The sequence below is a fragment of the Onychostruthus taczanowskii genome, unplaced genomic scaffold, assembly GCF_017590055.1.
Source record: "Onychostruthus taczanowskii isolate IOZ18803 unplaced genomic scaffold, ASM1759005v1 scaffold2, whole genome shotgun sequence".
Taxonomy (NCBI): domain Eukaryota; kingdom Metazoa; phylum Chordata; class Aves; order Passeriformes; family Passeridae; genus Onychostruthus; species Onychostruthus taczanowskii.
Window position 1 is genome coordinate 25,845,884 of NW_024499239.1, and position 144,179 is coordinate 25,990,062.

Below are 144,179 nucleotides of genomic sequence, written 5' to 3' on the forward strand. Positions count from 1 at the left end.
ATTGTTCCCAGAAATACAAACAAATGTTTAAATGGTAAGTGGAGATACTAAAGCTGTGATTCCACAGTGACATTCCTGTATTTTCTTTGTCTAAGTACCAGAAGGCGTTGAAGAGATAATGACCCTCCTCTACTTTTCCGATATTCCTATATTCCTATATTCCTATATTCTTATATTCCTATATTCCTATATTCCACTTCACCCTATTCTTATGCCAGTAGGAAAAACTTTACAGCTCAAGTAAAAGCTGGAGGTCCTGAAAATTGGCATGTCAAGCATGGGGTTAGTTTTCAACAGATCAGTTCTTTATTTGACCAAGAAATAATTTGTCCGGTCAAGGATGTTTTACAGATTTAATAAAGAGCATACCTTGCCTAAATCTAGGTGGTTTTCCAGTTCTTTCTGTGGAACAGCACTGGTTATATCCCAGTCATTTGCTGGGACTACATAAATAGGTGGTCCTGTATACACATGAATATTTATCTTCCCATGTTGAGGCCCACAGCTAATGCTGAGGCTCTTTGACAACATCCCATTTCCTTGTATCAACACTATTTTCAGTCTCCTGCCTGACTCTACTTTCATAAGTTTATTGCAATGTCAGTCAAATAACAGAAATGCAGAAAACAGTGTTTGAACTGTCTTCATGTATTCAGATCTGCAAACTTAGTTTTGAAACCCATCCCAGAGTGCAATTTGGTCCTTCTTTCAAGAGCTCCCAAAGACATCAAAAGACTGAAAGACCTTTACATCTTTTGCTGCATGGCTTTAATTTTTGACAGATCTAATAAGAACAGTTTCCCCTAAACTTTTGAGCAATTCTTCCACTTGGTGCTTGGCAGGTTTTCTTTTTCCTTGATTAGCAAGTATTTGTCCTTCAAAAACAACCTAGAAAACAATGTGTCAAATATAAATGAGGAGTCATAAATCTGACCAGAAAAGCCAGAGACTCAAATCAAGTAGTGAGTTTTCATTAATGAGATACCACCACCTAATTGCAGACAATATTTTGGGGAGGTTTGCACAGGCAGTGGGCATCTTCAGGCATTGAAAGACCAGAAAAGCTTCAAGAGGACCAAGTTACAATTGTGTAATTGATGGATAGAGCTAAGCCAGCTTCTTCACAAATGTCTCTTCACACTAATTTATTGAGGGTTTTTTTCTCCCATTAGGTCTTGGTATTTCTCTTTTTGCAGAGAGTGAAATCATTAGCATTAATTGGTAAATTAACATGAGTTCTTCATTGTCACTTTTGTGTTGTGTGCAGCCTCTCTTGAATGCAGAAAACACTTTATTTTACTCTGTTAAATTACTGATTTGTGCCTCGAGTGCTTCCTTTGTAATTCGAATTGAATGCTGGAAAGAATTTGCTGAAGCAGTAGGGTTGAAAATGAGGATTAGGGATTTCAGACTCTCTATCTTTGCTTTGACACTGACTCACCAGGAGGCATTTCCCCTCTCAGCCATTTACACCTCTAGAGATCATGAGCACAATTTTGCTATTTCATGTGGGCATTTTTAAAAGTATAAACCAATATAAACAGCATTTTGAAGACCAAAAGAACTGACTGCTTTTACTATATAGATAGCAGGGTTTGGTTTGGTCTTAATTTGTTCCCTACTTTTATTTTGCATATATGAACTGATTTGTTAAACTGTCATAAATAGTTTACATCTATTTATCCTGATGGTTTTGGAAATCATTGCATGGATGTGAGCTGTGATCTAAAGCTAATTGAGATCTGTAGAGAAATTCTTGCTGACAAAAAAGCAGTGAGATAGATCAGGCTCTCATGGAGTCAACATAACTCTTTTTTTGAAATATTTATTGTAAAATAATGTTATCCACCCATTCTTTCACAAGCCTTCCTGGCCACAGCATGGGGAATCTGTAGACAACTGAGATAAGAGCAGGCATCGACCAGTGTGAAATTTTAATAGTGAAAATCAAAAAAATGAAAACAGAGCTAGCAAAGAAACCAAATCAAATGGGATGGGAAATGACAGAAAGAAGTTCACCAGCTGGAATAATAAAAAATACAAGTACAATTAGGTGTAAAATACAAAGTTTTAGTCTATAGTAATCTGACCTTTCAAATTTCAAGGCAAAGTTGGAAAATAAATTTAACACTGGACAGAGAAGAAATAAAAATATATGAAAGCAAGAATTTAAAAAATTAATTTTTTTTTTCCTAGTTGATATTTACTTGTATAAGTCTCCTCACTGCTCTTTTATATTCATTGTCTTCTATATATTTCTAGTTAGGGCAAATTATTTGGCAAGAAAAAAATTATTAGTATGAATTCCCATTAGTTGTTTCTTCTTTTAATAAAAAAAAAAAAGGAACAAAGACGATATTTAAAATTCTTTTGAATGTTCTAGTTATTTAAATGCTTGTTTCTGTATTGAGAAAGACTGATTGCTTTCCACTACATTATGTGTATATACTATATACTACATTATATGTGTATATATATATATATATATATATGTACACACACACATATATAGCTAAGAGCTTTCATATTCCCCAGCTTCACTGAATTTTGAACCTTTTAACTTTGTTTTGCCAGGGCAATTTCTGTGCAGTGGGTCTGTTTTAATCAGACCAGGCATTTTGCCATTCACCATTCACACACATTTGTCTATTACTTTGTACATCTCCAAAGACAAAAATAAGCTCTTCAAAAATGCAGTAAACTGGCTCTCCAGATGTGACAGATCCAATTCAGATTAGGCAAAACCACAAAGTTTATTTATTGTTACATGCTCTACAGAGGGAGAGATTTAGATAATGGAATAGATGATATCTGTTGATATGGAAAATAAATGTTATATAAGAGTTACAGAAAACACAAATATGCAATAAGCAGATAAAACCCAGCCTTTTTTCTGACATCACTGTTCTGTGGGGAGAGGAGGAAAGCAAATCCACCCCTGATATTACCTTTGATCCTCAGTGGTGAGCTGAAGAAGTAATTTCCAAAAGCCTTGTGAATGCAGGAGCCCTGGTACAGCCCCACTGATGCTAAAAGTCATCCGTGCAGATGGAGATGGTACAAAACTCTGTGCAAGGCCAAAGCCAGGTTTAAATCTGGACAAGGCAGGTGCAGCTCCCATGGAAGGTGTTAAGCCAAATGCAGTGGCGCTGTGAGCAGGGAGGAAATCACTCCTGCAGTTATTTTGCTGTGGAATTTAGCCCAGAAGTTAATGGGGAAGCAGCACCTGCCCAAATCTGCTCTGAAAACTCCACAAGATGCACACAGAAAAACAACCTTACTTGATACAGGAATTTATTTCTGCTGCTCCTGTTTCACTGGCCACCTTCCAGAGCAGGGCTTTGCCCAGGCAAGAGGAGTTAGGACAGTGACAGCAGATTTGGGTCCTACTAAATTCTATTTCATGCTAATATTTCATATAAGCTTGTGAAACCTTTGGGTTTTTGGCCTTGAAATGTCTGTCATGCTGAATACAGAGCCTGAAAGGAGGGGAGAAAGCAACAAAAACCATCCCACCATCTGTTAGTACAAATCATTTTCCCAGCAAAGTGTTGGTTTGGTATGTTCTCTAAATAAAATCTACTTCTAAGCAATCTCAAATGTTGTGAACAGACAAGCTTATTAGCACTTGTCATATTTGATATAGAAAATACTGGAATTAATTTCCTCATCTACACTGATAAAGCACTTGCACAGAAATCTGGAAATACAGCAGAAATTTGTGTCTTACAGAGGGAAGTTGTACTTTGTTTTAGAAAGTCAGAAATTAGGAATATGGTTTTAATATTTTATAAAGCATTATATAATATAAAATAGTTTAAATAGCCTGATCTAGTAAAGGACACTGTATAAATGGGATTAAACACCTCAGTATATTAGATAAACGGCCATGACCAGGAATAAGAAAGTACAGGATGAATTCTCTGTCTGAAAGTTCAGAAGTCAAGTTAGACCAGGTCTATCCTAACTGATTTTAGCTTCCATTCCCTTCTTTGATGGAAGTCACAACCAGAGTTTTTCATTCTACCTTTTACTGAATTTCATCAAGACTAAGACTATTCCATCACCTATAAGTTTTATATGTTTAGCTGCAGAATTGTGGAGGAGTTTTACTTCAGTTTTTTGTTTCTTTGGGGTTTTTTGGGGGGATTTTGGGAGTTTTTTTAAGGCATTTGTCTCTGACAGCAGCACCATTGCCTGTGAAGTTCTAACATTTTGTTCTGGATATTTCCTTTACTGGCAAAAGCAAAGAACAGCTACACCATAATGAACTTCACATTTTACAGCACGAGAGACTGCCCTGCAATAAAATTCCATGGAGTATAAGCCATCCTCCTTTTTCCAGACATCTTTGATCCTCCAAAATTTCCAGGTTGCCAAATATAATTATGGCCCTGCAGTTGTTCACTTTGAACATCACACAATAAACCATGGCAATTTCCCCTTGTCTGTCTAGAGAAGCACTGTGTCAGTATTTTGCAGTATAATTGCTTCATGGAACAATAGCATATTCAGCCTTTATCTACTCTACAAACTCTTTAGAAGTGCTCACTGTACTCTGCTTTTCAGTATCTGCCAGATCTCCAATTGCCACATTTATATTCAAAATTCTGCTAGCAAAGCTTTGCCACCTCAGAGCCTGACAAAGTCACACCAGCAGCTGACTGTTGGGCCAGGAAAGCCTCTTTTAGACAGAATTGTGCTTTCAGAAAAGTTCTGTAAAGTAACCTTGGGCTATTGAAACAGGCAGTGCAACAATTTGGCTGAAAACGCAAAAAGAAACAAGAGCAAGCAAATCAACAAAAATTCCAGAACTGTCTGCAACTGTGGTACAAGTAAGACCAATCAGGACTTGGTTTTTAAACCCAGGAGCCAAAAAACTTGAAAAAAATCACATCCACATGCTTCAATCTGCCCTCCTCCCTCCCAAAATTGGATGACCATATCCAAATTGCCTGTTATGACCAGTTTTTAGTATTTGCTGCCACTCACACCCTTTGCAATTGTTGTCTGCTAGTTGCTACTGGCCATAAATAGGATATAAACTGAGAACTGAACAGTCTGGACAGTTATCTGTCATTCCTTGAGCCAAGCTTTATTTACCAGTATAGGTACATTTAGTGGCTATATCTGTAGCAGATGTATTTGAAAATAGCTTCACCAAATCATCTGTGGGAATTAGGAATCTCTTCTGGACATAAAACTTGAGGATAGTTATCTTATTGTCCTTATATGTGTCAGTAAACACCCAGATTCCTGCTCTCATTTTTATATCAGAGAATTTGTGGTACAAAAAAGCAAATAGCACCACTGATGCGTTTTGGCCCCAGGGAAGGAGGTTTATGTCTAACTTTGATGAGAAAATTAAAAAAAAAAAAAAGGGGGGGGGGGGGAACAAAATGAAAAAAAAATGAACAAGCTGATTAATTATTTTTAATTGAACTAATTTGTATGGAATTGTGCTTGTGGTAGTTCAGAAAACAGTCACCTCTGATTAATAGATATGGCAAAATTAGAAGCACTAACAAGCTTTTTTGGTATAGCCCATTAATCTAAATAGTTTCTTCTAAGTCAAGCCTATTTTACACAGACATTTTAATTTACAGACCTACTTGGACCACTGTTTACATATAGCAAAATTTAGCTACAAAATTTAGCTAACTGATATTCCCAGAAGATTTGAACAGCTTTTCATCCTCTACACAGGTGATTAGCTTTGGTCAGCTGCTACACACCCACACAGCGTCACCCTCCTTCTTTAGACATTGTTATATAGGAAAATAGTTCCTCAATTTCATGACCTTTATTTGATAATTTATAATATATGTCTGTTACAGATATCTAAGAGATTTTCAAACTTTTTCTTTTTCCCAGGTGCCATGAACTACATATTCTGCCATGAACTACAATCTATTTTGTATGAACAAATCATCTAGCATTAGTTTCTCATCAGGTGTTGTTTTGAGGAGGAAAAGTTCCTGCTGTTCCTTTGCAAGGGCTCAGGAGAGGAAAATGTGGGACCAACCTGAGAAGAACTGAAGCAGAAAGAAAGGAATAGGTATATCAAGAATACATAAAATACATTAAAAATTCTTTCTTAGGTTTAAAGTTAGTCTGCAGGTATATAGAGGGTGTTTTTTGCCTCATATTTTATGCTGGTTGCTAAAGATATATGTGGTTTAGGGCTTTGAAGACTTCATACTTATCTCCTGCACTTTGAAAGGAAATTATGAGAAATAAGTGAGCAGTGAGTGGAAGATGTGCAATAGAAAGATGACAGAAAGCCTGAGATGTGCATTGTCAAACAAATGTCATTGTATTGTCAAGAATATGCAAAACATTGGCTGAGAGCAGCTAATTTGAGTGACACAATCACTGTTCTATTTTTCCCACCTGGACAAGAAACTTCTCTTGGCTGCTCTGTCACTATTGATACCTGATTTTAATAAGCATTAAAATTCATGCCAACACCTTGAAATAATGACAAATGTAACCAAAATACCTTCAGGCTCTGCATTAGACAAGTTAACATAAATATTGGTGGATAGTTCTTGAGCCAGAGTGGATCAATGTGCCTCACTTGGAGTCAACACTATTATGTGTAATTACACAACCTCAGCTCTTAATTCTCTCTTTTCCCCTTGAGGGATGGATTTTTTCCAAACATCTAAAAATGGATGGGAACATCTTGTCTCACTATAAATATTCAAGGAAAGCCAGGTACCTGATACACACAGATGTCATTGCTAGTAGGTTCTTTGATGGTACAAGCTAGGGAGATCTGTTTGAATTTCTGTATTTTCTGGGAAGCAATGGGATTCTCTCACTTCTTGTCTTACTCACACAAACCAAACCTCGTTGCAAATAACTTTTGGGGGCTAAGCTGAACGTATGTGCAGAAAAAAAATCTCTGAAACCTTGAAATTTCTTCAGCTGCCAGAAAAACACAGGGCTTTTGTTTTGTCTCCAAACGTAAATGCACAGTTTCCATTGATGTTCTTTGCAGTGGATACACATATATTGAGGTAAGAAACTGATGGATTTCAGTCAAACTAATTACACAGAGTGTTGTTTACACAGTGATGTATTTCCCCAGCAACAGTATTCCCCAATATTTCCCCAGTACTCAGAGTGAAAACCAAAATGCTGCACACTTATGGGCCAGCTATGCTGACTCCAAAAATAAATAATTGTGCAGCCAAATTGCTTGGACATTCTGTATATACTATACTGAACATCTTTGCAAGTATAATTAATAAATAATGAGATTTTTAGCTGTGGATTATCTTCCTTGTATTTCCATGTCATTCTAAAAAGAAAATAAGGCAAATAAAAAACAACAGCAGCAACAAATGCTAGCTAGTTTTAAATTTAAACTGCTTTTATTTTTCTTTGGAAATAAGAATCTGAGTCGCACTGTAGTTTAAGAAGGAAGTAAAATTGTTTGGTTTGTAAGTTTTGTTTATTTTTATCATAGCATATTGGATCTCTTGCTCTAATACTGTGGACACAGAATGCTGAATAGATGTCTTGAAGATTAAATGGCATCTGGAATAATTCCAGGACATCTGTTACATAATTTAGGTATGCTAATTCTTAGGAGTTACAGTGTAAAGTTTTTAATCACTTTGAAAATGTGACTGTCCTTGACTTCTTACACATAAAGAAATAAAAGTAAGTTATACAGCAGTGAGAGTAATGGTCTCTCCACAGCAAATGAGGTTATACCTTTAATTCCTTCATCAGCCTCAGGTATTTCAGAGACTGAGATCCTACCAATAGTTCTTTATTTCCCATCCTAAAATGTGACAAAACTTGTCCTGGAGACTGGTACCTTCAAGAAGCTCCAGAAGACAGAGAGCACCAGCTGTTATGTCAGTCCATGCAAATAGGATTGTGTTATGAAATTATGATTAATTAAACTAGGAAAAATCAATGAGGTGCATTTTTATCATCATCTGCAGTTCAGAGTTCTTACTGACTAACATGAGTGAGTTTACTCCTGGTGAGTCTGATTTGTGTTGTGCTTATTAAAATTATCTCTGAAAAGCTTTGTTTGTCAGGGTTTTGTGGGGTTTTTTTGGGTTTTTTTTTTGTTTGGTTTTTTTTTTTTCCATCTGAATAGGGTGCACAAATGGCATTTGCCTCTTTTAAAATGTATTTACAATTTATAAGAATTCAAAACTTTAATTGCACAGCAATCCAGTCTAATTGGTTGGTAGTTAGGGCTTTTCATCACCTGAATTTTCACTTGCTTGTTTATCTTGTACAATGATTTATTAGACATCTTAGCATAACAGAAATCTTGAAATTTCTCAAGTGTTTATAAACAATTGCTGTTTTTTTGTGATTGTGCTTGTTGTAACAGAAACTGGTAGTGTGGAATATACATAATTTTCTTTGTTTCATTTTTGTAATAGGTACAGGGCTTATTCTAATTAAAAATATACCTCTCTTTTCAATGTAGCTTTGCCCACCTCTCCAAGTAGCTACATGATCTAGGCTGTGTTTCTGACATTATTTATCAAGTAATTTAAAAAGACAATATTTCTAGAAGGTAAATATTTTTCTTAAAGTTGAGATGGAGATGTAGACAAGAAAGAACTGAAGTTACCAACATTTAAAAAAGGATAAATGATACAGGTAAATTATTTTTTTTTTTTTGTAGTTTGATACTGATCTTGGGCAAAATAATGGAACAGCAGACAAAGGGTTCAATTAATATTAAAGGTAAAGAAAGGTAAAATAGTTAATATCAATCAACATTGAAGAAAAGGTCACCAAGCTAACTTAGTGTCTTGGCTAAAAAGACAAAAAAAATTGGCTTATGAAGGAAATTGTAGTGGTGGAATAGACTGCAATTGAACATTTGACTTTGTTTTTTATATATAAATATATATAAATAAAAAAATCCAGGAAGCTGATTACTCCTCATATTTCATAAGGCAAGTGTGAAAGGGGGTTGATATTTCTCCATAGGGGTTTGATATTCCATTTGTTTACAAATATACCAGTTCTTTTCTGTTTATTGTCTCAACCTTGGATGGGGTTGGTAGCTACTGTTACAAGACAAGTACGTTGGTAAAATTATTTCTAAAATAATTAAGGATCATTTCAAATCACCAGATCAAAATTAACTCCCAGTAATCAAATGGGTTTGGTTTTACAAAGAATTGCCAATTGAGAAGAAAGAGAGACATGACCTCTGCTTCTATTCACAAGAAATTTTCTAGAATTCCGGTTTCCAATTTTCACTCAACGGCTGAAAAAAACCCTGGAAAACTGAGATAACACAGACAATAAATGGAAGGGTTGGAGAACACAGTCAAAAACACAGGTAGTTCCATAAACCTAAATTATGAAAAGAAAGAATAAACAGTTGCATGAAGATGGTCTAAAGAACTGAAGTGGAAATGTGGAACAGGATAATAAAATACTTTTACACTCTGTGTCTACTTGGCAACTGGAAAACCAAATCTGATTCATGCAGTGCTTCCACTTTTGCTCTGGAGAAAGCAAAAGTAGCAATGCCAGCAGTAAATTTAAGCCATAGAACTAAATGAGTTTTCCCGAATCTGCACCAGGCTTGTTTGGGATCTGCTGAGGTACCTGAGTCCCAGAAGAGAGGAAAAAGAGGATGGGGTGGGAGGACAGGACATCTGGAAGTTGTGCAGGCATCACTTTATTGGGATGTATTCTGGCTTTCCAGCCACAGCAAAGTGACAACTTTCACTCAGTAAGTGCCAGATACTGAAGCAAAAGACAAACTGTGTAATTCTCAAGCCAACAGAAGTTTTAACCAAATAAGCCTGTCCTGTGAAGGTCGCGTGGGGAAATGTTCCCCAGGATACCCCATCCATGGAGATCATGGAAATTTTTCTGAAATTAAGCCTCCAGATTGATTCCTTTAAAAGATTGACACTGATTATCTGTGACAGGGATTACATTCCCAGCCAAGGTAATCAACTGCTCACTGCACCGTGGTTGCACATCATTAGCTAACGATGACCACCATTGCTCTCATCTGTCTTGCTCAAACTCTGGAAACAAAAAGCATTTCTCTTGCAGGTTCCAGTTGTCTTTCTTTCATTGCCAAGCTTTTAAGTTACTCTCATGTGTTCAATTAACTTCTCATTTACTTCTCTTTAGCTCCTCTGACACCTTTTTCCAAAAGAGTAACGTGTTTCCTGCTGAGATTACTAATACAACAAATGGACTCCTAATAAAACAGGCTGCCTTTGAATCCACAACACCATTACCCTGAGGTAGTTCAAGAAACTGTGCTTTTATCAGAAAGCCACACTGAAGGCTCCAGGGCCATCATTATCTTTTCAGACCTGAGCAGCAATGTCTGCCTTTATTTCCTTTTCTGGGTGACAGTTCTGAAGGGCTGACATTAATCGCCAACAATCTCATGATGGCATGTAATTGCATATATCAAAAAATATTCATCCTGGGGGCAGCTGCCAGTGCTGGAAAGCTGGATATCAGTCCAATTAAATCCTAGCATGGAGATAATTGTTTGTCACTCACTCCAAGGAAGAGAGTGACATTAATGCTGTGTCCCACAAGTGACCTTTACGTCATCTGGCCTTCATCAACTAATTAAAAGGGTTATGAGCATATCCCACGTCAATCATATTGATTCAATAGACTGAGCTAAGCCCAGAGACTCGAGTGGAAGTAAGAATGAAAACTATTTTTTCCCCAACTTCTCTTTTCTGGACGATACTGCTGACTTTAATAACAAAAGTGCATTATGCTGATTTAATCGCAGCAACATAGAAGGAAGCAGCTGAAAATGGAGACATGGTTAGCTCTCTGAAGAAAAGGGCCTCAAGGAAGAAACATTAAGAAAATATATGAAAAATTTCAAGGTCTATTGTAAGTTCCTGTATCTTTCTCTACATCAATTCAGATACAAATGGGAATTCCACATAGAAGGAGGAAATAAAACCTACAGGCCTGTATCTGTGAGTTGGGCCAGTTGAGTTCTTTCAACTCAAGTGATGTAGTGATCACAAAGAAAAGAAGTGAAAAGATCTGTCCCTGCCTTTCTCTTTATAAAGGCATTTGGTTACCATCTCATATTCTGTTTATTTAATTAGTAAAGGGCGTCCATGACTGGTGCATGTGGAAGTGGAATTCCACCTTTGTGTACACGGGGGAAGTCATTTACATGACATTGTCTTAGTGCTGTAACAAGATAGTTTTCTAAAGCCTTTTGCTATAATTATATTTCCTTTAATTAGCAAAGAATACTGCAATTAGTGTCTTTGCACATTGCAGACATCATTACTGCTATATTACCTATGCACTTCACTTGCTTCAATGGTTTTGAATTAAGTATAGTTCACATTCAAGGTTCCTCTTTTAACATTTTAAATTCTCCATTATCTAGATTAATATTATGACCTAGATGGTATCCTCCTCATTACTCCCTCTAGATCATGTTCTCTAGTCTGCTACTGTAGGTCTTTTTACTTTTTGTTTTGATTAATATATTGTCTTTTTTAGCAGCGAAATTTTAATCTTTTTTTAATCCAAACACATTTATGCCTTATCCCAGCTTAATTTAAATTTACTATTAAATTGCAGTCGTTTATGACTGTTTCTAACTTTGCAATTTAATTTAAACTTTCAATTATTTCTGCTGAACTTCAGGATGATTTTAATTCTTACAAAGTAGTGACAAATCTTTTTTCAGTGCACGTGGTAAAGTCTTAGCTCTAGAAGATATATTTTTTACAATTATTATTACAAAAATCTATTTTTGTCTAAATTTATCCCAGATTTTCTTCATGAATAATTTAAAGTATGAGGTTTATTTTTGGTGTTCTTGTAGCAAAGACTGTGTCTTTATCTTTCAGCAGGTGGTTTATCTGTCCAACGATTCCCTGCCATTTTTCACTGGTTTTACATTTAAAAGCTCTACCATCGTGTCTTAATAATGTAAAGACAAGAGCTGCCTCAAAACAAGCTGAGTCCAAAGAAGACTTGATCCAAATCCATGAAAGGATCCTTGAATTTTTTTCTGTTATCCCAATGACTTGGGAAGGATGGGGATGACCCCAGAATTGAAACACTCTTTGCCTTTGCTGGCACCAGGCCTTGAGTTGTCATTTGGAACAGCACTCACCTGACCAAAAGGTATAAAATACACAGTTTTACATCTGAACTTGTCCCTCAAAGGTTTTCCCTTTGAAAAGAGAGATACAGGCATTTTTGGAGTGCTATTATCAACATCTGGTTTAGGGAAGGAGGATTTGCTCCCTGTTCCCTTAATTTGCTTTAAGTGGAGCATAAGCTATATTAATTTAGATCCCTGTCTAATTTGGGTTTTATTTAATCTAATTTGCATTCTTATTTCAATTTCTCATAACTCTTCTGGCCCAAGCAGCCACCACTGTTAATTTTTTTGTGGGAATTTTCCCCATGAATAATTTGAAGATTCACATACTTTGAAGGTGATTTCCCTATTCAGGGAAGAACACATTGGAAAAATATTCCTGTTACAAAGTCGTTTGTGTGCACATAATTGCACCTATTAATCCTGTTTTCTTAAATATTGAACTTAGTGATAGAAGGTCCTGTTTCAATAAATTTGTAGACCATATGGAGAAGCACTGCAGAAAAAAATATTCCTTTCACAAAACAGGTCAATACAGATAGAGGGGAAATTCCAATACCAGTGTTACACAGAAAGAGTCTGCAAGGGGCACAGTGAGACAGACCTCTTAGGGCTTTTTCCTTTTTCCTGGGCTTTAAGAATTTAGACAAAAATTATATATATATATATATTTTTTTTTTTATTTTGGTTCTCTCTTATATGAAAGAACATCTACTGGAGAGCATTTGTCATTTTAAATCTCTACTTATTTTATGCTAATGGAAGAAGAGACACAGATCACCATTATAAAACAAATCCTTGACAACATCAGCAATATCCATCTTGTTGCTGCAGCATTTTTGAGCACAGCTATTCATTTATTTCCCCTTCATAAAAACATTTTATCATGTTAATTATCATTATGACAATTTTAATATTAGAACTCATTTTACTACCTGCAAAATGAAGTCCTTTAAGGATTGTATTCCTCAGCCATTTCCCTTTCTGAAGTTGGGCAAATACAACTACATTCAGAATAACTTTTAAAAAAAATATTTCTGTTCACTGATACTTAAACTTCAAATTAGTAAATAAATCATAATCTTTCAGTAACTCTGCTGCAATTAACTAATCAGCAGATTCTTTCTCAAGCCCTAAAGTGAGAGAGACTCTGTGCTTTGCATTCAGTGAAATTCACTGCAATAAAACAACATTTTTCTGATAAGAATTTCATTCTTTTTTGCACTGTGTGGTGTAATTCTCTCTGGGTGCACATGAAGGATCAGACAGAGGAAATTTAAATGGAGAGCCTGTACCTGTGGCCTTTAAAAACATGTTGTGCCCATTAATATATAGTGATATTGTTGTTTGGGGGGGGTTTCCCTATGGTGAAAAAAATGCCAAATTTTACAACATAACTTTTGAGTCTCAGTCATGTTTCATGCTTTGAAACTATCCCAGAGTGGCCAGGAGAAATGAGAGAACATTTTTCTTTTGCTTGCCTGGGGGGGGAAAAAAAATCTCCCTAAATAGACAATGCTAAGTTTGTAGCATGCTCAGCATTTCTTTGGAGGAGAAAACAAAGATCTTTAATAATCAGTAGAATCCACTTTCAGGGCATTAAATCCATCACAAAATAATGGCTTTAAGATCAATGCACTTAATGTCTAAGCAAAATAGAAAATAAAAGGAAAGAAAAGAAACAAAATCAGAAGCACAAGGGGAGGGAGGTAAAAGAAATTTGAGAGCAAGTGAGCAGGGGAAGCTGAATTGTATAATTCTGCTGTTGGCTTTGATAACTTTAACTGGGGACAGAGGTCAATGGTTCTCTTCCTCTGCTATGGATTGAAAAAAAATTCAAAATGTAAGGTTCCAGTTTTGAGATCTGTTCCCACAGCAGAATTCTGTGTCTTCAGTAATGAAGTTAGCACAGCTCTCACAGGCAGCATTTCCCAATAATGGGCAATAAAGATTGTCTGCCCCATCCTAACCCAAGAACATGTGCTTCAGTCATTTAAACAAGAGGAATTGTTGATGTTTGATATGTAATGGCTGAAATCCCACTGCATATCCCAGGCATTTAGCAAAATTCAGGAGATAGGAGTTTTGGACACAAATTCTTTGAGACAAAGATTTAAATGCAAAAAAATACTATATATGAGCAGAGGCAGTCCAATCCTACCTCAGGTCACACAATCTAACTTTCAATATTTTTCTCTAAAGTCCTTAAGGTGAGTTACTGAATTTCAGCCTACAAGAACTATTTGTTCCTGCTGAACAAATAACATGTACAGCCACTGAAGCATGAGACAACAAAAGTATTTTCTGAATGAATTTATGAATCAAATATATCTACTTGGAAGCTTTAAGATAAAAGAAATTTGAAACAGAAACATGAATCCCAGGCCTTGGTAATACAGAAAAAAAGAAATTATAGTCCTCTGTGACAGCAGCTGATAACAAAAGACAGATCCACACTCTGCAGTTATTCATTAAAACTCTTCGGTGCTGTGTGTTCCTTTGCTTTCAGACAGAGAAGGGTTTGCTAGGATAAGATGAAAGAGACTTGTAACTCTTCTGTGCAGTGTGCATATTGATTTGGTGTGCTTTGGGTGAGGGAGCCAATTGCAGGACTGGGTTTTGTACTCTGCTTCAGGCCACTTCACTTTTCTGCACCCCATCACCTTCCTGGAGGACAAAGGTTGGTTCAGATGGTTGCCCAAGGAGACCCACAAAGATAACAGGCATGAAAAATTCTGGTGAGACACACAGGCTCTTTATTTTTCAGGTTTTGCTTCACATCTCTGACCTGTGGGTAACTTTACGCTCATAAAATTTGCTGCAATATATTTTGTGTGTTTGTGAATATTACTTACATAGGTCCCCTCCTCACAGAGAATATAAGCATTCCCTCTCATCCCCTTTATGTGTGTTAGTAAGGATAAGAAATTCTGTTAACTGAGTTTCCAGAAGGGTAAATATGTAAGTGATGGATGCAGCTCAACTTCCAGTTTAAGATATTCAAAATTAGGTGTTGAAATGTTTATGATCTCAGTGTCTCAGCTCTCATTCCAGCCCATTTCCATTACTCAGTACAGAAAGTTGTGTCTGTGAAGTGTTCAGATGGTCAGGTGGAATCATCCACATGGCTGAAAATGCTTCCCTAAATCCCACTGCACTGGCTGGGTGTCCTCTCCTGTGCTTGGATGCACAGTTCACACACAGGCACCTACAAGGCAACACCAACGCTAAGAAACTTTCATCTACAGTGGAATCCCACCAGATTAGTACCAAAGGACATGGATACATAACATGGGTCAGAGGTTTGCAGAATTACCAGCATTATTTATCTTAAATACCTCATAGAAATTCCACTATTCAGCCCAGATAACTCATCATGCTAGGTAGACATCTTCAAAGCTGCAGCTGAAAAATATCTGTTTTCAAGGAATATCCCAATAAAAAATTATCCCCTAGCTTTTAATACATGTTAAATATCATTGGCATAAAAAATTGTGAAGTTCATGACTTTTGTTATGCACGTGCCACATCTTGGCTGACTTTTCCCAAGGGTACTTAGACCATGAAGAAGAATGAAAGAGAAAAAAATCATAATACATTATTCAAAGTTAGTTAAAGTACAGACTTGACTTGCTCTGACATTCCAAAATCATTTTATTCCAACCACCCACTAACACATAAAAGACAAGCAAAATTCTCTGTTTGAAATGAAAACATTAAGAAAGTCAAGAAAAAACCTATTTTTTTCAGTAGTCTGCAGAGTTTTTCCTGCATGTCCCAGGCAGATCTCCGTTCATATTATCAAGGTCCTTATATGAAATCTGTGATTTCTGTGAAACTAATTTCATCCACAGTTCCATATCTTCAAAACACTGATCAGATCAAGGGGGTTTTTTTGCACCTATAGAGATAAATTAGCACTTGTTTTGATTAATTAATCTGAACTATTTCCACACCTACCTCAAGACTGTGTTAATTGTGCTCAGAATGCCTCCTCCACAGTATTGCTTGTAAAAGGAGCCTTAGAAGTGAAACTCAGATGTAGATATATATAAAATTAGGATAAATATCTGCTCAGACAAATCTCTGTCCATCAACAGAGCCATAATTCCTCCTCATATTGTGCCCCTACCTGTAGCCAGAAATCTGGATCAGTGTTAGCAAACAAATGAGGGACACTCCTAGGATGCATCCCAGAGATGCCCCAGAGTTTTGTGGGCAGGCTACCTCCAGTCCCCACCTGTATCAGGACCTTCCCTATCCCCAGTTACTCAATTTCTATGGTTCAGTGGCAGCTCTGAGCTCCTCTGGCTTACAGGAACAACAATTACAGGTTGACCTCTTCCATCATTTCCAGTACTCTAATTTATCTCATATATCTTAGACTGAATTTAGAATATCTCAAGTAGAGGTCACAAGGCATCTGATGGAGCCTCAGAATTGTGCATGTGCCCCTCCAGTTGTAGACCAGGTCAGAGCCAGTTCTCTCTTTCTGAATTATTAATTCCTTTAAATAATTAGCAGACATGCCACTCAATTATCCTTGATTTCCACATCCCATTTAAAGGTCACTAGGTTTTAGAGTCATCCTTAATTTGGCATAAAAATTATCTGTCCTTCCCAGATCTGGCTTTACATCCCTGCAATCTGAAAAGCACAAAATTAACTTTGACAGCATTAACTCTTTGGTACAGTGGAGTGTGCATACTTCCTCTGGTTTCACTCATAGCAAAAGACAGTGTTCAATTATTTAAGTTTAAAGAAAATTACATTTCCTCAGCTGTTTTAAATAAACTATGCCTCTTCTTATAGATCATATTTCAATATTTATACTTATTGAATATATTAGGACAAAATTGATGTCAGAAATTGTAATACAGCAAAAAAATCCTATCCTGAATTCTCTCCTCCTTTATCCTTGTGAGCGTTATTAAAAAATAGAAGATAACCTGATTTTATTTTATTTATGATGTCCTTTGGGTCTGGGAGAAATGTGATTTCTCACAGACCAACTGAGTTTTCAATATGCAGAATAAAATGCTGAATATACTTAGCTATGCTCCATGACTGATTGTTGTCCTTTCTTCTTTCCTCTAGGTGATGCCAAATTAAAATTGCCTTCAGTAAAAACATATAAAATATAATTAACCTTAGCAACCCCAGTTATCCTCTGTGTCCCTTTTTCCACCAAGTACAAAGTACAGAGAAACATTTCTTCTTTACAATTACTAAAAATTCTGTGACAAAACACAGAGTTAGCCAAGTGTTGCTGTACCACAGGTGACAATATTGAGATATTCAAATGTGCAGCAGTGCTGTGGGATGAGAAGGTTTTTTGAGTTTGGGTTGTTAGTTCAGTCAATATTTTCAGTAGTTCAGTCAGTATTTCCTTATGAACTGATTTTGTACCCTGAAACAACCTCAACAGTTAGATTGAGTGTAGCCCTGTCCCTGACTGGCTTGGAGATCCTGTGCACATCCCATTCCCTGTGTGTCTGTCACCCTCCCACTCTGTCCTGCTTTACTGGAGGGCAGGGGAGATGAGGCAGTCATTTGATCTATCAATTATTGCATGATTTTATGACATTACATATAATAAATGCAGGTGAGCCCCTGATGTGTGGGAAGAATGACGAGCAGGACTCCATGATATCAGAAGGCTAATTAATGACTTTATTACACTATATTATTCTGTACCATATTACACTGCATCTAAACTGAAACTGAACAAGAACTCAACTGAACAAAATGTCATGAACAAAGTCTCCTGACCGACGGTCAGGACACAGCTCGCAGAGATGGGTCAAGAAAACAAAACACTCACACCAGAATCCAATTACCAAATCCCTTCAGGTAAACAACCTTCCATAATGCATTCCACTAGTGCACAAACACAGGCGCAGCAAATGAGATAAGAATTGTTTTGATCATAATCTTCTCTGCTTCTCTCAGGTTCAGAGAATGTGAATCCCACAATTACAGGTAGGTCCAGACCACAGGACAGCAGCAAGTTTGGCATCTCTAGAAATGGATCCTGGCAGTCCCCAACCCTGCTGCTCGCCAGGAGACAGTGGCTGACTGTCAGAGGAATTAATACCTGGCTGCACTGAGCTGTGTGGTTGGCTGCTCTCTGCTAGAAGGAAAGATGGAGAAACTGATTGGGAAATCCTTGGATTTTGTTTAAAAGCTGAGGTTCCAGTAAGTACCAGATATCCTTCTTCCACTTGGCACTTTAGGTAAAACCTGAGGGAGCCAGTCCTCTACTTTCAGTCTTAGAAACTCATCAGCTTAACACAGATGCTGCCTTAGGGCTAGGCAAAAAAACCTAAAGAACCTTATCTTTTTGGGTTGTTGCTACTATCATGCATTCAACTATCATTATAGAGAAGTGTTTCTCAAAATGCTGAATTTATTTACAGGAGCTGCTGACAGAAGTTGTGAGAATGCACTACAAAATAATGCATTAACTGTGAATTTCCTGTCGACTCAAGTTAATTCAACACCTAAATAACACTAAATGTAGATGGTTGCAAAGAGCCACAGGTGAGTCTCAACATCTCAGGAGATCAAAATCACCTGGGGATCCATTGCACCACTGGATACCACAGAACTCACTGCTCTTACTGCAGCTGAAGCTTAATTGTTATTCTGGTTGAGTTTCATGATCTAGGGCAAAAAACAGCTTTCCCAAGCTCTTCTGATCACCACGTTGTCATGAGCTCATATGAGTTATCTTTGCAGTTCACTTTGAATCTGTAATTAGTAAAATTCATTCATTTGCTTAGCAGTTCTTTCACACCTGATTGTTTCTTCATTTGTCTTTTCTATTGCCATTGAGGAAACAAACAAAGAAAATTACAAGTGATGGACAGCTCGTCACTCAGCTGGGCTGTGGACACCTTCTTTAATGATACCAGGGGTACACAAAAATAATTTTAAAGTTACTGGGAAGGGTGAAGAAAAGAGAAACTAAAGAGAGTGTGACCTATGTTTCCTTCATGAAACTCCATTCCTCCATAAATAACAAGAAATAATTTCCAGCTGGATGTTTCCAAAACTATTTATCTCTTACTCTCTACCTAAAAAGATACACAAGAGATTCAAGCAACTGCTGTGTCCACAATTCTTAGGTAGTTATCATTCAGAAACACAAAGCCCAGAGTACAATTAAACCTTCCCTCTGCCAGGCTCTGTGTAAATCAGCAGATGTAGAAAGCACATCACAGAAAGCACAGATGAAAAACAGATCTCTGTGCCTCCTTTATGGGGATGAGCCAGAAACATCAGCCTTCCCTAAAGCAGCTGCATGTGTCCATGTTTATTCTCCCAGCATACAGAGGGGTCCACACTGTCCTGTCAGGACCCGGAGCTGAGCATCTTTCAGCCCCTATCCAGCCTCCCAACAGGCAGCGTGACAACTTCCTGGAAAAGGGATGGAGGAGATCCACAGGCAAAGAACAAAACACAACAAAACAAGCCCCAAACCACAGAGCACTTTGCTGCTTGGCTGTAAGGCTAGAGTCTGAGTTTCCCAACCTAATGGGGTTGGGAAGTTTGAACTGGAGCCTGAGCTGGTGGCCTTGCTCACATCATTTGCTGTCTCCTGGAGATCAAGTGCAGCAGCAACCTATGTGCCATGCTTGCAAACTCCCTTTCCTTGTTTCATCTGTTGGTAAATGCCCCTTTTCTAATATCCCTATCTGTAAATTTTATATTTCATTACCCAAAGTGAAATCACGGCTGCGACTCAAGGAACAAAAATTTCAGACCTGGGGCTGTATGCACTGCTGATTACTCTTGTTATTTCTGAGCTATAAATGTTACCCAGCAGCTTTAGCCTCATTATGGTGAGCACAACACACACAGGAAGAACAAAGCAACCTTCTGCTCTTTGGGTCACACTTCTTGGAAATACATCTCAGAGCCAAAGACAGCTTTACTGAGACATGGCCACCCTCAGAAAGAGCGAGGCAGTGTCAGTCATTTCTATGAACTGATGGGGGACTAGTTTAGTAAACATTTCTTTTTTCCATCCCTCAAATATTACAACTTTTCCCCTTGGCTTACCTTAAGGAAAACGTGGCATATGCATCAATAAATTGGATCCCAGTCTTCTGAAAATGAGGTCAAAAACATATCCATCACATGCTCTTCTAATTGCTTCTGCCGTTGCAGCAAAGTCTGCAGGACAAGCACAGTCTTTAGAATCCAGCTAAAATTGGATCTACTCATCAGCACTGGGTATATTATTATTATTATGTATTATTAATTATTATTATTACTATTATTTATTGAATTTGCAACAAAGCAAAAAGTGGCATAAATTGAGGATGTGAGAATCCACCAACCATGTAGTAAAAATCTGTAGCATTTCCAGTGGATTTCTGTGCTTTTCAGATCAGGGGGTAAGTCCAGGCCCTAGACTAAGCTTTCAATGACCTCTGACACAGAAGAGATCTGAGGGATTTGATCTTCTGGTGCTGGATATGTATATTCTGTTTTTCCCAGATTAAAGCAGGCTGCCAGTAGGCAATATTTTTTAAATATTCAGAAATTACAGTATTATAGCATCAATTAGGTTGGAAAAGACCTCTGAGACCATTGAGTCCAACTTAGAACCAAACACCTTCATTTCAATTATTGTTGTGCCCAATCTTTTCTTAAACACTTCCAGGGTCAGTGGCTCCACCATCTCCAGATAATTATTTCATATTAGTCTCAATTAAGTCCCATTTTAAAATATTTTTGTTTCTTGAAAAACAGGTTCATTTCAAATTATGAAGAAAACTCAATTTAAAACTTCCTAAATCCCTGGACTTTTGTTCGGTTCAATTCTGTCTTCCAACTACCAGCAATGTGTGATCAGTGGAAATTAGAAGATATTCCAGTAACACAAATAAAAATTGGTAAGTAAAAAAAGTCAGCCTGGTAATTGCCCATGATAGCAAGTCCTTTAACTTTTCTATTTAAGCTTGGAAAAAAAACACACTTTGATCTAATGATTTTTTTCTTACTGATTTTCCTCCTTCCACCTGCTCTAAAATGTAAACAAACCAAAACATGGATGCTCTTTTGGGGTGAGTATTTACTACCACATGAACACTGAGCTTCTGTGTATCACAAGTGTGGCATCATTTATTCAGAAATGCTTTGAAAAATTGCATTCTCCAGATTTTCTGCATAAGCAGGAGGGATCTGAGTGTTTTATAACTGAGCTGAGCCCTGTGAAGCACAAGCCACGCTCCTGAACTATCAATTCAAGGGATTCATTTAGAGCAAAAAAGTTTTAAGGCTGCCTACTTGACAGGAGGCATATTTTATAATCTTTCACTTCTCCCATTGTGTAGGAAGCAATTCTACACTGGTAGTTTAACCTTCATCTACAAAGAACAATTGTTCTCTTCATGAAGTCTGTGCTGTTTTCATATCAGGAACACACTGAAGAAATTATTAATGGCTAAAGTTACAGGAAGAATTGTGTTCTTATAGCAAACGCTGCCAGTTAAATGCAGAGAAATATTGGTTTAAAGGTATATAATTCCAAACGTCTGGGAGAGATTTTTGGTGGTTTTGTTTGGTGGGGATTTTTTTTTTTTTTTGGTTGGTTGGTTTTGTTTGTCCATTTCCTGCTTCTCTTTTCTGACATGAAAGTATCTTAAAAATCTCTTCCATGTAGCTGGCCAGACCTCCATAACAACATTCAATGAAAAAATATGTATCCAACCTGTGTTTGTTGCAGTATTTCTGAAAGAAAATTACTAAAACCCTATTTCATGACCTGCTCATTAGTGGTAGGAGTTGGTAGTAGAAGAAGGATTAAATATAAATTCTACAAGATTCATAAGATCACATGCTAAGAAATTGAAAGACCAATGTAGAAATGGTTTTGGGAAATGTTCCCAATCCCAGGCTTCCTTATTCCAGCAAAATATATTTCTGAAGGAGATTTCAAGTGAAATGATATTTTCTCAGCCTCTGCTGTTTTGAACAGGATGTCTTTCAGGGCTCAGCCAGTTTCTAGGAATTTGACATTATTTTGGCCACTCCTGTTGCTGTGAATCCTTTTTTAACTCAGAGTCTTGCTCCACATAGTCCTAGGCAGGCTCCCCCATGACTGAGTTGCTTTGAAAAGAGTTGACAATATTTTTACTCTATCCTTCTTCAGCCACTTATAGGCAGATTCACTGCCTTACTCCAAAAATAGGATGAATTATGTATTTACTAGATGAGAGCTTAAACTTGTGATTCCCATTTTCACACAAATATCTTACCCCTGGTTTAAGTTAACAAAAGCAGCAGAAATGAAAATTCTCCAAGGGCTGGAGCATCTCTTCTGTGAAGACAAGCTGAGAGTTGTGATTGTTCAGCCTGGAGAGGAGAAAGCTCCAGGGAGACCTTCCAGTGCCTAAAGGGACTCCAGGAGAGCTGGAGATGGACTTGGATAAAAACTTGGAGTGACAGGACAATGGGGAATGGTTTCCCACTTCACATCTGAATGACATTAGTGGAAATCTTTAAGGCAAAATCAGTTTTGTTAAAATTAAAAGCAGTTTAAATCATAGTAATTCATTTCAGTAAACAAAAATAAATAAATAAAATAGAGTCTGGCTTAATTCTGTTACTTTGAGGGCTGTGTGAAAACTAAGAACTGGGAATATAAAAATGTTAAGAGCGTGTACCAGGAATTTACAAATAATAATTATAATAATAATATTAAAGTCTGATTTAAAATATCTGAAAGCTTGAAACTGGACATTATTTATATGAAAATAAGGCAGTGGCTAAACAGAACCAGTAAAAACTTAAGAGGACCACTCTTATACAAATAAACATGAACACAGCCAAAAGAAAATCAGTCTATATATCTATCAAAATATATCTATCAGTCTATATATCTATCAAATAATGGACAGCAAGAACAGATGAGAAATTCTTTTTAGCAGAGGATTTTGCCAATTACAGATCTAACCAGCCACAGCTGAATGACATCCATGCTTGGGTGAAAGATCACTATCGCAAATCAAGCTCTGTAGAGGACACAAATAACTGCTCAATTCATCAGTTATTTTACATGAGCTGAGCTCATCTCTCCATTCTCCTCATAACCCACAGACAAATTCACTGTTTATGGGCCACAGAGGCTGCACTGTAGTTTTCCCATTGGGTCCCACCCTGCTTTTTTTTACCAAACACCCATTAGAGTCCTGTTTCTGTGTTTATTCCCTTCTTGCTCTGTTTATATGTTTCCAAATACAGATTATACATTGCAGGTCAAGACTTCCCATCACATATGTGGGAGTATTTTCTGCTAAACTACTTTACTGCAAAAACAAGGCACTGAAGGCATTTTATTCATAGTGTTGAGTTTTGAGGTGCTTAAAATTATTGGAGTACTCAAAAGTTATGGAGGAAAATGAAGGTTTTCTGAGGAAAATGAAGGTTCTCTGCAGACTCATTATTGGGGATGTGAAGCTGTGGAATTACTACAGAGTTCTCCTGTAGTGCTTTTTAGTTAACACCTCCCTCTCTGAATCTGATGAAAATATGTGAAATACATATTAATTAATTAATCCATTTTTCATGAAAATACCTGACCACCTACATATTTTACAGATAAGGAAGCTGCCGTGATGCAGTCCTTCAGGACATCAATTAATATCTGTGTGAAAACCTTAACTTTCACAGTCTTCAAGAGAGTGGTTTTGGTCCTGTCAATATGAGCCAAAGATTCACCAGTGTCCATTCTGCCCCTGCAGTTTTTTCTACTGGTTTCTCTGATTCAGACGCTGAATAATCCATTTTCCTTTGAGACCACATGCTCTATCCATGCCACAATCAATATCCATAATATTTAGGATAACACTATGCTAAGAAATATTAGATTTTTAGAAAGACATGCCTGGAAGTTGAGGAATGCCAATACAAAAGCATCAGAGGAATTTCCACAACATACTGAACTGAAATATTTGGGCAAGAGTAGGCAGGTATTTAACCCAGGCTGAAGAGCAGTAATACTTGCTAATTAAACCCATTGAGGGCATGAGTGAGCTCAATTCTGATCCAACTAAATCGTCCTGGGAGTATGACTAGCTCTAAAAAAATCTGCTTCTGTGAGCCCAGTCACAATTATTAAATAGGAGCTAATGCTGATGATACAGTTAGTCTGACAGATTGAAACAACTTCAGTTAATTATGATCCTAAAATCCCTAGAGAAGATTTCTAAATGTCTTAATCTATGCTTTCCCAGGGAATCCTGGGATGTATTCCTTCATTAATTTTTTTTTGTACTTGTAAAAGAATTTTTCCCTGCTAGTTCTATTAAATGACCTGTCAGAGGGAGCAATGAGAAGAGTATTTTGTGATTAGTTTGCTCTTTTTGCAGTGTGACCTAAACTGTGGTTTGAGTTTTAACTGCATCATAACACAAAGACTTAAATTATTAGGCACTTAAAAAATTTTTTTTAAAGGGAGAGAAGATAAAAACACATATATGAACTTAAACTAATCTGTGGACATAACCTTTGAAGGGTTTGGTTGAGAGACGTTGCCACACAAACAATAGTTCCAGAAATGTCTCAGCTATTAAAAAAATTAAGTCTATCCTAGACAAAACCAGCATAGGTGATAAAGTACGACCCACAACACTGGGTGCTGTCCTCTGCAGTTCATTCTGGGCATCTGGCATGTGGACCTTTATCTCTCAAATACTTGTTTAGGTTGCATTTCTAAACAATGGAATAAAGAATGGCTTTTAATACTTGCTAAAACGGACAAATAAAGCAGGTTATCAAACCCCCACTGTGTTTTATTCATTGGCTGTGAACAGCAACTTGAGAAGCAGCTGAGATGTCATTCTGGATGTCTGAAACAGAAAGAAGGGTGTCCAGTGAGGAGTTTTTAAATAAGGTTAAAGTCCTACAGAGGAAATATTACCTATTGCCATCCCCTACTTTTGCTTTCTTTGAGGACTTTTAGAACATGAGCAATAGTCTTGACATGTCAGAAAGACAAGAGCTAATATTCCCTGCAAAAAGCAACAACCTCTCCCAGGGTGGCACCACTGAACACGCGGTGAATTCTGCACCACTGAGCTCAGCTCTACTGCTGGCAGCAAAATTTTGGTTGTGTGTCTTGCTCACACCTTAAAGCTGTGCTGCCAGAAAAGCCAGCAAGATTAATTGAGTCACTCAAGTAGAGTGTTATCAATTCTCTTTTTAATTGACTTGGTCCCATTCTCAGCACTGTAAAAATTCAGATATGTGCATTCTATCTATTGCCAGGTATGGCATTTTTTTGTTCAATATATTACCAGTTTCCAGTATTTACCATGGATCTCCCTCTTGTCATTGTGCTGAGAACCAGATCCAGAACAAGTGATGTGTTTATGTCTTGTTGCATATACATGAATATTTTGAATTTACTATGTCAATAGTGATTCATTCTCCTGGAGTCACAAGTGCTCTTAGCAGTGCTCTGTGGAGATTCATCACAATATGTCACACAGTAAGAAAATGCTCATTAAAACAGTGAGAGAAAATACTAATCTTGTGGCAAGATTGGTGGCAAGAATTTTGGAGAGAATATCACTGTTTTGGCCAAAAAACCACATCAGTAGTAGAGGCACAATCTGTTCTCATCCTGCAATCCAGGCACAATGAAACTGCTGAAGAACTTTGTTCTTCAATTTTCAGTGATTTCAGAATGATTTTGACTATATTAATGTTTTCTATATGTTCTATTTCTATCACCTAAATCCCTAAACTTGGAAATTACTTTACCTGTAGCAAACACATGATCTAAGGAATTAATAAACTTTTGATTTTCCAAATATATAAACTAAGAAAAAATTAATTTGTATTTAAATTCAAATTTATCTTGCATTGTAGCAAAAGATTCATTGCAGAACTGATAAAAAGGAAAAATAACAATTTCTGAACTTACTGCTTCACATCATCCCACTGCATTTCTTTTAGTGATGTTCACCTTCTTTCTGCCAGGGTGCCAAAGCACCTCCCACATGGGGAGTTTGTTATGTGGTTTAACATAACAATTGGGGTTTTTCCAGAAAAATTGAGGAATTACAGATATTTGATGATTATCACAACATGGTTTATGTGCATTACACTGATGCCAGCTATCACTAGAATATATGGAGCTCCTACCACTGGGATTTATCTTCCTTCAAGGCACAGAGGAATACAACAGTGTGGCATTTCCCTGCTCCGTATTCCATTGTAAAGGAAATCCTGGCTTCATTTAGGTGCTGTGAGCAAAAGAGATATAAAATAGATGCAATTAAGTAAATAATTACAACAACAGCTTGTAAGGGAATTTCTAGAACATGTACTCCTGGCTGGCTGGCAGAACTATATGGGAAACTGTGCAAAGAATTTTGCCAAAACCTGAGGTACCTCTAGAAGAACAAGGTGCTCTCACAAAGCAAGGTTTGCAGACTTTCAGAGGTATAAAACAGCTTAAAACTGTCCTTCCACAAAAATGAAAATTCTTTAAATTATTATTTTATTTTTGCTTTTTGTCTCATGGAAATGAGAGCAACTCCATTCTAGTAAGATAAGAATGATTAGCCCTTTTATACAATGAAGACAAAATAGATGTATGGAATCATCAATTTGAATTTGGCTTTCTCAATCCATGTCAAACACTGCCTTCAAAATTACCTGTCTTGACTAATTTGGTTTTACCGGAGACTCTGTCAATAAATGTCCACAAGAAAAGATGTTCAAAACCCTAGAAATGAAGTCAAGAAGACCTAGAAAAAAACTTTAGGGGGAAAACAATCAGGTCAGTCTTGACTGTTGATGGATCTCCCTCTTTGTAATTGTTTCTGAGGGTCTTATTCATTAGTCTTCTTTGGGAAAATTAAGGGGGGAAATGGAAGGCACTTCATCACCACAGCCTCCATTCTAGTGCAGATGATCCATTTCATGTGCCATAACAGAGTCCTAAAATGGATTACAGCCTAGGAAAATACAGAAGGAAAGAAGGCTAACCTTCAATTACCATGATTAGACTACAAAAGAAAAATAGATCTAATTTTTTCATGTGCTCGTATTTCATTTTGTGAATATTTACAAAAACCCAAATGAACCAAACAAAAATCCTCCTAACCATAAGTGCCTGAGATATTTCATATTGCTATCTCTCCAGTATCTTGTCCTAAAATCCTACTTGGGTCAGAATCACCTGATCATTGAAACCACTCTTTTGCAAGGAACCAAACATCCAGGAAATGCCAACAGCACATGTTTAGAATAAGAATAATCTGGAAGTCAAATAAGACTAATATGTTCAAAAGCTTTTCCATAACTTAAAACCCCACTGAATTAGGAGCAGAGTTGCCTGCATGTTGGAAGATCAGACTTCAGAGCAGGGTGAAGGACTTTTTTTTCTCTAAATTCAACCATTTCTGATCACTGACCTGTTGTTTCCAGGCTGAGAGCTCCCTGTTCATGGAAACAGTGCCATGCTCTCATGGCCTGTGTCACAGGAGGACACAAGGGACACTTGTCCTGCACCAACTTTCTCATATCTCTCATCCTGAGCAGGTCCAAGTTATCCAATATAAGGACTTTCATTATGACCTAAGCATAGTATTAAATTTTGCATGTTTTCCACAATATCCTTCCCTCACAATTTACCAAAATATCTCTTTGCTGTGAAATTTCATCCCTTGTTAATGGGCTGCAAACATTTCTGAAGCTGAAAACAATATACCCTAATTTTAGTCGAGTTTTGCTTTTGCAGGTAAAATAACTAGATTAGCAACGATCACTTACTCCGTCTTTCATGTCCACTTTGTTTTGTAATTTTTTTTTAGCAGATGATCTCTTTTTTTTTATTGTGAACAATAAAGTTTCCCTTATTTTTCTGCACTCATGTAAAACAAAAATAACACCACTAAAGCCAACACCTGCAAAATGGCAGATGGTAGCAATCAAATGTGAAAAACATCTTTTTGCAGGAACATGGCAGGTACTTCCCAAATAACCAAAAAGGAGAATCTAATTTCCTCATTTTCTGCCCATGGCAGGGTATTTCTACATGTACAAATAGGAGAGGGCTGAGCCCTTGTGCATTTCACAAGCAGAGGTTCAGAAGTATATCAGTAATTCAGTTCATCAGAATTTGTTCATCTATTATGCTTTGGAAGTAACACAGAGATTTCCCCATGGCAGAGGACTTGGAATAAGATGACCTTTAAGGCCCCTTCCAACCCAAAACATTCTGTGATTCTGTGTTAAAATAACACTAAAATAGGCAAAAGCTGGAAAAGGTGATCAAACAGGTAATGCTTGAGTCCATTTTGGGTGAGGTTCATGTAACAAGTCACAGAGATTAATCCTTCTGAGAATTTTAGCACAGATAAAAGGGACAATCCGAACATAGAGAAAGTGTTTGGCAGTGGTGAAAAAGTTAGAAAGACCTTAGAAAGTGAAATTATTGAAAAGCAGAGGGAAACAGCACTGTGTGAAACCTCAGATATAGCTCTTGGAATATAAAATTTCTCCCAGATTTAGCATATGTGTACTCAATTCCAAGACCTCAGAACTTCCTATGTGAAATGGGGTGATTCACGTAATCTATCTGTATCTAGGTTTTGCATCTGTAAAATGAAAAAAAAGGAGGGATGAGAGCCAAAACAATTTAGGTCATATGAAAGCAAAAATTGTATCTTGCAAGAAGTATGTGGTAATCTTAGTAATCCTAATCTACTCAGTGGCTTTGGCTGAAATGCTCTCCTTACTGTTACACAACACACTTTAAAATAGTTGTGAACAGCTGGGAGGAGGCCAGAGAAGAGAAGCAAAAATGATCCTAGAGATCTAAAAAATAGCACTCACAGGATGCTGAAGAAAATGTAGAGCTTGGGAAAAGAGGGAATACAAAACCCAAGAGCAACAAGTTAACTGTAAGAATTTATAAAGGCAACTGAAGGGGAAAAAAAAAAGAATAAGAAATAAAGTGTTCTCCATACAGTAGTGGATAGGGCAAGCAATAATGGTCAAATATCAAAAGAAGGAGGTCTGGAAATTTAGATTAAATTTCTATTGATTTAGTTACTGAAGCACAAAGAAATGTTGTATGAATAAACTGCAAAAATCTGCATTAAAGGAGAGTGTTATCTAACAGTTTGACACATGCTGGCCAGGAATGGTATGTTTGGGACCTGTCAGTGACATTAGTATTACCAAAGTTAAATATTTATATATTAAAAAATAAAGTTGCAGATCATCATCAAGCATTCATGATCCCAGTGTTTCATGCCAACACAGTATCTGCAATATGTCAGGAAATGTCAGTCTACTGAAGTTTCATACACTAAAAGACAAAGGTATCCTTCACTTCATTTCATTTCCTTTTACTTTATCAATGGAAATTAATCTAATTTTGCTACAGAACTACTTCCTTCTTTAATATGCTTTGAATGCATAGCCATTAGTGAAGGAGATGCTTCATTAAAATCTGCCTGATTTGTTTTAGAGTAAGACTCATAAAATTTGCAAGTTTTCATTTAATCAGTTAAGTTGGGAATTAACGTCAGCACTGCTTTCTTCCTCTTGTTATTAAGGGAATTGGACTGTTTGTAATTTCTTTGCTATTTAATCTGGAGACATCTTGAAATAAACCATCAGTACTTTCAATAAAGGAAAGAGCTTTGAATTTCAGAGGTGAATCTTGCAAGCAGTAGGCTATTATTGTCAAGACACTTTTTATTTCCTTTGAGAGATGAGTCTACATGGCACAGGGATTTAAATTATAAATCATGGATTGCACAGTAAGAAAAATAAATTCTGATAAATTGGATTGCTAACATACTTTTGAACCCCTGCTTGTGAAAGGTGTAAGTACTCAGCTATATCCTATTTGTACATGTAGGAATCAGAATATCTATGACAAGAAACACAAAGTCAACAGGACCTTGAGAAAGTCCAGGCAGAATAATCTTTCCGAAATAGCTCCTCTTCACTGAGAGGCAGCTCTGTGCTCAGTCTAGCTCTGACTTTCTTTATTTCAGTGCTAAGAAGTGTTTATTTTTGTGCAATCAGCCACTGGCAGAGAAGGCAGTGGATGCTCCCTGGGCTGAAGGTGATGTGCCAGATGCATTCAAGGAGGCAATCCCTTCTTTCCTGAGGCATCCAGCATTTGCCATTGCCTTAGGTATGACTGATATTGGCAGTCTCCCCTCAGGATCACAGCTGGTTTATTTCTGAAATTATATTAGCAAAAATTGTGTTACCAAAATTTTTCTCTTTCTCTATTTCTTTAATTCCATTTAGTCTGATTTCAGACTGGATATTAGTTCCAATAATCAGGGTAATCAGGGTGTTCAGGTCTAGAAAAAGACCTAGAACAGTTCTTGTTCCATTGTTTTCCTCTCCATGGTTGAAACAGAGGGGGTCTTGTGGGACCTCTTCTTCCAGATCACAGAGTCACAGAATATCCTGAGTTGGAAGTCCAGATCATCCAGTCCAGATCATCCAGTCCAGCTCCTGGCCTTGCACTGCACCATGCCCAGGAGTCACAGCCTGTGCCCCAGAGCATTGTCCAAACACTCCTGGAGCTCTGCCAGGCTGCTGCTGTGAGCACTGCCCTGGGGAGCCTGTTCAGTGCCCAGCCACCCTCTGGGGACAGAACCTTTTCCTGATACACAATGATGAGCACTTGCAAAGAAAAATAATCTCAAAGACTTCAGTACACTGATAAAAGTTGAACCACAGCTTAAGCTGAGACCTTTCAGCGGTCTCAGAATTCTGTGCAGTTTTTCCCAGTCTGTGGGTGTTTCTTTGCTGTTCGGCGAGGAGCTGTCCATGGTGCCTGGCTCTGATGGCAGGAGCAGGAGGCATGGCTGAGCTGATGTCCATCTGGCTAAAACCTCTTTCCCTATCTGAAAACAAGAAAATAAAATCCCTTCAGAGCAGTGTGTTCATGTTGCACACAGGAGTTTTGTTCTATACCAAGCATTTCCAAAAATATGTTTGTTGTCATGGGCCAAAAATCATGTCCCATATCCTACGTGTGGACAAACTCTTATCCAGGCCCCATTTATCTTATTGGTATAATCAAGATTTTCTGTCCTGAGCTGTCTGAATTATTTCTTCCTTGAAACCTGCTTTGATTATTTAGATGATGATCAGTTGTGACAGCATTTTTACACACTGGCACAGTAAATAATAATGATTTGGAATACAACAATCAGTTATACTGCCCATAATTAGCAAATTAAATTCATTCAGATATCTCCATAATGTCCAGCTTGTCACATCAAATGACTTGACATCTGTTAGAAGCCAGGATTTACATACAAAATAACTTCTTGGGACACTTAGAGTAACACTTTGTTCATATGGAAGGTTTCAGTTAAACACCGTGAAAGGAACTGAAGATGTGAATAGGGGTGTCTGCACTGGTCATCAATAAAACATCTTAGAATCTCTCTCAAAAATCTCATTTATTATCCCCAAATATCCATGTTGAAACACATACACACACTGGGCTAGAATAACAAATACAATCTTATGTTTCTTCAGGGTTCCTGCTTGTACTTCCTAAGTACATTTGAATATGAGATTTCTACAAAATGTCTGACTGTCCCAGACCTGGATAAAATACAGAAACGATTGCAATTTCAAAAGCAACTTGTCTGACCACAGAACCTCAGCCATGTCTGCTATCACTGGCCTTCATTTATTGATTTATCTATTTTCTTCAGTGCTTTTAGTGGGATTCATCTATTTTCTTCAGTGCTTTTAATTTTTAACAGATTTTGGACATAAAGAGATCACTCTATTTCTGGCTTGTTTGCACTTTGATTAAGTATTTCAGTTGAGGTCCCTTTGAAAGAGAAAATCCTGTTGTCTGAAATAGCCCTTGGGCTTTTGGAGAAAAACATTGCTATAGACAAACCACAACCAGGATTATTTCATCAGCCAGAGAGGTTTTCCCTCATGCATGTGAGGTGTGACCAAGAGGTTATCTGGGCACTTAGACTTTAATTTACCTATTCATAGACAAACAAGAGAAAACCATTATTTAGCCTTTGAATAACTAAAATAGTTATTTAGTATAGAAATGGCTGCTGTTGCAAAACAGAGATTTAAAATGTAAATTTTACTCAACCTCTCAGCAATATATCATCTGACTGGAGAAAAATGGAGTCCTATGCATTAACTTATATTGAATTGCACAGAAAAGCATGGAATGATTTATTATTTTTCCACCTGTGTTTTTCAGCATTATTTGTTATTCATAGCAATAGAAAGTCATGAAATTAATATACAGATAGACTTATATATTTATTCAATATGATAACATACTGTTCTCATTGCCTGACATAAAATTTCTTCTTCGAGTCCTATGAGTGGCTGCCCATTATTTCTTTAAATCCCATGCTCTTTAAAGTGTGTCTTTACAGTCCCTCAGCTGTCTAGACCAGACTATAACAACAATTAATTACTATTCAATACCCTATCATGCCTCAGCTGAGCCATGACAACCTGCTGTGACAGTGCTCTGGTGTCCTGTAACAGGAAATAATGTATATTATCTCCTATATGTCATGGCCTAAGAATATATGTACACACAATCATTTACCACAGCCCTGCTGATGAATGGAAACTCATTAAATATCTTTAACTTGAGTGGTCCCTCATTAAATAGCTGTAACTCTAAGTCTGTTTTCATTTTTATGTTTGTGAAATAAGCATTTTGTGTCTTGTGATTAAGAGGATGGTAGCTCACCAACATGGGACCTCTCTGGTACGCAATGGGATTTGTGCTACAGGTTCTGAGTTACAAGGATGAACCTTCCCAAAAAAACACTGGGGGACTTCTGCTTCATAAAACTAAAATAAATTGAACTAAATTTCACCACGAATCATTAAGTGGGGACTGTGAGAAGGAACACAGATGGAGGGAGGAGGGAGAGATGAAAACATGACACTTCAAAAAGTTCAGAGTCAATTGGTGATTTATTACATTGTATTCAAAGATAAGAGTATTTGGTGACCTGAAAATAGAGGTAAATATGAAGATTAATAATCCACAATTGCACAAACCAGAAAAAAATTCCTGTAATGTCTCAGTTTTTAACTGTGAATGATACCCAATATCACTAATTTTTTTTACAAGGGCATGAGTCTGCACTGCTATCACTTATTCTCAGCCTCTTCATTTGCTTAGTACAAGGCAATTTGCATTAAGAGACTATTTCTCCCTCTTCTATGTTGTTTGTTTTTCAAATGAATTTATGTTTATGGTGGGAGGCACGAGAAGCCATGGATTTTGCCACAGAGAATAGCAAGCATTCAGCAAATTTACTTTTTGGTCCCCTGCTGATTTGCCAGAAGTAAAAAGATAATTTAGTGCACATTCAGTGCTCTGGGGCCCCAGCGGGGCAGGTCAGTAAAATGTCAGCAGGGCTGTCAGTGCTAAACATGCTGCTGACTTTTTTGGGGGGGTGTTGTGGACCTGTTGTTGTCAGGTTCAATTCTCAAGTCAAAACTCCCACTGCTGCCATGCTCTTAGCAGGCTGTCTCACTGATTTTTCTCTGGCTGACCTGCCGTCTTCTCCTGGCTCTTTGCTGTTCCTGTCTCTTGTGAAACCAGTGATGACTCTAGCTGTATGAATAAAAAGTGCTGAAATTTTGTAGGTTTTTTTTAAACGAAAAAATAAAAAAAACAACCAACCAACCAACCAAAAAAAAAAAAATAAATAAAAAAAAAACCAAAAAAAGCCCAAAAAACCCCAAATCTTCATCACTCATTGTACAAATTGGTTTTACTTAGTAGAATGAACTATAAGAATGAGGCTTAGCTTAACCCCTCTGTTTGTGCTGTCACAAGGCTCTGTTTGTGCTGCTCTCAGTGACAGCAGGTGAGGTTGATTCCCTTCCTTACCTCTACACAGATATGATTTTCTAATCTCTATGGTTTTTTAGCAAGTTTTAGCTTATGCAGGTGAACTGCTATAATGAAATATGCCCCTACAGAGACTGGGACACTTAGTACTCATTTTTTAACACTGGTGTATCCATTGCTTTTGTAGCTTGCTAGCATTCCATGGTGCAGAAGAACACCCAGCTTTCCCTAAGCACACTCCAACAAATAATTAGAATTTCTTGCCAATCAGATGCCAGCTCAGATTGGGCAGACAGGTTATGGGCATGCAGGGATGTTATATGCACCTGCGATTGTTGTCTCACAATAAGGCATGCAAATAAATCCCCTTCCTCCTCCCAAACTGCCAATTTCCACACAAACAGTGGACCAAAACAGCACCAGAGATGAGCAATTAAAGCATATCTACAGTCATGTTCCAGTATCAGGAATATTCCCAAGCATTTCTTAATTCATTTTTATTAGTGTTAATAAAGTCTCTACCAGCCATATGGGATTCCAGAGTTTTGATAATAAAGTGATTTGCATAAAATAATATTTCCAAGTGCTCATGAGTAGATTTGGGTTCTAAGTTTTTTCAGCTTCTGATCAAAGTTCCTGACTACTGAGCTACTCAGCAAATAAAGGCTGTAGTTTTCTTCAAACAGTTGATTTTTCTGAATTAAGGGCTGTGGATTCCAATTAGAGGGCAACAGCTTCTTCCAGTCCAGAAAAAGGCCAGCCTAAGACATCAGCTCTAGCACTGGTCCAGCCACTTGACTGGGGCGTTTTCCTAAAGATTTGGTGCCTGAAGGTTCTTTCCATAACCACGGGGGTCATGCAGCCAAAGCAGGACACAAATCTCCACCCAGAACCAGGAGGAACAATTGCCGACTGGAAGGGAGCCCAAGGTGACCAATTTCCTCTGCTGACACCTCAGTTAAATATTAAAACTTTGGTGCAATGATTCTTTCTTCTATGGATCAGGATCACAGGAAAAAAGCAATGCTTCCATTCCACAAATTCAAACAAGTCAGGATCAAAGTTGTTTATTGATTGCTTAACAGCACATAATTAACGGGAAATAAGTAAATTCTGCATCTCACATAAATATCAGCAATACAGCAGATTAAACACAAACCTAGTCCAGTTCCAACAGAATATTGATGGATCTCTATCAATTTCTAAGAAGTGAGAAAGTCCCCTGGGATCACATCTGTACATTAAACAGAAAAACCAGATCCTGTATGTACAAGATTCTCATTTGGGAACTTGGTCTTATATTGTTTACATGGGCCATGACAGAATGAGAAGAAATTAGTCCTGACTATTTTCAGTGAAAAAAAAGAAATAAGAAAATCAAGGTCTTTGACAGTTTTATTGGTATTTTTACCTGTGTCATAAAGGATTATTTCTTTAGTTCTTTCTGAGTAAAATGTAAAAATTGCTATATAGAGAGATTTCATTTTAGATCCACACTTTATTATTTTTGCAATTTCCAGACAATGCTTGCATGGATAACTAGGTGGTCTTCTTATATTATTTTAAGAAAAGCAATTATTACTTTCAGTTCTTATTTTGGATTAAATGTGGATATGTATGCATGTGACTATACATGAATGTGTGTGTATGTACATAAATAGGAGAATCCCATTCAGAGGATGTGATATTCCTGCTAAAAAACCACAAACAAATTAAAGAAACAAAACCACCAAAAACGCAACATGAAACCCCCACCAAAACAAAAAAAAAGCTATTAAAGAAAAAACACCAAACAAAGTAATAATAAAAAGCCCAAAACCCAACAACAACAAACACCAAAAGCACCCACGCACACAAAAAAAAAGAAGAAAAAAACCCCCAAAACCCCAAGCAACTATGGAGTCTTTCTTCAAATATGTGAACAAGGGTGAATTTGAGGTACAACAGAAAGTAGATGGCTTTGCTGGAGGAAAATAAATAAGTAATAAACAGGTAGAACCAGAATATCAGAAGTGACTGCTAGGCAACAGTGGTGTCTTCTTTCAAGTGCCCAAAGTCCCTGTCAGTTGAAAAGAAAACAAATGAAACAAGTACAAACCCTAAAAGACTTTACCCTGCTCCGGTTCCTCAGGCAAAACCAGAGAAATGTCAGGACCAAAGAAGATGAACCCACACTCATGACCAGGAGGTTTCAAGCCAGAAGGGAGAAAAGGATCCCTTTGTGGTTGGAGAAGCAGAATAAATCTCAGATGCTTCACTCTTGAGAGCTGTGAGTTTGTTATTTCTGTATTAAAATGGCTTTAAACACACAGAAAACCTCAAGCTTTGTTTGTCCTGATTTTATTTGTTTCTGTTTGAAACTGAAGATGAAACCAGTGTCATTAATCTACACAGTCAGGTTTTGCTGTTTTTGTGATTTGTTTACCAGAACCAAGGGTAGTGATACATTGTTTGGGACTAGAATTTATCTCCAAGTCTCCAATAAATAAGATTTTTCTACTTCTTACACACAAAATACTAAAGGGGGGGGGGGGGGGGGTTATTACAATTATTATGCATGCCTCAGATGAGAAACCAGCTAAGTGGGTAGCCTCCAGAGGCAAAAACATGCTGAAATTTGAAATTGAGAGCAATGAAATCTCAGTGATGCTCTGGGCTACAAACTCAGCCCCTTTGCCCTGCAGAGGGCACAGATTCATTGTTTTACATCTTGCAGCACAGAGCAGTCATCACCACTGTGCTCCCCTTTCACCAGTGGATATGACTGGCAATAATTCATCACAAAGCAGGTATAATGTTGAATTTGGAACTAGCATGCAAAAATTTACTGAATTAATTTACTGTATTAATTAGGGTATATTCATGTAGCCACTCATTCCCTCTAAAACCAGTGCCTAGTAAAAAACATCCTTTAAGGAAGACAGCCTGGAGATTCTCAGTTTTGGGCAGATTTTTCCTGTGAAAGTTAAGCAGGAATGATAAGAAACCTCCCATGCTCCCTGCTTTTCTTGTTCATACAAGATGCCTTTGAGAGGCAATGGAAAATTTCATGTCTACCCCATACACTTGAGTGTTAGAGCTTACCTATAGTTTTAAATGTTGTCATTCACTCGTCCTTCATAAATTGTATCCCAAGATACCAAGTGAGTTTATGATTTAGGTGAACATATAGGTGCAGTTCAGGCCACTAAATAGTCATTGGAGAAGGCAGACTGTTACTGTACTTTTTTGTTTTCCAAAATTTACTGGTACAGACAGATTATTTTCCATTTCCAGAAATAGCAACCATTCCCAGAACCAGAACAGGTGGTTCATCAGTGGATCCTGCAGGCAGGGAAGGTTGGCAAATTCTGGACATGCACAGGGACCTTGTGAGGAGGAATCTGCCAGTCCTTCAGTCTTTCCAAATGGAAACCCAACTGGAACAGCAAAAGGAATCGTAGCCAACATTTTCCTACAGAGTGGTGTGTCTTCATTCCTCTGAGTCACAACAAAACTGAATTTTCATGTGGCTAACGCCATTTATTTGCTGGGGATTAAAAGGCTTATCACTACCAGATCATTGAGGCTGCACTCAGGTTTCAAACCGCAGAGGCAGCTTCGATGGGAGCTGGAGAGTGATGATACACATCTAAAAATCTGCTGCTGGAGAATTATAGTTTTAGGCAAGAGATCAGTAAAGGTTTGAGATGGTTTGCCTGGTGGTAGCTGTAATTATTCCCACAGGACTGGAGTGACTCATTCCCATGGCAGCAAGCCAGACCCTCTTAAGGCTGCAGGGAATCTAAAGGTCACCCCAATTTCAATTAATTAGTTTATAGGAGGTGACACTTTTTTGTGGCTTCCCTGAACTGTTAGGAGGGTTTATTTTCCTGGTTTTGCTATATTTTTTTTCATTGTGGGGTTTTGGTTTATTTTTATTTGGTGGCCCGTTGGAACTTTTTTGAGTTTTGTTTGTTAAGGGTTTTTTTAATGCAGATGCACCCTTCCTCTATATTGTACCTGGGTTTTCCCTTTCAATAGGAAGAAAAAGGCTACATTTGAGTGTCCTTATCTATGTACAGATGCACTTTATCTTCCATTCCCAGAAGCCCAACATAGAGGTATAGCTTTAAAAATTTCTTTCTCATACATCTTGATAATAGAGGTACTTGCATATTTCTTGACAAGGTGGTTCCAGGTGTCCCATACATGTGGGGGACATCATTCTGCTCGTTTTCATGGACTTTTTACTCAGAAAAAAAGAAGTAATCGGTGTTTTGCATTTCTTCCAGATGGGAATCTGAAGAAATAAAATGACTATTAAAGGGTGAGGAAGGGAGCAATTCCCATATGAAAATCATTATTTCTGTCTCAATGACACTGCATTGTATGACACCTATCTCTGTCCTCAGTGTAGCAAATAAGTTATGATAAATTGCCTTTAAACACTTAACTTTTGCATTACTGAAGGTGGATGTGAAAACCACGTACAATAAGGCAATTAAGCAAATGGATTTGAATCCTGGCTCCACAGAACCCCAGTAATTTAAAGCAGTGTGGATGTGACACCTGGGGACATGGTTTAGTGATGATCTTTGCAGTGCTGGGGGAATGGTTGGAGCTGGTCACCTTAGAAGGCTTTTACAATCTAAATGTTTCCATAATTTTATGAGAAAACTATAGAAAACATTGCTGAGAGATTATAATCAGGCAATAAGAAACACTGCTGGGCAGCTCTAACTAAAGGCTGCTGGTTACTGCACCTGAAATTTGGAATGAAAATTTCTGCAGAAAGAACTTTCTAAATATTTGTCATTTTTATTTTGTTTGGTTTGATAGGAGTCAGCCCTTAATTGGTTTTCTGAAAAGAAGCGGTGCAAAAAGGCTACTAATTTAATTCCCTTGATCCAAAATCTTTGACATATATGCTTATACTTTAATGAGGTGACTATTCTCCCCCCCAGAAATCACTATGACAATGCCAAAGTTAATGCAACTCCCTTCATTCAAAGCCAGTGTTATTACAGTGTATTCAAAGCCAGTGTTAAAACAGTTCCCTTCATTTCAGAGAGTCAAAAAATGCAACACCCATAAGATTAACATGTCCTTCCCTGCACTTGTCAAAGCATGGAAAAGAGGCCTCTCACCAGGAGGTTTCTCACTGAGGACCCTCCCTCCTGAGAACTCACCTCTTCATCAAACCTCCCTGAGAAAGCCAGCATCCAGTTGAACTAAAATAAAAACTCTTGCTTCTCCCTCACACACTAATCCGTTATGGCACTAAGAGGATTTAAGGAGGTGTGAAGTAAATGGATTTTTATACTCTCACTGGAACAGCTCCAGCTGATTTTCAAATGTAATGTGGTCATTGTTTTTAGTACTTCAGGGAAATGTTAAGAAGGGAGTTCTTCACTAATTTCAATCTAACAATAATAGAAATAATATCCAGGAATCAATATTGTTCTTATTAGATTAACCTTCATTGGCTACTGTTGTACTTCCTGGTATTTTAATGTGCAGATGGTTCCAATCTTTCTGTTTATTTAGGGAGAAGCCTTTGCTTTTCTTCTTTGTACTCATGGCTACTGACCCAGGCCCTGAATAAAATCATTTCACTTCCAGTGTTATGGCACATCAACTAAGAAATGAAAAAAAAGGTGAAAAAATAAATTACAGGGGTTTTTTTGTTCTAAAGCTAAATATTTCATTAATGCTTTCCCCTCTCTGTAGAGGATGTTGCACCATTTAGATCAGTTAAGGGGAGGTTTTGAAGGATATTACCGTTGCAGTTGCCCTCTCAAAATAAAGGCTGATGCCACTGATGTTGTGAGTGTACATTTGTCACTGTGCAGCCACCTGTTAAAATAGCTTTTTTAAGCCTTTTAGACTGCATAAGTGTGTCTAACTATTACTATAAGGAGTTCTGCCTCATCCAGATTAGCTCCAAATAAAAATAATTTAATTTTTCTGCACATCTCTGAGGGCACAGTTAATCTGTTAACCTCCAAACAGCTTTTATCTCGTGTAAGTCCATTTTCTGTTTGCTCTGTGACGAGCACTGAGAACAGCCTGCTTCAGGTATTTTTGGTTTTCACCTCTGCATTGAAAGCAGGAAGTCAAATGCAAGTACCAGTAGTGAGAAAGGCCACTCTCCAGGGGTCACAGTGATAAGGTTTTCCTATAGAGAAAGCAAACAGGTAGATAATTACCTGACTATTCTCAAGTAGCTCAAATGTGTTCTGAACAGGGAAGTATTTCTGCAGGAAGCAACCTCAGCATGGCTTTACTGTTGTAATAAGCAAACTGTACAATGTGCACAGTACAATGAGACAGAAAAACAAAGTGATTGAATACAATCCTTTTAAATTCAAGAGAATAAGATTTGTTTCTGCATGTGGTCCACTTCTAATATCAGCAATTCTGCTTGGCTCTTACAGAGCTTTTTTTCATCAAAATGTCTCAAAGAACATTATAAAAAGGTGTGATATCCCTTTCTGTAAAATTGAAATAAGACTTGTACAAGGGTACTCATCAGTCACTTTGATCAGGCAATAATAAAAACCACCTCTTGAAAATTTTCAGCATTCTTGCCATTTGCCAAAGCTGCTTCTCTCTATTACCTACTCAGAACCCAGCCAGGAGCTACTTCATTGAAATAACTGTAATTACACCTCTGAAACACAGTGTGTGTAGAACTCATGGCTTCCTATCCTTAAAAGCAGAAGCCTTGTGCTATGCACACCCACATGGCCCAAAGAACAAAGGCACTGAGGGCATCCCAACAAGGCTTCCCAGAGTTTCCCTTAAATAATGACTAGTGAGCATAGATTAGGGTCCATACTTGAAAAGCAGAAATTGATTCTACCCTATAAACCAAATATCTCCATTATTTATGTCCTATGCTGTTTAGTTAACTCCCCTTTAAGCAAATTATTTGCTTTATTGTAAGAGAATTTGATTGCTGAAAGACCAAAAAAACACCAAAAATCCAGACTGCATTTTTCTGTGAAGTTAAATATCCACAGTATTGCTTAGCTGGATCACTTCCTTCTTCTTGAAACCAAAACACACATTGAGAGCAAAGCCAATCAGTTAGAGATACCAACCAGAAAACCTTTCTAATCAAAAGTGAAGCCTTGCATTTCTCTCTCAGCATTTAGGAGATTGCTCTGCAACACTCTCACTCAAATTGTATTCATCTCCTCTCGTATCTGATGAGTTTATGTATGCAACAAGGAGGGAACAGATGATGTGGGATGTGCAGGGCTTTCAGAATGAATGGTTCAGAAATTCTGCTGCATGGAAATCAGGTAAAAGCATTTTCTCTAGAGAGGTCAGGAAATCTGCAATATGGGATGAAAGGGGAGGTGGATTTTATTTCATGATACAAATTCATGGCTCTCTTCCTCATCAGATTTCATCATCTTCTTAAAGGAAAAAAAAAAAAACAAAACAGTAGAAGGCAAAGAAAAAGATGGACAGAACTGTGCCATTAAATATATATATATATATATATATATATATAAGTGTTGCATTTGCCTGATGTATAAAATATGAGTTCTTATACCTGACTTCTTATCCCTTGGCTGAAACACACTATCAGTTTCTCCCAGCAGGTACCAGGTCTGTGTGTGTGTTTGCAAGGCTTTTTATTCACTTATGGTGCTCTGGAAATAACAGGCCTTCATGGAAGCACTTCATAGAACAGCAGGATACCCTCAATATATCTTACAGAAATTCCTGCTGGTTTCTGTGTTGTTTCTAGGAAAAGAAACACAAATGATAATGTAAACTCAAAATGGTGCATTTCAGGCTACCTGCAGTGCAAAAATTGTGTTATCTTGGTGGCACTACAGAGAAATGCATTCAGTATTTTTGGGTGAACCCAGATGAAAGAGTTGAACTTTTTTTTTTTTATTCAAAGCTGCTCTGCAGAGAGATGTTAGGCTCAGAAAAGGCAAACCTGTCATGTGCCATGTAAATAGGAGTTTGTGGACTGTCATGATTGCAGGAAGAACTAGAGAGATGCAATCCATGGGAAGTGGGGAGAGTTCCTTGCTCTTGGTAGGAAACCAAACAGCACCTGCTGGAAATGCCTTCAGTGTCAGGGGGAAAGGAGATCTGTGACAACCCCTAGACTTCACTGAAATGTTGAAGTTTAGAAATACTGTTCTGGTCACAGCTCCTCCCTTGCCTGCCATGGGGTAATAAATAATGTCCAGGTTGTTCACAGAATAGTGTGTTTATATGCAAGCAATAAGGACATTCTGCTTGGATGAGAGAATCTTCAGTTTAAGTTTCAGATCTAATGACCAGCTGTGGGCTCTGTAAAAGACATGCTCCTCACAACCTTCAAAAATTACTGTAGTCATAGTGACTGATAAAGAATTTGATTTTTTGGGTTTTAAATGACTTAAGAGATTGGTTCCTTTAGTGACATTTTATACATCGAACCCCAGATAGTAAATTTCAAATGCACCTTTGTACAAGCCAAATATTTTCACCCCTGAAATTGTTGATGTCTACAGATTGTAACACTTTTTCCTTGAACTGTAGCCTGGAAAAAGGTTTCTAAGCTATATTGGCAGAGCGTAAAATGATTTCACCTACTCACTGTGGTGCTGTCCATTACTTCTTCCATGTATAAACCTGACAGCAAGGGAGACACACCTGCATTGTTCTTTATTCTCAATCATCTCCTCTAGAGGCTGGTGACTGGGCCATAATCTTGCTTTCTCCTAATTTCCAGAGCCTATTTACTGATTTGTGGAGATTAAAAAAAAATGAGCAAAACTTTGTTTCTCTGGGGAAAACAATTATAATTTGAGTTACTATCACAAGCTTTATTATCTGACACAAGTCTTAGGATTTCCATCCTTAAAATTCAGCAAAAGAACATAAACTTTCAGATTAATTGGTAAATGCAAAGCATATAGTCCAAGTCAGCATGTAATTTATAGCTTAGATAAAGATCAACAATAAGCCAATTGTATCATCCTATGGAAAACTCTCATGTTTTCCCCAAACAGTTACAAAAACACCAAAGAAAGACAGGAATATTTCAGTCTGTTCCCAATGACTTTCAATAATTTAAATCAAATTATCAATCTATTTGCTAAAATTTCTTATGGCTGGCCAGAGTTATAGTGAGCTATTCATCTCCAAGGAGCTGCAGCTCAGTTTCTGCACGTCTCAGGGTTTCTACCTGGCACTCTGGATTATCCCTCAGGAAACACAAGCACAGCAGTGTGGGAGTTGGAAAAACAAAAAAAAAATTCCACAAAAACTGTTTGATCTGCAGCCTTGGAAGAAGCTTGGATTGCTGTGAAGATACAATACACAGATATTGAGCAGAAAAATTATAAACTTATGTTTCTATAGTTGTAAGTAAGAATGTGCTTTAAGTAAGAAACTGAATTGGGTAAGATGGTGAAGGGTCTATAGTATCATAATGTGATTGTATAGAGCAAGTTAAGAGTTGAAAAATTATAACAGAAGCATGTGTGTGCAAGTGAGACAGAAGCCATTGGATAAAATACCTGCAGTGCAACAGAAGTGAGTAAAGGTGATAGGTTAGAAAAGTAAAATAAACCCTCTGGCAACTGTCTATTACTATAGAAAGTTCTATATTGCCTTGTAATGAAGAAACTTGTGACTACTCTGAGCTATAGCCGACTGCTTGCTCCTCTAAAATCTCACAGCCTCTGAGACTGATGTTTATCTGAGCAATAAATTGTTCTTAGCTTGAAAATTGTCCCATCCCTTCATTTCAGCAGCGACAATGACACAGCAGTTTCCCTGCCCTCTCTCAGTGCATTTCTCCCCCTTGGCTGGCTGCAGTCACAAGTTCAGAGTTCAGTTGCGAGCAACAAGCAAAGAGTGAAATTCTTCCTCTCTGACAGAGAACCTGTGTTTCTGTTGAGTGCCTTGGAAGGTTTTTTGGTTTTTTTTTTTTTTTTGGTCAGGAAATAAACCTGTGCCCAGGTAACAACATAGCCGTGGCTTAACTGTGTTGCTCCAGCTACAGCACATGGTGCAGGCAGATGATGGTGGGAGAGCAGGGTATGAGCCTTCTACACTTCTCTGCCTCCCCTGACTAAATCCAGGTATTTTTAGACCAGTGCCAGGATATTTGCATAAATCTGATAGTGAACAGGAAGACAGCTCTGGCTCCAGAGAGTTGGCAGGCTGCTCTGCCTTTGGCTCAGGCCATTTAGGAGTCAGGCAGCTGAGACACCAGCTGTGTCTTCTCTGCGAACCTTCTGTAGATTCTGCTGGAGTGACTTGGAAAAAGAAAGTCTGAAGATGATAAATAGGGATGATATTGTTGCCAAGAGCTGGTTAAAGGGAGCATCTGTTGTGAGGGATGAAAGTTGTAGAGGAGATAACTTGTACTGATGGTCTTTATCTCAATACCTGGAGACATTAGTGAGCCTAATGCAACTTTTATGAGGGAGGATTGACCCAGAGTCCTTGGGATCATTTTAATTCCCACTTCACAGGGCACTCTAATGCTTACAGCACTTACTGGTGACTGTGGGCAGAAACACACTGAGGTCCCAATCCCTGCTAACAGGAGATGCATTTTACATGAAAACACAACTGGGAACAGTCACGTAAAGAGCCTTTGGAAGTGGAGCTGAAGCCTCCCTGTTCTCCCAGAGGACATCCCCAGCTTTTCTGTTGGAGCTACCATTGTTCTCATGTTCTCTTTCCAGTCAGTGAATTCTGAATTCTTTCTCTGTGCACTGCAAGGTTTTTCATCTGGCACTGCTGAGGCATCCTGCCCTCCATCCAAGCAGCCTTGAATCTGCTGGCTGACCTACTTGCCAAAACCACAAGGAGTGGGAAGTTAAGTCCTGTTAAGCAGAGAGAACTGAGCTCAGATCTTCCAAACTTCTGTTGGCTTCTGATCTGCTGCCACATCCCCACTGTGCCAGTGAGTTTGCCCTGGTAAAGCAGCCACTGCTACGTTTTCTGGGGCACACAAGAATCAATAAACACATTTTTTCCATGCACTTACAAGAGTGGTGACATAGGCGTTCCTTGGGCTACTCAGGAAGTAGAAATCCTCCTTTGGAAACTCTGTGTGGGCTTGGGCAATGCAAAATGTGCTGGAACATAGGCTGAGAAAAACCTATAATGTTCAAGACTGAAAATTTGAAATTATGGGTCAAAGACCAGCCCAAATCTCATTTATTGGGTTGAGGTCTTTTGAGAATTGTGTCAGATGCCATGCTCAGTGTTTCACAGGGAAAAATTAACCTCAAAGCTAACTGAACCAATCCCAGATGCCATCTCTTGTATTTTTTGGGGGTTTTCTCTGCTTCTATTTTGTCTTGGGTTCAACATTATGGAAGACAATTAGCCATTTGTTGAAGGCAATATAGTAGAAGATAGACCATGTTTCTCTTTTTTGTTAGAGAATAAAGAAAAGCCCTGAGAGTTTGGAGTAAAACTCCAAACCCTGTCTAAAATAACCCTACTCTTCTCACTACTCCTCTCCTCTTCAGAAATAACCACTTGTACTAATAGTTTTTTACCCTGAGAGGTAAAATCACTATACATACAGTCTGAAGTGATAAACAGATTTTCTGTTTCCCTCCTCTCTCTGCACTGTTGGATTTCTGCCACGACTTCACTTTTTTTGCCAGATGACACCTGACTTCAACAGTGAGAGGGTGCAGTTGGAAACAAGCACCAGTCATATCAGTGTGTACTACATTAATTTACCTGTGATTAAACCCAAGGCTGAATGGAAAATCATTAAGAAGCACGAGTTCATCATTTTAAGACCTGTGAGAAGGGCACTGCCTAGACATCACTGTAAGAAGCTGGTAGAGGTGTCTGGATAACATCTCAAACAGGTGAGCAGCTCATCTGAGGCAATTAATACAAGAATATAAATATTTGACAGTCGCATGAACATGCTGTCTCTGTAGTCAGACAGCTTTTGAATTCCCTCTGCTTCATTAGCTCAGTTCATTTCAGTATCTCAAGCCACAGCAAAATCTCCAGTTTATGTTTACAGCACAGCAGGACTCTGGATTTGATATCATTGATGAACCACCAGGGAGAAAACCCCATGAAAGGGAAGTACTCCCTCTCTTGTTAAAAGAAAGCAGCAGCAAACACAACAAAACATAAAAACCCACCCCAAGCAACAACAACAACAACAACAACAAAAAAAAAAACCAAAAAAAAACAAGTAAGGAATGGGCCTAAGTCAAATATTGGAATTCAAATTTGGCACTGTAGGTAACAGAAAGACTTACTACAGAATTTCAGACCTCAAAGCACACACAGTAGCTACCATTTGTCATTTTTTGTCATAAATACTTTGTACTCTTGGTAATCTCAGGGAAATTCAGGAACTCACAGCTTCCCTGACCCATGAATACCTGTGGCACAACTTCTCTGCGTTTCTGCAAACCTCTGCTCAGTTTCTGCAGGTGTATTTTTAGGAATATAGGGAAAGGGGAGCTTCTCAAGTTTGAAATGGCAGCACTGGTGTACACAGAATATATCAAATACAGTACTTGTAATCTTGAGCACATGTGAGCTCTTATGGTGACAATAGTTTTTTTAAATTTTGTCTTGGCTTACATGAGGCTGAGAAGTCGAAATCCTGACATTTCACCTGCTCTGGAAATTTGGTTGAGAAGTTTAATTTTGCAGGTTAATAATACCATGTTGAAGTACTCTGAAGGAAACAAATTTGGTAATATTCCTGCTCCAAGGCCATTTTTGTTTGTTTATAATATTCTATTTTTCTGTGAGCCTTTCCATTGCATTTGCATCCAGTTCTTAGAAGCAGCCTCATAATAGCAAATAAAAGAACCAAAATGAAACACCACAAAGCACAGAGAGACATTTACTTACCAAATTCTATGTAGACCAGTGCTGTCATTTAAAAATCTTTGGATGCTACCATTTCCCTAGATTCCTAAAAGTATACCTTCTGAATAAATTGAGCAGAGGTTTGCAGAGTCAAACTGAAAATTTGTACCAGGATTGCTAAAAACCAAGATGGGAAACCACCACACCCAGCCAGGGACCATGGTATAAAAAAAAGATAAAGAATAACCTGTAGTCCTCTCAGGGACTTAAATAGCATCTTCCATTTGTTATTCAAAAGCTGAACCTTCATTAAATTGTCAACAAAGTACTTTTTTTTTTTTTTAATATGACCAGAGAAAAGAGGTGACGACCTCCCGAGGCCCAGCACCCTGAGAAAGTCTAAGGAATAGGTTTAAATCTCTTCAGTGTTTGAGAGAGATTGAAAAATAACATTAGGTGAATTTTCAGAGTGCTGGGACATTCTGTGAGGAAAGTTCCTCCTCCTGAGGCTGTCCCTCTTTGTGAGGCACAATTAAAAATTAATTGAGCTGAAAGGCGAGAAAATTATGATTCTATAGGTAAGAGATCAGGCAACTTGCTGTTTCTGCTCCAGTGAATACTTCACACAAAATTATGTAAATATTCATTAGAATGTCAGGAACTCACATCTCCCCTGCCACATGAATACCCTAATCACTAGGATCACAGAGTCTTTTGCCCAATGAATATTTAGTTGTTCTCTAAAGCCTAGCAGTTTCAGCAGGAGGCTCAAAAGACTCTTTTTTTGAATACCTAAAACAGAGGGGCTGAAATATTGGAAGTTTGAAGTTTAACCCTGACCAGCAAAGGATGGAATTGAAGTCAGACATCCCACAACCATTAATACATTGAATTAAAAGAATGACACAATGCTATTTGTGCCAATCCATTGTGATGTTTTGAGAATCATCTCCTGCATTGTGCAGTCAGGCAGGGAAAATGTTTCTGGACCAGAATATACCATGGGATTTCCAGGCTACATAGAAGTGCTGTGATCACTGCAGCATTAGCTACCTGGCAAAGCAACTGTGAAAGAGATTGTAACACAAATACACATAATGAACACTAACAAATCACCAGGACCAGATGATATTGCCTCCAGAGTTCTACAGGAACACACAGACTAAATAAATAAACTATACATATAGTATAGCATATTTAACCTCTCACTTAAAACCTCATGGTATCTGAAGACAGAAACACAGGGGATGGAATAGCAGTTCTTAGAAAATGTACAGTTATGCTCAGGGACTAACAGTCCTTTAAACCTAAGATCTTCATTGGGAAAATTAATAGTAACACTAAAAAATTATAGAATAGACCCTTGAATATTTTTATTATTTTTTATATGAGAACAGTAGTCATGGCTTCTGTTGATGGTGCTGTTTAAAGAGGTCGAGGGACATAAGGCATAAAGTGGCAGGAGCTATATAGTCTGTTTTAATTTCCTACAAAATTTCACCAAAGGCTTTTGCATAGGCTGCCAGAACACTGAGTATCATGGGATGAGGGGAAGACCCTCACATTAATCTCTGGTGAAAAGTCAGGAATTCAAGGATAACTGCAAAAGGTCATGTCTTGCAGTGCAGGATGGTTATCACAGCAGCTCTGCAGGAGCCTGTTCTGGAACTTGTTCTGTTTATTCTGTCAAGAAATGACCTGCAGAAGAGGGATGATCTGTGTGGTGATAATATGATGTGAATTATGATGATACACCATTATATGAGGCACTTAGGAACAGGACACGCTGTGAAGAATTTGAGGAAGGCTTTAAAGGCCAGAGTAGCTCAGCAATAAAATGTCAAATGAAGTTCAACACAGATAAATATAAAGTGATATAATGGGGACAACCAGTCTTACCTGATACATGCTGTGTTAGCATTGGTTTCCAGCCGGACTCCTCTACCCTTTCCCCTCAGTGGGGCAGGGGGGAAAAACACAATGCAAAACACAATGAGAAATCTTGTGGGCTGAGACAAATATTGGGAAATTGTTTTCCAGTTACTATAGTGGGAAAAAACAGGCTTGAATGGGGGGGGAAAATAACTGAATTTATTGCCAATAAAAATAATTATTTAATTGTGACATTTTAAATTATTAATTAAGGTGGCAAGAAACTAAAATACAAATGTCAAAACAACATTTTTCCTTTCTGCTTTCCCAAGCTCAACTTCCCTTGCTCTCTTGGCTCCTCTCTGGCACTGGACAGCCTCAGGGGGGTGAGGAGAGGAGGTTACAGCTGGTAGTGATGCATCTTAACTCTCACAGTTCTCCTGGGACTCTCCAAGGGCTGCAGTCCTTCACAAAAATCTATTTTAGCACAAGCTCTTCACAGGGCAGTTTCCTTCAGGAATACCTATTGTATTTACAGGGTGCCCTGATGAAGGAAGGAATGATACATTTGACTCCATGTTCTCAGAAGGCTAATTTATTATTTTATGATACTATATTATATTAAAGAATACTATACTATACTAAAGAATACAGAAAGGATATTTAGAGAATGCTAAAAAGATAATAATGAAAACTCGTGACTCTCTCCAGAGTCTGACACAGCCTGGCCCTAATTGGCCAAAGAGTGAAAACAACTCACAGCAGAACCCAGTGAAACAATCACCTGTGGGTAAACAATCTCCAAACACATTCCACATGAGCACAGCACAGGAGAAGCAAATGAGATAAGAATTGTTTTCCTGTTCACTGAGACCTCTCAGTTTCCCAGGAGAAAAATCCTGGGCAAAGGGATTTTTCCAGAGAATGTGAATGCCACAAATACCCATCTGCTCCCTGAAGGGTTCTCCATGGCCTGCTGTGAGTATCTGCTCCACCCTGGGCTCTTCCATGGGCAGATTAACTTGGAAGAAAAATCTGTTAGAAATCTGAATTTTGTTCTTAGAAAGTTTTACTGATATTTAATGCAGAATGGTGGACACATTTATTTGTATTTTAATACAGTACAGAAAACAAATTCATGAGTTCTTGCATATTGCTTTCCTGTGGCAAAGAAGCAGCATTTTGGGAATAAGTACCTACACACCTCTCTTGATCTGAATACTCCTCTACTGAAAAAGAAGAAAAAAAAGCTGAGTGACTACAAATCTATTTTAACACTGAACTTTAAGAGGAAGCCTGAGTGATTTGCATATGTTGTACATCAAGTTTTAGGCACTGGGGCCTTTGATATAAGTGCAAATTAGATTGTCAGGTTTCTTTGCACTAGTTACCTTCTTGTCTTATTCTATTAAATTTTTGGATGATAATTCAGCTTACTTCCTTGCAGAAATTTTGTGGTTTCTCTTGAAATGTGAGAGTTCTTTATTTTGTTTTTTCTCTTTTCTTTATTTGGAATGGTAGTAAATTAAGTTAGAAGATAAGTGAGCATCATATTGTGAAATGAAATTTCATCACTGGGATGGATTTTCAGTGTGTCTTTAAATCACATGATTTTTAAGCCTGTATCAGAGAAGCAGATAGGAAATGATGCAGCTGGAGAATTTGTCCTGGAAGAAATCTCGATGTTGGTTCTGCCTAATCTGGAAAGCATTGTAGAATGTATTTTGGATCAGGTCAGAGATATTCCAGCTCACAGAGTTTAAGTCATAATCTAAAAATGGTGCATAAGTCTTTTCTAACATATGTGGTTTAGATTTTGTAAAAAGAGATAATGAATTCTGAAAAAAAAAGAAAAAAGCCCCAAAATCTAAACTCTGATCCAAACTAGACCAATAAGGTGGACTAACAATGAAGCTTTTATCCTGATTAAGACAATGAACACCTGCAATATAAGGGATGGTTTGTACCCAAACATTTTAGCTATATTAACAATAAAATATGTAAGAGTTAAGTATATCATCAGTATCAAATTTTCATGGTAGACTGCTATAGTTTCAGTCTGAAGAACTTCTAATAAAAAGGAAGTAACAGGAATGGAAAAAAATGAAGAATATTCTCAGAGCAAGGTTCTGTCATACAGATCACCATATAGAAATACCTTTGCAAACCACAATATTTCAGGATGTTTTCTCCTATCAGAGCTTAGAAAATGCTGATGAATTAATTTACAGAAAAGAATTCGAAGTTTATGGTATCGCCTTTGAGACCCTGATAATGCTGCTCTTTAAGTAAATAGACTTATTTCAGAGCATCCAGTGCTCTGATATAGCCTGTGGACTGAAAGGAAAAATGCTACTCAGGTTCAACAGAAAATATATGAAATAAAGATGCCATTCTGATGTATTTTTTCAAGTAAGGAAAATATTTAATCCTCAAATCAGCAGTGGACAAAGGACAGCATGTGACTTACCTCACTACTGGCTAAATAGGTCTTTATCTGGAGACTGCTCATTTAGACATCTAAATTTAAGTTTAGAGTGCAAAGATGAAACACTTCTGATTTACTCTAGGTGGTTGCCAAGGCACAAAGCTATCAAAAAACAAAATTACCAGAGATGACTTGGTCACTAGAAGTTTTGGAGGTGCAAAAATAATCAGGAGGCATATGCAGGGCATGAAGCCAGAGTGTTAAGCCTTAGTGGTTATCATACTGTTGCATAAAAGAAGGCAATATATTCTGTGCAGCTTTGTTCTGCTGTCAAGGAAGTACAGGATGTCAAAGATTATTACAAACTGCATTTTTAACAGGATCTTGACCTATTAAGCTATATTCTTTATATAGTAATTTTATAAATGAATTATACATACATTTTAATGCAGTTCCAGAACTCCTCTGTAGAGTATGAGTTTTTTTTTTTTTTTCTGAGATGGCAGAACACAATGCAAAATGGTTAAAGCATTTTAAAGTGCTGCAGCTTTGACATTTAACTGAGACTTTGACTTGTGCCAATGAATATGCATAAATCATATTGTTGAACAGAAAAATATAGCAACGGGGATTGGAAAGTGAGAAAGATGAGATCAATTTGTTTTGAATTTTTCATGAAAGAGGCTTATATTTAAAGAGTGACTATCAATGCAACTCAAAGAAAAGTTATATATTATAATGGCTGGAAATACTGAGAAAATAATTGGATTTTAAGGAACTAGATAGAGGTGGGTCTCAGACTGGATTACAGGCCAGCATCTGAGCTTCCCTCTAATAAATTCTTCATGCTTCTGTGTTGTAAGGGACTTAAGGGACTCCACTTCTAGAAGGCTTCAAGCCCTGGGGAATTTTTCTTTCCCAGCTCACCAGAGACAAAAAGCAGCAGACTTTCTGCACAAGGAGCACCCTCACATCCCTGCCCAAAAGAGCCAGGTGCAATTCCCTGTCCCTTGTCCAGCCAGAGGGAGGCTGAGCATGTGTTCCCAACAAACCTAAACACACACATAAACTCTACAGCAGCCTTGTCCTCTGCTCACCCTGACCTTTGCTTTTCTCTGCCTTGGCCACCTCCAAAATAATAATAAAAAAAACCCCAAACCCTTATGATGTCAAAATAAGCAAAATTAGTTATGTGATAGTCCTCTTTCATATAAAAGTTTAGGATGAAAAAGCTGACCTTCACTCCTGTATTAGATGATGGTTATTTAATTTTATCTGAGCTTTCCCAATACCTGCTGGAAATACAATCTGGGCAGAACCTGCGTCACAAAAACCACCCCAGCGCTTCATGAATGTGATGTTGAGGCATTCATTTGGATGCATTGTTTTGGAAGCTGGAAGGGGAACAATAGCCCTTTGATGAAAAATTCTAGAGTTTTGGGGGCCGACCCACTCAGCTGTGCTCACATATTCATTGACTTGGAGAATACAGCTTGCCCTTCCAACAGCAATTTTGTACATTGATGATATACCAAGAAGTACACAGATTTCCTGACATGAGTGATTTCTTTGTCTCTTTGTGTAACATACCCAGTTGTCAAGGATATCATGATATTTTTAATGCACCCTACTGCTTTGAAAAGATAAAGTGAAATAAATAAATAAAATATTATGCTTTAAATTTGCTTTTCAAAAGAAAAAGAAGCAGAACACAGTGTCTCAAAGGACTAATCCCAACTGAAAGCTCTTCATGAGGAAAACATAAAATCCTTTAGGTTATTTGCATTCCCTAACTTTTTTTTAAATTGTATTCTTTTATAAATAATTTATAAATAATAATTGAGAGCATTTTGTTGTCTTTAACCATGTTATCCCAAGAGTAATATTGTGAGCTGTACAGATCAAAACGTGATTAAGAACATAAAATAATAACAGGATTGGTCCTACTTTTTCTTTCTCTTCATCAGGGCTAAGAATAGTGGTTATTTATGCTATATTATTATTAAAACACTTATTTTCCTCTTCCATTAGTTATGAGGCAACATGGAGAGCTCACAAGACATAAATGACAGCTAAGCAATAATTCTGAATACACTTTTGGCATTGCCAGCTGTACAGGTAGGTCTGGCCCAGCTGTTGCCCTACCTCAGCTTTTTTGTTTGTTTGCTTTTTTCCTACAGAAACCCTTTTCAAAGGTCACCCTGCCAATAATAAACTCATTGTGAATTTATGTGGGCTGTGGACAGGAGCCAGTCCATCTAATCCTCTTTTTATTCAGGTGTCCTAACACTTAAGCCTCCCATGAGCTCAGGGTCACACTCCTGTGAGTGTCTACAGAATGTACATTACAAAACCTCTTCTGGCATTTCCAGGTCTTCACCCAAAAGTAAGTAATTAATAAATTATAAGCAAAGGACATTCTGGGAAATGAGGTGTTTCCTTGAGTGTTTTCTTGGAGATATTTGATAAAAAGGTTAATACAAATTACAAATACATACACTGACATGGTCAAAACACACACTAATATGCATTATTTGATTTTGTGTCTCAGAACAATGATTTCCATTGGCATTTCATTCCATGCTCCTTTCTCCATGTCCAAAGTTACCTGGATGGTTTTTTGGCATGATGACTGATACTCATCCCATGGCAGCTGTGTGCTCCAGAAAGCAATTGACTCTTTAACTCCTCTTTCTCTTTAATTCCTCTTAAATGACTCCAATGGAAATAAATGCAATAAAGTCCTTACAGCAAATTAGTTTTGTTGCTTTCACCACACATTTGTAAATGATCTAATATCTTTTCAATATCATGGTGACCAGAAATAGAATAATGCCTCATGCCTGCTTCCTTCAGAAAATCATTATTCACTAATAAATATCTCACAATACCTCCAAACCTTAAACTATGTTGTCTTATCTCAGTGGTGCAAACATTTTTCAAGATATGCCTATTGACAGTTTTGTTTCCCTTGAGATATTCTCTCCTCACCAATCTATATTTTCCCATTATTTTAATTCGCTTCAGAAAAGAAACCCGTGGTCAATATTGAAGAACAGCAGGGGGTAAAGTCAACTTTATATGGTATAAACAGAAACTTTCAAGTTGCAGTGACTGTTGGAGCTCCTTTCTTTCTTCCTTGATAAAAGAGACTTGGGAAAGCCACTTGCTCTCTGTGTGTTAATGGCACGGCCCCTGTTCCAAGCTCATCATGGATGCTCACAGGATCCCTCCACTCCTCTGTGGGTTTTCAAGGAACAGATTGGGACTAGAGAAGTTCCTGAGCTCACCACAGCTCAGGAGTTTGCCTTTCTGCCTCCTTTGGAGCCTCCACCAAACGCCTCAGAGTTTGTTCCAGGGGTCGAGCGTGTCCTTCACGTGCCTGGTGCAGGCTCAGAAGTGACAGATACGATTTTGATGCAAAAGTTTTTAATAGAATGCAAGTCAGCTGCAGTAATTACTCCCATGAGATCATGGTATACAGCACTGGCTATTTATTTTGGGAAAGCTGTTTGTCTGTTTTCTCAGGACTGCTGGGTACAGTCTGTTCCTTTTGTTTGCTTTGTCTATCTGCTTTTCCGGGCTGCTATATTCACCTCACTCTCCTCAGTGAACCCCAGTAAATTCTCTACACCAAAATGCAGGCACATTTCTATTTCAATCCCTTTCAGTAAACATGTATGATTTTTATTTCACTTCTGTCTTATTGGTGTGATAAGCTGTGCAGAAGAATATCGTCAACTCTGAGGAGGTAAAATCAGTGTGCACTGTGATATCTTCCAAGTAATGCCATCTTCCAGAAATCAGTTTCCCTTTTAGAAAAGCAATGGCAAAACTGCCTGAACTGATTTCACAATGCTTTTTTTTTTTTTTTTTTTTTTTTTTAATGTAATACCTGATCAGACTTCGAGATTTTAAAATAAGCAGTACAATAATGTCATCTCAAATGGTACATTATCTTGAGCATTTCCTCCTCTGAGAAAACATTTTCCAGCCAAGATTTTTACTCTGTTTCTGTCTGTTTACTCTGTTTTCCACATGTGGGAACAACTTTCCCTAGGGCTACATCTACACCAGCAAATTAAGTGTACCCAGAGATATCTTCAAGCAAGGAGGTCAAGTGGTACAGGACATCTCTTATCTTCCCTACCAACTGTTTCAGACTCTGGAGCAGGGTGTCTGTGTGCAAACTGCCTGCTGGAGTGGCTCTGGGGCTCCAGCTGCCAAACCGTGTCCAGGAATTGTTCAGGGAAAGAGCTTGTTGGAAAATCATGCCAGGAAACATTACTGGAGTAAATGATGGTGCTCCAGTGCCAGGGAATCTTCCCAAGCACACTCCACTTCACTGGGATTGATGCAGACCATGCCATTTCTCCCTGAGAGGGACACTTCTGCTCATCAGCTCTTCCAAAGCAGACCTCATTTGATTTTCATCCTGTAAGTTCTGTTCCTTCAGTGGCCAAGATCATGTCTAAAGGGGTATGAAAGTCACTTATCCCAAGGTGAGTGTCAGGCTGTGTGGGGAGAAGTGGTGCTTCTGGTGCCATCTGGTAATGTTGAAGAGGTAGGAGAGAGGGAGAGCAGCCACCACGCAAACATCTTTGCATAAAAACTTCTCTGGGAGACCTCAAGAATTCCTGAATTCCCAAAACCTTGCCAAAAGAATTGGTCTCTTCTGATAATTTTTAGTCCTTGACCACCATGGGTACAAAAAAAATCCCCCACCCTTCTAAATAAATTCATCCTCTCAAAAAATGCTGCACAGAAAAATATGAAGGTAATAGCAGAGATGTCTGGGTTTTTCCCAGCACTAAGGATCCTTCATGGTGATTTAAGCAGACAGCATTTACCTCAGTTGTTCTTCACCAACCACCTAAGAAAAAAATCCTTTTTTCTGTCCCCATGCTATGTAAGGGACATTAACACTTGCATCTCTGTCCAAGAAGTTAATTTTTCTGTAATTATATTATTTTTATTTCCTTGCCTTAAGTTTTTTCAGACTGGCTTACTCCCTTCACTAGCATTGTCTTCTGCCTTTTCCTTATTATTTTCAGCTCTGTAAAGCCTCTTCTCCTTTTTGCATAGTTTTCTAAGGGTTTACCAGTCTGGTATTTAGTATATTCCCATTATGCAAGGAGGAAAAAGTTATTTTTGCATTTGAACCAGACAGTGATGAAGCTTGTGTTCATTTTCAGTTCCAGTGGGAAATAATATTTTTCTCCTTGTTGGCCCAGTGGGACTTGTCTGTGCTCTGGATATGTTCATTTTCCTCTCTGTGAGCCAGCAAGTACCCACAGCAAAAGTGTGCTCAGAGGAAATTTTCTGCTGTGTTGACTTGGGAGTCTCTGCCATGACAAAGGACACGAATTCCTCCTGGTGCCCAGCAGAGGCTGCATTTTATTGATGGGGGAACTTTGCACGCTTGTACCCCAGACAGCAGCAGGTTTCCTGCTCTTGCTGACATATTCATATTATTCACATTAATCCTAATTGTTCTTCCTCTGCTTTTGTCAGGCCCAAGGGACACACTCTGTCTAGAATTCATCTTCAGAGCTTCTGTTCACTTAATGAAGACAAGTTCCTGCTCAGTAGGCAAAAGGTGCTTTAATTTTGTTCTCTCTTATGTCCTAAATGAAAGAGCTTCAAGTTCTTGCAATTTCACAATTATTTTTAACCTCCTGGATCCCTGAAGGCAACTTCCATCTATTGAAAAAGGAGTAAATAATAACTAAAGACACAGTAGCTCAAATGAGGTGTAGCAGTGAAAACAATTGAGCGTAAGAAAAAAAATTCAGGCAATTTTATAGGTTTTTATCTTTTAAGGTTGGATTAATTTCACTTAGATTTAAATGCATGTGCCATAGAAGGCATGCATGGTTTTCCCATCTCTCTCTCTCCATGGATAATAGAAGAGTAATGGGTGATTAGCATAACTGGCTGCTAAACTTTTAACTTTTAAATTAACAAAATTATATAAATATCAGCTAACTTGTTGGCCCTTTCCAGTCTAAAATATGTGTCTTTGAAGATCAAGTCCTAACTACATAAATGAAGATTTTTTTTTTCCTTTTTCCCAGCCCATTTGTTAACAAAGAAAGCAAATGAGAAAGTGAGGAATCAGAGTGGAACATACATTGGAATGAGTTTACCCAAGACTTTATATTTTCATATATTTTATATATTAAATTATGTATATATAATTTGTAAATTATATATAAATAATTTTCATTATATAAATTTTCATATAATATAAATATCTTTTATATGAAAATATTAAACCCGAGTCTCCTGTTTGCTTATTCAGACTCTTGTTTCTAAAAAGACAAAATTCTAATGGATAAGGATATCACCCAGCCCTAACTTCAGATATTACAGATAATTACCTAGGGGTCATTTTCAGCCAAGGAAAAGGGATCCAGAGACCAATTTATTCCCTCCACTTTAGACAGTGGTCTCAGGACAGGAGTTACCTATGAATGGAGTTACCTATTTCCATTACTGATGCGAGAAGAAACTCAGATAACTGATATCAGCTGGCAGCTCCCTTTTAGATGTGTACAAGTTGTGGTGGCAAAACATGCCCCAAAAAAATCACATTATAAACACCATCCCAAATGACGCCTTCCAACAAGAAGTGAACATTTAGCAGTAAATGAAAATTATTTCTCACAAAACCATTCACATTTCTGTTTGGTTTTGAGGCATTCTCAAGCAAAACACCAAGCATTCCCAATGTTTTCACACACAGGGGACTGTTATTTTCCAGTGGAAAATGCAAGCATTTTTAATTAGGAGGGAATATGTGTGTATGAGGTGGAGAATGATGAGCACTCCATGCAGGAAATTCAGTTTTATGTCTCTGCTCAGCGTGGGTCAGAGTGATATGTTCCACCTCCAATTGCTCTGTATCACAGGAGAAACAGTTCGTCTTCATGGAAATTTTTTTGATTAGTTGAAAACTAGTTCCAGGAAGCTGCCTTTGCAGAAGAGAGGTCAAAGACAGGCATTAAAAAAAGGAGGACCTTTCTCAAATTTGCAAGTAGGATTTAGGAAGCATAACTGTGGCAATGTACTGATTGCAGCATTGCTCCTGAGAGATGCATTCTGTGAAGCAAAACACACCACAAATTGGAGAGTTTTACTGCCAGCCACAAAACTCTTGCTAGAATTAGTTTTCCATTTCAAAAGAAACTCTGAAAAGCCATTTGGAAGAATATCTAACAAATCACTTCCCTTCCCATATGCACTCAATTAAAAAAAAAAAAAAAAAAAAAGTCTTTTTATAATTTTAAATAACATGCATTTCTTTTAACAATACTAATCCAGCAGACTTCACTACAGCACTGGGGTTTTTAGGGGGTGGAAATGCCCGGCACTGCACATCATGATTGCATAAGCACCAATAGACTCCCTCTGTTAAGTGAAATGCTATGAAATTATTCCATTTAATCAAGTTAATCATGGAAGTGGCAAGGGACCAGCCAAAATACATGTCTCTAGTTTTAGGAAGAGTACAAGACTAGAATAGCAAGAAGTCCCTGAATTAAATCACAACTGGCCCCACAATTCCATCATGATTGCACAGAAGGGGAAAAATAAATTGTTCTGTCAGAACCAGCACATGCAATTACTTTATTTGCCCAAGCTAATTGTTGGTAGAAATCAGGCATGCAGCTTATCATCTGTCACTCAAATGTGATCTGCGTGCTTGAAAATATATTCAAGTTGCTATAAAGATGCATTTCTGTCAATTTTACTTATTTTCAATAAACTGTAAGCAAAAGTGATTTTCATACATATATTAAAAAGAGAAGCTGGCAGAGGAGACAGGAAAACTAATGAGTCCTGGACTAGATGCATGGTGGAATATCCTTGAAATTATATTTACAGCAATGCTTTTTTATCAGTTTATTCTGTTTTTCCTGGTTTTCTTCAAATTCTTGATTTAATCCCTCTATTAAGTCACTCTGTTCTTCAACCAAGCCTTCAGCTGCTCTGTCTGGAGTGGACATAATAAACCACATTTATCAGCTGCATTTCCAAAATCTGTATTTTGTTCTAGAAAGTCAAGGCATTCCCCTAATTTCATATTAGGCACTTGGGAGACAGGTTTGTGATGTAATTTTTGGATACATCCTCTAACAACAAAGTAGAAATCCTTTCAATTAGTAGTACTTGTGGAAGTACTGAACTGGTTTTTCACACCATATTGCTCTGTGCAGCCCTGGATTTTTACATTTAAAGAAAAAAAAAGGCCCACAACTCCCATACATTCTTTGAGCTGCCTAGAAATTAGAAATGTGGCATTTCTCACTCTGCAATCCTCCTAGATCTTTAAATACTCATCTTATGTATGTGGGTGTTTATATCTACACGCATGTACACATATCTATATTCACATAAAATATAATGCTACAGGACAAGTTTATCCTTGCATTAATGGCAGTAAAACTCTCTTTAGTGCACTGACACTTAGCTGAAATTATAGACATGAAATATTTTATTTATTCCTCAGTTCTCCCTCCCAAGCCATCTCACTCAGAGATGTCACCATTTTGTTCTTCTGAGATTTGTCTCAGAATCCAAGGCTTTCTGAATGAAATATACATACATAAATAAAACTGTTGTCTCCAAGGAGACTGTGGTTGAAAATTGGGAATCCACACAAGCAATCTCCAGACACTGAAATTGTGGAATTAATACAGTAGATGCTTTGTGAGGGGAAAAAATAAGGAAATAAATAAACCATTTTAGGAACAATGCCCTTGTTTCAAATAAATCTTTAAATATTTTAAAACCTATCTAGTCTTCTAGCAAACTAACTCCCAGTGTTGCACACTTTTTATCAAATGGATCTTTATTGATTGAATAAACTCACTTCATTGCCAGTGGCCTGGTGTCTGCCCCAAGACACTTTGTAGAGAATTTTGGAAACTCCTAAGTTCATTCAGTGCTCTTTATTTTGTCAGAGTGATTTCAGAAGGATTCTGCAGTTCAGTAGGGATTTGTAATGGAAATTCTCGGTACACTCCAGCTTTCATGTGGGGATAATCATGCAAAATTTATGCAAAAAAAATATGCAAAAAAGGCGTAAAACCATGGACCACAGACCATGGGCAACAATGTTTGGTATTTGGGAGAACTGTGTTCAGCACTCCTTATTAAAGCAGGATGCCAGGAAATAAATAGGAATTCTGGACTTTATTGGGAAATCTGTCATTTGCAAGCAGCAAACATTTCTGTTTTCTTTGTTTTCCTTGTCTTCAATATCAGGCATTAACTGAAGGTTGGTTGTGTTTTTGTTGGGGTTCCTTTGAACAGAAAAATGTGATCAAACTTCTAGGTATCCTGTGTTTTAAATCCTACTCTGAAAATCCTTATCTGTCTCAAATGGTGATTTTAAATATAAAATCTAAATGTTCAAAGCCTATTATAAAGCACATTTCTCTTACAGTCTTTTACCTGTGTAGGATACTGATGGTAGGAGTAAACACACAGTTTAAGTTATTTTTTCTTTCCCATGTGTTTTGTGCAAAGCCAGAATAAATGATGTTTATTCAGGGGAAAAAAAAACTTCCAGAAGAAAGACATATAATTTTGAAAATCAAAACAGTAAAAATAGTTACATAAGTCTCACAGAATCACAGAACGTTTGGGATTGAAAGGGACCACTACAAATCATCTGGACTGAATTCTCTGCTGAAGCTGGTTCATCTAGTTCAGCTTGCAAAGGATCATGCCCAGGCAGGTTTTGAATATCTCCTGAGAAGGACACTCCACGTATTTCAGTCAGATCACATTTTCCTTGATTTCCAATCCCGTCTGTCAAATTAAAATAATTTATGAGTGCACAGACTCATTTCTTAGCTGCTTGTATACAAGTACCTTGCTTTTTAAGCTCCTGTGAGGTTGTGATCATGTGGTTATCCAGAGGATGCAGTGAAGTTTTGGATGCCCCATCCCTGGAAGTGTTCAAGGCCAGGCTGGACAGGATCTGGTCTAGAGGGTGGCAACCCTGCCCATGGCAGAAATTTGGAATTAGGTGACCTTTAAGGTCCCTTCCAACCCAAGACTTTCTATGAATCTTTGATCCAAGTAAGGAATTTACTGTCCTTAGCAACCAATCATTTGCTCAGCGCAATGTGTCTCACCTCCCCACATCCCCCACGACCTTCTGTGTCTCTAATTGAGTCCAAACCAATTTTACAGCAGTTTTTCCTGCTCTGGGATGATGTCTTGCATGAACCCAGAGAAACCTGAGATTGGGAGGATGGCTTCAGTGCCACCTGTGCCCCAGAGCTGTGAAATGTCCTGTTTGGAGAGGGCTGCAACCAACACCACACACTGATAGAAGCCCTGAGTTTGCAGAATCAAAGCAGCCAATTCTACCCACTCATCTTGGACAAAAATCTGTTCTCAAGCAGTGCCTTTCACATGCAACTGTCCATTATACACAACTTCAACTTTGTTTGCTCTTTTTCTGGGATTTTGGGTCTTTCCCAAGTTTTATTCATCCTTTTGAAGACGTGCCTGGTGCGATCCAGATATTGACTTCCTTAAGCACAAAGTCACCACTCTAAAAGGAATAGGACATTTTCTCTCTCAAGATTGGAGTTAAAAATATTAACAAACTCTGAGTCAGTGTGATCATTTATGGATGACTTCTGAATACTTAAAAATTAATCTAATTTCTAAAAAAAAAAGAAAAGAAAAACCAACATTTTGAGGAATCAGCTGTCCCCAATCACTGCAATTTACATTATACTATAGAATATTTCATTAGCTAGCCTTATTCACTACTTGATACATTTTCCACTCTCATTGCTACCATAATCAGAAATCTTTCTGTCCCTCTCTACCCTTCTTCTCATACATCTAAGCACATAGGCAGCTTAATACTGATTTTTTATTATTCCCCAGAGCTTTAAAATGATTCTATATATTCCTCAGCAAGGGGAACATGGCAGCTGTTCAAAGCTCAGAGTAACTCCCTGCATGACATTTGAGGGGAGAAGGAGCTATACTTGAAATTAGCCTGTCGATTTGTATTCAGTGGATGAAGCTTTTCCAACTGGAAGCCAGCCAGGACAACAGAGCTAATCATCTCCCTTCTGCAAACCATGCCATGTGTCCTTTGGTAACCATAAGTGATTAGAAATACAATTTTGCCTGTCACGCAGGAGGCATCGCTCGGTACCACCAGGGTCAGCAGTCCTGCCCAGGGTACTCTGCTGAATAATTAACTGAGAGCAGAGTTTGCTCACAGCTTTCCTTCTGTGAAACTGCAAAGCTGCACCAGCCAGGCTTCGGCTTGAGCTCTGATGGACTCATAGCCCCCAAGAAGTACAGCTCTGAGGTGTAAAAATACAGTGAGGTGAGAAAAAAAAGAGAAGGAATACCTGTTAATCTGCTTTTTTTCATGCACTGTTATGTGTTATGAGGCCAAGTAGAAGCTGACAGAGGATTTAGACACTTACAAGCAAGTTAATCTCAAACCTTAAAGTTCAGAAGAATTCATGCATAAGTAATAGGTACCTTTTGATCATGTCTGATGCTTTATAGAAAGGCTTTGATTTTCCTCTGATACAAATAAATTAGCAAATAAAGAAATTTTGACCATGATTTGTTTTCCTTTGTCACTTCACTGTGACAAGTTAAATAACAATTTTATCACAGACCTTACGACATCTGACCTGTTTCCTAAAGCCTCAGATCCTGAGCCTGAGGATGGGAATTTCAACCTTAAGAAGAGGTTTCTCCCCTTCTTGCCCATCTCATTCTTTCAGATCTAATTTTCACAATTTTCTTTTTATAGTATATTTTTTGAGACTATAAACGAAAGTTAAATCTTTCTGCTCTTGTGAGACCCTACCTGGAGTGCTGGGTAAGAGTGAGAAGTAAAAAGCCAGGCTAGTTTGAATCACAAAAGGTGACAGATGAGTAGGTACCACATTCATCTCATCCATATCGTGCCCAATGATAACCAATTCTGACCAAAAAAAAAACCACCTTAATTGTTGTTTGGTACTTTTTAAATCATGATACTAACATAATATCTTCATGTTATTCACAGAGTGCACATGGATTGCAGACTGGGCCCTCCTCAGTTGCTGCACACACACATGCAGTGCTTTTGGTAAATTCAACTCCTGTGATAACTCTGGAAGAAATCTTAGAACATGACGTACTTGTATTTTATATTTTTCCGGTATAAGAGAAAGATTACCAACCATGGGTGTGATCATTTTCTGACTCTTAAATTTGGTATCTATATCAGAGATAATCTTCCAAAAATAGTCGATAGAGGGACATCACACTGAAACAAGACTCCTAAAAGTTGTTCTGTAGCATATAAAATATTTAGAATATGCCTAAAATTTGCATTCTGTCCCCTGAAACTGAACTCAATTGCCCAAATGTTTCCTAACACCTTAAAATCACACTGCACTACAGAGAGATTCCATGCTTTTGCTGTGCATTTCAGTGCAAAATTCTCTATTGATATTAGGAAGAAACTCAAAGGGTAGCCAGGTGAGACTATTTGGGTCTTTGAAATTAATAACGTAAAGCCAATTAAGTGGGTTAGGTTTATGTTTAGTGGTTATAAAGCAGATAATTTAACAGTACTTCATTCTTCTCTGGATAAGCTTCTGCAAACTCCTGCCACAGCAACGGAATTTTTTATTTCACTGGTCTGGGATGGCTGGGATTTACCTTCATTGCTTCACTTTAGAAACACCAGCTTAGATGAGATCCCTGTGTTGTTTCATAATATAGGAAACAGGCTTAGAAACATCAAAATGGTTTCAACTGTTTATTAACTCCTGATTTTAGCAAGTACATAAAGATCTCCTGAGTAGAGATAAACACAAGTTTCAGACTCTCTCTTCAGGTCTAAACATTCAATTAACTGCTTAGTTACTAATCAGTCTATCAGAAACATGGCTTTCACCAGCTGAGCAGTGAGTCTAAACACTGACAGGATCTTAAAAGGTGTTTATCATTTGTGTGGAGTGAAGCAAGAGAAAGAAAAATATAGTTTTACTGTACAAAATAACAGGTTTCTCATGTTCCTGTTAAAAATCACTCTGTGTGATACACCTAGACAAACACAGAGTGTTACAGAACCATGGCCTTGGGCATAATCCCAATGACATTTTTGCTTTTACACTGTGCTTGAAATTCCTGTTCATTCTAATAAAACCAAGCACTCAAAGTGATCACATTTTTCTCCCAGCCACAGAGTCATTGAATCAGAATTGGTTGGGTTGGAAGGGACTTTAAAGATCTTCCAGTTCCAAGCCCTGCCATGGGCAGGGACATCTGCCAGTAGAGCAGGTTTTTCAGAACCCTGTCCAGACTGGCCTTGAACAATTTCAGGGACTTCCATTTTTTTCTGATCATTGTTAAATCAGTTCTGTTGCTCAAACTGGTGACCAAAAATCTCCTCTCACCAGCTGCCATACTGAGTTACTCTCAAATGTTCTTTCCCTCCCAGCAGCACGTAGATCTAAGGCACGTTCTTGACTTTGATTGCTAAAAGTGGTCTCCTCCTCCAATCGATTTCCAAGGGGTTTTTACACTCACATTTGATTTTCACTGACTTACAGGCCACCTTTTCTTCTTTGATCCAAAACTCAACCACTGAAATTCACATTATTGATCGTGTCCATTTTCCTTTCCCTATAATTTTATTTTGCTATGACTTTATAGGTTTTTCTTTCAGTCAACCTTTTCCTCTCCTTTTAAAAAATACATTTGAAGAAGTGAAGGTGGATTTTTTAAAAAATATTTTTTCTTTATAATGGATTTTTGGTATTTAACGAACTTTTGCTTTATGTAATATCTCAGCTACCACTAAACCACTACAAAATAAAACTTAGTTCTTTGCAGAATATCAATCATTTTAAAAGATGATAAAAAAGTGGAAAGAAGTATGTGGAAATTTTTCTGCCTTGTTTTTCCATTTCAAAATTTCTGTTGTATTCTCACTAAAGCTCTAAATTGTCTTATATTTCCAAGAACTCATTATTTACATCCCACTGAAAAAATAAGTACTTCTCTTATTCCACAGGAGAATTTAACAAAATTAATGTGATTAAACTGAATTTGAATAATAAAAAATAAATTCTTAAATGTATGAAAATAAAAAGACAAGTTTGAAAGAAAGAGGTGCTGAACATTTTGGGATTATTTTCTTTAGAGTATCTTCATTTTTACTAACATTTCTGGATTTATTTTGGGAGGAAGACAGTTATTTTTAGGAGGTCAGAAATCTACTTATAATTAATACTGGTAATGCAATGCTTTTAAGCACATAAATAAACCAAATCATGCCTTACCAGACAGATGTATTTAAAACATAGTAGACCAAATGCTTTCTTTTTAATTAAGAGAAAGGGAAAACATGGCATCAGAAAGCTGCATTTTAGTCACTAAATCTGAAACTTCCATGTTTAAAAGCTTTAATTTCTTTTCTGATGCTAAAGAATCACAGAATCATTAATGCTGGAAAAAAACCTCCAAGATCATTGGATCTAAGCATTACCCAGCACTACCAAGCCCACCATTAATTCCTGTCCCCAAGTGCCACATCTTCACTCCACACAATGCCTAAGGAAGGTCTAAGTTCATCCATCCAACTTTACAATGCTCGGTTTTATTAATGTTTTAAAGAGCTCCTTGCTAAGATTTCCAAGGGATTGGCAACCTCTTGGACTGTGGCCTTGCAGTTAAAGTTTAATTGAGTTCCTGAAAACATTGAGTTCCTGAAAGAGTTTGATGCAGGTGCAAAGTCATCATCAACAGTGCCATGCATCAGCCTTTCACTGAATCAAGGGGAAGTTGTGTCTTGGGCCCCAGAGCACTCACCTGGGTTCTCAGAGGCTTTGGGGTGCAACAAAACTGCAGAATAAAAAGGTGGCCTAAATCAGAAAATGAAATGAGTGTTTTCTTCAGCGGTCTTCTTCTTGGCATGGAGCAGGGAGTGGAGAGACTTGAGTATTTCCAAGTTGTCTTTAAGAAATGACCTCTATTTCAACCTTGTTCAGTTTTGGTTCTCTTTGTAATTTGATGGAAATATTTTGTAAATTCTCATCCATCCACACAGATGAGAAAGAAACAAGAGAAAGAGAGGTATTAAAACCTTTTTTCAATGTATTCAAAATAAAATATTCACATTTTGCTGACTGAGAATAATATTTTAGCAATTGCTTTAAACATTTATAAGAAATAAATGCAAAATACATAAGTAGGAGGTTAATATTTCACTTTGGAAAAATGAGCTTTGTTTCTTGATGATAAAAGGAATTTATTTATCTAACAAATGTTTAAACATGTTAATATCTGACATTAATATCTATTTAAACATGTTAATATTCAAGAATTACATGGTTCTCCTTATAATAAGTGGAATAAACTGTGGTTTTTCTCATTTCTTATCATTATTTTTTCCTGACAAATTATTAATTCAGAAAAATACTGTGCATATTGGCCCCATAATTAGAAGGGGAGATTTAATTTGCGACACATGGCAGACAGATGAGTCATGGGTCAAGCACAGATATTTTCAAGAATTTTGAGTGCTGACATTTACATCGCAGACATATCCTGCTGAGGCAGTCACCCTAGGCCAACTATTTAGTTAATTAAGAGAAACAGGTAATTTAGGACATTATGTCGTTTCACCAAAAATTGACTCTGTCTTTCAGATAAAATTAGTGGCACTGCAATAGTATTTGCCAGGGACATTTCATGAAATTAAACCTGTCTTGACCTTCTGTTGAAACCCTTCAGTATTCCACAGGTCAAAGTGCTTTGGGTAGAACAGTTGAGTAAGTCCTATGAAGGGAGAAAACAGTAGAAAACTGCTCCACGAAAATTTGTTTATGGGGAAAAGGGTGATAAGAAAGCCACCAGATGTTTGGGCTCCACATGGATGCATATTTCTAGTTAGAAACCAAGAAAAGCCATATGTTGACAGATAGAAGTCCTTTAATTTTCTTAATATTTTTCTCTCATTACCTTTTCTGTCTCCCTGTTGTACGAGGACCAATTCTTTCCCCTGTAGCCAGTAACAAAATTCTGTCAAGCCCTTCCCCTTTCCTGGCTGTTGCTCTTTTGGTGGGTCTATGAATAATACACAGTCAAATGTGCATAGGACTGTGCTGAGCTCTGCTCCACTTTTCTAACCAGAAAAACTGGCACACATTCTGTTAGATGTAAAATGTAAAAAGAGCACCTGATTCTTAAGGATATGAAATAACTTTTCTTTAGCCTTCAGGATCCCAATTAATTCTTTGTGATATGTATAAAGTTCATACGTGTTCTTGAGGTGATATAAAAAGAGTCTAACTCTGATATTATATGCTGTATAACTCAAGAAACAGAAGGTGACAATATAAAGAATAAAAAGGCTCCTAAAACCATGTAGGAGAGCTGCAATTAAGGATGTGAAAGAAACCAGCATTTCCATTTTCAAACTACTAAAAGCTTTGCTCTATAGCATCTATTATTATGTTTTGCATCATTTTACTGTGGAAATAAAATATATTCCTCCAAATTGTGCAGAACACTGATAAATAATTTTGCAGGATGCTGTGATCCAGATTGTGTGGCTCCTTGCAGGATAAAGTCACTTCTCCTCAAACCTACCCTGCATTGTCAGTGTTTCTGTCCCCTCTACAAAAAGAAGGAGACACTGTGTGCATCCTGTGTTAAAGAGCAGGAGAACCTCACAGGTTTGTGATGTAGCTGATGCTCATAAAAGAAGAAAAGGTTTTTACTTTATCCAACAACTCCAAATCTGACTAATTCTTATTCAGGAGTAGGACCATCCATTGGCATGGTCATGGATGAACTGGAGGTGAGATTACTCAGTGCCACACCTGTGTACCTCAAATACTTCAGACTGCGTTTCCCCCATGTAGTGGGTACAGAATTATGTGTTAGCATCAGAAAATAAACTGTACTCAAGGTAACCATGGTGACACTCACAGATGCACTGTGGATGGTGCATGTTACAACATGGAAATCTAAAAGGTAAATGCTCTGAATTACCTCTTGGCCTGAGGAACTTCAAGCAAGGAGAACGGAACCCTGGGAATCAAACTAGGAGAGATGTCACCTCATCCTCCTGAAGATCACTAGAGCAACAACTCTCATTCCCCCTTCCAGTTTTCCCTGAGGACATGATACAAGCAGCTGTAATCTGACAGTCAATTATCATACATGGGCATCAATACAGTCTTTGCTTAAAGTTCTAAATTTAAGTTTCCCAGTTCACTGAGCCATGTTGTCTGATTCAGAATAGGGCATGGGCAAAATAAAGGCAATATGAATAATCAGGAACTCTGTTGTGGAGAAATCCAGTGGCAAAACACAATATGGCTCAGTAGAAGGAAAAGATCATATGTATAACGGTTACAGTGTGAAAGATGCAAGAAATCAGTGGTATTCCTGCAGTAAATACATAATCTCTTAAAAGAACAGAGAGCGAATTTAAGAACTGGTTCTGGCTGAGCTTATTTTGGTTGACCAGCATTTATGTAGATAATGCCTTGCTAATAGCAAACCTGTCTATCCAACCCCATGTGGGGCTGCCATATGTCCAGAAGATCTGTGCATGCCATGTTTTCTCTCTAGATCTGTAAGTGTTTTGGCTCGTTTTCTGGGATTTCCAGGCATCTGGCAGCTCATATGGGCAAGCAAGCCCAGCTGAGCTGCCGACCTCAGTGGCTCTGAACGTGTATACATCAAACCCAAAGCACATGTCTAGCAAAACCCTGATGGAAATATGACATGTCTAGACTATGTGGATCTCTTATTCTGTGAGCTGTCTCAGTTAAGAAAACAGGTGGTAGCTGAAGAAAAAGTAAAATATGGCCTTCATGAAACACAAGTCAGCGATGTGCTGCGGGTGGGGTTTGCCAAGGTAAGCACTGTGGAGAACAAGGGGAGGTGGAAAGAGTTAATGCACCTGAGCTGTGCAGGGCCCAGGCAGCCCAGGGAGCTGCCACAAGTAGAAGAACCAAAGATGCAGAGTGCATTCAGCCAGAGAAATCAGAGCCTGCTGCTGAGAAGATAACTGCTGTTACACAGCCCTGTGCTCTCAGCGGTGGGATAACACGAGAGAGGAAGGATGGGCAAATGCTGCCTGCGGACCACATGCAGCTTGAGGGCAGTTCAAGTACATCTTCCCTGTTCCAGCTATGAATTGATCTCTGCAGGATGCAACCGGCACAAGGGGAGACACTACCAAATAATGCAGATACCCAGATGAAGCAAAACCACAGGAACCAGTGAGAATCACAGAGCTGAATGACACTTAGACTTCAGAGCATATTCAGGTCACCCTGGTGGGGAAATCTGAAAAGGTTTTCTTGCCTCCCACCTCTGAACTGGTCTGTGTGATGCCCTTCCCTTTACCCCTCCAAGAGGTGTTATGTACCTTGTGTCAGAGATTTTGGGTTGCAGCTGATGGAGCCAGGAATGCTGGACACTGCAATGGCAGAAGACACTCTCTTGCTGAAGTCAAAATCAAATCAAATGCAAAACAAGCAGCAGAGAAGCCCTGCAAGTTGCTCTTAAATGACTTTAAGGCTTAAGGAGTTTAGCAGGAATAACACAACCTCCTTTTGAGGCAGTAATGTGGAATAATAAAAACAGTAGTGCTTAAGGCTGTGTAACAGCCTGTACACAAGAGAATTTCCCAGATAATTCAGAACTGACACTGAGACGTAAGCAGGCTGCAGACCAAAGGCAGAAGACAGGGAAATATTTGCTTACAGCACAACACCATCAGTGACAGCATCAGTAAAGTGAAACTGAGTTATGTGGTTACTGCTTTAGAAAAAAAATAAGGCATTAATCTGCACTCTATAAAGGAAAAACAATAAAGCTGTTAAATGCACTGGTCTGCCAAGAAAATAAGCAGTTGAAAAAAGGAAGGCAAAGAATTTATTATCATAAAAATGCCAAAATAATGAAATTTTTCACACAGTGCTCCATTATAAAAGCGTTTGTCACTCAGTCCATGGCATCCTGAAATTGTAAGTAAAAAGGAGGAATAACACAAGTTTGAGGCAATAAAGGGAGAGAAAAGACAGTGATTTAGGAGAATTGCAGGCAATTGTGGACTGACTCAATAAATTATATCAAATCTGATTATGAAAACACACGCGCTAAAGCCACAGATGAGGCATATTGTAGCTGGGATCCCAGAGGCTTTTCATAGCACCCACTGAGGAGAGAGACAAAAGACAGCTGAATTTGAAAAGGCAGCTGCAATCTCCAGCAGCCAGCATCATCTCACCTGCACCCCAAATGCTTTAAGATGCAAACTCCTGGTGGGACAGCTGTGACGTGTCCTAATGCTTCTACTGAGAGGAGAAGCAATGACATTATGAGATGGTGTGAGGAAATGAAAACAAGCACGAGCAAAGATGGAAAACCATTTCAGCCCCGCTTCTGAGCCTTTCCCTGGAGGTTTGCTGCCTTAGCTGCCCTGAAAAGAGCACACCAGTTTAGGAAGCCACTAAAGCAGTAATAGAAATAATAATAACAGCAGTAACAGCCTGCTTTATGTACTCTCTCTGTGCAGACCTTCACTGCTGACAAACCAAGGCAACACAGGAATGAGATTTTGAAATATGCTGCCAAGGCCACGAAGGAAAAACAAGCTGAAGATACCAACACAGTGAATGCGAAAGGAGTTTTGGGACCTTAGGGGAATCAAAGTAATAGAAAAAAAAAATAATATTACAGGAATTGGTCATTGTTTAGGGGGGGTGAAAGGAAACCAATCATGCAGTGATTTGGGAACACTATTAGAGTGGAGACTACAGGGCAGCTAAGGCTGATAGAGCACTTCACTATGAATCATGATTTTAGCATTAAATATCCCACCTAGCTGTGAGATAGTCATCAACCAAGAGCAGTTTATTGGTAAAAATGAATCAACTCACAGCCATTCTCTTTTGTGAGGAATATGCCAGCTGGAGCTCCAGGAGGTCACCTGGTTGGGCTGTGCATTGCAGCAGTGAGGGCTGGGCTGGGCTGGATCCAGGCTGAGCTGAAGGATGCTGTGGGTCAGAAATACCCACTTAATCACTGTTCTTTAGTGTAACTCACCCTGCATTGCAATTTCCCAGCCTGTGGGCAAAGCAGGGAGCAGACATTCCTCTTTGTGGACTGATTTCACCCCTTCTCTCTCACAGAATCTAAGGACAAGTCTCTTTCTCTTTCCCCCCTTTTTTGTTCCTTTCCTAGCTCATTCCTCTTTTTTAAAGTACCATTTTTAATAATGTTCTTTGGTTAGGAATTTTCTTTTCCACAAAACACTTCAATATTTCAGAGGGGGTTAAAGAATTACAACATCTGTGCAGATCTGGACTTGCAATTGCATGATGCTCCATATTTGGAATTTCATTTACAGATGTCACAGCTTCATTCTATTGCAAGATTTATTATTTATTCCACTGATAATTTTTTCAGAAAAGGGCAGTGAATATCCTTTTAAGTTTTTTGTCACTCAAAAGCAACTTCATGGATTTCCAAGAACTGAGATTAGAGGTACAACTATCAGTGCTGAAAGTACTGATTCCTCACTTATACCAATGAACTTTTTAGCCATAAATATTCTCTCAGTGACCAAGCCATGAGGTAACTGAAGTTAACATTAATGTAAAAGGTCTTATTTACTTAAAAATCAGTCATTATCTGCATTGCTACCAGGAGTCTGCTTAGTCAGGCTCTAAATAGTACAGTATAGGCATAATCTAATGATGGACTCAGTGTTATTGTTAATCAAGTTTGAGTCCTGTCAGGGATTACAGTTTGTAGAAAAGTGGACTGTTAAAATTCCCTGTGGTTAATTGAGATTCTGAGTGGAAGTTTTATATGGAGAACACAGATTGAAGCATGTTAAGAAAATAAGATTGCTACCACTTTTTAATATCAGGGTATTTTAATACTATTTATGAAAAATCTGTTTTACTTGTCTGATCACTTATCTATGACTCCACAACATGAACCTGATTGCATTTCAGATTTTGCTTGTATTATATTTTGAGAATTTTTTTTTTACTTTTCCCTTTAAACATATTTAACCCTAAAGAAGCAAATGGATCCAACTTTCAGTGGGAATTTCAAAAACAAAACTCTTCTTATACAGGACCTGAGAAGAAATCATGGATGAGTTCATTAATAACACTGATCAGTCTGGTGGCACAAACACTCCATAAATCCACGGGCTTTTCTAACAGCTGCAACAAAGTCATCAAAATAGAAGAAATTGATTTAGGAAATTAAGAAATCTGGAGACACTGGTGTGTATTTCCATGTGTGGGTCCTTGCTGTTGTAGGTGTAGACAGATACAGATAAAAGTTTTCCCATGTACTAAAGAGCCAAGTTCCCAGTGTAACCAAACATCCCTGTGGTTGCAAGAACACAGGACTGAGCTATTTTTTTTGGACAGGCAGCACATCCCACTAATGAGCAAACTACATGCTGCTGGGATTCTGTCTCCCTGTGGTTTGTGAACCTTTCAAACATTTCCTCTTTGATTTCTTGTTCCTTTCCAACACCACCTCTGCCATATGTTTTTATTTTCCTTTTTCGCTATGTTTTTCCTTTTTCATTTTCTTTTCTGTTTTCCCCTGTATGTTCTCCAGGTTCTTGTTATCTTTTTTCTTTTCTTTATCTTTTTTCTTTTTTTTTTTTTTTTTAAATACACCATGATCAGTCATTTTGCATGCAGACTCCCCAGAGAAAATGCACTAATTAGGAGTGAAAATATAGCACAAAGAGATTGACAAAAATGGTGATGCATAAATACCTTTTTTGACACACATTCTCAGTTTACTTTCACTGAATCAAAAGTTGGATTCAGACTGTTTCCAAGAAAAGCTTTCCATATCTCTGGGTTTCCTCATGTGGCCTCATCAGGTCACTTTAACAGGACTCTAAAAGTAAAAATAAAGGGAAATCCTTTTGGAATATTTTAACAGATGTACATTGGCTTACTTTCAGGAACACTAATTTGACCTCAGTAAATTCTTGTCAAATTTTCATCCATTTACATCCTTCTGACCAGGACAGAGTTTTCTCGAGTTGGTTCCTAATGAGGCCCATAATTGTGTTCTGTGCCATTTTCCTGGAATCCTAGGCGCTGATAGGGCAGCAGAACTGAAATGGCAAAACAGCTCTGTGGATGAGGGAAGCCTTCCTGCAGAGCTTGCCTGCTCCAAACTTTCCATGTGGCTCATCTCTCCATGAGCAGGTACCCAGTTCTATTTAATTGACTAATTATTTGATATTTATTTTATTTTCTGATGCTCTTTATCTAGTGAAAGAACATAAAGACCAGTGCACAGATGTCAACTCAGTACCTGATTCAACTTCATCAGCGTCACTTGTCTTCTCTGATGAGAGAAGGGTGAAGGAAAAATACTTTTGAGTAAGTTGTAATGAGTCTGGGTCTTGCTGTTCCCATTGTTTGTTTTCCCCACAGAGTTTCCTGATATTCTCTTCAACCTCAGTGTTCAGCTTTTCATGTCTTTCTAGCATTTAAAAAGAAACCCAGAAAACTTGAAGTTGCATTGTGAGTAATCTGATAATTAATGGAAACAGAAAATGTTCAGAACAGAGATTTCATTTAAAACAGCTTCATTTTTCCATAGCATTTTTCAAGAGATACTTTAAATTTAAGGAAATCTGGACTAGAATGGAATAATCAGTAAAATAAAGCTGCTTGAATGATATACAGCACAGCAAATACTTTGGAAGTTTTAGATAAAGGCAGGAGTTTTATGAGTGATTTGCAGAAAATAATTTTATTTTATGAATTTTGGTGTCTTTCCTGTTCTGTGAATATTTTTTCATTATGTGAAATTGTTCATAAATTACTTTAGTGAATAATTATTGGTTTGCAGATGCCTTATATAGCAGATATTTGCCTTTTTTTTTTCTTTTCTCTTTTTTTTTATGATATTTGTAAGCATGGAGCATGGTTTCTGTTACTTAGCAGTTAGGTTTATATAGCAAAGCAACACAGCAGGAATTGCAGATTTCCCATTATGCTGTCTGAAATCCATTTTAGTGAATTCAGTGAATATTGAAGCTTGAATGTTTTGATGAGTAGAATTCTCATCAGTAATAACTGAGCTCATACATCCCTGCAGGAAAAGAAAATATGCAAGAATAACATGCTCTGATAGATTCTGAGTTGGGGACAGGTGGGTGACTCTTGAGTTCCCTCCTAAACGAAATTATTTTATGATTCTGGCAATGAATGCTTTCAAACCCAAATGAGTCCATTTGTATTCCTTATTCTTTCTTACTGAAATGAGAGTTGGGTTCATCTCTGCACCTCCAGACATCAAAGAATTAGGAATTGTGTCTGAACTCAACCTTGATGGTCTCTCTATTAAAACAGAGTTTTTTTTCTTTCACCTGTCTCAGACCTGTTGTGACAGTGTGTAGAATTTACACTTTGGGGGTACTTGCAATATTCCACTGACTGACAAGGGTGCCCTGTGCCTTGCCACCCTCACAGGGAAAAATTCCTTCCTAATATCCAATATAAATTTACCCTATTTCAGTTTAAAGCTGTTGCTGTTATGGCTGCACTTATTCCAGGTCAAACTGGAACAAGAGGAGACATTAGGATAAGGAGGGAGATGTGGAATTAGCTTGCAAAAGCTATTACAAATCTGGCTGGTTTGACAGAAAAGAAATTAAGGAATAAGCAGTACATGCATGGAAAACCGAGATAAAAACAAGGAGTGTGAAAACTGCTTAAGTGAAAGGACAATGTTAAAAGAGGGACAAGTGGGGTTACATGAATGTATAATCCACATATGAATAAGAAAGGATGAGTTTGAAACTAGAAACATTTTGTAATAAGCAGAGAAAGGAATTTGAATTTGGACTTGGAGTAGTAAAAAGCCTGACTAGTTTCATGTAAGGGATTATATCCTTTGATGGTATATCAAACCTTTCAGTCCTGTATTTCCCTCAGCTTTTTGGGGTCTTGGGGCTTTTTTTTTTTTGTTGATGTTGTTGTTGTTGTTGTTGGCTTTGTAGATTTTTTGCCTGCTGGGTTTTTTTTATTTGTTTTGGTTTTTGTTTGTTTGTTTTATTTTAAAGGAAAGACTGAGAGTCAAAAAAGCGAGGTCAGACTTTTCTCTGGAAGTCATGTAGGAATTGAGGACTGCAAACTGAGCAGTAATTATTCACTTATGAAAGTTTGTTCCACTTCAGATTTCTCCTGTTCCTCACCACATTTCATACTCACAAGCTTTTACCAGAACATTTAACCCACGAAACAGCTGCTTAATTGTTAGAGGAAAAAATGCAATCCAGGAACTCTGAAAAACCAGTTTCATGCTCATGACTACTGTGTATGTACAGGACTCACCAGCACCCACAGGAACACCATTTTTCTGTTGCAGGAAAAGAGACATCCTCCTGTCTTAATACTTCCCAGGGTTATTTAAAGTATTCCAGATATCTGAGACCTATTCTGAATAGAAACACATTTCAAATACAACTTTACAGGGACAGATACTTCATGCAGGCAAAACAATTTCCTTGCTTATCCTTCTACTATTCTTCCAACTGTTAACAGTCGCTCATTATGGCTTAATTTAATTTTCTCCAATCAACTGTTGTATATATGTAAAGCCTTATAAAATAAGGGCCTTGCTACCCTTGTAAAATCACAGACAGAAGTACAAGAGGACTCTGGGAGAGTGACTCATCTGGGACACAGAGACCTGAGAGATGTGAGGCACTCTGACTGCTACATGTCCTCATTGTGGCGTGGGGTGGTTTGGTTGGCTTGGGCTTGTTATGCCTTAAAACTGTGTGAACTGATAACTGGCTAACTGCTGCGAAAAGCTGCTCATTATTTTTTCATTATAAATAAGAACAACTAGAGCATAACAAGGAGCTGAAGTTCCCTCAGCTGTTTGTCTCACAGTGCAGGTTTCGCTGGCCTTTCACTCCGCGCGGATGGAGGAAGGAGATTTTCTCCTCCCACCACAGTTATCACTGAGGGAATCAGGATTTCATTTTCTGGGGGTGCAAACCCATCAGGTAATCCAGATTAACATTCTGCTTTTAATTCAGCCACTTTTCTTATTCCCAGGCTCCTGTTCACAGATTCTTATCCAGCATCCTGCTAACACAAGAACAGGATCTCAATCAGATTTCAGTTTTCATTTCTTGGTTTCCTGCCATTTCTGTCTGCTCAGGGTGATCATGCAGGCTAATTTATTCCAACAGCTGATTTTCCAGTAATGTCCCTCCCCACAATTCCCCAGGGAAGAAAACTTAGTGATTATATCCATTCTTCAGACCTGTGCCTGGGAAAGAAAGTCACAGCAATGTGGTTTTAGCAGTCAGGGGACAAGACTCCACACACTGGATTATGTTTCACCAGGATATTATTGATACAGACTAATGGTTCAGCACAGAGAGAATGAGGGTGTGAATTGTGTGTCACAGCCACAGCAGCCTCACAGGTTACTCCTAAGGATATTCCTGAGCCACTTACATGCTTTTCCCTGCTCTGCTTAAACCCTGATCTGGCTGCAAAAGGAAATCCTTTGGGGCATAACAAAAATAAACTGGCAAACGTGGTGATGAAGAACTGAGTGACATGCAGCAAAACACTCCTCCCAGCTTTGCTCTGCTGTCAGAGCAATTTCTCCTGATCTTTCTGTCCATGAGCTTCATTCAAGACTTCCCAGCAGCCATCCAGGCACTTAATGCAGGTCTTCAAGCTGCACTGCACTTGGACACAATGTGTGCTGCTAATAATCTAAAGTGACAAGACAGCAGAAGAGCTTTTGTTTAAAAAAAAAAAAAATGATTAGCTGCATTTAATAAATTGAAAATGAGCCTTTATAAAGGCCTAAGCAATGTCCAAACCTCGTTTACTTTCTGTAGACTCTGAGTGGAAATTTTAATTAGAAATCGGATATGTGATGTGCTGCTCAGGTGATGCAAGGTTTTTTATATTTTATTTATTTATTTATTTTGAAAATTCATCCTCTGGGCAGCTATCAGTTATTAAGTATTTTCAGTGGAGTGATTTTTTTCCTACTCTCTTGTGACATGCAATGGAGTCAATTTTTGACAGTAAATTCAAAATAACTTAGAAACATTCTCTTTGTGTAAATGATGTCACAGTATGTACAATCATGGAACCATGACCAAAGTAAAAAAAAAAAAATATCCTTCTTTTACTTCACCACAGAACAAAAGCCCAGCCATTTCCCCAAAATTCAAGATTTCTCTTGACTTCTTCTATAGTTAATTTAGGCTCTTCAAAGGGGGTGCAGCTCTAGTTCTCCGTGAAGCTGTGCTAAGGCAGAACCTGCAGGGATGAAAAAAAAATTAAGATATTGTGTAAACTTTTCATTGACTGTTTTGTCTTGCCGGTTCTTGTATTCTTTTTTTCTGTCAAGGTCAGGATTGAAAGTGCTCAAGATGATATTTCATGTTCAGACTCAGGTGTTTATTATTTCTTATCTATATCACAGTTCTCACAAGTCATGAGTTCTGCAGTATTTCACTAACAAGCTACAAAATGCCTCCACATCTGTCCCTACAAGGTCTTTTAAGGCTAAACTCTCCAATTAAGTGACACCTGAATTATTTTCACTTTTAACCCAATAACCAATCCCTCTTGGCCCTCAATGCAGATTTTTCTTCCAATTACAAGATACCACCCAAAGTCATGAAGAGGAAGAAGGTGAAGAAGAAGCATCAGCCTCCACCCTAAAAGTGGAGTCCACCCACTCCATCTTGCTTCACATATATTACTGTCACAATAAAATATTTTCTGGAAAAATCCCTTTGCCCAGGATTCTTCTCCTGGGAAGCTGAGAAGCCTCAGAGAAAAAGGAAAACAATTTTATCTCATTTGCTTCTCCTGTGTTGTGCTGCGTAGGAATGTGGTTGGAGATTGTTTATCCAACAGGTGATTGTTTCATTGGATTCTATGAATTGTTTTTGACTTATTGGACAATCAGGGTCAAGTTGTGTTGAGGCTCTGGAAGGAGTCACAAGTTTCATTATTACCTTCTAGCCTTCAGTAAGTATTCTTTTTTGTATTCTTTAGTATTATTTAGTATAGTTTGGAATCCTTTAATATAATATAGTATAACAAAATAATAAATTAGCCTTCTGAGAACATGGAGCCAGATTCATCATTCCTTCCTTTGTCTGGGAACCCCACAAATGCAATATATTACTATATTCTAAAACCTTAAACTCTGAGTTTTCCACCCTGTGATATCACACACTTCTATTCAAACTCCATGCTCATAATCCCAGTACTATCATTCCATTTTGGAAGCCTTCTCCATGGCCCCAAGTCAAATGCAGTGTTATCTTGGGGGTCAGTGCCTGGCAGCACAGAAAGTCTGAAATTTTCAGCATCCTGGGTTCCAAAATTGCCTTATCAAGCTCAAGACCTTGTGGGCAGGAGAAGGGTCAGGCAGCTTCAGTAGTGCTGGAAGCAGGGCTGTGAGAGGGCAAGGAGAGGGCTGCATGGCAGGACTTCTCCAGCTGGACACTTCTGGTTTGGTATAACAATGAGGAGAAATGATTAGAGGCCTCCCTTCTTAGTGTTGGCAAAGATGAGACATGACAATAGAAATATCTGTGGGGCCACGTGCAGCTCAAGATGCAGAACGTCTGTGTTTCTGATTATTTCCTGAGTGTTTTTCTAGCACAAATGGAGGCTCATTTCCCACAGAAGTTCTTCCTTAAAATTCAATGTTAATATTTGAAGATATCAAAAACTTTTTGGATGATCCTTTTCACCCAATCTTAGTTTCCCCTTTCAATGCCTTGGCACTGCTATCTCTATTTCTCTTTGTAGGGAATTTTCACTTTCTTTTTCACAAGCAATCACCTAAAGACCACCAAATTATTTTATTCAGTTGAGCAACATTCCTAATGTGCCCAAGCAGGTCACACCAATATAACTTTGGTACTGATTGGGCAGAATATGCAAAGAAAGTAAATCTTCATTATCAACTCTTTCAAAAGCTTTCTCTCTGAAAGCTGTGACATTTTAATTGGTTCATGTTTAAGTCAAGCAATGAAAATACATATGTCAAAGGAGATGCTGTCCTCATCTCTGAATACACAGGGAATGACGTGAAGAACCCAGTAATTTCATAACCCAATTGCTCCTGCCAATTTAGGATCCTTCCCTGTGTTTCTGATTGGCTGTGTCGACTTTACCTTACAAAAATATCACAGATAAGGTTTTCAGGCAGTGTGGGGGTTTGAATGGGAAAGCTAAAATGAGATTTATAGAGTCTCCTCCACTGAACCACCAGCATGAAAATAAATATTCACTGACTGTTACACAGATTTCTTGAAACAAGAACATTCTGTAATCTCACTATCCATCTTTTCTGCAAAATTATTAAAATATATAGCTACATTTTGCTGCCAGTCAGACCCTGATGCTTTTAGCATGGAAATCCTTTGCTTGATGTACCTAGCAGTGTACAGACTGTTTAATATGTATAGAACTGGTGTGTCCCTTGTTTAACAGGTTTCAATTTACATTTTCATATCAGGAACCAATTTTGTGCCACCATCCTGGACAGGAGGTGGAAAAGTCTGTACTTGAGATTTCTCCTGCTGAGGTGGGAACCATCTCCAAAAACCTGTTTTGGAACCAGGATCACTTGCTTTTTTTCAGGATGGAAGAGTGAAGCAGGAAGGGAAATCCCAGATTATAAACTCCTGCCAAGTTTGGCTAGGGATGGGACTGTGACAGATTCAACCTCTTTCAAGTTTTATACATAACCCTTTGAAATCTCTGTGAGCATAGCTGTAATGTCCATTAAAATGCCAAAAAAAAAACCAAGTAGAAATGGTCAAGTAATCAGTAATGCATATTTAATTAACAAAGAAATTCATTAAATAACAGCTAGTATCTGACTAGAACACTGAATTGGCACCTGTCTGTAAAAACTGCATTTTCCTCTTAGAAATTCTAACAGAACTTTGGATAAATGGTTTCATACTTACCTTCTGTGTCATTTAGTATAAATAAGGACTTTTTTTTTTCTTTTTTTTTTTTTTTTGTTTATGTGAGCTCTTAGCTAATGTATGAACACTGAAAAATAAAAATAATTGAGCTTTTCTTCTCAAGGCCCAGCAATAATGATGAGAGACACCCAAGACTATTTAGGAGTATCCTGCCAGGACAGCACTTATTCAAATAACATTTTAATGCTCTGTTTTTCTCCATTAGATCCTTAGAATGAAAATAAAGCCCCTTTTCCCCCCTTTTTTATTTTTTAATAAAACACACTTTTCTTCCAAGGCAGAGCTATTTATCTCCAAGTAGACAAAAAGCCTGGAACCAGATGAAAAATAGAAACTTTTTCACCAGTTTCCTCTCTGGCTATTCTTTCAGTATTACTTCCTAAGCCTTGGAGGTTACAAGTTCATAATGAAAATGCACAGTGGGTTTCATGCCATATCTGTCTTGCATTGATTTTCTGCCCTTTCCTCCTCAAAATGAGGGAAAAAGCACCAAAAATGAGATTGTCACAGCACCACTGCCTGCACACAATTGGCCATCATCGTGGTTACAGAGACCATTTAAAGAATAAACACCATATTTCAAACAGGCAAGGTATAAAGGGAAATGTAGTTTTAAAATAAATACCAGTATAAGGAGACTAAAAAAATGTTTTAAACCTGTGTTCAGTTCATATCTGCAGATCATAAATAAGAAATATTTGTACTTTTGGAGGTATTTTGGACTGTAGAAAGTGCTGAGTGCTCTAGGAACATGTAGCAAATTGCACAGGACTGTTGAGCCCTCAGCAGTTGTTTTAGGTTTACCAATATTTTATAGGATTTAGGGTGCAGAATTAATATGGAAAAAAATCTTTTCCCACTGTGCTAAAAGGCATATGAATAAACCATTGAGACCATAACAGTAAAAGGCATCTTTTTGTATTTCTATTTTTAAAAAAAAATTAAAATTAAAAAAAAAAATTCATTATTATTATTTGGAATAAATAATGGAAGAAAAGGTTGATATGATTTGACGTCGTCGTGCCACCAGTATTTCTCAGACTTTCAGCAACATCCAAGATAGTATTTCAGTGTTGGATTTTTGACATTTGTGCTTCATTGAAAGCACATCCCTTCCCTTCTGTGAAGAGAATACATTAAACACTGTGCAGAAGTGTGAGATTAGCTATCCCACAACTGAAGAGGTTTCAATTCAAGTGTGTGCTCATATATTCACTGCAGGACTCCAACACTTCCCAAACCTGGCTGACCTTTCTGAGACCTGTTTGGGAATTCACCAGGTAACATTAACCTGGTTTAAGGCAGGATGTCACATGTGAGTGCAAGTAAGAGGTGGGAACAAGATTTAGCCTGGCAGATCATTGCTGTCTAGATTTGCATTAGTTATGTATATTTTCACACACTCTTCTTAAAGTCACAGCTCAGTTCAAACCCTTCTGTGTTACTGTCTCAACCTCATTCAGCAATTTCAATGATTCCTTGCTCCATTTTCACTTATTTGACCATCTTTTTGCCTTTGCCCCTATGTTCAGCTCTCTGTTCAAGATGATTCTGCTCTTGAAGCAAAATGTGCACATGAGTAGTGCCTGCTTTAACATCACATAGCATGGACAGCACTAAGAATGCATTAGTTCTACAGTAAAAAGAAGGAAATTATTCCTGAAATACCTGCAAGGAGCCCAAAACACCTGGGATGAGCCTAAAATACATAAGCATAGCCATGCTGACTTGAGTGGTGCTCTGAATTACAGAAGTATGAATTTTGCTGCAGAAATGTTGCCTACAGGTAAATCTGGCTCATCTATCGGCTTTAAAAAGAAACCAAGCTGTGAAATCTCCTGTTGGGTGTCCCAGCCTCATGAGCCACTCATGAGCTCAAGGCCAACAGAAGTCGATGTGCAGAAGGACAACCATGATACCACCCAGAAGAAAATCAAGAAAAATATGCTGCCTCTCCACGCTGCTAGAAATATATTCCTCTAATCTAAATGAATATGTTTTGCTACAGTTTATACCCATGAAGCATTCATTAAGCAGCAGCCTCTTTTTTAATTAAAAGCTGCTCTCTCCATCATCTCTTCACACTAAAAAAAACATGTTTAGTCCTTTTCTATCAGCTTTTTTTCCCCAGCTCAGATTTTCCACGGATCTCCTACAGACTCTAATTGCTCCTCCTTTCTCCAGGAGTGTTCTGTACAAAGATGAGCTCAGCTAAAACCTTGTGAGTTGCTGCTGAGTAAAAAGGGAAGGTACCTGCAATATCACATCATCATTGCCTTGCTTTCCATTTGTGATCAGCCATAATCCCACTTCAGAAGGATTGCTTTGAAGAATTGACTTTAGAAGAATTGCTGATTGTTCCCTGATTTCTGTCTGTGAAGCTAATTACTCCCACCTGCATGCAGAATATTATATTTGTCCCCATGAAATTAATTGAATTTCATTTTTATCTGTTTGCATCTCTAAGAATTTGAATTCTAAGCCTGTCTTCCAAAATTTATTTCCTGTGTCTGACTCATTAGATTTAACAAAAACACTGACAGAGACTGACCTGAAAGAGATCATTGCAGAACATCCTTCAGTGTCTCTTCCCATCAGTATCTCTACCACAGCTGCAGTTACTTCTTTTTCTTTGTTTGTTTGGTTTTTTTGTTAGTTTTTTTACCTGTTAGTTTTATCTAGACCTTGGTTGCTTATGAGAGTTTCATCTGAGACCACATCAAAAGCATTTCTAAAGCCAAGATTCATGATATGCACTGCTCCTCTCCATCCACAAAGTCTGTTGGCTTGTCACAGAGGTTTAGATTGGTTTGACATGATTTTTTCATGTCAAATCTGTTCTGGCTGCTCCTCATCTTCTACTCATCACTCAGATAATAATCTGTGTTGCCTCAGTACTGATTTTGCCCGTGTCAAAAACACTCTGACTTTTAATACAAAATTTCTCCATTAACAGTTTCCTTCATAACAGGTGAATTAAGGTAAAGTATATGAAAATACTTTATAAATACTTAAAAAACACTACTTAGTGGGATTTTTTAGGAGTTGGGGGGATCTGCTTTTATTCTTTATGTCAATATAATGAGAAGGACATGCTGGGTTTTCTTCTTGCAATATACAAACTAGAATTGAGAGTTAATTGTAAAACCCAACCAGATCTCTCAGAGCTACTTCTTTAATAAAAACACATATATACATTGCTGGAAAGTCTGTGAAACTTTTGCAAAAATATAAAATTCATCATGTTTTCTGAAGGTTTAATTACCCAGGGAAGATATTGGAAACACAAGGTACAAAATTCCTATTTAGGTAGCATAAGGGAAGATTTTCTTGCCAGTTTATTTCAGCCTTGCTGCAGCAGGGTGAGAGGACAGCTCAGTCTCTGCAGGTGGCTCAGACCTTAGTTCCTCTGTCCAGACTGTCCAAAGATGCCAGTCAGCACCAGCTGTACACACATACCTGTCCACGAGGCTGGTGGAGCCCAGCACCATCTGGGATGGGTCACTGGGCACCCATCTGTCCTTAGTGCAGTCACAACAAGTGCTGGACCTCACCCAGCCCCGGGGAGACAAACACTCCTTTTCCTCTAATCAAGCCACCACTGTTTTTCCACCCATGAAAGTATTTTAAAGCAGGTTTTACATCCCCTTTTCACACTGCTGTCAGGAGCTAAAATGTGCGGTGACATTCAGCATCTCTGGAGTCCAGATCTGGCAGGGAGCAGGACAGGGAAAAAAAATACGTCTGGAGTGTGCAGGGTGCAATCAGAGCCCACTGCTGATGTGGCAGGAGAGGTCAGGCTGTGACAGCTCTGCATATGGGTCCTACATCAACCCTACACACTCTCCATTAATGCTTGGAGAATCCTGCTCTAAGAAGTTTAAATCATGGCAATTTATTACCAGAGTGGTGACAGCATTTCTCTGCAGCACCGTGAGGAATCTGTCCTTTGTCACACCGAGGAACACCGACATATTCATTTTCCTTCTTCAGTCTGTGAGCCATCAGGGAAGTTCAAAAGAAGTTTGTGCCTTAGAAACCATAAGGTTCCCATGATATTTCCTCCTCTTCTCACAATTAACATAAAATTTGCTACTGTAGGCCTTTATAGCTGTATATTTTGATAATAATGATATTTGATAAGGCACAGTGTACAGTCTTATCAAAAGGTGATAATGATAGATCAGGAAGGGAATGAGAAAATATTTTAATGAAAATAATAAAAATAGTGGTTTTTTTTCTACATCTCTTAAAAACTTTCTCTTTCTCTATTTAATTGTATATGTATATATACAAAATATTTATATTCCCTACTGTTAGTACAAAGAATTAAGTCATGCAAATGCTACTGAATATTAATGAAAGGTGTATAGAAAAGTTCTGAATAAATATTAACCTGTTTCTTATGAGGGAATAGTAAAATGTAGAAGCACTGGCTCATTTTAAGGTGATAACATTTATCTCTTTATGGAATTTCTGAGACTGGATGCCTGTGTTAGATGGGGTGACTCACTCAGGACGTCCTTTTCCAAACTAAATGCTTCTGTGATTCTGTGGAACAAAACCAGGATGTTAAGTTGAAAATAAATAACTAAACATGCAGTTGTTTTATGGCTCTCAGTGTTCTGTGTGTTGCTGTTGGGGTCACATCAACCTAAAGGAATTCCTTTGATGGCTCTTGTTGTACATTTCCTTGGGGTGCCCTACATCCACCACAATAAAATCTGGGAAAATCAACTCCATTTACTAAAACCTGAAAACATTTAATTTTCTTTAATAAAGTTCAATATCTTAGTTAAACCAACCAAGTTAAAGCAGCTTTGTTATATGGGGTTGAAGTATCTCTGGTTCCATGCAGGGAGGTTTTTATCCTGCTGTTTCTCTGTCGTATTCTATGGCTGTAGATGTGCCCAATATGCCAGGTTTCAAATAAAAACCTCCATGTTAGCAAACATGGGTCTGACCTTTGGAGAAAGGAAAGATATTGGAATTACAAGACAGATACAGATGATTTCTAAAGGCTTTTATGAACCATTTCCAGTAAATATCTGATCTCACTTACGGCTCCAACTGCCCTGAAAACTGCAAATGTAAAAGACACTCATGGAGGCACAGCTGGGGAGGAAACCTCTCCAGACTTTTTTGGGTTTCCCAATCCCAACTAAGTTGCACTGCACATCTTCCTCTCAACAGCATCCATCTCCTTGTCTTTTTCCATTTAATTGACTCTCTATCTATTTTCAGACCTCATCTGAAAAACACTCTTACGCACAAACACACACAAACAACCCCTCACAGCTGTTTTAATTTGAAATACAAGCATTGTATCTTTTAATAGGGGAAAGTGTTTATGTGAGATATTCATTCTTGCAAACAATATATACTGTGGTGACACTTCCCTGAGGCCAGGAACTTGTAGATGCACTTATTTATCAAAATTCATTGTTTTGTTTAATTAGCATTCTGAAGAGAGAAAATTCCTGCTCAAGATCATGTCTTTGCATACTCAGAACAAAAATTGTTTTCTCTTTGGCAGCACTTAAGTGCTAAACAGCTCTCCAAACTCAAATTATTTGTGAGAAAAACAAGCAACAAAACACATTTGATTTTATTTTAAGACAAGCATTTACACTGTAGACATTATAATTATTTATAAAACTATATTTTCTGGTTGGCTGAGAGCTGAATGCCACTGCAGCAGCAGTGGAGGCAGATTCAGTGGTAGCAGCCACCTCTGAGGAGGAGCTCAAAGAAGATGGGAGGGTTCCTCTCTTCAGAATAAAGGCTTTACACCCTTTTTATCATGCTGAAAAAGACTGGCAGGTGACAAAGATATAATCTCAACCTTCTGTCCAGGTCAGTCTTTATGCCACTCCCAGCTGTGAATGAGCAAACATCATCCAAAGAGGATGTCTTGGATTCCATTTGAAAATCTCCTTGGAATTAAGGCTGGGGTGGCAGCACTGCTGAACGTGGTGCAGCTGCAGCACTGCCAGGGAAGTTCCTGCTGGAAGTAACAAACCCCTGCCTGTGGTGGGAACAGAAGCTGCTTTATGGAAGCAGTTAAGGTCAAGGCTATATCAATTAAATGAGCAATGTAATTTGTTAAACACCCAGTCTTCACCTGTATCTGGCTGCAGTCAGCAGACTGATGGATGGGTGCAGTTATCCTGTGCCTGCAGCCTGGAAAGGAGCTTTAAGTCACCTTAATTCATGCAACTGCAGATCTCTGGCAACAAAGGTGAAACTGCAGAAAACATGCCACAAATGCCCTTTTTAGATGGTGTTCTTACTTCTTTAATTCCACTGGTATAGTTTAACTAGATGGACATTAACTTATATCTTTTACAGTTACAGGCTCAGAACCTCTGAAATACCACTCCAATAATCTGCAGTTCCAAATAAGTGCAAATAGGTTTCTGAGTCAGTGTTTTCTGAATGAAAGGCAGTTTTTCCACTGAGTTAATAGATGCTGGACTATATCCTAAATCTGCAGTGACTCTGGTCATAAAAACTCTGTCAGTGTTGAAGGTCTTTGGGGAAAATTCCAAAGTCTGAAGTAGTAAATTAATCTACAAAATCACCTGAACTGCGAAGTCTGCTAGAGAGGTGGCCAAGATTACTTAAACAATTTTCTTTCTAAAACTGTAGTTCTAACTCACAGTTATCTCCGAATTTGAAACTGAATTTGCTAAATGGTTTAGGAAAAGGAAATTTAATTAAGTTCACCAAACTGGGAAGCCAAATGTTTCCTGCACAATCAGAGGACAGCTAAACCAGACTGCAGGAAAACTGTGTTTAAATCCTTTTTCATTTTTTATGCACATCTTCCAAAAGCAAATCACAGTTTATTCTAGCTCATCCTAGTAAGTTCCCATAACATCCATCCTGTATAAATGCATATCTACTAACTGGGACCAGAATCTGTAGCCTGCTCATAATCAGCCCTTTCTTGGTGAACAAGAAGGAAAACAGAAAATGGGAAGATATTTTGGTTTTCTTTGTTTTTCAGGGTGTTTTCTGCTGCCACAAAGTCTGGTAATATGGAGAAATCCCAGATGGTTGCAGGATTGCTGCTTGACTTAGTCAGAAACCAAATATGTAGTATATAGAACCATAAAAAAGGCAATTTCTCATTCTAGACTTCTCTAACTAGAAAAGTGGCACCATTTTATGACTTTCTGACCTTGTTGGTATACAGACATTTTCTATCACTTATTGACAGAGAATACAAGGACAATTGGAGTTCTAACCTGATAAGGAATGATTGTTTGCAACCATCTTCAAATGTTGAGCCACCAACTGTCGCAAAGTCCAGGTTTAGTAAATACACAGGAGTGTGTGTGTGTGAATGCACAGAAATTCACAGATTGACCTGCTGGCATAAAACTTTAATATTATTTTGCACTTATTGGATCTTAGACTTCTCACTCTGCAACCTAGAGCTGAAGATTCCTATGGCTGTACAAGACAGTTTAGCTTTTTATCCTTTTTTGAAAGCTGACCTGTCCATCAGTATCTTTTTCAAATTCTCTGTGGATTTAGGGATACCAAAATTATTCCAAATTCAAATATGAAAAGGACTTAGAACTTTTGTTCCTGTCCAAATTTTTACATGGCTCTGACAAAGCCTTGAAAGAACCTTCCAAAAATGTGAAAAGATTTTCAGGCTTTGGTGATTACAGCTCTTCCTAGTTTAGGGATTTCCATTTCACCTTAAAAGTCATGGAATGGCTCTGGCTGAAATACAGACATAATTTACTCTCTCTCAGACAGATCATTACCAGCAGAAAAGGGGCTCTGACTACTGTGTCTGAAACCATCAGTCTTCATTCTTGTGCCTGAAAAACCTCAAGCCTGTTACCCAAATCCTCCTCATCTTCTCTATCAGCAAGGAGCCAGGAGAGGGAGATGGTGCCTCAGCCAGGGAAGGGGTGGTGGTGCAATCACCAAACCAAATCAGTCAATTAAAAATGGGGGTTGGAAGAAGGGAAGAAGCAGCTTCAGGACAGGAGTTCCTTTGCAGCCTTCAATACTCTGTGAAAATGTCAGTGTTTTGCACAAGGAAATTTCTTTGCAAACATCAGCTCATCTAACATAAAACAGTGGAGACAAGGCCATAGGGAAGTAATGCTGGTAATTTAAATATATATTGAACAAAGTCAGCAACAAGTCCTACAAGCAGAAACTCTGCGTGTAAATCCTCTGCCCTTATTTTCCTTATTAGCCCTTTTCTAATTTTCCTTTCTTGCCACATAATATTCATCTGATGGCAGAAAAAGAAGACATTACAGAGCTGTCCATGGTTTTGAATAAAGTAATTCAGAAAGACAAGTGACTGATTACAACCACTCAGTGCCCTGAACCTTTACTGGGATTAAGACCTGAGGGAAATTCTGCCCCTCTCCACTTTGCACTGAACTTGTTGGCTGTGTTGAAATTCTCTCATTTCCTTCTGACACAAGTGTGAGAAGCTGAGGGCAATACAGAATAGGTGATGGCATTTATTTAAGAAGTTGAGAGGAGTAGGCAAACTGCTTGCTGGTGTTCAAATTACCAGCATTTTAACACATCTTTCTAGCAAATCATCCAAAAGTCTGAAATAATTCACTCACAGCATTGCAGAAAACACCAGTTATCCAAATTTGCCTGTCAGCAAATGGCTGTAGTTAAATATTGTTTAAAATGCAATAGGAAATATTTGCCTTTTTATTTTTTTAATGGTTTTGTTGCTGCAGTGAATGTAAATACTCACATACTGAAGTATTGTTTTTGAAGGTGCTTTATTCCCAGGGATTCATTAAAAACTGCTTGTTAAAATGTTCCACATGCTTGGTGTGCTGTAGCAGCTAAACACAGGACACAGTCATGTTAGGAGCCACACATCCTAGGAATTCAGTTTTACAAAAGCCAGGGCTAAGGAACAAAAGATATTCAGCGAAGGGTGAAAGTGAAAACTTAAGTCTCATAATTAATTAATTCCTGCAATCTGCTTTTTATATCTACTCACACACACTAAGGCAATTGCAGAAGAAGATTTTAATGGGAAAGGGAGAGACATTTGCCACCTCCTTTGTTAGCAAAGCTGAAGGTTCAGCTGATATAATCTGAATAATGGAGGAGCTCACACTTCTGGGCAGGCTGGGACATGAGTCAGAAGTGGACAAACACAAAAGAGGCTTCTGGCACTTGGCTGGGGCCTTGTTTTAATTGTGATCTTTAGAAAAGTCTTCAGCAATACTGTAGGAAGCCACATATAATAAATTCTTCCTATTTTGCATCTTTTTTTTTCTTTTTTTTTTTTCTTTTTTTTTTTTTTTTTTTTTTTTTTTTCTAGAAGAGAACTGAAGCCAATCTCCAGCAGGAAAAAAATGGTGTAAAATCAAAATTAAGGTAGAGATAAATTACTTCCCTGATTTCATACATACAGCACTGGAGATGGCAACAAACCTGACATGTTTGTCTGTTCAGACAGTCTCATTTCCATGAACTATGCTCAATTATTTTTTTACAGGGAGACACATATTCTGACTATACATTGTTACTGCAATATTCTTTGGAATCAGTCACAGATTAAGAATCCAGTGTTTCACACACAGAACAAATGCAACACAAGAAGTTGACTCCTGCATCTAAGAGTTCACAGCCCCATTAAATACTTCTCAGAGCCAGATACATTTTACTTTGGTTATGTCACAGGAGAGGTCAGTGGCATCTTATTTTTTCCTGTCCTGAAGAGCAATATAGACACGAATATAAATAATTCAAAAATTTTATCTTTCATGAAGAAGTCAAAATTTTTTACTCTTTTTTTTTTTTCAAGGAAGTGCAATTATCAAAAATGATACTGATAAAACCCATTTGTTTGAAGGTAGCTTATTATTTTTATGTCATTCTACAATGCAGTCATAGCCTGTGGATGGAAGCCATTTATCCACACAAATGAGAGTGCATTTAACCCTCATGCATTTAACTGCATGAGCAGCTTGTTTAAACACTGGCTGCAGTCTAAGGACAGCAGCACACATTTGCAGAAGGCAGCTCAACTTAACTGAGATGAAAGTCTAAAACAGTTGAGATGAGGATTTAAATTATTTTCTTTGAGCAGACATCTTACTTTTATATATCACAGAATCAAATCACAGAGTCACAGAATGGTTTGGTTTGGAAAGGGACCTTAGAGATCATCTAATTCCAAACCCCCTGCCTTGGACAGGGACACTTCCCAAATATAAGTTTAATTAAATGAGATTAATTCTACTGTAAATGCCAGCTTTGAGAGATTGGTGCACTCTCCCATCAGGCAAGGCCAGTTCCCTTCCTGCTGACCTGAGCTGTTCACAGGTTATCAGCTCAGCTTAAAAACTGCAATACTAAAAAGAGGCAGCAAAAACTTGGAAGGACAACATTTATTGATGTAGTTTTTAGAAAGCAGGAAGCTCTTTATATTTTCCATGGTTTTCAAGCTTTAGTATTCATGGGTTTTATTTTTCCTAGAAGGTTTGAAATCTAGAAGTCATCTGGCTGTCTATTTATAGAAGTAGCTATAGGCAGAAAAGGCAGAAATGTGTGTGTTACTATGACTCTGGAGTCCAGGGCTTTGCAGTAAAATACCTGGATATCTCCTGGTTTTGAGCAAGGATTGCATAGCAATGTGTAGTGGGAGGGATGGGGAGAATGATCTCATGTTTTTGTTTTCTGTGTAAAACCAAAAGCAATCAATGACCACCCTAGACACAGAATTCGTGTCAGGCTCTTCATTCCAGCTGTGTTGTCATTTCAGAATTATTCAAAAGGTCCTGATCCTGCCAACAAACTCCTTTTTTAGTAGACATCTGCATTCATGCAAAATTTCTGCCAAGCTCAGAGGCTCTCAGCAGGCACAAAGGGATCTGACCTTGCACACTGAACAGAACTAAAGGTTAGGTGGGTGAGGTACACTGCCAGCCTGTGCTAGCAATGACTTGTAAAAGAGAGTTTTTACTTGTTCTAATGTGAAAAACTTTTTTTTTTGATGGCTTTTTGCACTGAGAACATCCTGCAGCAAGCACTGCTGTGAAGCTATCTGCAGTACAAGCTGCAGATTTTGTGTAGGCCATGGGCACAATGGGTGTGTCGCCTGAAACAGGTAGGCTAAAGAGGATCAGAAGATGAGGTCTTTACTCATTGCAACAAAAAACAAACAAACAAAATCCCCACCAATAAACCTAAAAAAAACCCAAAAAAACCCCCAAAACAACCAACCAACTAACCAAAAAAACCAACAAAAAACCAAACGAAACCAAAAAAGCCTACCAAGAAAACCCCAAATAAACAAAAACCAAAAACCAAAACAAAACAAATTAAAAAAAAAAAACCACAAAAAAACCACCAAAAACAAAACAAAACAAACAAACAAAAAAAAAAAACCCAAAACAATTATAGTTATTATGACCACATTAGGAGAAAGGGGACTATTAGGTCTCTTCTCTGCCTTTTCTGTATTTTCTCTGAAACTTGAACTATATTTCTCCCTTCTTTTCAGCCTCAGGTTTTCCAAAAGTATGGATTGATCCTATTTACCTTCTCCTCAGTTTCCTTGCAAAGCCACTGCATAGGTCAAGCAAAGCTTTTGCATTCATGTTGATGTGTCCTTCAAATACAAAAATGTCAGAGTTTTATTGTATTTGACTCACTCCCTTTCCTTTTTTTCCCTCCAAGGATTAAGTGTCAAAGCTGCTTTTAGGAATAAGGATTTAGGTCTTGATTTAAAGGAAAGGTGACCATAGACTTGAAAAGATGCTGGATTAAGTCATCATCTTGTTACCCATTCCTTTTTGTTGCCTGAGAGTTAAAGTTGATGTGAAATGTTCTGGTGAGGCACAGTTTGTAGGAAAGAGCAAATCAGCCTCTCTTTAGCTCTGAAATGTGAATATGTGCTCTAATAAAACAGGAAAAAGACAAAGGTGGCAGAATTGAGATTTTCTTTGCTACCAAGATTGATGCTACAGATATTCACCTAAAGGTAAATAAGACCTTGTGTGTATGCTTACTTTCACTTTTCCACTGAACCATGAGAAATAAATCAGGAGAAAGTGATGGGAAAAGCCTAAGGACTAGCAGAGAAGGGGATGTATGGGGAGAGCTGGGGCTGGGCTCTACTCTGGTTTTGCAGTCACTTAGGCAGGCAGGGGAGGTGACAGTCCCCAGTGCTCTCCTTGCAGGTAGCTCAGCCCTGACATGATGGATGGCCAGGCCACTCTGCAAGGTCAAAAGAGATTTCCATAGCACAGATGGGCAAAGTGCTGTGAGGCTTTCATTGAAAAAAAAATTCAAAAAAAAAAAAAACCTCACACAGGGAGAAAAGAATGATTTATCCAGGTGAGAAATATTTCTGCAGTGTGATTTCTTCTACCTGACCTGAGCTTTGCTGCCAGCATTTCAAAGCACTGGAAAAGGGAAGGTTGTGCCCAAAGAATTTAGTCTCTGAGGACTGGGTCCTAAGGCACCTTTGTGCTTGGAAATATATTAAAATTGCCTGGGAGCTCTGTAAAGCCAAAGGGACATCAGGACCAAGACAACACTCGTGTGTCTGACCTTTTCTGCTCATTCTCTCCTCCTCAGGCAAATTGCAGGCTTTAAAGTTTGAAGGCTTTTGTCCTCATGGCAGCTGGCTTGTTGTATTGCCTGAGGACACAGATAATGGTCTGCCTGTGTGGGAGAGGAGGAAAGATGGAGAAGAAAAGAGAAATGTCATATGGAATAATCCTGTTGAATCTCTGGGTTTTGAGAAATGCTCTCCGGGCCTCAAGCTGAGCTCTCCACTTTCAGGTGATTCAAATACCACAACTGAACAGGATGGTAGAAAGCTAGACCTGGCTGCATATCCTTTTCTACCTTCTAGCCTATATCCTATATTTATCCTATTTATCCTATATTTATACTATTTCTATATTCTTTTCATCCTATATTTCTGTGTCTAAGAAAGCTTTCCTTCCAGTCATCAAGTCCATATAAATCAGTGCACGTACAAAAAAGAGAGGCTAAAGGATTGGTTTGGATTTACAGCCAAAAATGTCTCCTCAACGTTTAGAAGGAAGGCACAGAGAAGATCCCACACATCACTTTAAAAGTGGTGCAGGAAAATCAAGATGATCACAGTCATGTGGACAACCACTCCAAGAAGCAAGAAATGAAGAATAATTTTGGCTTTCACTTCTTCCATATTTTCAACAAAAGAGTGCACGTGGCTAACTATACACAGAATTTAAATTTTTCCTAGCCTCTTTTCCTCCCTTTCCATGAAGTGTGAAACTCTATTTTTGGCTCTCTAGTACTCTACAACAGGACCACATTGGTGACAGTGAGGGAAGTTCTGGGTCAGTCATCTGCACGACTGAAAGGAGGCTGAAAGGGCAGAAAGGACAAATCCACAGTGTGAATAATTCATGCGCAAGGATAAATATGAATGGCATATGATAATTTTAAGCAGGGAGATATCTTACAAGAATCACAAAGCATAAGCTCCTGCAGTGTGTTTTTATCATGTTAAGCTTATATTTAAATAACTAAATAACCACCTGACCTTCAAAAATACTAGGACTCAGCAGCTGTTAATAAAATAATAAAAATATTTGGTTTGCTGTGGAATCTCTCAAATTGTTTAAAACCACACACAAATGAGTAAATTAAAAATGAATTGTGTTACTATAGTACTACAATGATTTGCTTCTATTTTCTGAACTCTTTTTCTCTCACTTGCTTCCCTCATAGTATGTCTCAATTTCTAACATATGTTCCTGGAAGTTATTCTTGAAAAGTGCTTTCAGGGTTAGAGACTGAGGTCATTCTGTGTCTGTGGGAGATATCAAGGCAATTAAAAACAATATACTCTGACCTGCTTAAAAAAGGGCAAGAACATAAAAAAGTGCCCCACATTCCCACATGATAAAAAAAATGGAAAGGGTTTAAATATAAGTTTGTAGGTTATGATTCCAGCTGGTCTCTGCGGTCTGTTTTCCATTTCAGATGTTTGCCTCAGGCCTGTGGCAGTCACATCTCATTATGTGCTCACACTAGTGACCATCAGGGCCAGAGACCACACAAAAAATTCTGGTTGTTGGCTAATTATTGCCACAAGGAACCCCAGCTCACATACCCTTTCCCACTTGTCATTGGTTTAGCTTTCTGTAACTGCACAATAAAAAATAACGACCTTGAGAAGGATGAGAGAGGGCTTGTTCATATTTCACACAAAGAAAACATTTCCAAAGTGTGGGGCCAGACCCAAGCGGGTGGGTGGGTGGTTGTGGTTGTCTGAGGTACTGAAATATCCTGAAGTTCTGTTATTGCTGCCTGAGGGAGAGATAAAGGAGGGTGTTTACACCTCCTCTCCTAACTTCTCTTGTGCTGTTGCTTCTTCCCTGCAGCAGCCATGAGGGGCCAAAGTTTTGGAGAGGACACAAGGTTCACAGGAACAGCTCTGAGCTCCCACATTGTCCTGCAGAGCAAAGCCAAGCAAGTCACAGTTAACTGCCTGCTTATAAATTAACTACTGCCACACCTGCCCTGCAGAACAACTGGCATTAGAAAATTCCACCCGCATCCTTGGAAGATGGAGGCAATTTTTTGTCCCAAATGTTGGTGGGAATAGAAATAAGACAGGAACCTGAACCACCAAGCCTGAAGCCACATGTGCTTGACAATACACTGTCACAGTCATATTTTCTGGAAAAATCCCTTCACCAGGATTTCTCTCCTGGGAAAATTAGAAGCTTCAGAGAAAAAGGAAAACAATATTATCTCATTTGCTTCTCCTGTGTTTTGCTGCTTTGGAATGTGGTTTGGACATTGTTTACCAACAGGTGATTGTTTCATTGAATTCATGTGAATTGTTTTTGACTTATTGGCCAATCAGTGCCAAGCTGTGTCAGACTCTGGAGAGAGTCACGAGTTCTTCATTATTATTTTTTTAGCCTTCTGTCTGTATCCTTTCTGTATTCTTCAGTATAGATTAGTATAGTTTATCTTAGTATTCTTTAATACAATATAATATCATAAAATAATAAATTAGCTTTCTAAGAACAAGGAGTCATATTCATCATTCCTTTCTTCATCTGGGAACCTCACAAATACAAGAATACACGAAGGCAGAGTTCAAGGAGTTCAGGGCTGGAGTTTTGACCCAGCTCTCCTCTGTGTCAAACAGCACAACTGCAAAATGTGTTTTCTAGGTTTCATTCTTTCTTTCTTCCCCCTGTGTGCTGGTTTTGCATGGGCTAGAGTTAATTTCCTTCCCAGTGGCTGGTGTGGGGCTGTGTTTGGGGTTTGTGCTGAGCACAGGGTTGATGATACAGAGATGTTTTTGTTGTTGCTGAGCAGGATCACACAGATCCCTGCAATCCCAGGGCCTTTTCTGCTTTTCCTGCAGCCAGGCTGGGAGGGCTGGGAGGAGGCACAGCCAGGACAGGTGAGCCCAAGTGACCAAAGGGATATTGCACACCATGTGACCATGGAAAGTAGGGAAAGAAGGAGGAAAGGGGGGACATTTGGAGGTGTGGTGTTTCCCTTCCCAAGTCACTCTTTCATGGCTGGGGCCCTGCTCTCCTGGAGGTCAATGAACACCTGCCTGTCCATAGGAAGCAGTGAATTAATTCCTTGGGGTTTTTTGCCTGTGTGCATGGCTTTTGCTTTCCCTATTATGCTCTCTTTATCTCAACCCCCAAGTTTTCTACCTTACCCTTCTGATTCTCTCCCTAATCCCTCTGGTGGAGGGGTTGTGAAGGCTTGCCTGCTGGCTGGGGTACTCTTCTCTTTCTTTCCTTCTAGATCACCACTCCACATTCTCTTCTCCCACTTAAGCTCTACAAACATCCTCGTGTTCAGACTCATCTAATTCTGTTTAACCCATGGCTCATAAGACTCAACAATTATAAATTTATCAAATGGGGTATAAGCAGTGATGAGGAAAATGCTGCTGTTCCACATGGCTGGCTTTTACTGAGCTTTCTGAGGCTCAGTCTGTTGTGTCAATGGAAGAATGAAAAAAAATTAAGTAGGAAAAAATGTCTATTTTTTCCCCCATAAACTAGGGCAGGTTTGTGTAGTGAGATGAGAAACTGACTGGCTGAAAATGAAAAAAGGCAACATGTCATTTTTGTCATCCTGAGCAATATCTTGTCACAGAATTTTGGTGATATGAAAAAGTCACAGACATTTAAGAAGTTAATGGAATCATCAATGCAAGAAAATTCTGTCTCTGGTTGAGACAGCTCTTCTGGGTCAGAAAATCCCCACGATGCAGGTGTCTGAATCTTGGGAATGTGTTCTGAAAACGTAGTACTACATTTGTTCTGCTTTTTTAGTCTTTTTTAAGCATCCACCATGGGCCATGGTCACAGACAAGATCCTGAGCGACTGGAGAGGTGATCTGATCCCATATGGATGTTTTTAGGGGGAAATCCCAGTATTTTGAACAAGGCAGATTCTTTTCAGGGAAGAAAGAAGGCATGTTCTCTCTCTAGCTGTGGTGTCTCTTGCACAGCTCTCCCAGGCCCAAAATGAAACTTTTAAATATCCCTGCAAATGTCTGGGTTTGTTCTTTGCTTGCAAGCACAGTAAAAAATTTATTTAAGAAAAAAAGTTAATTTTTCAGCTATTCTTCAAATAGCTTGAGTTGTTCCACAGAATAAATTCTGAAATAAAATATACCAAATTAGAAAAAGGTGAAACTTACTTTTTTTTTTTTTATTCTGCCCAAAAAATTATTGCAATATATAGATTTGAGCTATAGGTTTGATTGTATTTATACTCTATTCTCTTAGCTGGATTTGCCTCCCAGGTGCTGTTAGTCAACACCAATTTGCATTCTACATTGTGACACAGGCTAGAGCAAAATAATAATTAAAAACAAATATATCCCCAGCTGTAGAGCAGCGGAAAGGCAGCTCTCCAAGGAGTCTGCCTGCACTGCCAATAGCAATGTCTGTGTTCTGCAGGGAAAATCCTCCCTCCTTCAAGTGGGATTCCCACTCCACCATGTGATGTAACAACTGCTTTGGCCTCTGTGCTTGGCTTAAAGTAGTGGTGCTCCCCAAAATTATGGAAGTGACTGTCCCTGAAGGATGTGAATCTCTCTAGATTTACTTCTGTATCTTCAGTGACACACAGCACTCCTTCTGTTCCTGCATAAAATGGGGAGAGGACCAAATTTGGCAGTGAGGCATCCAGAGCTCAGTAAATAACCCACAGTTTTTACCTGCAGGTACAAAAAAAGCCTGATTTTGTAGTGGATAAAAAACCATAAATCAATAAATCATTATCGACTTGGAAGAGAGGACTGGCACATATCAAAACACACTTTAATCCTGAGTTTAAATTCTATCTATTTAACAGCCTCTGATATATCCTGGTCTGCTGACACAGGACAATATGCCAAAGGCATCGGTGGATTGTAATCACACAAGGAAAGTGATAAAAGAAAAGAAAATCCAACGGGGGAGAGAGATGTCCCTTAGCAAGTGAAAAGGTAGTGACAGCCATGAAAAGGAAGAACAAGAAAAAGAGAAATACATATCTAGTCTGAGTACAAAAGACATGCAAGGAAAAAAACTTAACACAAAAACCCAAAGTACTGTGGTATCCTTCCAGCTCTCAACAGGGGAATTATTCAGAAAGCATCATAGTCAAGAAAAAACACATGTAACAGAGCAATTGTTTTAGTGTATAGGGTCACAGCTCTCAATAGAGGAGTAACAGCATGCTGCTGCTCATGGGAAATGCACACTCCACTCATGTATGCTTCCTGCATTTTTGTTACAGGAACAGTTTGAAAAAGTCAGATGGGGTGGATTTTAAAACACATTACAATTGAGGAAGAAGCACAGGCAATGAAAGCTCACATTTGTGCACTCCAAGGGCTGCCACTAGCTGTGGTACTTCAAACAGAGGAATGTGAGAGGTCAAAGTCTGCCAAAGGCTGAAGCTTTGCTATCTATGGAAAGCCAAACAGACTCCACCTATGGGGACTGGGATAAAAATCTGTTATATTTCTGTTTTTTATTTCTCTAGTGACTGGAATATCTCTTATCTAAACACAACCTAGCACATAAGATTTCCATGATTCTACATTCTGTTTGTCATAAATGGAAATCAGTTTTCATCTTCTATTGCTCTGGTGGGACTACTGCAGTCACTAAGGAAGACAAAATTAGCCAAAAATGGTGTTTTTATAAACAACATTCTACCTTGAGACATACGGGTCAGTGATCTGAGTCTGAAATTCAGGAATCTCTTAGTTCTAATCCTGAATCAAACAAAATAACATAACTTACTCAGCTGTTTGTCTTCTTCTCATGCCTTTCTATGCAGGCAAAGGTGGTCAAAACAAGAAATAGAGATTAATTGCTTCTTTAGAGCTTGTTTATTGAAGTGGTAATAAAGTTTGGATATTGGATTGGAGATGCTTGCTATCAAGCTGGCTTCTTCTGTCTTTCAAAACTATTTCCATTGTTAAATAATGTGATTTTAACATGCTAAAGACAGAATTTTTCTGGTTTAGCAATCACATATTCCTGACAATATTTCCTTCTTACTTTTTCTTTTTAAATTTCTATTCAAAAATGTTTTATTGAATTATCTTTCAAAAGAGAGGCATTAACTTTGGTGAACAAGAAACTGGAAGTGTTTCCAAGGCAAGGACAGAGAGACCATTAGGAATGCTCACTGTGGCCTCCTATGCAGTCTGGAGCATTTTAATCCTTATCTGAACTGTTTGCAAATTGACAAGGATATCTTGACATTTGGTGTAAGGGCCTGGCCACAGCTTAGATAATGACTGCTGCAATTTCTTCCTTCTTAATTGAAATTTAATTGAATACCATGCTGATAAAGCACACAATTGATTATTTGCTTCTTCCTTCTGTGCCATGGGCACACATGTTCTGAGATTCTCTGGCTCACTAAGCATTTCTCCTGGCCAACAGAGCCAGTGAGACATTTTCCTTAACCCTTTTTAAATCCATTTGAAGAGCCTCTCCAGTAGCCCATGCACCTTTTATACTCTGCTTTTTTGATTTTTGTGTGATTTGGTTTGGGTTTTGTTTCTTCTTGCTTTCAAATACTGTAAGTAAGAAAAGAATGCAGTTCTGGCCACATCGTGAGGGAAGCAGTGAGAATTTGAGGATGTCTGCTCCATCTTCTCCATGATTTAAATCACTTGTTTGGGGATAGGAATAAAAGGTGACTTGGAGGCATCTGGCCCCTGAACTCTTTACTGAGCTGGCAAAGATCCCCTGCATGAAACCAGACCTCTCAGGAGTTCAGGCAATGACTCATGGATGTTTTACATGTCATCCATATTCACCATGGCCAAATTATTTGTTTACCAGGGCGTTCTAAACAAGACACAGAAAAGGCAATAAAATGGCTGGAGGTATGTGGTGCTTTTCAAGATAACAAATTAAATTAGGATGCCTCAGTCAAAAAAAGAAAATAAAAGGGAGACTTAAACAGAAGTTTATAAAACTATGAACGACATGAAAGAAAATGAATAGGGAAATACTAATTCATTTACACAGATGAGTGCCCAAAGGCATTAACAAACAGCAGGTTTTAAATAAATTAATGCTAAAAATGTAGAAATAATTGCCACAGAATGGTACAGAAGCCAAAAATATAGACTAATATTTGAAAAAGAATAGCAAAATACCAGGAAAGAAGGTCCTCCAGGACCTATTAGGCATGAATATTTGGATTCACATCTGTTTCGGAAAACCCAAGCCTCCAGATTTGCCAAAATCTGTGAGTCCTCACTGAAAGGGTATTTTATTTAGAATATCCCTGGATGTAAGCTTTCTTTCTTTTAAAATGTTCTCCAGAATGGGACTGGGCTAGCAAAGGAAGACACTGAGATGTAAATGCTGACATTTGTGTGTGCACTTCCACCATGTGCAGCACCAGCGCAGTCATCACTGAAATGTGGAGGGGGATTCAGCTCCCACATCACAGGCACTTCACTGCATGAGATAAACAATTCCCCAAACTCTGGAGGGTGTAATTCAGTCATCTAAACACAGGTTAGATGTCCCACAAGTACTTGCTGCTTTCTGTTGATCCTTCAGGGGGCCACAGCAGCCCCACAGATCCTGTGACATGCCCATGCTGGTCACCTAGCACCTTTGAATTGATTCTCCACGGGTTTAGATATTTTATTCCAAGTGTCTCAGCCTTGAATCTTAATCTTAATCTTACTGGTAATTGTGAGAAACAAGGGAGTGGAATGAATGAACCTTTGGTTTCATTCACTAGCAGCATTCCTTTATTTCCCCCAGTCTTCCACTTCATAGCTATAAAGTGGACAAAAAAAAAAAGTCATTTTCCTAGGTTTTGTGTATTATAGTATTTGGGATTAAATCTACAGTATAAGCAGCAAAGTCATGATCCATCCAAGTATTTAAATCTTACTATCCAAATGCCCTGGCAGATGACATCCCACATTTCCTAGCTCACTACCTAAGTGGCTGGGAAAATAGTGCACACCAGCTGCAGCATAAATCCTCTGGGGGCACTGGCATCCATCAAAATCAGAGGGAGAGTGTAATTTTTCTCCAAATCAAGCTCTAAATTTTTATCTAATGAATTAAAAAAAAAAAAAATGGTTTTGAGTCACACAGTAGAATCAAGGCAGGGTCCTGCCTTTTGAGTAGCATAAAGTAGAGGGAGAAAACAAAACCTCTGAGTTAAATTAGATCTTAGTAAGAAGTTCTTTACTGTAAGGGTTGCCCAGAGAAGCTGTAGATGCTTCCTCCACCCTGGAGGTGTCCAAGGCCAGATTGGTGGGGCTTGGAGCAACCTGCTCTAGTGGAAGGTGTCCCTGCCCATCCCAGGGGCTTGGAATGAGATGGTCTTTCAGGGTCCTTCCAACCCAAACCATTCTGTGATTCTGTGATCTCAGCACGTAACACAAACCAACATATAAATTCACTTCTTCTCATCCTCACTTTGGTCCTTGTTGTCTTTTCATCATCTAATTATGTTTCTCTCCCACCATAGTAAAATGTGCTTTACTTAACCACAGCATGAATATATCCTTCTTCAACGTTTGTCCTGCTTGACAGACTGAATCTTACAAATTTCCAATAAAATAAACACACAGCAAGGGCAAAAATGTAAGAAAATGATGCAGCTAACAGGCCAGACCCTAATTTATTTGTAATTCTCCATAGTTTTGTTAACTGTAGGCAGCACTTCCCTGATTGATACCAGCTGATAATTTTATCCTTTCCATTAAGATATTAGACGACCTAATGGAAATACTGAACTAAAAACCTGATCAGATAGTGGAACAATTTGCTTAATGAGCTAATTATGGCCTTGCTATGACCTCTCTGGAAAGCTGATCTGTGTTTATAATTAAAGAATGCACAGATGTGTCCTGATCAGGGCAGCAAGCTGAACTAAATAAATAGCTCAGGAGTTCCAGCTTTGCAGTGCCTGAATCCAGGTTCCTGTTGCACTTGGATGCTGTGGCTCACCCAGGAGAGGTCCAGTATTCCCTGTGGAAGTACTGCTACATGCAGTAACAAATATATCCATGCAAATAAATATCAAATATATACATATAAAATATCAAATATATACATGCAAATAGACATCAAATATATACATATATTGAATATATACATGAAAATAAATATCAAATATATACAAATAAAATATCAAATGTATACATGCAGCATATATTTGAGGCACTCCAAAGCACACTTCAGGAGCTGCCAGGTTTGTGCCAGCCCTGTTTAGTATTTGTGATACGTGTTGGATGCGTTGACTTCTGTACTTTCCTACTTCTTGCTTCCCTCAGTGCATATATGAGGAATGATTTTCATCTCTGTTGCCTTGCACAATGAATACAAACCAGGCTGCAAAGAGGAGAGGGAAAAGATATTAAAAAATGGAAAATGCATCTGGGTATATGCACTATGAAAAAACAATTTTTAAAAAGGAGTCTATCATTTTATTGCTTGCCCTCCCTAGTGACTAGCAGTCACTCCTGATCTAAATTCTTTAGAATCGAGTTCTTAAAAAGTCTCTGAGAAGTTGAATCCACAGGGATCCTATTAATGCTGAGCAGTTTTATTTTATATCGAGAACAACAATAAAACCTAGACATGGTCTATAGTTATATTTGTGATACAGTAGTTTTCTATCATCTCTTTAGCCCAGAATGACTGGGGTTTATTCCTTTTATTTAACAGTTTGTACAGAGAATTCTTGCTTAAGAATTTGTACTCAGCCTTGTGAGGTAACTGTGTGTCATGGATGCTGCATGGAGTTTGGGAACTCATCACTTAGAGAGGCCTAGAAGAACACAAGAAAATTGGGATAACAGGATTCAGCTCATGGTCAGGCTGAGAACATTAAAGACAAGGAGAGAATCACTAAGTGATTTCAGCTTCTCTCTCTCTCCCTCTACCCAGCTCACAGACCCTTAAACACCAACATCTACCCAGTTCCAAGTTGTGACTCCCAGTATTTTACTCATTTTGATGGATAAATATAAAATGTTACTTGAACAAAACTCTGCTTCTTTTTCCATGCTAAGAGGGATGTTGGACTTGAGCAGAATGTTCAGGGTACCAGGTGGCAACTGGGTGACACTGCAGACAAAGCTGCAAGACCAAAAGCAAACCCAGTGTCAGCAGCAGCTTGGGCACAGCTAAGAGGGAGCAGAACTGAACTGCAGCTGGGCTGTGCTTTTGTTTCACACCCAAGAGCAAAACAGTTGTCCATGCAGCCTGATTTCTTCCACTGTTTCTGTTGGCCACTTTTGTAAGGCTTCCCCAACAGTCCTCTGATTAAGAAAGTAAAAAAAAAAAAAAACCAAAACAATGACAACAACAACAGAAAAAAGAAAAAAAAACCCAAACAAACAAACAAAAAAAAAGCCAAAAAAAAATACCCTTTTATTTAGGCAGCTGGCAGCTGCTCTCAGAGGAAATCAATGCGCTCTGGAGCTCTTTCCCCCAATCCAGGAGCTTCCTGAAATGTCCCAGTTAGGTTCCCTCCAGAGTTCTGCTTCCCAACACTATAAGAACTGATGAGAAGCAGCAGACCTTCAGGTGACTCAGTTCAGATGCAGCCAGAATTTATTTTCTGTAAGTACTTTCTTGACTCTCCAAGGAGCCTGGCCTGGCTTAGCTTTTAACTTTAATCCTTCTTCTAAATACCTGCCATTCTCAGGGATGAATCCAGCACTGCATGTGTGGATCTAGGGCCCCAGAAGGGGTGGGAGCTCAAACACATCCTTTTCCTTGGCATTTCCAGGTGGTTTCCTACTCAGCAGGACAGGTGTTGAACATGGAATGGTAGCCTTGGTACCTTGGTGACATACACAGCACTCAAGGTAGGAGTTGTTTGTGGAGCAGTAATCCTGTTTCAGGGATAGGAATTAAATGTTCTCATTCTGTCTGTGAACCTCTTAAAAACCTTGGGGAAGCAAACCCCAAAAAGCCAACCAGCCAAAACAAACCCACAATGCACCTTACATCTTGCCAGCATGAGATTTAGTTCAAGCACAACCTGGAATAGAAAAATACAAGGCTGTGAAAATTGCTCCATTATTACAATGTAGTAGTTGCAGTTTCTAAAAGTTATGTTGCCCTGTTACTATGACAACTTCTTCTAAACCTCTCCATCACCAGATGGATAATGGGCAAAAAAAACTCCCAAAAACCTCATAGAAAGGAGTTTACCATTAATTTCCTCCTTTTTTTATCTCTGGATTTATGCAAAGTGTTTTAAATATTTATAAGTATTTAACTTAATCAGCAATGTCTACGAAACTGATTATTCTATTAGCAGAAGCATTCAGGTACAGAGCCTGAATGGGAAGAATCATTCTGCAAATGAGGGTGGGACAAGAAGAACATGGAGGAGGGAGAAGTTCTTCTTCCACTGTTTTCACAGCAATAAGTGATGTTAGGTTAATAACATGGAATCCAGAAGCCTTTCTTCCTGCAAGTAAAGCAATTTTCCTACTATCATTTTCCTTTTATTGTACTGTGCAGGCATCCTGTCTAGATTGTCTTGAAATGTTGGTGGGTTTGCAGTTGGAATGAATAAATACAATTGGAAAAGAAGGAAAGTATTTGCAAACAATATGAACAGAAAATAATAACATGAATATGTTACATTTTAGCAAATTTGAAAGTTAAAACAGGGCATCCAAAATTCAGCATGGACTGAATAAATGGTATTTTATAACTTTGCAGAGAACAAAATTCTCTGCAAAGTAGAGATAGGTTTTAAGTGATATAATCATTGTGTGCCATCCACGTGCCCAGATAAGTATTTCAGGAAAATGTGGAGTCCTGTACCTGAAGCACAGTAGTTTTGGGAAAGTTCCTGGACTCTCTGTACTACAGTGGTGCTCCTATTTCAATAAAATGTAATGCTGTTCAGAAGAGGTTAAGAGGATGAATTTCAAATGAAAAATAATTTCCACATCAAAGAATTCTCTTAATGTGAAACCCTTATTAAAATGCATTAAAGTGTAGCTGGTGTTTAGTTCATTGTACTGCAAAGACTTTATATGCTGCCTATCAATTAGAATCTCTGACTGCAAATATCAATATGTGATTGATACTGTGTTTGAAGAGGTAGAAAAATGATAATAGAGTTTATTACATGCCAGCTGCACTCGCAAGTGTATTATCTGTGTTCAGTAGATGAAATACATTTTTCAGCTGACTTCCAGAATAAAATGCAGTTGTTGGTTTGTGTCAAATCAATAAAGACTTAATTAGACTAAATGTAAAATTATTGTGAAAACATGTAGTATGAAATAAGCATTTTGGGAAAAAGTGCCTAAGCTCTAGAAATGAACAGGGAAAACACCAAGGTGATAGGGGAAAAAAAAAATATAAATTCACAAAATCATAGAATGCCTTGGGTTAGAGAGAGCTTAAAGATCATCTTGTTTCAACCCTTTGGCCATGGGCAGGGACACCTTCCACTAAACCAGGTTGCTCAGGGATGGGCATCCACATCTCTGGGCAAAGTGTTCCAGCGCCTCAGAATCCTCTGAATAAAGAATTTCTTCCTAACATCTAATTTAAATCTCTCCTCTTTTAGTTTAAATTAATTTGCCCTTGTCCTATCACCACCTGTCCATGTAAAAATTCCTTCCAAAACACCACAAGAAACCTTCTTTTCAAATTTTTTCTTACAGTGAAGGCCCTTTGATTGTTCACTGTTTCTCTGTGACAATCATTTCCTCTTGTTGTTTCCATTTCTGTGGAAGAAGTTTCTCCTCACTGAATTTTAGGTGACTCACCATTACAAAATGACACACATGGATGCTGAAGGCATGGGTTTCAGTGGGAATATGCATATGTTTAAGAGCAAAAGTAATTTCTGATTTGACCAAAAAGCTACAAGAGGAAAGCAAATGAAGCTATTTCATACTCTACTTTTAAGTTCAGTTTTTGGTATATTCTTAGCATTCTGTTTTGCTAACTATTTTTCCTTTAAACATACACATCCAAATTCTCACCTATCATCCTTTCACACAAGTACTTTGACCATTCCTGGCCTCCCTGAAAAACAGACCACCATCCCTCTCTTGTTACTTGGCAACGTGAGGGAGCAGCTCTCAGGACCAGATCCTGAGCTTATTCTCCCCCTGTAGCCACATCGATTTCAAATAAAAGGCAAAGCTTATGCAAAAAAGAAAAGCTTGAAACAAAGACACAGATTATGAGGTTTAAAGTTGACAGAGAAACAATAGGAGGAACTGTAGAACCGACTATTCAAAAGCTTCAGGAACTCAGCAGGTTTGAGGAGGTGGCACCACCCCTTATCTCTTATCTGCCTTCCTTTTAAGTGAGAGCTGCAAATCTCCAGAGTAGCTTGTTTTTGGGTTTTTTTGGTTGTGTTGGGTTTCCTTCTGCTTGTTTAACTTATCAGCTGGCCTTGTCTTGGCAAGCAGCCAACAAATAAATAGGTGATCAATACACAGGCAGGAGAAACAATAAGTCCTAGATGGTGGCTCGAATGTAGGACAAGGGATTTTTCTCCCTGGCTCTGTCAGAAATTTGTTGTGCATCTTTGAACAAGGATCTTAACTTCTCCTCAGCAAATAGTGCCTTACAAAGATTACATAGTTTACCAAACCAGCTGCTCTAATTGGACAAAAATTATTAAATATGCTAATTTGTAAAACATAAAATTACAGAAACACAGTGCCGGGTGTGCCCATCACCAATGGGAAACCTAGAAACTTCCAAACAAAAAGGTCTGCTTTTTATTTTACTATTTTGACAATGTTGCAAAGGTTTTCTTCTTTTGCTATCAGGCCACTCTAGCCGTTTCCATGCCAGCAGAGCAGGAGTGGGCACACGGCAGGCCTGTGTCAGCATCCCTGGGCTGGCTTCCAGGGACACGGTGCTGCAGGAAAGTGTCAGAGCAGGACCCAGCAGTGTGTGCAAAGGGGGAGGCAAAACCTCCCCAGCACTGCCTGCCACTGCCTGCAGAGAATCTGAGCACCCTGGCCCAGAGGGAGCCCCCACAGGAGCTGAACACACACTCTGCTCCTGCCCAGGGAAGCCAGCCCAGTTCTCCAGAAATTGGAGAAAATCCCCAGTGACCAGAGGGTGCTGGACTGGCTGGAAGCAAACTTTCCAACCCAATGAGGGGCCATGGCCAAGGAGGAACAACAGGGGCACGGTAACTGCCCCCAGGGGTTGGCCAAGGGGAGAAAATCAGTGACATTAAGCTGTCCCAAGAGGAAGACAAGGGACACCAAGAGCTGGACATGATGAAGGAGAAGTTGTAACCAGAGAAGGGGCCGAACATGTGGAGGGAGGACAGAACTTCTGTGGGACAATGATTATTTTTTGGTCCCTGGGAAGAAGCATAAACACAGGACAGAAAAAAGGCAGCAAGAGAGCCAAGAAGAGAGGGTGGACTGCAGGCAGAATCCAGACCACTCAAGTCTTGAACCAGGAATGAGATCTCCATCAGCAGGATCGACGTTGGAACCATGACTACTGCTGATATTTTTTTTTCTCTTTTTCTCTTTTTCTCTTTTTCTCTTTTTCATTGTGTGCACTGCAGTGATGGGAAGGAAGTAATAGAAAGTTTAGTGCGAGAGGAATTATTTTTCCAGCTGGATCACTTCTCCAATTATGTTCACCACACAGTCACATAAACATTTGTACCAGCACAACAGGGAAGACCTTTTCTCAAAAGGTCTACACTCTACAGATATGCAATTAATATGAAGAGGTAACACAAGGCTGACTGAGATTTAAGGCAAAGCTGGTTCTGCAAACTGCTAATTAGATAAAATTCTGTGTAGCACATTTCCTCCAGTCATTCTGGAGTTAAAACACAGTAAAAAACCCATGCAATGCTACAGAGCACACTCTTGCTTCTGCAAGAGTCTCCAAGTAATTTTGCAATGTTTTTTCTTGTTTATCCTTACAAAGTAAGACTGACAATTGTATCAGCAAGGAAAAAAAAAAAAGGAAGAAAAATCTGACGTCAAGGGCTGAAGTCTTAATGCTGCTGAGGACTAGTTCAAGCGTGCTTAAAGATGTCATTTCAATTAATGAATCACAGGCCTCCAAATAACACTGATCTAATTTGTTTGAATTAAAGCTAATCAAAGAGGCCTCCTTGCAGTCTCTTCTCATTCTCAGCTTCTGGGTGTTAAGCTCCTCTCTTTCTCTCCCTCTGTCTCTTCTTCTCTTCCACCCCTTTCCTACTATTCCTTTCTCCCAAACTCTCTGCTAGGTGTAGATAGGGTAGCTTAGGGACTACTATAGATTCCTGAAGACTTTTGCTTTCTTTAATGTATTTGTCAAATATTCATAGCTCTGTATAATACTTTTAGATAGTTATGTAGCTCCTAGTCTTTTCCCTACTCATTCTCTCAGATTTTAGAACCATAAATTAACATTCTAACACATTCCTGAAAATACCGTTTAGACTTTTTTTCAAGAAGAAATAATATATTTTGTTTTACAATCAGAATCTCAGAAGATATAACAAGAAAATGGGTCAAGGATGCCAGACACCAACTCCAAAGGGACAGTCAGGGGTGACTCTTGGGCCACAAACACAAAAATATTTGGATGCTCAAATATGATATTGCACCTTTTAGGTATCTGGCATGGACTCCAGATCCCTGGGGGATTATCTAAATATGAATCCCCTGAACTGGGAGACATAGAAAACCTGTCAGTGCAAGAGTTAAACACAGATCTCCTTTTAAAGCATGCTTTCCTCCACATCTCAGGCACCAGTCAGGATTTAAGGGGGATCCCTCTCTCATGCAAAACCCCAGATCCCCTCCAAGGACATGCAAACACAAAGGCTGTTCTGTTCTGGTCTGTTCTGTTCTGTTCTGTCTGTCAGTCCCCAGCAGAGCTGTGCCTTTGGGGTGGTGTCACTGGCCAGCTGTGGGGAACTCAGAGTTCACCCAAAGTCCTGGAGACACACTCCTTACCTTAGCCTCAGGGAATTGCCAGGAAAGGACTGGGAATAGCAGGCTGGCAGCTGTGGTAAAAGTGACACAATCTTATAAATTTTTTTTTTTTTTTAAAGATTCAACAGACCAATGTTTATATTACGTATTAAGGAAGAACCCTGGAAAGAAGTCATCCAAAGCCTCCCTATCCAACCAGGCAAAGTCCCTGTGCTTGAGGGTACAAAAACTTCTTATTTTCTTTTTTTATGGTATCTCTCACATCTCCTGAAAGCTGTATTGTATAAAACAATGTGACTTCACTGGAAAGCCTGCATCATGTCCAGCCCAGTCCCTCAGCTTTAAGATCTCAAACTGAAATAGTCTTTTTTCAAGAGTAGTTATTGTACCTGAGGAAAGCAAAAAATAAAGTTAATTTGAATTGAGAAATTTGAAATACTGTGTATAACCATGCCTTTTAATTAGTCTGCTTTTGTGGAACAACTTTAAAAAGTATCTCTTCATTCTTTCTAATAAAAGCAGGGCAGATGAGAGACACATCTGCTTTCCTTAAATATCCTTTGAATGATGGATGTTGAGTAAAGGTCTCATCTAGGAGAACAAACTTCCAACTGAACAACTCTCTCTAAAAGCATTACTTCAGAGCATTGATTTTTTAACTAATGGCATCACTTCAGAAAGATAATTATAACGACATATTTAAACATATTCCACACAGGAGCACGTTGTTTGACATTTTTATACATCTGGGTATACATGTAGCTCTTTTAAAAGAGAGAAATAGTTCTCTCATCTGTTTTTTCCTTTAATATCTTTCATTTTGAGATCATACTGTGAGACATCCTCATAATATCAGAAAGATATCTAAAAAAACCCCAGACATGAAAGGCCTGTGTAATTCTGCTGCACAGTCAACAGCAGAGATTTATGAAGTTCAGAAGTATTTTAACCTTGTAACAGAAAGGAAAGTTCTTCATCTCCTCTGCTTACATTACAGAGAAATTCTGTTTCAAACTCAGGCAAAATACATTGAAAAGCAGTCCCTACAGAAAAAAAACAGCAGTCTACTTATGCAAGAGAAGAAAAGGGACAAGAAACATAATATGGTCATATTGAGACATGGGAAAAGTGAAAGGATATGCCTGAGGCCTCAGAGGAAAACCCTCTGTGTCAATGGAGACAATCCACATGTTTCATATAATAGCAGCCTAACACAGACATTGGAAATAGGTCAGAAGTGCCCATTTCTCCTAAATACCTATAGAAAGTCAAGGTGATTCATTTGTTGTCAGTCCCAATAAAGCAACACAAAACAGATTAAATTATTCTTAAACCTGAAGACAGCTGGATGATCTGCATCTCGAGGTCCCCTTGTCCCTTCTCCTGTTCTTCCAGCAGTCTGAGCCAGGAAAGAGTGAACCACTGTGTCAGAAGACAAGAATACCACAAATTATATAATAAAATCATCAAATAAATCTGAGGTTACATAATTCTAATCTTTTTTTCTTTCTTTTTTTTTTCCCCAAAACCATCTAAGGACTGCTGAGACAAAAACATCAGTATGGACTGGCAAGCCACAGCAGCAGAAGTTCATGTGATTTAACTGACCTAGGACTTCTTAAGTGAAAACCTGGAATTTCTACATCATCACTGGTGCATGTAGAGGAAAAAACAGACACGCCAAAATTAAGTGATGGGCTTTCCTAACCACATTCCTAATTTCTAATTTAGGTTTAGCTGTTAGATGGCTGAAAATACACTGGGTCGATAGCCCATCTCATTTTTACTGGGAGAAAAGAAGGAGAACAAAGCAACTCTGTTCCCTCTCCCCTTCCTACATCTTTGGTGTTGCTAAAATAAGAAAAAAGTTCAGTTCTAAAATGTCAGGGTGGAATTGGAAGGAAGGGAAAAAACTGTTGGGTTAAAACAAGAAAAGGTACCAAAAAGCTACTGAGTGAGTACATCATCCATTTCATTTCTTCTATAGAAGTGAAATATTTCCAAGGGGAAAATGTTGTTCCTGTTCTTTTCAGTGTTGTTGTTCTTCTTCTGCCAGGTGAAAGGGCAGTCACAGGTGTCACCTCTGTTCAGAACTTCCCTCACTAAATGTCCCAGTCTTCCTGTGAATGTGTAGCATTAGTGCCAGACCAAAACAGATAAAGAAGAAACACGTAACATCAAGAGGCAGCTCCATAAACTGAAGGAAAGTGGAGATATGGGACAATATTCAATAACACAAGGCAAGTAAACACACAAATTAAACAAAGGAAGAAAGTAGAAAAAAAAAAAACAAACCATGATATGCTCAACTAGTGATTAGAGAGCAATTCCTATTAGAATTATTTATTGTGCAGACATTTGTTATGTTGTCCTGTAGATATCCAATAGCTCTCTAAGTTTACAAAGACATGAAATACAAGTTCATAGTAGATAGTAAAATACCAGGTCTAGCTGCTTTACATGGCTACAGTTTCTAAAACTTCACAGAGTAAACATTCAGCCATGTAAAATCCAAAAGTAAATCAGAAAAATGAAACTTTATTATTTTTTTTAAATCATATTGCTTCTCTTGCAGATGTTCCTGTCCCAGGTCATGAATCCCTAACACGATGCAGTTTAAAAGCTGACACAGAATGCAGCATGCATTTAAACACCTGTTTCTTACACCCAACAGTGACTCACTATTAATTCCCATGGTTAAAAAGCAAGCCTGGAGGCTACAGGAATTTTCTCTACTTTAAGCCACATTGAAGGTCTCTCACTCCTTTTTCCATGTTACAGGAGCACAGAATTTTGACCTTTAAACTCAATATTACTTCACCTGCAACATATATTGGAGTTGATTTCAATATAGAAAAAATTGATTTAAAATGCTCTTTTGGAAGCAGCACAGGAATTCCTGCAGCTTGGGTGCTAGACTGTATTGACACAGAAGAAAGCTCTATTAATTCTGCAGGACTGATACAAACATGCCTCATCCTGACTAAATCCTGACTAAAATTCAAAGGGAAAAGAAATCTCTTGCACTTTTCCATATTTGATGTGTTTTTAATAGCTTGATTTAGAAAGTAAAGTGTTCAGTTTAATAAAACTTGCCCCCAGGAGGTCTCTGCTTTCCTTTAATAAAGAATGTGCACAAGTTTACCAAATGAAAACTCCTGATTGCACAAAGACCTGTGTTTACCATGTAGGTATAAGATAAGATGTAGATCTTCAGGCCAAGAGAAAAAGGATGCAAAAGAGCATCAGCCCTCAGTTGTGAGCTCCAGAATCTGCAGTCACAGCGTCCACGTACATCTCTTCATTTAGATCAGAGCTTTGATAAACTTGATGTTGTGGGGAGTGCTCAGAAGAAGTGATTTCATGTAACCTGTTGTGGTTCAACCCAGGCAGATAAGGTCTCCACACCCCTGCCTCCATCAGAAAGGGAGAGAGAACTGGAAGGGTAAAAGTGAGAACAGAAGAGGCTGAGAGAAACACAGCTTAAGAAGTAAAAGAAACAAATCAACAAGCAAATAAAACATGCTGAGCACAAGGCCATAGGATCTGGGACATGCCTTGAGGAATTGGGGTCAGTTGTCCTGGCTGTGTCCCCTCCTGGATCCTTGTGCACCCCCAACTCCTTGCTGGTGGGGTGGGAGCAGAAAAGGCCTTGGCTCTGTGTGAGCACTGCCCAGCAACAGGGAAAAGATCCCTGAATTATCCACATTGTTCTGGTCACAAATCCAAACCACAGAACCAGACAGGCTGCTATGAAGAAAATTAACTCAATCCCAGCCAAAAGCAGCATCCCTGTGGACTTCACATCTCTGGGCTTCAGAGGTGGGAGCTTTGGCTTTAGGGCACAGAGGCAGCTGGCTCTCTCTTCTTCCCAAACAGCATGAAGCTCCCCCTGACATGGAGGATATGGAAATTCTTCCCAAACAGCATGAAGCTCCCCTGACATGGAGGATATGGGGATTCTTCCCAAACAGCATGATGTTCCCCTTGATATGGAGTATGGAGATAATACTTTCCACAATCTCTTTGAAAATTATTGCATAGAAATGGCACACAGCCTATCCAATCCAGCCACCCTCTCCTGAAACAAAATTTCCTCTCTATCTGCTTTTCCAAATAAGGGGGGAAATCTCCTCCAGTTTGGAGCTAATGATGAGGCATTTGGAACATTTTCAGCAGCACATCCCTCTCACACAGAGCTTGAAGTTTAAGTGTGACTTTGGAAAAAAATGTTTAAGATAAAAAAAGATTCTTTATAGCACAGCTATTTAAATGGCAGTTTGGTTAGGAACAATACAGTAAGGTTGTATTCATAGTTAAAATATTCATCCATTTCGATATACTTATCAAAGGATTGACTTCTAGGGAGTTGATTACAAAGCTTACTAAGAAATCCCAAAGAAACAAATGATGTCTCCAGAAACTGGGATGATGCAAAAAGGTCAATAATTTTTGAAAAATAGTATCTAAACAACTGTTTCTTAGACTGTTTTAGACTGTTTTTCTTAGACCTGAGCTCTTTTAAGGAAAGAAGCAGTGACCAGGATACAATGAACAAAGGATCCTCGAAGTGGCACCAAAAAGAAACAGGCAAGGAGCAGCCTGCCATTTTCCCAATTTTTGCCATTACCAACACTTCAGTATCAAAGACAAGACAGGCAAAGCTATGAGGATTACTCCCTTAGAAAAGCTTCCCAAATTATTTCAGTTTTGTGTGATTTTAATGGGAACCTGAAAAAATATATTTATATTCTTAAACAAGAACAGCTTCTCTCATTAAATATCAAAGTGATTTTGCATATGCATTTCCACAGAAAAAAAATGCATTAAACTTGGTTAAATGAGAAGTATTTACATTCTTGTTGTACTACATATTGTGTGCCTCAAGAGATTTTATTGCAAGATTTCTATGTAGCAAGTGAATTCATCTGCTTTCTTTGATTCATATTTATTTAAGTACATACTTTTTACCACGTGAATAATTTTTTAAAAATTATTTTTTATTGTTTAGGTTATTTCTGATTAAAACAAACCAAAGAAACAGAAACCAAACTGAACAAAGTCAAGGCATATCTAGCCATGACCCATCTGGCCATTTCCAAAAATGTATGGAATATGAATTATTTGTGGTGTCCCAAAACTGAATTTTTTTTCACTTTGAATATAACACCTTTAGCTTTAATTAGAAATCAATATTACTTCCAATAAGGAATTGAAGACTGTGTGTGTTTAAGAGAAGGATATAATCCTATGGCAACTTATGAAAACCATTTTCATATTTAGTTTAATTTTTCCTTTCTCATTTTCTCTTCTTTAATAAGACAAGGATTTAGTAGTATTGTGATTGTTGTGCTTCCCTTTCATTATCCTGCTGTTTGACACAGGGTGGAGAACCCATGCTGACACAGCAGCCTCTGAGAAAATTTCAAACTGATTCTTGCATATTTTCCAATGCCATTGTTGCCTCATGAACAGGCCCTGCTTTATCAAATTTTCAAGGTAACATCCATGGTTTCTTTGATTTGACCTTTAAAGTGTTATTGCGTCCTTCAGTTCCATCATTTATTACACCAAGACTGATTTACTCAACCAAGCCACCACAAAGTGACCTTGTTTTCACAGCTCAAAGCACCCTAGCAATGCAAATTAATCACAAAAGGAAAAAAAATCCATTCTCTTAAAATTGAACTGCATACCAGGAGTAATGCTCTTAACTTGGGATTTTGACTCTAAAAATTTCATTATTCAAAAGCTCTTGCTTCTGCTTTTGAAGAAAATGGAATATAAAATTTAAAAGACAAGATTTGTGTCTGATTATCTGCACAGTGCAGACCTGGATGTGGGGATGAAGCCATTTGTCCTGGAAGGGTCTGACAGCTATCACACCTTGGCCTTACCAATTAGTAATGGAAATTTTCTTCTAGACTCAGTGCTTTTTTAAAGGAAAGGAGCTCACACAGGACAACATTTATATATATGGTGACTCCACCACTTCCAAGTCTCTTTGTTCATTATTGTAAAAGTATCAAGCTCCACAACATTAAATTACAGCTGGCTGCAGTTCTTCAGGATCTTTGATTGTGAAAGATCCTGACTGATGAAGTTTTCTTACAAAGTTTTTGCAGAGTAAACAACATCCATCTCCTTTCTCTGAAAACCAAGCAAATCTTGTGACTCACCTAATGAAAAAAATATACGACCAAAGACTTCATTCTCCAATTACTCATTCTTTTTGGTATGAAATAGTAATTTTTAATCCTTAAAATAAATTTGATTTCATACACACACATGTAGCTGAAGATTGTGTATGTGGAACAAACTGCCTGGGATCTGTTCTGCCATCAGAAGGAAAATGGAGAGAAGAAAGAGAGCCCATAACCCATGACTAAATCTAATATTTCCTGTGCTTTTAAACACCTGACACCTTTTCATGCAGTAATAGTGCTGCAGTGGAAACAGTTGTTTAGCAGTTCAATCTGTTCTCTTCAAAAAGAGTAACTGAGGCTTCTTTCAGATTGAGACAGGTTTGGGTGGTTGTTTTTTTTTTGTTTGTTTGTTTTGGGGTTTTTGGTTTGGTTTGGTTTGGTTTTTTTGGGTTTTGTTTTTTGGGTTTTTTTTTGTTTTTTTTTCCTTGAAATGGCAAAGGCAGCAATTATTTCTGTAAATCCTCCTGTGTTTTATACACACACATTTTCAGCTGCTTGAGATTGAGTGTCAGATGTAAGAAAGTCTGAAAACATAATGGATCGTTAAATGATTTCACTATTTCTAAGAACACAGATTCCTGTCACTAAACAAATCAGAGAGAGGAACAAGGTGGCTGCTCCTGGAGCAATGAGAACATACAAGGCCAGGTTGGACAGGTCTTGGAGCAACCTGGTCTAGTGGAATGAGATGCTCTTCCAACACAAAAACATCCTCTGATTCTATGATACCACTGTACTGTTCACAGTCACGTTTGTACATCACTTGCTCATTGCAAAAAATTAATTTTTTTTCAAAGAATGACCCTTTGTTAAGAGGCCTGCATTTTGCAAGCAGAAAAAAAAAAAAAGATAATTTTTACACATTAATTTATCTTGATACTGTGAAAATGTCAAAAGTTTTTTCCTGAAAGATGCATTTCTGATATCTCCAAATATAGAAATAACAAAGTATTTCCAGTAATTTTTCACTTATAAACACTTAAAATGGGATTAATCCATTTGCTACTTAATTACTTTCAAGAAAGCAATAAATTCACACAAGGAAATTTTGGGAAACTGGAAAAATGTGTGCTGAAAATGTAGAAACATCCATAGCTAAAAAAAATATCTTTTCAAAAAATTGTAGCTAATAATTACAAAAACCTAATGAATCCCAAACTTTTAGAAAAAAATCTGTCCACAATTTTTTTAAAAGTGGAAAAAACTAAAGGTGCAAAAGCAACATAAATAATTGCTATTATTGGTTCTTGAAGCTGATAGGAAGATATGTATAATTCCTTGTATTTGCTAAAATATAATTAATTAAATTTGCATAATGTAGACAGTGGGATTATAAAGAGATCATCTCAGCAGGAAAATGGAAGAGGACTTGATTACACCAACTCTCTAGTAGGTGACTTTAGAGATTCTGTAAAGTATGAGACTATTTATAAATTAGATTATAATAATCTCAGTCACCCCTTTCAAAACAATTCCAGTGTAATTCCAGGAAATTATTAATTCACTTAGCAGTCTGATTTAGAATCAAAGAATGACAGAATGATTTGGTTTAAGGGGGACCTTAAATTTCATCCAGTTCCAAGCCCCTGCAAAAGGCAGGAACACTTTACACTGTCCCAAGTTGCTCCAAACCCTGTCCAACCTGGCCTTGAGCACTTCCAGGGATGGGAATTCTACAGCCTCTCTTGGCACCCTGTGCCATGGCCTCACCACCCTCACAGGGAAGAATTTCTTCCCAATATCCCATCTAACCCCGCCCTCTCTCAGTTTTAAGCTGTTTCCACTTCTCCTGGCTCTCCAAGCCCTTGTCCAAAGTCCCTCTCCATCTTTCTTGTCACCACTTCAGGAACTGAAAGTTGCTCAGATGTCTCCCTGAAGCCTCCTCTTCTCCAGCCTGAACAACCCCAACTCTCTCAGCCTGACCAAACCCTTGAATGCAGCCTGGTAGTGTGAGAGAATGAGATTTAATACTTGTAGAATTTACTGTATTGTTGCATTTTCAAATGCAAAAGTAGGAAAAAAAACCCACATTTATGCTACAAAAAAAACCCCAACCACATTGCAGAATGAAGGTACATATTGATAGTTCTTAGGCTGAAACCCAAAATAAAGTTAACTCTTGCTGTGCCTTTGAAAAGTTTTATGAAATTCCTAGGAAAAAATGTAATGAAACATATTACAGTGAATAGTTAGCATTAAACAATGTCTAAATGTTGTAATAATACCAATACAGTAAGAAAAATTATACATCTCTGGAATGATGCTCAAAATGAGACATCATTCCTTTTTTTTTTTTTTTTTTTTTTTTCCTATGGTTCCCCTATTATCCAGCCAAAAGATACAGAAAACTGCTGGTGATCTCACATGTCAGGATGTTCCTCCCTAAAAGGTTTACTGCAAAGGACATGCCCTGTCTTCATCTCAGACATCTCTGTGCTCCTGCAACGTGGGAAAAATAGTGAGAAACCTTCAAGGTGGCTTAAAATAGTGACATTTTTGTTCATGAAATTGCCTTACATTAAACTAAACCCATTACTCTCGCTTCATTTAAAGTAACTTTTTTTACTTACTTTTGTGCAAAGCTCCCTGCATTCACTATGTGACAGCTGTTAGGAAGCACTGTTTCTGTGGTTATAACCAAAAACATGGTTAGGAGGGGCTTGCAGGCACTTAGAATATCTAAAAAGGCCCTATTATCTAAAGATATTAATATAATTAGATATCTAAAGTCTGCCCTATTAAATGCTGAGGAATGAGAGGACCAGCAGTGGTGATATCCAGGAACTTCTGCATTCTGCCTCAGAAATCCCTGAAACTTCAGTCTAGCCTTGCTTTCTTTGGAACTTGCTGTGCATCTTAAAAACTGACCTTGTCTTCCCTGTGAAATAAATCATATTGAAACATTCTAGAACACTACACTGGATTTTTACATAGAATATCCTGAACTGGAAGGGACCTACTAGGATCATCCAAATCTGACTCTTGGCCTGCACAGGATCCCCCCAAAATCCCACCCTGAGAGCAGCCACATGGCCCTGACAACTCCCTCTTCCATCCCTGGATCAGGAAAATGGGTTTGCAAAAATCATTGTCTTCATGTGAAACCTGTAATTCCAGCCTTGCATTGCTCAGGTGCAGTGGATGGTCTTTAATGGCTAGAAAATATTAGAATAAAAACTTTGGGGAAGATAGGTGTCTTTCTCTCAGATTTGTTGCTTGTATAGGTTTGTGATGGAATTCCTGCAGAGGGATGTCACAGTCCCCTGTATGCAGGCAGGTGATTCAATCCATCAGCTTCACCCTTTGATTAAAAGCTTTGGGAATTTGCAGGTGTTCAATTAGTCACCAGAGGGAGCCCATATTATGTCATAAACACAGTGAGGACAGAGGGAAAAGAAGGTGAGGGGAGAAAACCTTTGGGGTGACAGAGTGAGAGAATCACTCTTGTTCCCCCCTGTTCCCTGACAATCATTCTCCAGGAGTTTGCTGTACAGGGCAGGGTGTTCTCAGCAATATTACATTTTATAAAGTAAATTTTGAGGAGGATGAGCACATGCTCTCTTTTTCTCAAGCTATCAATGATTATTTTTTTTCAAATTTTCTGCTGTACTAAAGGTTGCTGGCAAGGAATCCACTTTAGTAATATACATTAATAAAGGTCGGATGTCAGTACAGCAAAATTCCAATTATCATAGACCCACTTTCATGACATGAAATATGTCTGGATAATCAAACACAATCAAAAGGAACACGAGATTGGACAGTTTATCTATTAATCTGTTATAAGAGGATGTTGGGATAATGCATGATGTTATAAATGATGTTTTCACTGGGATTTCTTCTCATGACAATATCCACTATGACCTTTCAGCTTTCTGTGAATTGCAAGGAGGGTTTTGTTTATTCCTGTACTAAGCAGATACTTTCACATCCCTCTGCTTCAGTCTTCCTCCCTTCCTCTATCAACAGCAAAAAATATTTTGCTAGAAGTGGTATTTTTTGTATCTCTCTAGCAAATCACTGATTCTATTTGGATATCTTCCCGAGTTATTTACCAGCGAAATGGCCTCAAATGTATCACATTTCATTTAGCAGTATTTGCTGTTAGTAGTCTCTGCAGAGAATTTTCTATTTTGCTAACAAAGTGAAGGGGGGAAAAAAGAAGGGGAATTTAATACATTTCTACATCTTATTTATAGGACTACAATGGTAAAATAACTCTGCTTTGGAAACAACTGGAAGTTTTTATATTAAAGTCTTATCTCTCTCTTATGGTATGGTAGACACTCAAGTCTTTAGGGGAACTCTGGCATTGTTATAGCGCATATCAATTTTCCCACATTCACACATTATTTCTGCAGACATCTACAAATGATCGGAGTGTTTTAAAAGTCTTCGGTTTTTAGGAATGATTCATTGCTGGTTGAGCTGTCTTCCTGCCTATTGCCCTCTCTCTGCCTTCACCCTTTAATTGCAAGGCAATTAAATTCCCCACTGTTTGCAATATCTGTGTCCAAAATGGGTCATCTTATCACATCACCTTTTTCTTTTTTTCTTTTTTCTTTTGCTACATGCTTAGCAAAATGTAGTTTAATATTTCTCTGTCCTCATGAAGCTGGAGGTTTCACCATTAATTGCTATTTTTCTAACCTTTATCCTTGAGTTAGTCAGAGCTTTCTTGCATCATTGCATGGAAAATAAAATAAAATTTGTTTCTCACCACAATGCACTAATTTTTGGGATGTATCCAATGACATCACATGAAAAGGATAAAGTATGTCTGTGACTGATAAGCACTGATTTTAAGGAAAAAATCCATTTCCCACAAGGCTGGTACAGAATGCCCAGCATTTAATTTCAGATAGGATCTGAAGCATTTGATGGACCATCATTGCCTACTAGGAAGAAAATGATGTGAAATGGTGTGGGTGTGACATGTAACCCCAGCTACAGGTGCTGCCACAGGGACTGAAAAGTGCCTTTGTCCAAGGCACAGCTATGGAACCTGCACTGGAGTGAAACCACGGGGTTCCTTTGCCAGCATGAACAGGCAGAGAATTTGTTTATGGCTCTGATGGTGTATTTGCAATTTGTTCAGGTTTTACTGACAGAGTAGGTGCCAGAGTGTCTTGGGTTGGAAGATGTGCCTGGGGATGTGTGTTCTATCACCATCTGTCAGAGCTGGGGCAGTTCTTTCTGTTCATTGGGCAGTTTTTTCTTTATCTCTTCCACAACCAATCCTCCCTCCAGGAGATATCTGCTGTTCATGATCCATTAATTATTAATTATCTTCTGTTCATGGTCCATTATTTATTAATTATCTTCTGTTCATAGCCACTGAGTGTCCCTGCAGGGCTGATCAAATTCCATCATCCCATGGGGAGATGCTCCAGCCAGGGGAGGAGCAAAGCATTCCTACCTGGATACAATCTGAGCCTGGAACAGCCCAGCAGCCTTTGCCCACTGCATTCCCAGAGGAGCAGCTTTCTCCTGCCCTGCATTTCCAGAGGAAGAGCAGGCCCATCTCCAGCAGCCCTGGAGCTTCAGAGGAAAACTTCACTGTCACACTAGGACACGAAACAGAAAGATGTGGACACTAGATTTTGCAAGGTAAAAAAGAGAGTGTTTATTTTTTGACTTCAGCATTTATAGATTTTTAAAAGTGACAGTGGATTGGAGGGTGACAGTGCCACCTCTCCAATAACACTAGACAAACCAACAGTTCATCAAATTTCTCCTCCTCCACAGAAGAATGTAAAGCAATTAATTATTTACAGAAAAGTGTGTGAGAAAGTTCGTTACAAGAATGTAAACATCAGAAGGCTTAGAAGAACTTAAAAAACAGGATCCACCCTTCTCCAGGATCCCTGCTCCAGCAGAACCACAGCTGGCACTGCAGGAGGGCTGAGCCACCATGGGATGGGACTGTGCCACCACCCTGACACACAGGGCTCAGCTCCTCTTCTGACTCTGCCAGGGTTGTTTTGTATTACTGCATTTATTTTTATTTTTTCCCTAATAAAGAACTGTTATTCCCACTCCCATATCTTTGCCTGACAGCCTATTAATTTCAAAATTATAGTAATTCAGAGGGAGGGGGTTTATGTTTTCCATTTCAGGGGAGGCTCCTGCCTTCCTTGGCCGACACCTGTCCTTTCAAACCAAGACACAGAGGTGTCAGAACAATGACCAGGGAACAACAATTAGGTTTCCTCCTATGGTCTGCACTCCGTGTATGTACATTACAAGTGGGACACAAGGGTGCAGTCAGGACTTCCACCGCCCTTTCCCAAGTCAGAGATTTTCTGCAGAGTTCAGTGAAAAGAAAATCCCCCTTTCCCAGGCTTAAGTGTCTGAATTCAAATATAAAAGTACCAAAGGAGCATGGGTAGAAAAGAGCTTCTCTTGTTCACACCAATCATTTAAAAGGAAAACTCTATGAAGTCTGGTGTGACAAGATATGGAGTTTTCCTGGGCAGTCTCCTGCCCTGGTTCCTCTGCAGTGAGATCTCAGGGCAGCATTATTAGTGCTTTCTTAAAATCTTTTGGCTTACTAGCATTTGTGACCTATCTGCATTCTCTGTAACTGTGCTGCACAAGCTCATTTTTCTGTTACAGGAGCCTCCACTTTTGACTCAGGTTTATGTAATCTTTTTGTTTATGTGTTTATTTGAAAGTTAAATGTTCTTGGCCACCAAATCTGTTGGTGAATGTGATTTTTAAAAATTATTTACATAAATGCAAATATATCATAAGAACCAGCCCATCCCTGTAGTACTCTCATCCCATTTTGAAAAGTGCTGTTAGGGAGAGCAGTCAGATGAAGTGACATGCCAATAGTAACATGGAATTGTAGTGGCAGAGGCAGAAATAAAAGCTAGATTTTATTTTCTTAATTGTTTCTGCATTGGGCCATATCATCCTTTCTGAGTGGTCCCTTACTTCTGAAATATTTGCTTTTCCTAAGTTTTTCTTATATTACTGTAAGTTTTGCAAAATATAAAGGCATTGATTTATCTGAAAACAGTTTGAAACCATGGTCAAGCCTCTTTTGGATTCCTGTCCTAGCATACCACTGCACCAGCTGTCTCCTCCTCACTGTGGGGGACAGTGAGAGAGAGAAAATTGTTGGATATATTATTTCTTCTGAAATACTGTAATTGATAGAGTTTGTGTATTATAAACTCAGGCAATCTTCCACTCCCCAGTCCCATCAGTTAATGCAGTTTATGTATCTCCATTAGCATGCTTGCTCACTCAGCAACCTTCCACCATATTTCCCTCAAGTATCAAGTGTATTGCCAACCTTTGCCAGGATACTACTGAATTAAGGTTATTAGCTGCCCTTGCTGTTTCTTCTAAACTTCTTTGGCTTTGGAGGCTCCTAATCAAATGCTTAAAAGTTATTTCACTGCAGCCTTCTGTGATGGTATTTGCTTCTTTTAAATGCACTTTTCCTTTCCTGAGCAGTCAGCACATCTCCCTCTCAGGGCAATATAAACTCCTAAGAGTGCCAGTGGCCAAACTTTGCAGCACTTCTGAGGGTTCCACAAGGCAATAAATTGAATATAGCAGAGTGTGTGAACTCCTGCAACTCCTGGCTATATATATTATAATGAAGTGGGAGATGTGCTGATTATCACATAACACAGATGCATTATGTACAGAATAGGCACCAAGAGGAAGGAACGTGCTTTGCTTTTATCACTCACTATTATGAGAAGGAAAGGACCCAAGTATGTATAATTATAAACTGCAAATGTCATGCCTCCTCCTGCTTCTTCCATCATCCAGAAAAATCAGCACATTAAGAAGGAAGCAATGGGTCTTGCCTCTTAGCCTCACAAAATCAGGGAACAAAAAGTTCACAACTACTGTCTGCAATAAAAGAACTTCTATATCTCAGGAGTTAAGTTCTGATTTTAGTTCTCGTGGCACTTAAGAAAAGAGGAAATATGATTAATCTAGTGAAGGATGAATATCCACTAGTGGCCAAAAACAAGTGCTTCAAAAAGAAATGCAGAAAATGTAAAACAAAGTTTAAGTGACGGAATCAAGCAAAGCATCTTTCTTGACATTGACAAGAAATCCTCAATTTCAATTAAACCATATCTAGCCCCCAAAGCTACAAAATTTATGGCATAGCCATTGCATTTCTGTTTCCTTCCTTCAGCACCACATTCTTCTACAAGTATATATTCATGAAGTGGTGACTTCCAGAGGGAATGGCCTTTTAGAGCCATCACTGGCTAAATCTGGAAAAAATCCCCCAATGTACTGTGAACTCACTCTCCACCTCTGAATGAAATCTTTTACAGACAGGATGCTTATGAAGCATGTTCTTTTCGAATTCTACTGCTCAAATTATTTCATTTTGCTCCTGAAAGCAGGTGGAAATCCATGTCTGCACAACTGTGTTGAGGATACTCTCCTAGTAAAGATGTGGTTCACTTGCCTATTCATTTTTAGCTATTAGCACTGCTATGCTTTGTTTTCTCCTTCAATTTTTTAAATATTTTGTTTCCTATCTTTGTCTTCTATTGTATTGAAAGAACCTTTTATGTTTATCTTAATATTCTTCCTCAGTACTGCTTCATTATTCCCATTTGTACTGTCAATCCCCTCTTTACAGTCCCTCTGTTTCCTCACATAAAATTCTAACAATACTGCAGATCTTTCCTTTCCAATAATTTTTTAAAGCTCTGTTTTGCTTTCATTTAACTTAAAAGACATATCAGTCATTCCCAATGAAGTTTAATACCTGGTTTTACATAATGGCATATTCTCCTTTTAAGCTTACTCTATCACCACTAACGTTTAGTTAATTTTATCAGCCTCATCTCTCTCTAATAGGAATGGTCTGTTTATATTTTTTGTTAGGAATTCTTCCCTGTCAGGGTGGTGAGGCTCTGGCACAAGTTGCCCAGAGAAGCTGTGGCTGCCCCTGGCTACCTGGAAGTGTACAAGGCCACCTTGGATAGGGCTTGGAGCACCCTGGGATAGTGGAAGTGCCCATGGCAGGGGATTGGAACAAGATGGTCTTGAAAGTCCCTTCCATCCCAAACCACTCTGTGGTTCTAAGATTCTATGGTCAATGGTATTAAATATGACCTTTTAAGAGTTTAATTAACCTGTGTTTCTATACAAAATACCATCCAGCACCTGAAATTTGAAACTGCAATAAATCAATCAATGCTCACCATCATGAGAATAATAAAAATAAAACAAAACAAAAAACCCCCAAAATTATTATTCCTATTCCTTCTCTTATTATTATTATTATTATTATTTCTGAGGTAGTCTCTAAGAATCAAATCCTTTATCACAGCCTGTTCATTTGACATTACAAGTGTTATCCACCTTCTGGCATCTCTTAAACATAGTGGGTTTTTTTCCCCTTTTATCTCTTGATCCTTAGATGTTACAATTAATTTGCAGTAAATCTAAGTCCTCAATTGTTACTGTGATTTTAGATCTTTGAGAACATCTTGTGACCTTAGACTGAAGGATGATGAATATTTTCTGTTGTGTTACTCAATAGCTAATAAATCAGCCCAAAACCTTTCTTAAAATTCTGTAACAGAACTGAAGAAACCATGATTCATTTATCTCCTGCTTTTCCTTTTCATTACCGCCGTAGAGAATGTAAGGAAAGCTGAATGTTGATTAAAGTACAATAACTCCAACAACACAGGATTTCTAACAGAAATTATCAAAGATCTCACATCTCAAAGGACAAAAATCAGCATAATTTCACAGAAGCAGTATTGATAAATAGACTGGCTCTGTCTGCAGGTGCAGTTCTGGGTTTGTAGAGTGGTTTGTACGCCATGAAGCACATTGCACATGTGCCTTTTTGTATGTTTGCCTTATTTGTTCAGTATTTTTTGAGGCTGTTGACCAATTTCACCCAAATGTAATGGGCAGTGTAGAGTCTGCAAAAAAATTGATGTACTATAAACCCTGCCTTTGTTTTCCTGCCTTTCAAATTAAGAAGTTGGATAGAGTAGAACCACCCTATTGATTGCTCTGGTAAGGATGAAGTTCAGCTCAATCCTTATTAGACAACAGAGTATGTACCTTCACATGGGACACTATGACCAGAAAAAGGGAGATTTTGCTGAAATTTGAAGCTAACTGGGCAGCTCAGACACAAAGCAATACAAAAACACTCTTTACTAACTCCATAATTTGCATAAAATTTGAAGAATTTAACGGTCATGTGATAGCAGTATTCCTTGTCTTTGGACATGTAATGGTTCAATTCTTAAACTTATATTTCAAAGAGCTACAGCTGCCTATGAATTTGTGAGTGCTCCGGTTCCTTGAACTCAAGCCTCAAAACCTGAATTGGGTGCTCACAAAATGATCAGAAATAAATTTTCACAGTAAATCAGTGACAGGACAGGACAAAATGGCCTCAGGCTGTGCCAGGGGAGGCTCAGGGTGGACATCAGGAAGAATTTCTTCTCTGAAAGGGTGGTCAGGCATTGGAACTGCCCAGGGAGTTTTGGAGCCCTCATCCCTTGGATTGTTCAAGGAATGACTGGAAGTGGAACTCAGTGCTCTGGTCTGCATGCCAAGGTGGGGATGGGTCAAAGGTTGGACTTGATGATGTTGGGGATGTTTTCCATCCTAAATTACTCTGTGATTCTGTAATTATAAAGTGCATTTTCCTCCTATTTTAACTGAAAAATTACTGGCATATTTCATAGTCCATTTTCAACTAAGCTTTTCTGTAGCAATGCACAAAATGAGTTTTCCACACTCAAAGCATTTACAGTGCTAATAAAGAGGAAAGCACATTTGATGAGCGAGCTTTGCAAGGAGTCATTGAGCACTCATCTCCAATTTGTGTTTTTGATGCTTTCCCACAGCGTTAGCAGAAGCCCTCAACAAAACTCTCAGAAGGAACACATTATTACATCTTCATTCAACTGAAACTATGACAATTCACAGGAGCCCCATTCTGCACACAATACATGCCAGGGAAAGAAGAGCAGGAACAGAATCAGGGCTCTAGGAACACCAGCAGAGGGGAAATAATACATGCACTGCAAACGTGGTGGGATTTTCCATGAGAAATTAATTAAAACCTGTAAAACATACGCTTTGATGTCAGGAACAATGCAGTGTGGAAAATCTCTGTTCTAAGTTAGGATAAGAAGGAACGTTGTAGGACTTCTGTTTCTTTTACAGCAATTCTTGGGATACAGTTTTAACTGAGGAATGATGTATTTCACAGTTAAGGTATTTCACAGCAGTGTGACATCACTCTGGGGTATGTTAATTATGTAACATTGGCACCAAGGCAAATTATGATGGCTTTCCTCGTAATAGTACACTGTTAATTAGAACTCTCAATGAGGAGGGGTTGTTGTTCATAAAGCTTTGTCAGAGAGAGAAAATGAGTATTTGTCCTGACTGCAGGGTGCCCATTATCTTTGTGAATAATTAATCTGGGATAATAAACACAACAGCAAAGACAAGGGAAGGCAGGAGGATTCAGATGGTTCCATCTGGCAATCCCTTGGGTACAGGGTCTTTACAGTACTATAAATCACTTCAGTCACTTTAAAAATAATAGAGTTATTTAGGTTGGGGAAAACCTCTAAGATCTTTGAGTCCAACCATGAACCCAGCCCTGCCAAGCCACTATTAAACCAGGTCTCTAAGTTCAGCATGTCTCTGAAAACCTGTGAAATAAAACAAAATCTCACAAACAGACCTCTTTCAATAACTACATTAAGACTAGAAATGGGTTAAGTATATAAATATCCTTCTAGAGATATTTAGTTCAGCATAGCACACACATTAATTGTCCTGCCAATACTTCCATCTTCAGTACTAAATTACTATTTTCAGCAGTGAGATGCTTCCTTAGCACAAAAGAAGTGGTTCATCTTCTCCAGTCATCCAGCAATTTGTGCTGTTGAATTTTTTGGAAAAGGCTTTCAGCAAGCGGTGAAATTGAGTACCTGAAGGATCTGAACGAGGGACTGGTGTACTGGAATTAGTTCTTCTGTACCAGCACAAGCAGAAGGAAAAGGCCCCAGACTCTGCTGTTTCATTGCTAGCTAGCTGATAATTCCAGATTTACTTTCTCCCATATGCTGTGTAGTACAGAAAATAGTACAGAGTGTGTCAAGAGATTGTCTTGCTTACACATCATCCTGTATTCTGTGCAGCAGCTCACATCAATACTGAGTAGCTAAACTTATTGTAGCTCCCTGCCTAAGGAGGCAGGACCTCTGCCTGGGAAGAGACAAAAGTAAAACAAAACATTGCAGTTCACTTAATTTTCAGGTGTAATGGTGCTTGAAAAAGTATCTTGACTTCTAATTTTTTTTTTTTTAGTGTTATTACATTCTGGGTGTTTCATTTGTATCTTGCCTAGTAAATAGAATTATTATTATATAAGTGCAACATAATACTACTGCTCATGCAGCAGCCAGTACACAGTGTGTTAGTTTTATTAAAATTCAAACCTAGGTGGCTGCTGAGTGTTGGGAGTACATTACTAATATAACTGAATTGATTTTGTTGAACCCATTGAAGGTAAAAGCAATGGGCATAATTTGTCTGCGTTTCTGAAAAAGAAAAAAACACCCACATTTGAGACTTTACCACACAACAGATCCATTTATAAAGCCAGACAGCATAAACCAGAGTAAACAATGTCCTGGAAAACAGACACAAAGGTCAGTTAAAAGGAAAACATGCAGAACGAAAACTGATTATGTTCAGGTTGGTATAAAATGCAGCATTAAAAATAATTCTTAGTGTTGTCTTTGTAAGGACTGTTCCAAAGTTTATTAATCTCAGTATTTCATGCTTTTTTCTTCACACTTTACTAAAGATCAGATGCTGGATGTGTGCATTAACCTTTCAGGTTGGTCCTGGAGAAGTACTTCCTATAAAATACAAAAAATGCGTTATTTTGACCCCCTCTACACATCCATCAGGACTAACAGAAGATAACTTATTCCACCTTGTCATCATTCAGCACACAGAAAAGAGAATGGATCAAATAAAATATTCACCAAAATTTTTCAGGATCATGTAGCAAACTAGTGTGTGTTGGTGAGGTGCAAACCCAATGGAGTACCTATCCAGCAGGTATCCATGAAATACATCTGCATTTCTGGGTCAGCTGGAAGCAGAACTGCCAAAATACACTTGACTGGTAAGACTATTTCCTGCCCAGTTCAGGACTATCCAGAGAAATTTGTGAACACATAATAATGTCTTTTTGTTGGAGACAAAATGTATGTTAATTATGAAAAAAAAAAAAAAATGAAGCTGGTAAAAAAGTGTCATTTCATATTTTTGAGTTTTGTGCTGTGAATAAAAATCAGCCATCCTTGACCTATGTGTCTGATGAAAACCTAAGTGGGAGGATGAATTCTGATAGAGAGATAAGATGCTGAGAAAAGAAAGGAGTAGATTGAATAATGTGTCTGGGATTGTAACTAATTCAGAAATAAGTCATGGACTGCAGTGTAACCAAGGACTTGAATATAAATAGTTTGAGCAGAACAATGGGAGTCTGGAGTGGAAGCAAAGTGACAGGGTCAGTAATGGAAGGAAATACAAATTAACTCCAAAGCAGGAAAGATGAATGGAGAAAAGGAAATTTCAGGGGTACTGGAGATCTGTGGAAATATAATAATGAGAAATGCAGCATCAACCCTAGAAAAATGCAATGTTTTTGTAAAAGATTCTGTTGTGAACAGAAATTAATTTTAAGTCAGATTTTTGTCCTTCCATACAGACACTAATGGGCCTCTTAAATGCCTTAGGATAAGAGGCTATATTTGTTATTTGGTTAATCTCTGTATTTCATCTACATTTTACCTCATTCTGGTTTTGTTATTTCCTTTTTTGTTTAATGCTGGACTGATGTGACATTCCCTAAAGAAGTTTTTGGTCCTGTTATTCAGTTAGAACAGCTTGGCCTTGAGGAGATGCAGCAGAAAGATCTGGATACACTAATTAGAAGCCTTCATAATGATGAAGGATAAGAATACCTCTAGTCAATCCATTTATTTATTTTCAATGTGTTTTTAAAAACTTCTAAAACAGCTGTGTTGACACTACAAAGCACATCACTGGGTACAGAGTTGTGTCAGACAATGCTCTGACACACCCTAATGGGGTCAGCACTGAGGTCTGTGTTTCAGGTCTCTGTCTCCACCAAAAACCCAGATTATCATGTTCTCATTCTGTCAGAAGAGTTTCATGGCAAATGTAGGAAACTGAGGTATAGAAGGGCAAAAAAAGTTACTCTGTTATTCAAGGTCTCTGTATTAGGAGCTGGATCCGAAAAGCGCTGCCCATGGATCTCGGACAAGTGTGGAATTCTTTCAGGGAAAAAGCACCATGAAATCTTACATTTACCCTGCCATTAACATTGACAATCTCCTTTCATTGTGCAGAAAACTCATGAACTTTGTTCTAAAATCTCCTAAGTTTAGGAAATTAGATGAAGTTCAGAATAAAATTATAAATGGCAAAAGCATTTTGTCTACTTAGGATATTCTCTTCTCAGCAAATGTTGGCTACCTTCCTATTCCCTAAAACCAGACATGTTGGAGGTCTTCAAGAAGAACTAACAAGCTGCTATACTTTCAATTTTACATATAGCTTGCTTAGAAAATCACATTCTTTTACAAGGAATAAAGCCAGGGGGATAATATCTTAAATCTTCCCCCCTGAGTGCCAGCAGTCCTCCAGTTTTGTAATATTTTTGAAGAGTTTTGTAAATTCGCTCCACATTATGACCAGTTTGTCCATATCACCTGTGTTAGTCACACACTGGGATGTATCCATGCCACAATAAGGCACAGGATAGAAAGCCTGGTACACTTCCACTCTTGGAATACTTTAAAAGCAGATCAAGCTGAAGAGTGGAGAGACACCATATAACCAAAAATATGCTGAGTTGGAAGGGGCCCACAAGGATCATTGAATCCAACTCTTGGCCCTGCACAGGAGAATCCCAAAAACCACAGCACAGTGCGTCTGAGAGCATTTCCCAAAATGCTGTGGTTCATGGCATGGCTCAGAGGATGATAGGTTTTATTAGTCAAGTTCCACAGCACTTTGTAGGGTTTTTAAAACGAAACCTTCAGGTTCAAAGTGTGTGGCTCAGGAGCAGCGGGGAGTAGAAAGACCACAATTATTGGAATGCTTGTATCATGACACGAGGAAAATACAGGGGATATAAAAGATCTTTCTTCTCCTCTGCAAGGTAAAAGGCTGGACATGCTATTAAGTTTTATAATGAAAAGAATCCAATAGGAAGGGCAAAGAAAAGTCTTGAAGGAGGGTGAAGGAATGCATCCCAAGCAGGAAGAGCTGTCAGACCTTTGAACAGGACAACATTCCCCTTTACCCCTCCAGGGTTTTGTTAACCTGCCTGATGTTTCAGCCTTCACAGAAAAGCTGTTTTAACAGCTCCTCTCAGTGCTTCCCTGACCATTCTCCTACCCATGTCAGGGAACACAACTGAAATAAGGATCAAGGAATAAACAAGAGAAAACAGTCACAGTTTGACAACATTTGTTGTCATTTTATAGATTGCACATAACCCATAGATCTCTCACTTCAAATCTGGACTGGATTTGTGTTTGCAAATCTGTTAAGTAAAAAAAAAAAAATTATAATTAATATATATCCTTAAAAAAATTTCCTCTTATAATGGGATAGGTTTTTAAGCCCTGAAGTAGTAAACACATCCCCTTTATAATAATGGTCAAGAGGTTTCACACAGTTGATCTGCACAGATTTACATTGCTGAAGAGCTTTCTTCTATGGACCCCACTGAGAACAGAGCCTGCCAGATATTATTGTCTTTCTCAGCATTTTCAGTAAATTAATCAAGTGTAGAAAATTGTGGCTTTTCAAAAGAATAATTCCTGAATGATTTATCATGTTGGTTTTTCACTGTAAACAAGTTTGTCCCAAGACTTTTTGAGCGTTTATTTGAACAAGCACATAGAGTTGATATTACTAGAAGAGTTTATTAATTTGTGCTCCTTACCTGCCTCATTTTCTAGGACTGTACAGACACACACCTTTCATGACCATTAAAAAGAAAGCTTCTGTTTGCAGTTAAGACGTGTGAATAAATTAAAATGTTTATTAATGAGATCAGACAGGTGTTCAAGAGATTTCCCAAGAGGTAATCAGTAGACTGAAGCCCAGTTTCCAGAGTGAAGAATCACAGAAGCACTTCTGTAATCATCTTGTCTTAACCTTCCTGTGTGCTTGTCTCAGTCTTTTGTATTGTAGCAGCATTTCAAAATTCTCTTGATTTTAATTAGCTTTTCAGCCACATGCAACCTCCCAGTTAAAGACATTACCTCTTATCCAAATTGTGCTTCGTTTTTGGGATTGTTTTGCATGCTGCCAAGAGAGAGGAAGGGTTAAAGTATCTTCTGAGCAGAACCAAGTGCTGCAGATCTGTGCTAATAAGGTTTGCCAGGCTCCAGCTAATTCCATGTGTTTTCACAAGACAGCTCTGGTGGGTTATCCCACTGGCACTGGCAAAACACTGCAAACATATGGAATTGATTCACAGAATGCACAGAATGACTAGGTTGGAATTAATTCACTGAATTTACAGAATGACTAGGTTGGAAGAGACCTTCAAGATCATTGAGTCCACCCCAGCCCCAACACCTCAACTAAACCCTGGCACCCAGTGCCACATCCAGGCTTTGTTAAACACACCCAGGGATGGCGACTGCACCACCTGCCTGGGCAGCCATTCCAGAGCTTTATCACTCTTTCCATAAAAATATTTTTCCTGATATCCAACATGTATTTCCCTTGATGCAGCTGGAGGCTGTGTCCTCTGGTTGTGTCAGTGCTGCCTGGAGACAGAGCCCAGCCCCAGCTGAGCACAGGCACCTTTCAGGGAGCTGTAGAGAGTGATAAGGTCCCCCCTGAGTCTCCTTTTCTCCAGGCTGAGCACCTCCAGCTCCCTCAGTCATTCCTCACAGGGTTTGTGTTCCAAGCCCCTCTCCAGCCTCATTGCTTCCTCTGGATGTGCTCAAGCATCTCCATGTCCTTCCCAAACTGAGGGCCCAGAACTGGACACAGTAGTCCAGTTATGCAATTAGTTGGAGCCTGGCAAACCCTATTAGCCCAGACTAGAACAAATGTCTTACAAGGTTCCAGACCTGCCTTGAATATCTCTATTCTGTGCTCTCAGGAGTGAAAGGGGTTTGCCAACCCCACCAGGTGCTGACCCTGACAGACCTGAGGCAGCTTTGCACAGCTCTGTGTGTTCTGTCTTCATCCCAAACACCTCAGCTCTGGCTGCTCCTGAAGATTTATCACTGTTTTATCACTACTGCTGCATTAATGCAGCTGAGCTGTTCCTTGACCCGAGCTGTCGCTGTGAGTTATGGGACCGGAGCAGCAGGAGATTTATCCCTTCTGTTTTATTGGGTGTTTGATGTTTTGAAAAGGGAGGGCTCCCATTGCCCCACTGTGAAAGGGCCTTAAATTCACTTGCCTGGAGCCAGCTGTTGTGTTTTGATGTAGTTCCATTGAAGTTGGTGGAGTTATGTCAGGAAACCAGGTTACAAGGGAAAAGATTAAATGCCACGTACTTGCTTCATATTGCTCTTGATCTTTTGTTAACATCTTATATTCTATTTCCACATTTGCTTTGCTAAGGAGATGCATTCCAAGCATTTCCTTGGAACAAAAAGTTAGAGGGATTCCTACAAATGTATAATAAATCAATGATTTTATGCAATTTCAGTCTAAAAAACCTTAGAAAGGAACAAACAAATGACGCTGAATTCAAATAATGTCACATGGGTTTTCTCCTTTGTTTATTTTAAACGCCAGATGTCTGTTTAAATAAATTGTTACTGCTCAACAAAATCTTAACCATATTGTTTTTAATTTGGCATGGCTTTGAGTTGTATAGACAGCTAGTTTTCAAGGAAATAATCTATAATCTATTTGGAATAATATGTCAGTTCTAGACTGATCTTTTTAAGCTGCAATACTGAATTAGTACTTTTAGTAAAAGGTTTTTGATCCACTATACACTACCTGAGGGAAAAATTAACAAACATTGAACCAATAAACTGCAATATATTTTTTAAATTCCTCTTGTAATTACCAGTGTTAGCCACAGAAAAGAAATATGCTGGAGAATGAAATTTGGCAGCTCTCCTTCAATACTAGTAGTAAAGAAAAAAATTGGTTATAAAAGTCAAGGTAAATATAAAATTAAATCTCAATGTAAAAATAAAACAAAATAAAGGATTTTCTGTTGGAAATATTGGATTTTTATGTGGTCTAGAGAAGTCTAGCCCATCAGCAGTGTAGAAGACCAATCTGGCCTTCCATCAATGCTCAAAAGTAAAAAACCAGAAAATTGCAACTCATTCAAAAGTTGGCTTTATACCATGTAGACAGTATGACTACAATGAGGACTTCAGAACAAAAAGACCTAAAAGATAGATATAAATTGAGTGCTGCTACCTATACACAGCAGAATGTTAACTTTACAATGCTTAATAGCATCCCCAATTGGAATTGTGTCAGAGAGAAGGGAGAGCAAGAAGAACTGAACCCCTGGGAATTCATGAACTGACTGCCCCTTGTAGCTGAGGGAAATCTATTTGCAGGAACAAATTGACCTTGCCAGTGAGATAGAGACACAGATGTTAAATGATGTAACCAGGCTCCAAATCTGCTGAGTCACATGTAGCTCTTGCAGCAGTGAAGAAAGTGGTAGAGGCTATTTTTGCTAACATAAAGGACGTTTTTGTCAGAATAGAAGTGTCTCTACTGAATCCTCAACAGATGTCTAATGTGAACAATGGGCTTATTAAAAGTCTATTGTCCCACCTGTAGAAGACATGTGAGAGACTAAAATTATTAATGGCTAAAATAATTTCTAAAATCATCAGAGGATTTTTGCCCACTGTAGCAAACTGCAAGGAAAGAGCTGCTCATCTGTGACTGCTGAAGCCACCCCTCCCCAAATACAGAACTTGGGTTGTGACAGGAACTGGGGACAAGATAAAGGGGATATTACTGTCCAATCCCAGGTCTAGGGAGAAGAATGTATCCAGAGGTGATCCTGGAAGAGAGACTGGGATGCTGATGGCTCAAGCAATCAGAGGCAAGCTGCTGCTGTGCAGAGTACCGAGGGTGAGCACAGCCCAGCTCAGGCTGCAGCTGGTGATGGATGACATAAGGAAAGAGGGGAGCCCTGTGAGTCAGGAATTGTCTCCTTGTCCTTGTCAGAGAACTCAGCTGTGGTAACTCCCCTGCTCTGGAGTTCCTGGGGTATTCACACCTGGAGGCCTGAAAGTGTTCACTCTGCTGAGGGGCCATGATGGGCCACGATGGGCCCAGCTGCACTCCTGTGATGGGCAGCTGTATGGAATTAGAAGGCATCAAAGACTCCTGAGTGTCCCCTGATCACAACATTCCACATTCAGGTGTTCCTGATCCACATCATTCCACAACCAGGTGTCCCTGATCCAGAGCATTCCATCATCCAGGTGTCCCTGATCTACAGCATTCCATCATCCAGGTGTCTCTGATCCACAACATTCCATCATCCAGATATTCCTGATCCACAGCATTCCATCATCCAGGTGTTCCTGATCCACAACAAAACATCACCCACCTGAAATGTCCCACTCCAGGGGAGGTACTTGGGAGTTCCTACCTGAGCCTGAGTGAATATAAATCCAGTGGCCCTTATACTATTGGGGATTTTTTCTGGGAACTTTTCCTTTATCACCCAAAGGAGCCAGTCTGTGACCAACACTATGACCATCATTGTACAGTAACCAGACCTCATTGTGAGGCGTACGAGTGGTGAGATCCTCACATTCTTGTCCTTTCCTTCTCTTTCTTATGCATATTCTCAAGTGACTTCTTTATGCTTTTTTATTGTTATAGTTCTATAGGTAATAGCAACCAAAATGGCTGCATGTCTGTTTTCCTGTGCAACTAAATTATTCTGCAATAAGCCCTACATGTGTGTATTTACAAACACACTTCATTTGGTGGTGTTTGATTCTATTTTGCTCTGAGGGATTTATTAACAGGAACCTGGGTTATCATTGCCTTCTGTAGAGGGTTGTAATAACATGAAACATGCAAAACACAGATCCAACCTATTTTTTCAGCCTTCCCTGTTTTTTAGAGGACTTTTCCAAAGTTAATAATTCTACATGAAACCTCACATTTCCCCACACTTACAACAAAACTCATTTTGCAGGAGAAATTAGCTCACAGTACCCAAAGGATGCCTTTGGTGTTTTTAGTGAGCTAAAGATGTGTTGGATTGAAAAGTTTAGATGAACTGAAGGCGTGCCAAGAGCGGTCTGTAGAAGAGAAATCCATTGACAATTGCTAAATGCAAAGCCAGTGGTGGAACCTATGCAAACACCTGGGTCTGGAAGGATATAAGCATAGAAATCTTGGTATAAGCTGGTCCTGTTCTATCACTCTTTCTTAGGCACTTGGTTTAGCCACTACTGCAAACAATACTGATTTAGTGGGATTTTGGTCTGGAGTGAGAACAATTCTGGTGTTTTAGTGGCATCCAGACTCAGGTAACGTCAGTTCTCACACAGTGGTTTATGCTGGCCAAGGAGAAGAAGGTTATTCCACTAATGTGAGGTATGTTAAAGGTCAGACCTAGAATTTGAATCTAATATTGTGTACCCAAGCTTTAATATGGATGTCTTGTTCAGTCCTGCACCATGTCCTAAGACTTTGTAAGTAAAGACATTCCTTTTTTGAAAGTACCTTTATCAACATTTCCTTTTGTTTCAAAACAAAAAACTGGCTTTGCCTAAAAGTAGAATGCAAATTAAAACTCAACTGAATGACAAATCTGGCTGTTGGCTGCAGCACCCCAGTTTCTCACTGGTTTTTAGCAAGGTCCAAGATTAGGTCAGGAAAACAGCTTGGACTAGTTGAGTCCAGAGATGAAAGTAAAAACTATGTTCACTTAGATCAGCTCCCACTAATTAAACCTTAGTGTTCACAAACTGCATTATTGTTTGCTTTTTTGATATAAATTGAAGGAATTAAATGACAGATTATTAATAATGTCAAGAAATATGATAATTCCTTATACCTGCAGACACAAACCAAATGCCATTGCCTGGAATAGGGTGACAGTGGTGACTTTAAGGCAAGTCTACCCTCAGATTAATTAGCTTGGGTACAGATATCAGCTTGATCTGTGTGCAATGTGATGTCAAAATCATCCCCCAAAAAGTTCATGGACATACAGGAGGTTGGTTTATCTTGTTGCACTCTTTCAAAAAAATAATCCTTATTAGTGACAATGAAATCTGACCAGATGCCATTTGACTATTGCTGCATATCTTTGAGGACTGAAAGAGAAAAGTGTTAATGTGGATTTAAAGAAAACTGTATGCATGAAAATATGGCTACAAATACTGATAAACTTCTGCTGATTTTTTTTTAGATCCAATATAAAACAAAAATAACCAAATTTCAGGAAGACTTCTCTTTCTGGAAAACTAATTAAATAGATGTGCCTCCCATTCTCCTTAGAATTCACTGTTTGCCATATTTTAATACTGCATTTCTAAGAGGAAAATGGAAAATTAAAGAAAGCATGTCAATTTAATGAGCTGTTTTTATAAGTGTCCTTTTAGCCAAATGACTCTGTGCTATAAAGATAATCAAGTCAAGTTATAATCACACCAATTGTTATTAATGCATTTTATTAACTAAGGAGAGAAAAAGAGAAAATCTAACACCCAAAATTAGACTCAAATGTGGCACCATTAAAAACAAACAGTAGAGCAAGACAACAGGTTGTTAATGTGTTGTTGGTTTTGTTAGTTTTTTTTTTTGTTGTTGTTGTTTTTTTTCTGTGATTTGATTAACTTGGATTTTGTTGTGGCTTTTCTACCTTAAAGGACATAAGGCAGGATTTTCAGACATCTCAAAAATCTCATGAAATATTTATGTGCCTGAAATTTATCCATGGATGGAATCGAGAATGCTGACCCTAGGCAGCTGGGCTTTCTGCAACATGTGCCAAAGAATAGCTTGAAAAATGCCTCTTCTTAACTAGGGAACAACTTAAAGTTGTCAGCAAGAAGAACATTCCCTTCCAAAATTTGTTTGTGAAAATCAGGGCTGCCAGCAATTGCCTCTGTCCTTTCAAGACTGACATCCTGAAATTTTCCCTTCCATCCATTAAAAAAAAAAAAGGATTCAGACTTCATTGCTGAAATGTACAGACTTCATAAGTATTGATTTTTTTTTTCCTATGGAGGTAATTTACTCTGCTTTCTTGTGAGTTCTCTTCTGAGAAAAGATTGATCTGTGTTTGGACCTTTTCCAGGAAAAGGTGAGAATTCAACCAAGTCTTCTATTCATTTTTACAGATGGCCACACTAATTAAGTTATGTTACTTGAAAAGAAAATGTCTGGCATTTCATATTGGGAAGAGCTTTGCATTTCTGATTTGGGTTAGATAGACTGAGCCTGTTTACTGAAGTCAGGCCTTGGGGATTTAGGCAGGGGAGGAGATGCATTTCAGTTGAGTTTAGACTTTGAAAGCATCAATGTCTAACTCTAAGCTGGTCATTTGGGATCTTTCCAGCGTCAGGGGGAAGAAGTGAGAACTTTGAGTGATTGCTTTGTCTAATCTCCTTAAGTTTCATCTTCTTTTTTAATTTAAAGATTCTTTTCATTGCTTAATTTCTTTTTTTTTTTTTTTATCCTTGAAGAGCACCCCTGTTTATCAGGGGGTTTACTAGGCCCAAGAAAAATGAATTAACTGATTCATGGTCACTTATATTATTAAACAATAAATGTGAAAAAAAAAAGGATGTAAGCAGCATCAAGTCATTATGCCTTTGACTCAAACCCCAGTCAATTAAAGAGTTGCCATTTTTGATTAATATTTATCTTCCCTGGCTTTCAGTATTTAGAGTGATGGAAATTTTACAGTTCTTTCAGGTAATCTATTAACCATTTCATGGTCCTCACCATGAGCCACTAGGAAAGTTTGCCTCCAGTTTGACATAAACCTCCCCAGAGAGAATTTTAAGCCTCTTGTTTTTCAGCTGATCTATGTTCATGGAGGAGAGGCAGTTTCCTGGTCTGCAGTAACCCTTCTGTGCATTTCAGTACTGCTAACATGTCTTCCTTTCTCACTTTTGATAATGGGATACTTTCTTGTTAACAACCAGAATTCATAACATTTTTACTGTTAAGACCATGAAAAAAAGATAAATATACTTTAAATTCTTTCACTGCTTTTAAGAACTGAGGTTTCAATGTTTTTTTTCTCTTTAACTAAAGTGATTTTATTAATACCAGTTTGATGTTTGACTCCAGCTGGCAGCTAAGTACCACAAATCCCTTGCTCATTTCCTCAATCCCCTGGCCTAGTGGGGATGGGGAACAGAATAAAAGACAGGTAAAACTTGTGGATTAAAATAAGAACTGATATAATAGTTGATAATGTGAAGAATGAATTACTAATTATGTAAATAAACTAAAATATATTTAAGGAATGATGGAATAGTTTGGGTTGGGAGGGACCTTTTAAAGAACATCAACCCTTTTAGGGTGGAATAGAGTTAATTTTTCTCACAGTATCAGTGATGGATGTTTGATCCCATGGCCAGGCACAATGCCATTTCAATTGACCCTTCCTAGGAATTGTGAAATTCCTCCATCACTTTATGTATCCTTTGATAATCAATACAGCCCTAAATGAAAGATAAATAAATTAAAAAATGGGATCTGTTTGACTAAGTGTGTTAAATTAATGTTTTCCTTCACAATTGGGACAGCCTAAAAACATGCCCAGAATCAATAATGGTGGCCACAAAAACAACTTGATTGCTTTTCAAAGTGTTCTCATTCTTTGCTAATCTTTCAAAATACTATTTAACAAACATCTGTTCCCACCATTAGAATCACCATTAAGGTAAATCTCTTCCCTAGTGTATGATTTCTTCCCTCTGATTTATCCTGGAGTTCAAAAGCAGATAAAGAGACATGAAGATAAGGGGGAGGAGCGATGACATCTCCATATAAAATGCAACGGTTTCAGGCAAACAACTTATGTTTTCACTATTTCAATGTTAAACATATACTTCACATTAAAAGCAATCAGGCCAGAAGAGAGAGAAGCAATTAAAGCCAAAAGAGACAGAGAGAAAATGTTTCAGTAGCAGTTCTTTTCCTTTTCCTTTTTTTTTTCCCCCCTGCCTTTCTTCCTCCATGAAGCCAATTTCATTTTCAGAGCCTGAAATTACATTGCAATCTCAAAGCCATTTCTCTTCTTTTTGCTGGAATACAGAGATTGCTGGTTTCTGCTCTCCCAGGTTTTTTTTTCACCCTCTGTAAAACAGAAGGCTTGCAGGAGTACTATTTTGACAGGCACTAAAGAGAAGGCAGAGACAGGCTTGGTATGGAAGTGCTTTAAAATCTCGTGTGCAGAGTATTGTGTTACAGTACAGTCATCTGACTGGAAGGAAAACACAAGTCCTGTCTCTGTGATAAGCTTCTCTCCAAAAGAAGTTAAACCAACTGCAACACAAGTCCTGAAGCACAAAAGGGCTTAGGTCTGAATTTGAGGGTGAATAAAAAACGTCTTTGTGAACAAGATAAGAACAGGAAGGTGTGAAGACCTTGGTCTCAGGAAATGCATTTGAGGTACTTGTCACTGGTTGAGCAAATAAGTTCATCACTGGATATCAGATTCAAAATTAAGCACAGATCAAAATGAAAATCACATCAAAGGTCTTCATTTAATTGTTCATTAAGAACCATAAAGTAAAACGGCGGTGGTGAACTTCGCTGTACAGTAAGAAATAGGAAGGGCAGTAGGGCCAGAGGCTGGGATTATGTGCTGAAAAAAGCACAATCTCTACTTTTCTTTTTGTGCAGTTTCTGCTTTTATTGTAGATCCTGGATAGGCAGCACCTTCCAGTCTTTTTATCCCATCATGATGAACAGGAATAATTATGGCTTGTCCCTGCCCTTCTCTCTCAGCACGAGAGAGAGCCCTGGTCCAACAATCATTCACACCTGCACATGAAACTACAACCAGCAATTTAGTAATAATTTAATAACAATAAAAGGATGTATGGAGGTGTTCCCAGGGTTGCATAATTCTTCCTGGGACTCTTCTTTGATCCACTGGTGAAGGAATTTGGTCAGCTCTAAAGCTGTGTTAGTAATTCCTGCCACAAACTCAGATGGGCAGGCTGCTGTGGCAGCCATCCACCAAACCCAGCTGCAGATTCTGCCCTAGAATCTGCACTAGGAATGGTTTGCGCTCAAAAGTAAGATAACAATTTATATTGGATAACTTTCCTATCATGTCCCTTGATGTAAAGCATAGGATTTGCATTTTTGGAACAAATCCACAGCTGTCAGTGAATCCAATCATGTGAGGAAGACTGCAGAGTTGGGATCACCTTTCGGAATGTGATTAGAATATTAGGAACTCTCAGAGCCTCCTTAAAGAGTTTAACAGGGAACAATATTCTCCTTTTAACAATTTATAGGATGGTTAAAAGAGCAATTTAAAAAAGACTCTCATTTTCATTTAAATTCTATAGGGTTTTTACAATTATATCTCTGGAACTTGATATTTTCATTTCTATAATTTATGTACAGATCTGTAAAAGTTTTTTGTAATATTCTTACAGGCTGTTCCAGAAGGCTCTGCAGCTTCCTATTTTCAGTGCATTTAATTTTGGAAGAGCTGGGGGTTTTGTTTCTTTGCTTTAAAAACACACACAAAAAACCTGCTGTCATAAAATTCAAGGTGACCAATAAAGAGTTAAAATAACTCGCAGCCTTCCTCACTCCCACATGGCTGGCAAGCAGCTTCTGCCTCAGCTATTGGTAGACTTGCAGCAGGAATGTACACACAGAAATTAACGGTGCTGTTTATGAAATAAGGAGGAAAAAGGAAAATGTCTCTGTTACACTTGGTCCACCTGGGACGGCACAAGGTAAGCTGTGCACAGCACACTGTGCATCACAACTCTCATCACAGATGAATGGCCAAAGCCTCTGGAAAGCATATGGCTTAAGCAAATAAAGAGTGTCTGGAGCTGTTTACTAATGAGGAAAAAGCAAGCAAACAACACTGAATGTATTAGTCCATCACTAACTAAAGGGCACTGTATGACAGCAACAAAATAAACAGATAAATCAGTAAAATCCTGTAATCCTGCCAAATAAATCACAGGCTCACTGACAATTAAATGTAGCCTACTTTGACTCATAAATAGCATCACATCCTTACAGGCTAAAAAAAGACGTTGCAAAGCCTTCCATGCAGTCATGTTAGTTTAAATCACCTGTGAAGCAGCAAACAATGGATGGCATTTAATATGAGAAAGAAAATAATTTGGCAGAAAGATGAAAGGTTGTCAAGGTTTGTTACTTTCTCTGATTTTCTCAAAAGACCAAGGCCAGGAAAGGTCTTTGTAACTGGACCATCAAGGGTCCCCAGAGATTGTTCAGACCTGGTGGGAAGGAAGTTCCTACACAAGAAGCAGACTAACATGTTTGACAGCTCAAAAGTTTTTATGAAATTTTTAGTGGATTCCTATCAACTTTCAGTAGTAAATCAGCCCCTGTTTAGACCATCCACGAAGTTCCAACATGAGGACTCATGGCAAGGAACATGAAAGTGCTATATTTTAGGGATAATAGTTTCATACTCATACCACGAGTAAATTGAGAGTCAAATCAAGCTCTGCTGCCCCAAATTTGTCAAATTAGGTCTCATGTTACCTCCTCTTCTTCCAGCAGGGCAGTACAGGGGTTTGTGTAAGCTAAGTACATTTCTTGAAAAGCCCTGTGATTTATAACTCTTGATTAACTTGGATCAGATTTAAATCTTCATAACACACCTTATTCTCATATTCAAAGCAGAACCATCCAATCCAGTCATAGTTCAGAAAAACAGTAAGAATGTTACACCTACGTGTTGTGCCTGACAGCTTTTTACTGCAGATGTGACTGAAAGCATCAAGTGAATGTGGTGTTTGTGCATTATTCTGGTATATTCTCTTTAATATTTTCAGAAAAATAAAGTTAATAGTACTATACATAAGCTTGGAATTATGTCTTTATCACCTGAGGTGATTACTTGTTTGCCTTCAGCTACCAGCTCTGAACTGTGTAATAGCAAGGCAAGAGAAGAGTTGAGTTTTATTTTCTTTCAAGAACAGACATGTCTGTTGGTTTGGAACATAGCAGCCTTACTGGCTTGGCCTCTCCACCAAAATAATATTTCATAAATGATTTCAGAAATGTAAGTTAGTCAGACTCTACCTATGCTTTTACAGCACTGAAGTTGTTTCCTGAAATATGAAGTGGCAGAGTCAGAAACTTCTGTTCCTTTGATTTTTCAAAAACTTGAAAACACTGGTCAGTCAGAAATTTTGGCATGAATTTCTGAGCTGTCCTCTTGTTGAATATATCTCTAATGAACAAGGATAAGATCAGACTTCTTTCAAGACATCATTTCCCAACTGAGACAAACATGGTAAAGACATCCTGGGAGGGAAGGAAGAGTGCTTAAGAAATTAATGGATACTTCCAGAATGCAGTTCTATTTCCACATAACCATGTCTGTGTCATAGCAGACTCTGATATTTTTAATTCAATGAGATGTTACAAAGGCATGAATTCTTTGCTGTCCTAAACCTTTTGTGACCACAAACAAAAAAAATGAAATCTGAAGTCCTGGTTAAACTGAGAGCCAGAGTCCTGTCCCTACCTCAGTCCCATCTGAAATTACTGTAATGGTAATACTGCCCATGAGAAGGAGAAAGAAAGAAAGAAAAATGGAATAAACAAATGAAAAACACACAGAAAATGTTTCCTGACAGGAAAAAAAAAAAAAAAAAAGAAAAAAAAAAGGAAAAAAAAAGGAATGTCATGGGTGAACTTTTATGAGGGATTCAGTAACAGAATTAAGTAGAATTATGCATGGAGATGCTGATAGAAAAAGAGAAAACAGGAAACAGATTATTGACCCTACACTAAGGTTTAACCCCAAACTTGGAAATAACTGCTAGTCCTGAATGATGTCTGCTCATTCAGTGTGGGATTTCCAGTGACAATTTCATTCAAAAACCAGAAATTATTGTTCTGATTACCAAGAGTTTAGAGTGCCAGGTGTCCATACATCACTCCAAAGTTTTACAAGGAGCTGGGACCCTGGATTACCAATCTCCCTTTTCAGTGTGGGACCCAAAACCTACTTATATTGTGAGACTCAGCAGGAAAACCACGTAAGGTTTAGATGCATCTTTAGGAATTGCTTTTCTGGGAAAAGGAGTTCACTGTTTCTTTTAGCTATTGTTCTACCACGTCAGAAGTCTAAAGAGAGATAATTATTTGGACAGTGCTGAATTACTCAGAATGCACTCACTCTGCTGAGCAGAAGCCAACTTGACTCCTTTTGGAAAGCTTGGTGAGAATAATTATCTAACTTACAGACACTGCAGAAAATATCTCTAATAAATGATGGTCCCTGTTCAGAACAAAATGCATCACACAGCCAGACTAAAATACAGTTAATTGTGCAGAATGAGGGGGGTGCAGGGAGACAGAAATAGGATGCAATCTACAAAAGAGAAAACATGCTTTAGAGAGGCATCTCTAAAATACATCTCTATATTTAGAGTGATGATAGAGAAGAAAACTAAACCCACAGGCTTGAACATCTTTGTGGCTTGAAATCCATGTCCAAGCTGTACAGCTGGTGCTCATCTCGAAAAGGAAATGTCATTTCTAAACTCAGTACCATCTGATTTTAAGGGCCAAGTCACCACAAATGAATTATTATCAGGTGTCTAACAGTTATTTCATTTTCTTTAATTAATATCACTAGTTCAGAATAATAAAGGTTAGAAAAAATGGGAAAATACAGATGGAGTCAAACAGCAACCACATACTTCCAGCAAATGGAGTGTATATAATAGAGACATTTGATTTACACAAGCCTTACACACACTAGGACAAATATCCATATGTTTGAATAATCTTCAGTCTTACTATCAATTAATATTTACCCAGGTTCTGAAAACTCAAGGATGTGATAAAATTTCCAAAGCTGTGAACTGCTTCTATGCCAATTCAGACTTCCTAAGTGATTTTTTGGTGTTTCTGGCCATGTGAATAATAGCATAATTTCACAACAAGAAAGTTTCAATCGACCATCAGTAGAAAATTAGGATTAACTACACAAGGT